General features: G+C 44.8%; 10 protein-coding genes across 10 annotated transcripts; 4 read left to right on the top strand and 6 right to left on the bottom strand.

The window, feature by feature from the left end:
• The first annotated feature begins 26,374 nt into the window (after positions 1 to 26,374).
• LOC131291337 (probable serine/threonine-protein kinase DDB_G0276461) lies at positions 26,375 to 83,230 on the top strand. Its single transcript, XM_058320538.1, has 5 exons — positions 26,375 to 26,477; positions 38,556 to 38,784; positions 38,881 to 39,242; positions 72,657 to 72,744; positions 83,032 to 83,230. The coding sequence occupies exons 1-5, from the start codon at positions 26,375 to 26,377 to the stop codon at positions 83,228 to 83,230; spliced, it is 981 nt and encodes a 326-aa protein (XP_058176521.1).
• Positions 83,231 to 86,320: 3,090 nt separating this feature from the next.
• Positions 86,321 to 89,036, bottom strand: LOC131290788 (protein GPR107). Its single transcript, XM_058319963.1, has 8 exons — positions 88,917 to 89,036; positions 88,731 to 88,841; positions 88,526 to 88,671; positions 88,162 to 88,441; positions 87,698 to 88,086; positions 87,243 to 87,633; positions 86,863 to 87,032; positions 86,321 to 86,797 (listed from the first exon to the last, which is right to left on the bottom strand). Exons 1-8 carry the CDS (start codon positions 89,016 to 89,018, stop codon positions 86,644 to 86,646), a joined length of 1,743 nt encoding a protein of 580 aa, XP_058175946.1. The 5' UTR covers positions 89,019 to 89,036; the 3' UTR covers positions 86,321 to 86,643.
• A 1,935-nt stretch (positions 89,037 to 90,971) lies between these two features.
• Positions 90,972 to 95,475, bottom strand: LOC131290475 (sorting nexin-25-like). The gene is made up of 3 exons (XM_058319623.1): positions 94,828 to 95,475; positions 94,635 to 94,746; positions 90,972 to 94,391 (listed from the first exon to the last, which is right to left on the bottom strand). The coding sequence occupies exons 1-3, from the start codon at positions 94,946 to 94,948 to the stop codon at positions 91,157 to 91,159; spliced, it is 3,468 nt and encodes a 1,155-aa protein (XP_058175606.1). The 5' UTR covers positions 94,949 to 95,475; the 3' UTR covers positions 90,972 to 91,156.
• Positions 95,476 to 95,839: 364 nt separating this feature from the next.
• On the bottom strand, positions 95,840 to 96,931 carry LOC131290511 (uncharacterized). Its single transcript, XM_058319663.1, has 2 exons — positions 96,888 to 96,931; positions 95,840 to 96,785 (listed from the first exon to the last, which is right to left on the bottom strand). The coding sequence occupies exons 1-2, from the start codon at positions 96,929 to 96,931 to the stop codon at positions 95,840 to 95,842; spliced, it is 990 nt and encodes a 329-aa protein (XP_058175646.1).
• Positions 96,932 to 97,562: 631 nt separating this feature from the next.
• On the bottom strand, positions 97,563 to 102,387 carry LOC131291435 (endoplasmic reticulum resident protein 44). Its single transcript, XM_058320644.1, has 7 exons — positions 101,936 to 102,387; positions 101,612 to 101,687; positions 100,970 to 101,061; positions 100,233 to 100,626; positions 99,353 to 99,619; positions 99,063 to 99,261; positions 97,563 to 98,869 (listed from the first exon to the last, which is right to left on the bottom strand). Exons 1-7 carry the CDS (start codon positions 101,972 to 101,974, stop codon positions 98,722 to 98,724), a joined length of 1,215 nt encoding a protein of 404 aa, XP_058176627.1. The 5' UTR covers positions 101,975 to 102,387; the 3' UTR covers positions 97,563 to 98,721.
• Positions 102,388 to 105,377: 2,990 nt separating this feature from the next.
• LOC131290510 (NPC intracellular cholesterol transporter 1 homolog 1b) lies at positions 105,378 to 109,684 on the top strand. Its single transcript, XM_058319661.1, has 6 exons — positions 105,378 to 106,398; positions 106,501 to 106,718; positions 106,788 to 108,328; positions 108,422 to 108,534; positions 108,600 to 109,165; positions 109,235 to 109,684. Exons 1-6 carry the CDS (start codon positions 105,378 to 105,380, stop codon positions 109,682 to 109,684), a joined length of 3,909 nt encoding a protein of 1,302 aa, XP_058175644.1.
• A 173-nt stretch (positions 109,685 to 109,857) lies between these two features.
• On the bottom strand, positions 109,858 to 110,403 carry LOC131291312 (uncharacterized). The gene is made up of 2 exons (XM_058320508.1): positions 110,114 to 110,403; positions 109,858 to 110,026 (listed from the first exon to the last, which is right to left on the bottom strand). Exons 1-2 carry the CDS (start codon positions 110,401 to 110,403, stop codon positions 109,858 to 109,860), a joined length of 459 nt encoding a protein of 152 aa, XP_058176491.1.
• Positions 110,404 to 113,153: 2,750 nt separating this feature from the next.
• LOC131290509 (protein scarlet) lies at positions 113,154 to 115,373 on the top strand. Its single transcript, XM_058319660.1, has 4 exons — positions 113,154 to 113,391; positions 113,598 to 114,469; positions 114,546 to 115,116; positions 115,201 to 115,373. Exons 1-4 carry the CDS (start codon positions 113,331 to 113,333, stop codon positions 115,371 to 115,373), a joined length of 1,677 nt encoding a protein of 558 aa, XP_058175643.1. The 5' UTR covers positions 113,154 to 113,330.
• Positions 115,374 to 128,170: 12,797 nt separating this feature from the next.
• Positions 128,171 to 132,455, top strand: LOC131290922 (protein scalloped-like). Its single transcript, XM_058320110.1, has 8 exons — positions 128,171 to 128,563; positions 130,292 to 130,434; positions 130,869 to 131,007; positions 131,087 to 131,217; positions 131,297 to 131,500; positions 131,634 to 131,857; positions 132,008 to 132,242; positions 132,315 to 132,455. Exons 1-8 carry the CDS (start codon positions 128,548 to 128,550, stop codon positions 132,426 to 132,428), a joined length of 1,206 nt encoding a protein of 401 aa, XP_058176093.1. The 5' UTR covers positions 128,171 to 128,547; the 3' UTR covers positions 132,429 to 132,455.
• Positions 132,456 to 138,563: 6,108 nt separating this feature from the next.
• On the bottom strand, positions 138,564 to 141,247 carry LOC131290507 (post-GPI attachment to proteins factor 2-like). Its single transcript, XM_058319658.1, has 6 exons — positions 140,831 to 141,247; positions 140,126 to 140,260; positions 139,676 to 139,837; positions 139,457 to 139,562; positions 139,162 to 139,380; positions 138,564 to 138,724 (listed from the first exon to the last, which is right to left on the bottom strand). Exons 1-6 carry the CDS (start codon positions 141,245 to 141,247, stop codon positions 138,564 to 138,566), a joined length of 1,200 nt encoding a protein of 399 aa, XP_058175641.1.
• Between the last annotated feature and the right edge of the window lie 815 nt (positions 141,248 to 142,062).

Raw genomic sequence — 142,062 nt, 5'->3', positions numbered from 1 at the left:
CTCAGCTAACCCAAACCCTACGTTACTTCTGACACTTGTTGCCTACTACCGGCGCGCCGGAGCTTGTCCACACAGTGACAAGATGCAGAAGCACCCGAGACCGCTTGTTTGCTCGGAAGATGCTGATGATTATGCCGACGATGATGATGATGATGATGATGATGTGTGCTGATGCTGATGGAAACCATCCGGACGTATAGTAAGACATCCCGCGTGCAACACTCCCTCGCTCCGTGCCCTCCTAGCCTCACAATCACTACTCCTGCACGATATATATATGACATTTCAATCCTATTCCGACGCGCGCTACGACGCACTGCTGTCATCGATCGGGCGACTTTTACAGCCACATATGGTCGGTCGAGCGGAAGAAAAATCGTTCAAAAACAACGAGAGACGAAGAAAAAAAACGCTATACCAATTAAAATGGCAAACGATGGCCGGCAGGGGCCGGCAGGCCGGATGCCAGATTACTTCGGCCGGATGAATTGGAGTCGCTTGGGGATCGCGGTCGGCCCTGCAGTGGTGGTCCCAGGGTCACTTTGTTGGGCGAACTCCAGGGCCAGTTTTACGACTCTCTCTGAACACTCGATGACAGGCTGGAGCTGGAGGCCGATGTCTGGCCTATAGTGCGCATCATGACGTTCAGCTGCAAGTCGGCGGTTGCGACATAGAACTACAGCCGGAACTATTTATGCACAGCGATACATGCACGATGATTAAGTCGCATCTAGTCAAGATGAGGCTACAGTAAGTTATAAGAGCTATATTTTGTGCCTCAACTTAAATGATATCTGTTTCGGAATGCGTTGAATTTCTGATTCCAATAACCAAAATTGTCTAACGCACTTATCGACTATTAAATCATGAAGTCCAAAAGCGACTTCTTACGTCCTCTTGCAATGTTTGGTTCCTCCGAAATAGGTTCAGAAAGAAGATAAACCATGCGCAAAGTTTTCCCTTTTTCCCTGTGCCCTCTTAGTGAGGCTGCATTTCTGCGATCCAACGCAAAGGAAGCAAACACGGTTCAACCTGAACTCCTGCCTGCACGAGACCATCGAAAAAGGCGGAAACCCAAAGGTTTCGTATTTCCCCGCCCTTCGCTAGGTCCCGGTCGTGCATGTTTGCTCACACTCCTCCAGGCAACCGAGCGGTAACATCCTTCGGCGGATACTTGTGACAAGTGCCCTATCGGTCGGCGGGTGTCTCTGAAGGAGATCCCAAAAAAAAAAGCAGCGAGTCCCAAACCCCGTTCGCACCGAATGGCCTTCTGGATTCTGTTATTCGATTTTATTTCGGGACGTGTTTCTTTTTCAACCCATTACTTTGTCGTCCGCCCGGCGTTTTTGGTAGACTTTATGGCGCAGTTGGCGTGTCCAGGATCGGATCGGCCGCACTGGCGATGGATAAATCGAAACACGGGCAATGAAGAGTTCGAGCTAAAAATATGATTTTTTCCAGCGTGCTAGCGAGAGGCTTCACCTTAGGCTTTGTCCGTTGTGTCTCCGTCCATGTGTGGCTCCGGAATCTGGGCAACCACTCTGGTAACACGATATTTCTGGCGTGTCAAAGATGCGGTGCCACGTCTGGGCCGATGTCGAGTACACACGGAGAGAGAGTTCGAGCCACCAGAATGTGTCATAGTTTTGTCGCACTTGACGTGTTGCTTCTTTTTGCGTCCTATGTATGAGTTTTCTAGCAACTAAAATCATGATGATTTGTTGCACTATAATCACATTAAGATGACAAGAGGCAAGTCTAGGTCTGGAGAGTGTTAGAATTAATGGGAAGAAAAATGTTAATGACCTATACTGTCACGCTCTGTCTGTTAGGTTTGTCAAATCAAAATGTTTAACTCCACAATGTGGAATGCCATTCAAGACAAATGGCTCGCATAAATTAGAGTAGAAATGAATTGTGGCATCTCAGAAGGAACAACAACTAACTCACCCAAAGTCATCAACTGATTGCAGAATAGGCACACACAAGCGTTTTCCTCAGTCTCAATTGGTCAACTCTATTTCTCCATCGATGTTCTAAGAACGTTCCATAGTAGGCCGCTGCAGACTTCATAATTTGGCACGCAAATTGGATTTAAATGAACACGTGCAGGGGGTTTGTTAACGAGGATCGATTGAGAGAACGTTACACACAATAATACAAATGAAAATTTCGTGCACTTTTCTTCCATGCTGTCTCTTTCTCTCAGTGAAAAATAAATAAATTCAGGTGAGGCGAACAAAGTAGCAGAAGCTGGATTTGCAAACCAATTATTTATGGCATGTTGTTTGCTGTGGTTTGGAATTGGATGGAGGTAGTTTTCGGTTTAATGTATTTACGCTGCCATTAAGAGTTCCACTGGAAAAGTTCTGCTTGCAAAACATTTGCAATGCCATTGCTTTTTTGTTTCTATTTTAAAAGTTTCAGTAGTCCATGTACAAATGGTAAACTTTCAATCAAAACAAGCGCTTTTATAAAACTCCAGAACTGTTTAAACTGTTTGCGTAGGAGTAGATATGTAACTCAGCACTCATGGTTCTGCAACTAAGTTCCTTTTGAAGTTAGGGTATCTGTAGGTCTTAAACTGACAGCTTCACAACCATGCCGAACTGACTTAACTTAATACGTTTTTACTCGGCATAAACTTTGTTATGCAAATGAACAGAACATTTTTCATTTTTACTTGAAATTGAATTTTTCTTTTTATATTCTTCTTAATGATCTTTTTAAATATTTTTCTTAAATATTATACTACTTAGAAAAGCTGAGGAGCAAGCCGATTCGTGACTGTTTTGTTGCTGCCTCCCGTGCATCGACCGTCAATGTTGGCTCCGTTCCATCCGGTTGTTCACCTGGGAAAACTTACTTTTGCGGCGTCGCTTTTCCCGGAAAAAGGGCTCCTGTGGGGGGGGGGGGGGGGGGGGGGGGGGGGGGCAGGGCAATCGATTGGCCAAGACAAGGCGGAACAGATTGTTAACACAGCACAACTTGCAGGAAAAGTTGTTCGGTCGTGTGTTTTTTCTGTGCTTTCCAACTCGATTGTTGCTATTGTTCGTCTTCTTCTTCCTACTCATGTTCGATCTCCTGTAAAATGCTCCCGAGGGTACCCTCCAGATTGCTTCCGGCATGCCTTCCCCTTCGGCGGGGGCCCAAACCACACAAGCTTTTCCTTCATTTTTTTGTTGTTTTGCTTTGGATATTGTAATAACCGGGTGCTTTTTTATGTATATTCCAGAGAAATTCATTCCTAAATTTAAGTCCTATTGGTCGAATGATCGAAAAACATACACACAAGATGACGCGTGAATCGGTGACCCTTGAACTGAGTTTCGTCGGTCACTTCGTGGGGGTGGACATTTCCGTTTTTTTTTTCTCACGAGTTGTGTGTGTGTATACGTGTGTGCGTTATATAGATGGGTAATAAAGTAAAGTAGATACGACACAACAAAAATCTGCCCAACTGAAGAGGGGCCCCCTTTTGAAGAGGTAAAGGAAAGCGGGTGGTGGGGAGTGGGGTGTTAAGGTGGGTGGTACAATAAAACGGCACAATAAAGCACACACACACACACACACATAGCGCTGAAAGAGCCAAAAATTGATGATAAATGAACACTGGGTGGGTTCGAAAAAAAAAACGACAACAACTTAGAAGCAAAATGGCCGAAACCGGAAGGGCGGCAAGATGCCCCGTTTCGAAACGGGTGGTGGGGGTCGCAAAAGGGGGTGCAATTTAATGGCGAGGAAGGCCCCGGCGTGGGGGGGAGGGAAAATGGAAATAACTCAGCGAACTTCTAAAAGCGCCAACTTTCTACCGGTTCGTTGCAAAAGCCAAACTTTCCCATCCAGGGTTTGCCATGCGAGCAGGCTGGTTTGGCGCAGCACTTCTTGCACATGATTTGATGCACGTTTCGCCACCCCCTCCCCCGTCCGCACCAACACCCTCGAGCGATGCTCATTTCGGTTTGGGCTTCGCGGACGCGCGCACCTTGTTCGGTGATGGCAACAACTCATTTGAAATTCAAAAACATCCCAACAAACCCCGACCAAACCCGTAACCGCCCGGTGTGCAACACTTGCAGCATCGCCGCACGTCCCGGGTACTATCCTATGCTGCGGCGGAGATCGACAGCGTGTTCTCCCGGCGCCCGAAGAATCATCACTCACGACTCTTCGAAAAAGGCATAACGCGCTGTACCGTTTCGCTTTCGGGAGCCCTGGCCAGGGTTCAGGTGACCAACTCCGCAAGGAAAGGTAGCTGGTGGTGGAGGTGAGAGAAGGGGGGTGGGCGGTAGGAAATATTACATCTCAATTCACAGCCTCCGCGGGAAGCTCCTCGTCGGTTTGGTAATTCTTTTCCTCATTTCGGTACCTCTTTCGGTAAAGGCGGGGAAGGGGGGTTGGGTGAGTGTTGTTGTTTTTTTTGTTTCTTCTTTTCGGCAGCCAACAATGAATATGGCCGAAACGGTGACACACATCCAATATGGTAAGTGACACAGCGGAAGCGGCGAACGCAAACAGAGTCACTTCGGTTTCGCCGCCGGACCCGCTTCCGGACTAGTTTCCCGGCGGACTGGGTGGACGCGGCGGGGCGAAGGAGGGTGGGGAGCCGGTAGGGCATGTTTAATCAAACGTCACTTCCAAGTGCCTTCGACCGCGCGTACCGATCCATCTCTCGAAGCTCGAAAGAATCGGAAAGCTTTTGTAGCAGATGATATTCTAAGTTTCCATCTAACAATTCTTTGGCGTGAAGTAGGGGTGGGAAAAGAGTGTTCTATCTAAGGACTAGGAGGAGTGGAAGGAGTGTTCTAAACATGATAGTTCGTTGCAAATACTAAAAATCAAATATACACTCATAAAGATATCCACAGTAGAATATTTCCTCCTTAATAAAAGAAGAAAATGACACTAGTCAACTACATCAGTAACTTACATCCACAAAGTAAAATGAATAAAACATAAACAGTCACCAAAACAGCTCAGTATTGCTTGAATTGAGAAAATAACTTGTCAACAAATAAACATATCAACATTGTAACTGCCTTCGAATGATGTTTGATAAACAAATATGTATGAAAAAGTATATAAATAAATAAATCAGTTAATTTTAGTTTGAATTGCACAAATAGACACGCTAACAATTGACATAACCATATTGTAACTGTCTTTGAATGATGTTTATTAAACAACTATGTACAAACAAGTAAATATTTTAATAAATAAATATTTTAGTTCGAACTGATCCAACAGACTTGTCAACAATTAACAAAACAGCATTATAAAAAAAAAAGATCCAGTTGTAGCAATCAAACAAAAATGAATTAATATGAAACCCAATTTAGTTACATTCTTTTACTAAAAGGTATTTCTAAATTAATGTTTTAAAACAGTAAGACTTTCCAGGTGATTTATTTGTTAATTTTGTGATTTGTTGTCATTTGTTCGTATCAAATTTGAAAATATCTGTTTGCTCAATAATCTAATAGATATCTAGGCGTAAAATTAAAATTCTTCAGCTCAAAACACCGTTCTTGGATAACGCTTTCCATCCATTTTCAGCACAGGGTATCAACCGATCACCAACGCAATGCCGCGGATTACGCTTTTGCAGAGTGTTGTTGCGGATTGAGCAGCAGCCTAAGGCCGCACGTCTTACTCATCCTCCGAAGCTGCGTCGGAACGGAATTTACATCTTGAAGACGCTTTCCCCCGGCGGGGCCCTTCATCTGCGTGCGCATCGGCACCCGGGGGCCCGATATTGACAGAGCCATAAAACATCTCTTTTTACGACGCGTGAGACTTCAGCGGCTTCCCCTTCCCCCCGCGCCCGTTTCGCTGGTTTTGTTTTGCTTTGGTTTGGTTCACTTTTTCCTCCATCGCTTCGTTCTTGTTTCGAATTCCGTCGCTTCGATGCTTCGCGCGGTGGTGCATGTTTATTGCCTTCTCGGGCCGTCTCTCCATTCCCCTCCGCCGCGCTCCGCTTGCTTATCAGCTTTGTTAGAAATCCGATGCTGCGCGCATGATGCTGAGTTGCTGGGAGCGGTTGTCAATTCCTTCCGCTGCACCGGCGCAAAAGAAAACCTTCAGCAGCATGTGACTTTTGCTATGCACTCTCAAACATGGCAGCCTAATGCATCGAAATACAATCAATCTGCAGCTAATTATCCTATTGTAATTAAACATTCAGCCGTTTTTTTATTTTTCTCCGAAAATTGATTCTTCATTGATATAGATAAACACAACCAAAGGATAAACCGTTCTTCTAAAGACGATATAAAGTATACAAATGTTACGATACAAAACCAATGGGTTTGTCAAAAAATTGAGTTACTCAAACTAACTAAAAACGCGTCTTCCCCCGAGAAGGTAACGTTTTTCTTCTGCAGAGCTAAAGCTACAGTTGGAAACCAAAAGCAATCATTACCTTTTGTGCTATTGCTGTGTGGTTGTTTTATTTTTCGTGATGCCGCTCGCTGATGCTTTCATGTACCGATACCGTTTTGTTATGTTTTTTTTTTTTATGTTGTGTGTTTTTCTTTTGGGGGAAGGAAGAAATTTCCACATCAATTTCGGCGCCGGAAAGGTGGGAAAGTTGACGCACCGATGTTGTGTGAGCTTTCGCGGTACCAAAACGCACCCGAAAAGAACTGCTAAGGGCGGGGAGCAAAGAAGGAAGTTGACGGTGACGTGTGTGTGTGTGTGTGGGCAGGGCCAGAATTACGGCTCGCGAGCGTGTGTTTGCCGGCCGTCAACTGGCGGTGTGTTTGTTTGAATTTGCATCTGAATTACGCAATTTGTGAGCTACTTGTTGTGCTGTTTACCACCCTCACCTTTCGCTCCCGCTCTGCATTCCACCGACTCTACCCTCTGCTTCCCGAAAAATGAAGGAAAACACCCATCATCCCCTATCCCCGGCTGCTTCGAAGAACTTTCCGAAAGGCCGAAACCCGACGGCGAATCGGCGGCCCGGCGGCTTTCGTCAAAGGATGCGATGAAGATGACGAGTGGGAGGAGCGGGAGGAGGTAGACGAGGGCACATCATACACTGATGGGAGGGCAAGCATCGGCATCGGGAATGCCGCACGTCACGCGGCGAGACGTAGGCTTTGGCGGCGGATGTTCCGTCGACTTCTTTCGCCTCCGCATAAGGGAGCATAATGTGGGGATGGGCGGGGGTGGGGGGGGGGGGGATCGGTAGCGCCCAACGGAACAAGGGTACGGACATCCGCCAACGGCTGAGCAGCCGCTTGATTTGCCGAAAGCTCCATTTTTTTTTTTTTGAATGATTGCTTCCGCGCTCGAGAAACGGAGCAAACTAAACGTGAGAAAACACGCACATAAGCAGACATGAAACCGTTTGTCTTCGACACGTTGTGGTGCGTAGTGTAAGACACAGCAAATATTTGCAACACTCATCAGGATCAGGATTCGTTTGATCAGTTGCTGATCGAAGAAGTTCTTCCCAGTTGAAGCTAAAACTAGGCTTTACTGACGGTGATTGAAACAAAAACAAGGCAATCAAAGTAGTAATATAGCGGAAATGACAACAAAGAATAAATATATATAGAACTTTCATAAAAAAAGAATGAACAAATTATATTTAAGAAGAACTAAAATGAAGTCTTGCAAGTTCAATAAATTTGAAGCATCTAATAATGAACTTCATTTAAAAATCAATCTTAACTGATTTAAACTGATCATAAGTCAAGTGGTAAAAACTGCAAATAAGGTTCAGAAGTGGGTAACATATTTGGAAACGTCCGTTTTTCAAACATCTAGCAATAGAAGTGAACAAAATAAAATAGATGCAAATAGATACGTTAAGAGGGCTGTAGTTAAACATATCATTATAGGCTCAGTGTTTCAAATGAACTCTTGATTTATCTTGTTATTGTCAACGTGTTGTTCCAAAAGTAGCAAGGCTCGAACGCAGCTAAACTCCAGGCGATACTTCCCAACTAACGGGTTTAAACAAAGTCGCTCGGAATCAAAGCGGACCGCTGGCTCTGCTTACTTAAGCGAGCCTATCGGAAAAAAAGGCCGCGAAACACGAAGGAAGGTGGTGTGGTCGCAAATAGTACGGTTCGGGAACCATTCGGAACGTTGCGGACCACCTTCCTAGCGAGGATAGCGGGGGGCGAGAGGTTCCAGGTGCGCACCTGTTAAAACTCAGTGAACCTGCGCCGCGACCCAGAAGTGCAAATTGATGTCACACCAGCGAAGGAGTCGATAAACACACGCACACACACATTACCCCCTTTTTTCCCGACGCCACCAAGAAGCAGGATAAAGCTTACGGTTGCGTCCTGTCGCTGTTTACCGATCGCATTATGGCCCTAAGGTGTCGCCGCCACTGGTGTTGCACCGAGTTGTCACTGCTGCACCGTGCGCTAATTATCGGTCTCCTGTCGGACACACGGTTTCTGCCCCCCCACCCCCTTCGGGGCTTACGTACGCGATTTTGCAAGCCTGACAAATTCGCGGATCTCAGGTCAGGGTAGCAGGACAGCTCCGTTGGGGGATTGCAGCACGCGGTTTACCGGTAGCACTTAGCACCTTAGGTGGCCCCTTAGAGCGGCGAGTCTTACAGGCGAGGCGCAGACGGGCCCAAGAAGTCGCAAACCTCTTGCGTTAGCCATCAGTTGTAACGCAATGACTATGTAACGCGGCCAAATTTAGAATTGATGCATCAACAACATACTCCAAACACAACCTACATGCCAGCTGGAACTGGACCGCGCTATATTTGGAGCAAGGAGCCAGGAGAAGGTAATTCTGACATGAACTCCTGAGAGTCAGGAAAGTTCTCGCAAAGCTAAATTCCGATTTCAATTCCAAACCTGCCAGAAATGTGCTTCACACTGCATTATTGAGGCAATGTTTTACGGCAGAATGAGACCCTACTCCTAGAATTACGCCTACTCAATGCTTAAAATGGTCCCAGCATTAGAAGAGTTTCTATCGATTACGGTTGACTCACTTGTAATAGGTCTCTTGAACACGTCAGCATTGGTTTTTGAGTTACATCCATCAGAACTCCATCACCCATGCAATGTTCTGTCGACGCCTGTCGCTCCACTCTTAGGCTGGCAGGGATAAAGCCGCAAAGTGCACGTTAATCGTTTATCGGAGATGCGTACCGAGAGCTACGTCAACGTTCAAGTGGATTCTAATGCAATCAACTCTGGCGCTTTCCACAATCACGCATAACCAACAAAACGATGTAAACATCGCGCTCGATCTGGGTTTTAATTATTGGATTAGAGAACGAGTTAGATTCATCGCCGACTGGTTGGATTTGTATTTGATAGCCAAAGAATAAACAGCTATCGAATCGATGGCATCGCCAGAGTTGGAATTGGAAAATTTTTGGGGAATTTAGAATGGAACGTTGTTTATACCGCCGCAACGCTCGATTATCTCGATCAACGAAGCACTTGACATTGGGTTGACCTAGACTTGATCCAGAAATCCAAGCATCCGAGCCGTACTCCACGCTAGAGCCGCTATTCCCCGGTGAAGCTGGATCATGTAGCCCGCGGAGTGCCTTGCGAAGGCCTACAGAAACAAGGTTCGCTTCTCGGGGCGAAGAATTCGGTAGTGAATGCTTCAAGCGACGATTGCTTGCTAAGATGTTTCGGTATTCCTTGGCCTTTGTTGATGTTTATTCGGATCGAAAATATTTTTGCGGCAAATCAGCGAGTTATCCGACGCGTTGATCACGCGCTCGTTGTTCGTTTACATTGTTTCTGCCGTGTCATCAGAAGGTGCTCTGGTTTTTTTTACAGCGCGACACATGAAGCGATTCATAGGCAAAAGTGGCGCGAACTAATTTCGGAGCTGGAAAGCGGTTCAAGTAAACACAGGAAACATTTAGCAGCGGTTTTAATTTACCAATCATGTCAAAATGTGTTTGTTCAAAGTAAGCACAATTCATCTAATCAACTCTTCGAACGTATTCTACGCTTGGCATAAGCATATGTTTATCTTTTCTCTTCTCGTTGATTCTCTTAGACATCCTCTTATTTAGTTTATATATTCTTATTGGCCTTTTACTTAAATTGGATTAGTTTTGCTTATGGTTAAAGTTGCTTTTTAAATAAAACAATTTGAAACAAAAAATACCAATCAAGAATATCTGCAGTAGAAAGCATTCTCCATGTATAGGAATGTCTAAACATACAAAATAGAAAACCGAAACGTTAGCGAAGATATGATCCGGTATTCATATGATGTTTTAAAACAAAAAACAAAGAAAACAACAGTGATAAATTGACACTCGCATACGTTTGAAAATGGAGTTGAGAAAAATATGGTTCCGACAAACGGAACGACAAGCCAAAGCGGAGCGCTACCGCAAGGGATGAATGGATGAGAAAAAGCAAGCGTTCAAACACACTGGATGAGGCAGTAAAGGCGAGGTGGTGAAAACAAAAAGTATCGAAACGAAAGCAATGCCATCGCCCCGGTCAGCTCGGTCCGCGTGACGTAGGGTAAGTGTGACTAAGCAAAGAAGAAAGGGTTAGAGTGCGGGAAAGCGAGAAGAAATAAGTCGAGTCCTCGCGTTCCGGGGAGCAAAGAAAATAGTAAAACACGGCCACGAACGCTTTCCGTTCGCGAGCTCGTTGACCGATTGTTGATGGAGGCGGGGGGGAAAATGTTGATCTAATTAAGAGCCTCTTGCTACTGCCCACCCACAACGAACCCGCCGCGGAGATGGCCCGACCGGTGCACGATCTGATGTCTCCCTCCCAGCTTCCACCCTCTCCACTCGCTCGCCCGAGCCGCGACAGCTCGTTCCGTCCGCGAGATCGATCGCCGGCGAGATAAAATGAAATCAAATGAAATCAAACGCAACTCAAGGGGCGCCGTCGGGCGGCGTCTGCCAAAGGCCAACGCATGGCCGTTCCGTCAAGACCCTCTCGCAAGGGCTTTCACGACGCAAGCCCGCAAGTGGGGTGGCGGAGGGGGTGCCGGTTGCGGGCGTTTGCTTTGAGGTTTCGGAACTCCACTTTACGCCACGAAAAGAGCCACGCGCTCCGAAATGTGCAAACTAATCGTCGTTGGCATGCTTAAGCAAATGCCCTCGCCCTTCCTCTGTGTGTGTGTGTGTATTTGCGACGTTGTGTGTGTGTGCAGCTGAGGGCTCTAAGCACGACGTCGGGACGGAAAACATTCTTTCCACTGGCGGAATTTTTCGACTCCGGTTTTGTGGTCGCGATATTTGTTTTGACCATTGGAAATTGGTTTTACCGTTCGTCTTTATCAAACGTCAAACTGCTCAACTTGGGGTTACGATTCGATGCGCTGCAATAAGAGGAATCAAGATGCTTAATAAAATGATTAAACCATAAAATATGATGTTTGTAATAGAAAACTATTTAAAAAGTTTACGATTAATAGAAAAAAACAGAATGCACAATCGAGTCGAAAACTAAACAAACAGACATATTTGACCACGCATTTGATATGAACGCAGGAAAAACAATCGTAAACAGAGAAGACTGGGATTTGAAATATAAATTATACAACCAAATCTTCAATCGAACACATGACTAAAACTAAAACAACTAAACTAAAACAATAAATAAAAATAAATAAATAAAGTCAACAACAATGGAAAGAAATGATATCGATACAGTGACGTCAAACACAATCTGCCATCAGATTGGTTACTTTTGGTAGCTTCGCTTCATTTCTTTTATTACTACATATTATTTTATATTATTACTTTTATTATTATTACTTTATATTACTACTTATTATTTTACATTATTACTTATACTCCAATTCATTAAAATTTATCTTTTAAGGAGGACATGAAGCAATCAAAAATTTGTAATTTCAAGGTACTTGTAATTCTAGCAGCTGCTTCGAGTATGCAAATTCTTCAATGCATTTTATCCGAAGGCGAATGTTAATGGCATTCTACACACACACACACACACACACACACACACATTCCGGGAAAACCGCAGACATTTAGAATATGTGGCCTTCCCTCGCCCCCCGTGCGGCGCAATCTATCAAAATGTAAATGAGCGCTCGTCCTAGGTGACTAAAGACTCGCGCGGGAAGTAATTAGCCGAGCGAAAACGACCCTTGCACTTCCCCCCTCTCGCGCGACCCTTTGCGGTCACCCTTTATTTGCAGGCCGTTCATTTACGGTTTGTTCGTGAATGTGTTTTTTTATCACGTTTTTTCCAACGGAAAGCTCTGCTTTCAAACGGGACATTCCGAGAAATAGAAGGAAAGAGTTTTTGAGTGAGCGAAAATAAAAATACACCCTACAACGTGCGGTGGAAGAGTGTGTGGTAAAAGTACGAATCTTTGGGGGGGCGGAAAAGTTTTTCACACAGCAAGAGTCTCCCCGGACCTCCTGTCACTCCTGTCACTCCGTGTCATGGTTCTGGCATATCGCGCCTTCGTGCACAAATTAAAACTCCTTCCCGAAACACCAATCCTCCTCTGCCCGATTGCTCGTATTTTAATAAAACACACGCACGCGCTCGCACTCACCCCTTTGCAAGTTACAACTTTTTACCCGAGTGTCGACTTTTACCAAAAGGATACGTCCTTTCCCGTTTTTTTTTTGTTTTGTTTTCGGTGCTGAGTGCAGCCCTTTTTTCCAACCCCTTTTTTTTCTTTCCGTTCTTCGCTGACAGCTCGTTGCGGGAAAAGAGGTGTCTGAAAGTTAGAAAGCTCATAATCCAGCCCAACATCATAATCTGCTCGCCCGCGCTTCACCCGCGTGTCGACCCTTGCCTTGTCCTCAGGCCTCAGGCCCGCTTCCGCTACATTTGGCGTCGAAAAAGTTCCAAAAAAAAAAAACCCCAGCCCATGCGAGTGTCGGTTTGATAATAAAATTTGCTAATGATTTTTCCGCGACGCGTTGTTCCTGCAAAACTTTCGAAAGACGCCATCCGGTGGCGTGCTTTATCAGCAACCACAACTGCCAGGCTGGTTGCTGCTCATTTCACCGGGGTAAAGTCCGTTCGGAGGATATATTTGTGTTAGTTTTGTTTCCGCCTGAGACGACAAGTCGATCGGTTTGCTTAATTGAATCCGAAAGTCTGGGTCCTTTTGCAATGCAAACAGGTTAGACAATAAAAAAAATCCATTGAAATACTGTTTAGTAAACGAAATTTTCGTAAATAATTCCTAAAACAAAGATCCTTTACAGAATCATTCCGATTCCGATTTTAAGTTCACCATTTGCATGTTAAAAAATACATTAATGAAGGTATCGCTACCTTTCATATTGCAGCATTGAAAAATACAGTATCACATTATCTATTTCGTAAAAAATCGATTCTGCCTTTAAATGTTATCAAATTACGCAATAGTTTCGTAGTTATTTTGCATCTTGTTTGTGTTTTGTTTGTTGATCGTTTATTTGTATGTTATTACTCACGACTTATTTGTTTCACCGTCAACATTTTAAATTGTGTGAAATGCTCTGTAAACTATTTAGTATTATTTTATTCTGATAATTTGTTGTACCGAAACCGATCAATAGCTGAAATTAAGTTAAATTCGCTACAACTTTTCCGTACAACGAAATCAAAACAAATAATGCTCGAAGTTTCTTATTATAAGGTTTGAACAACATCGAAAAGCGGTCCACATTTGTCCAATCGATATGGTAACGAAGAAATGTGTACATTTCCATTTTTGGTTTGTGTGACTTTTTGGTTTGATCTTGTCGCAGTGGAAATATTTTTCAATGCAACCAGATTTTCCCACTTTCATAACAACATATGGCAGGGTTGATATGACGGGTTGTAAGGCTCTATCCTTTTTTACGACTTTTTTGCTCGGTGAGAAATCGCTGCCCTTCGATGCAGGAGGCCGCCGTTCGTCCGTGAAATAATATTTTTATGGTGCATGCAAAGGATTTTTACGAACACGACGATCTTTACGCTTGTTATTAGCTTGTTAAAGATGTCGCCTTTTCCACCGTTTACCGTAACGAACCGCTTTTGGTCTGATTGGGAAAGCGGTTCACTTGTTTGCTTGACAAATCAACCAGTGTGCGCGCTCGAAGCGCGTCGATTAGTGCCGCTTTCTCCGCGTTTTTCCTTTCCGATGCCACTTCTTTACCTAAGACGTGTTAAAAAATGCAATAAAACAGTGTTTTAATGTCCCCCGCGTCGCCTGCAGCCAGCGAGAGAGCAGAGGCGTTAAGTTTATTGCCTTCGGGTTTGCGTCGCTGGTCATAAACATGTCTGTCTGACGGTGCGATCCTGGCCACCGAACGATCGTAGTCCTTGGACACGCTCCGGTTAAATGCAAGTAATTAGTTCTCGCGTTGACAACGCCTTGCCTTGTCACAATTAGACCCAATAGACCTCCCGCGGCGGCGACAACACCGATCGAACGAGAAAGCGAAGGATGGAAAACCAATTTCTCGCCAAAGAAGATGGAAAGAGAACCGTTAAAAACGATCACCGCAGATTCAGGAACTATACATTTATTCGGCAGGTTTTTCCAGCCTTAAAAAAAAGGAACCGTTTCTATCCATTTTCCTCACGGATGCTCAAACTCTTGCATCTAAAATTTAAAACCAAGGTAAGGCAGTTTTAGTCTGAAAGCATTCGATTGTTGTTTCCAACTGATTCCAAAGTAAATTATTTTCTATAAACTGAGTTTATAGGAAAAGCAGTTTGGAAAATATTGTAAAACGAAACGAAAAAGGATAGGATAGATAGAATGAGTTCGTTAATCGCAAAAATCGTGAACAAAGATACGATTGAAGATGGAAGGAAGTTAACAAACCTAAACTAAAAATCTCATAACCATGGGATTGAAACTTAGAAGCCAAAACTCAACATAAAAAAGAAAACTAAATCAAACGGAACAACAGAACGAACTTATAATTGGAGCAGAAAAGAAGATTGAATAATTATTTTTAAACCTACGGCACTGAATATTACATTTTGGAGTGAAAATGCATAATAAATCGAAAAGCTAAATTTGGTTCACGACCCTAGAATGTACGATTAATATCTACGCTATCGGAAATTAAATGTTTAATTGATATTTTCATGTTGATGGATGATCCTTCAGTAAGCCGATGCAAAACACCGTAGAGAGCGAAGGAGAACCTGTCAAATAATAAAGATGGATATGATGGATGTGATGTAAAATTGATCCGAAACGCGATGGATCATTCTCGCCTTAGTGGCACGCGAATCTAGCACTCCGCCGACGTTGGCTTCGCTCTCGCTGGAGAACGAGAATTTTAAATCCGCTCGTTCGTCTGCAGCCCGTTTAGCGCGAAGGTGCTAAACGCCATCAGGTAAGGGAGGCGTTGGAAATTGGAGACCATGCGGCTTGCTGGAAGGGACAGGGTTTCGTCAAACCCATTAGAGGGACACCGAAATGGAATTATCAGATTGCGTTTAATTGCAAACGTAAGGCATCGGTGAACGAATCCTGCTGGGAGCACTAAACACAGGATTTAGGATTGGAGCGAAAGCTTTTTCGCAAACACATTTCGTGAGACGGTTTCCTCCACGGTCACGAATGACAACCAAATGAACCGCTGGGAGCCCAATTTCCCGCGAAGGAAAAGCGAAACGGAGCGTACAGAACGAATCTAATCCTCTCCACTCGACGTCAGCCTACCCGAGCGTCGGGCCCCAAATTGCCAAAAGCGCCCTCCTCTGCAGCCGACGCGGTGCGGTTTTGGAAGCACTTGTCGGTGCGCCTCTTCAGGTGCGCGTCGAGAGACCCGCCGGGCGAGTACTCTCGAAGCTGTCACTAGAGCCGGTCGGCCAAGCTTTTTTGGTGGCCGCGCGTGCTTCAACCATTCCGTGACCACGAGGGGAAGACCACCCGGGCACGCGGAACAAGAGAGATCCGCCGGTGGACGGTGGAAAGCGTAATGGTTATTGCTCCTATAATGCTGGAGCTCTGGAGCGATGACGGCGGCACAAAACCCTCCCAGCAAGTACAGCTGGAGAGCAGTCGGATAAAGCTTAAAGACAGGGGGATGTTTACATACGATCCTGCCCAGTTGTTTCCTCTTGCATCTAAGACTTTGGGACATGTGATCTTCAAGGTAGTCCTACTTTTTATATGTCAAATTCGTTAGCCTTTTTATTCTAAAACTGATTACCCCACGGAAAAGACAGATTAGAAAAACTGCCAACACATATACCACCTTGGAATGGAGGATCTTATATGTCTCCAAAATCGTTTCTGAAGTAATGTAAGAGGGCTCTGTGTTGAGTTATCGATTACAACTTCAACAATCTAGTAGTCTATAGTTATATAGTAGACTGTGATGAAGATACAGCACGGATTATTCTTAGTCCGTCTGTTGGTCTCGTCTGTAGTCTGTTCAGTCTAGTTAGTGTAGTCTGTGGTCTATTCTGTTGAAATCGAAAATCGGTTTAATTACTCATTTTCGAACTGATTGATTGGTTCAATGTTAGACGATTTACCAACCATTTATTGTTGTGTGATTCCGATTCCGATTCATGAATCTGAATGACACTTTGCTTCGTCATAGAGATTCGTGAATCTTTTAATGACAGATTCATGAATTCCAAAGATGAGCCATCGGTTTCGAGATAAATACCATCTCTGAGTGAGAGATCCATCAAGCCCAAGAATTTTGATTCAATGCCGTTCACAGACTGCACTTCACCATTCACCCAGTCCGCGCTCAACCGCACCGAGAACAATCCATAACACATCGCTCGCCTCTTTGTCCCCAGTACGCCTCCTTGTTTTGGTTTTATTTTTGCAATTGTCTTTATGAGTTATGGTTGACAGCATGCGGTTCACCGGAGACACCTCGTACAGCGTTTGTCCCCAGTGCCGGTTGCTCTGATTGGAAACTGCACTGAACGAATGCAGTTAGTCCTGTTCGGTATGTGTAACAGACGGACATCTAGGCATAATAAGAATGTCTTCCTGTCTGCCTGTCTGGACGTTTGAGTCACCGAGGGGCAATACCATCGTCGCTCGTTAGCTCCCAAGGACGCACTGTGATGTGGTATCACTGTTCAGCACTGTTCAGAAGCTCTAGAAAGGGAAAGACTAGAGTGAAACAAACACAAAAGAAAATCAGGAGTTCTAGAAATGAACCAAAACCATATTTCAATTAATTAATTGGTACATTCTCTAAACCATCTTTTTGGAACTTATAATTTGGTTACTCCTTTTGTTTTGGTTCTTCATTTGTTCTTCAAAACTATACAAACAACATTCAGTAAAAACAGAAAATATCAGCAACTTCTGAGCTTGACCTCTTTCTGACTGATTCAGTATGATAAACAATACTTAGAATCACGTCGTGCCGTACAAAAGTTAAGGCAATCGCTTCCTTTCCTACGGAAACGGAGGTCTCCAGAAGCAGAGAGATGTCTCGATTCACGTAAAAGAGATGCCTTAGGCTGTGCAGCATTCCCACTGAATGACAAAAACAAAGGCAAAGCAACACGAAAACCCACCCCAACACCTAGACAAAGCTCCGGGAGAATCAATTTACAGACTGGCATCAATTGATGCATAAAATTTGAATACCTAAAATATTTTTACAACCGAAAATACACCCGCACCCGACCCAGAGTGCTGCCGGAGGGTTTTGCTGCCGTGCGGTGTGTTTTCCCACCGGATCAACCCGGCCCGAGCCGCCGAAAACGGTAAACTTTTCACGGGGACGAGGAGCTGTTTGACGGGCGGCACGCACCGGGACAGCCGTTTTAACACTTCACTGATTGCGCCACCCCCCCCTCGCGGCCTCCCCTCCCGTGTTGGGAAGCTGAAAGTCTACTGCTTGATGGTTTACCTTTTGCTTCACGTGCCTTGGAACGGGAGAATGGAACCCTTCGATGGCATCTTTACGTTGAAGGAGCAGAAAATAGTTTTCTTCTTTGTGCAACGTGTAATAGCATTAAGCAATCAGTGAACTGGATTCTATCTTGCAAATATAGTTTGACGGAACAGGTCCTGCCGGATGAACGTGAACGTGTTTCACTTACTTAAAAACAACGTCAACGACCAGTAAAGTATAAAATTTCTTCGTATTATAATTCTTTTCCTTGGTTTTGTTTTTCATTCCGCCTCCTTGGAATGTGCCTTCCAAGAGCTGGTTACGAAATCAGTTTTGTTTTGATAGAATGTTCATCTCAAACTTGTTTTCAATTTTTATATCCAAAAAGGTTTTGTTTACATAGGTTTACTTCTATGTACTGCAACGCTTTTTAGAAAGGATGAATTTATTAAATTAAAAAATGTCTACTTTTACCCCATATAAATTTTTAGTATGCTCACCGACTAGTTCGCGGTCGATCTTTTGGAAATTCATTGTTTTATACCATTGTTTATAAGAGGTTCTAAACGGTTGAACAATTTCTATAAATCGTACGCATTCTATGCTACGCTCATGCTCTATCACTCATGAGTTGAAAAGTATGTTTATCTAATTTTAACATACTCAACGAACTGTTTTCGGTTTATTTTTGCCCCTCCTATTGGGCTCACTGTGCCGCTCGTTACACACTTCTCCACCAACATACCAAACACGCTCGACCGAAGAATACTTTGCGCATATTATATGGTGTTTTCATTAGGACTTGTTCGCTCCTGATTTGTTTTTGTTTAGTGTCTGGCTTGCTTTCTTTCTGCTCGCCCCCCCCCCCCCTTTTGTCGTCATCTTCACGCTGTGGACGTGTTAATTTATTAATATAAAATTTTCTACCACCTGAACGATTCGTCTTTTTTTTCTCTCTCTCTCTTCTTTTTTTCTTCTGCTTTATCACATTTTTATTGCCCCTCCCCGGGGTTGCTTTGAGGAGCCCGCGGGAAGCCCTGGGAAGCGGGATCTCGTTTGCTTTGCGGTGGGTTCGGTCGCCTTTCCACTCCGAAGCCTTTTGACACCCCGTCTGGTGTGGCTGCATGCCTCCTCCCCTCACCGGGTTTGGGCCTTCTTTTTTATTGCGAACAAACCCCGGGGCGGCTTCCATTTGCACGTGACAATTCATAAAATATTCTAATGACCCGTGCCCGCGGAAGGTGCGTTTTCCGCGCGCGCTCGGCGCGGTCTCTTTTTATTCGCCCATCTTTTCCCGATGTGAGGTGCCGGGCGGGGAGGGCCGGGGATGAATTGGGTCGTCAATGAAAGCGCAATTGCCGAGCATCGGTCCGGAAACAATATCAAGCGCCAACAGTATCGGGAAAGCGTCCGCCTGCCGAGTAGAAATACGAGTGCAAACACACAAGAACACACTGCGCTTTTCCTTATTTTTGCACAGGTGAAAAGCTGCCAAGGAAGAACGAAAATCCCTCTACCCAAACGAGCCAAGCTTTGTTGAAGGACACCGAAGAAAATTTCTCCTTCAAATCGTCGTCCACCGAAGGCTACACCTTGTATTTTCCCAAGCACAAAACCAGCTTCATTAGGTGTGCAAATCTGGTATACAGCGAATTAACAACGTGTCGATAGGCAAACAGTTTACTTTTCACACAGAAAATATAGTTCACACAACCATATGGCTGCAAACCTATCGGAAACAAATAGCTAAAGAACGTTTTCTGACCTTCACAATCCTTGAATAAACTTAGTAAGCGCTGGATAGAGTCGAAGTATTTCATAACATCCAACAAAAGGGTTATAAAAAAGGCAAAGTTAGTAGAAAACAAACAAGAAGATACGCAAAGAGATTTAAAACAGCACAGTAACTAAGCCACTACTTTAGCGTTGCTGAAATAGGGCAACAACAAAATAGACAAAAGACATTCTGAAAAACTTGTTCAAGTAGGAGATGCGCACTGTATAAATTAGTACAAATGCCACAAACAAACCTCCTTCAAACGAAATGAACCACTTAGAAGGAATTCCTTTAGTTTGAAGCTATTCTTATGAGTATAATTTATATGGTGATCACTCCGCTCGTTTCGTTTAATCGTCAAATGGGATACTTTTATCTCTTTGTTGATGAGCTATTGATGCTTAAGAAATGGAGCTTTTGGACTATCAAGCTCTGCTTGGTTTTTAAAAGGAGAGCGTAGACCTCACTTTTACGGCATCAATATATTCGCGGGAGACATCAAACTTGCGTGGTAGGAACCTCACCGCTAGAACAACGTCATCTCATAGTTCCAGTATCCGTCCGGCAAGTCCGGCTATAAAGACGATACTCGTAACATCATAGGAAACCTTGTCTATGGATGTGCGGCAAAACCTTTGAATATGTTTCGACAATAAACTTGGGTTACTAGGCACATCTCATTGGTAGAAGATAGCACTGGAAAAGATAGTTTCCATATGACTCCAGAGTTTGGAGTGGTATCGTCTCCACTTCCAAACGAGAGTACACTCGAAGGATCTGCATCGCTGTGCTAGAGTGTCTAGCTTTTGTTCTGTCTAGGAATGTTTTGAAGGCTCATCAGGACATCTGTTAGTTTCACTTCAGAGAGAATACAGGAGTCGTACAGCTAGTCTATATAGAGTCGACCCGTTGGGTAACAAGCACTAAGTAAGTGGGCACCTACCTGGTGACGGTGGGAGGCGGTGTCCATTTGTACTCCTCGAACACCTTCTGCACCGCCTGCACCAGCCGCTCCCGTTCCTGCGTCTTCAGCTTGTTATCCTCCGGCTCGGAGTCGTCGCCCGCTTCCGCTTCCTCCGCCTTCGCTTCCATGTCCACCTCCACGTCCGGGTCGGGCATCGGTTGGGCACCGAGCTCCTCGCTGCCACACTCGCTGCTGCCCGCGCGTCCCTCGTCGCTGGCACCATCGAGAGCCGCAACACCGTCGCCTCCCTCACTACCTCCACCAGCAGGAGCAGCAGCAGGAGCTAGACAGCGGTCCTCACCAGCGGTCTCGCCGGTTTCGAGCTTCACGATCACGCCACCGTCGCCCTCCCCGCTGCCCGCCGCCTTGCTCGGATCGTAGAACTCGTAGTTGTTGTTGTTGTTGTTGATAGCGTTTGCGCTGACAATCGGTGATGGCTGCTCCGGCTGCAGCTCCCGACGATGGTCGAACACGGTGCCGGCCGGCGGTTCGCGCAACCGGAACAGCGGCACCGGCAACGGGTGGCCGGCGGGCAGCAGCGCGGGGTACGGTTCCAGCTGCGGCGCCGGCACCGTTTGCTGATGGTCGGCCATTGTAACCCCCGGCGCTGGGTTCGGGTTGAGATTGATTGTTGTTCTTGTTGTTCGTTTTTTGCAGTTGACACACAGAGAAAACACTCACTCACTTACGCACGCACATAGGCACACACACGCGCTCTCCCACGTCCGGTTTTGTGCGTCGAGAGCTTTGTTTTGCCGGTTCGCAGGACAAGGTTAGGTTAAGGCGCACGCGCGCACCTTTTTTACTTCGCACACACCTCCCGAACTATTCCGACGAACTTCAGGGAAGGTAGACGATTCTGCACTTCCACCGGAGAGTGGCACATTACGCGCCTGTTTACCGCGGAATCGGAATGAACCAAACGCACAAAAGGAACAGCGTTTGCGTTACTGCCAACGTTCCCGAAGGGTCTCCATCGATTGGAACCGAGCACAAAAACACCCCACGTTATCCTTGCGTCCCTCTGCGTGTAATTACTTGCGCCAGTTGTCCTCGGAAAAGCAAAACTTCACGCAATCACTGACGCCGGTTGAAAACCATTCGCCTCAAAGCTTCGTCTGCTACTAAACTGGCCGCGATCGGCGCAGTGTCGCCTCGCTGAAGCAGCGAAACGGTGCGCGATCCGACGACGCTAGCGTACTCGCTCACATCAGCCATCGCCGTCTCGCTCGCACCCGCGCGCGAACGCCCCGCGAAGATGCGTTAGCGGTTCGCGGGAAGCGTGGCCCGATTGGCTGCGCAGCTTGATGACCGTGCGAGCAGGACGGCACGATACAGAAGGGCCCTGGTGAGTGGTGAAGAGTGAGCAAGAGAGCGCACCAAGGGCGATCGACCCTTTGCTTTCATTCATCCCTTTTGTTCCGATCAATGAAAGGATCTTCAATCGGTTGCCTTTTTTTTCCCTCAGGACCAACCGCAAAGGTAGCACATTTCGTTTTTCAGTCTACCTGTGTTTTTTTTTCAGCTAGCAGTATTCAAATACAAAAAATATCCTACCCAACTATCTCGGGAAGAAAATAAAACGTCAAACTGGAATCAAAACCGTCAAAAGAATGCCATCAAGTGTGCTTAAAGAGTAGAACGACTTTCGAAACTCATTGACAGTGTTTTATTTGCACCAATACAGGGGAAACAAATGGTGAACCATTGGGCAAAGTAGTTGAAACGCGTTATGAAATGGAAATCGATGTGAAGAAAACATAGAAATAAAACACAAGCACCTGAAAAATGAAAAATCCGTGGAAACAGAGACGACTTCGGTGCATTTTCTCCATTTTGTGCTGGACGTCCTGGGGTGAAATAGACCAATTTCAAGGCTTCTATGCTTGGATGATCATTTCCTTCCCACACCGGGGGGAAAATACCTCCATGTGGGGTTGGAAAATCCGTACAAATTCCGTAAAAATTAAAGTATGGTAAATCTGGTTGATAAACTGTCGGTTATATTATTTGACCACTGTCGGACACAAAGCCAGCGGCCATTATTGGTGGTGACATCCGGAATGAGACATTGCCCTCACAGTGTCGCGAAGTAAACTGGCCGCACGTGGACATGAACCGATTCATGTTGAAGCTGTTTCGTTGATGAGTGGGTGGGAGAGGGTTTTTTTTTTGTTTTAATCGCGGCACACACACGAAAAAGAAGGCGTGGAATACGGACAGGTGCAGCTAGGGTTAGCTCCCTTCACCAACCCCCTCCTTTGTTTTTAATGTTCAGCTTCGCCGCAACAGGTGCCATGGAGGAGCTGCCTGCACGGCGGACATACTGGTTTAAGCCTTTACTCAACATGAAACCACGGTGGGAGAGCTCCGAAATAAAGATCCAATTACGGTAAAAGTTACCGATTGCAAAACTATCGAAAAGCCTTTCTCGAATCCACACACGTTTGCTTTTCATGATGTTTGTTTTTAAATAGTATTCTACTCTAACATATTATCTCAGGGTGAAGGAAAATCCAACAACAGGGCATTTCTAAATGTAAATGGTAATATTTTTTGGTGTAATAAACTACATTTCAATACTATCTCAAAGTAGGGCGCGAATGTCTCAGATGCGCGCAGTTATGCGTTTTGCATATCTGCAGGCGCTTCCAGTTTTGTTGTGCGTTGTAAAATATAAAGCTAGAACAGAAATTATCGATTATCGCACTAATTTATTAACGATTTGACAGAAGAAATACGACCACGACATACTGAACTAAACAATAAACAATAAAAACAATGTCTAGCAAAGCAAAACATAATCTGTCACCATAGTGCGCAAACCATACAAATGGCTGAGAGGTAACTAAAAAGAGGTTCTGAAAGACATACATTAGAATGGAAAATATGTTTCCTCAGCGGTTTTTAGGGAAAATCCCATCCCATTCCCCCTTTTCACCCAGACTCAATGCGGACTCAATCAATTGTCAATTTTTACTCGCCGTAGGCTCGCTGCCGCTGACAGGATGCTTATCGGACAGTTCATCTCGATGAACGAGGAAGAACAAAATAAAAACGAAACCGTTTGGTAAGGGATGCAATTTATCTCTCCGATAAAATGACGATAAAATGACGGTTTTTGTTTTACGCTAGATCGACAAAAACGTATACAGCGGTACGGCTCATCAACGTTCAATTATCGAGGGGGTGATTATCGGAAGCATGTAAGCTTAACCTGCTTAGAACAGGGGGTCTTCGGGGAAGTGTGTTCCGACAAAATTTTCCTCGAGAAAGAAATTGCAACCAACCGGCTCAACTTTTCATCTTTCTTCGCCGGGCACGCTGAATAAATCATCGATGTTTTCCCACCTGACCAGGACGGGCCGGATCTGCTACCTCGTGTGAAATTGTGCAGCCCTAATTCGGGCCTATTAATTATTGCTGTACTCATTTTGTATTCCCCGGCGGGAAAGGCTAACGCATTTTTGAGAAAACGTCCCAAAAGCTGCCGTTATGTTCCGGTGATGAACCTTCGGTCCTTCAGTTCTGCGTGCGTGTTCATTCAATCGCTGGAATTCACCCGAATTGTGCCTGCAAGTGGATCGTGTCGGAAAATCAATGCGTGCTACACTGCCGACAATGATTAGAAAAATACGGATGACAAACACAGCAATTGAGGATTTTTTTAAAGAATGATTAATTGCGTTAGAAATGAAATTTAGCTGCTTCTACTGTCTTTGTTTAAATGTTGTTTGTTTTATTTTGTGGTTGTGTAAGCATGATGTGCAGTTTGTTGGAATAAATTGTTAACCATATTTTTAGGACACAGTTGAATGGTCTACGTCATCTTCATTATTTTTTGGGAAGTTTTTCTATATCTATTTTGCAATGTTTTTCCAACACTTTGAATTCCCGAGTACAAGCAAATCTAAAAACAAACAATTATATGGAATCATATCCTTCATTTAGTAAAGATGAGCATTTGTTAAAATCTTCTGTCCAAGGTCTAGAAAAATGTAAAGCAGTGTGGTAAACAGCTGGATATCAACGAACGAATACGAACCATTGCCGATCCGTATCCGTGCGGTTTTCGGGTCATGGTGTTCGGGTCATGGTGTTCGGGCCAGGTGGTTGAAATCCTCAACCAAATCAGTTTCCTCGACATGCGTACAGTACAGTTGTTCGCAAAAGTGATAGCACATCGTCAATATCCACAGTTTGCTCGGATGTAGTACAATCATCACCGATGAAAAGGATATTAAAACAAGATATGCAAATGTTAAGATGGTAAGTTAATTTTCCTCTCAACCAATCAACTCGTTCGAAGGCTCGATTTTCAGTTCTTTTTAGTATTCTCTTAATAGTAGCAGTTCAGGACGAGTTAACGAAGTTTGGAGTGGTTTCGACATAGAAAAATTAAGTGAGAGAACTATTTAGTGGTGTTAAATTGTACTACGCTGTTTTAGCAAAGTTTTGTAGTGCAGTAATGTTTGTTCAAATTTGGTTATAAACTTTATTGAGCCAACGGTTTATCGAAAGCAACAACTAGGCTTACCAAAGGATACATTTTAGTCATTATTATAGCCTACTGCTAGGAAAGCTGTCATCCACAAAATGCAGCTTAGTAAACTTATACTTTGTATGATGTTTGATATAGATTTATTTTCTTTACTAAAACCATTTTCTAACTCTTTAAAAAAGAAAAATTATTTAAATTTTTGAATTTTTGAGGCTTTTAAATTCAACTATACGAAGTATAGTAACAACAAACACAGTAAGTTTCACGGATAAAGATGTAAATCGGCCACGGAATGAAGGAATCATCGGTGTACCGTCACTTTCGGGAGCAGCTGTAACCATCGGAGATGTTTCGCGCGCGCTTTGATTGTCGCTTCGGGATGAACCGTTCATCGCTGTATCGTTGCTTTCCACGCAACCCGGCAGTCGTGGCACTATAACGTTCGGCGCAGCGTGGCTCTATCAGCCAGTCGACATTCAACAGCTGAAGCCCTCGGGTCGTGCGGTGTGTTTCTGCCAAACGGAAGAGTGATCCGGCTCCCGATCGGCACACGGTTGACGGCGCGGCAACCAAAGGGAGCAACACATCAAATCTGTAAGGTACTGGTCTTCAATCAAAACCACCGCAGCTGTGAACTGAACGAGTCTTTCTTCCGTGTAGTGTTGTGCCAGTTTTTACCACGAACATATACAGAAATAACGTACTTTAAAAAATATTGCTTGCACATTAGATAAAGTTGGTTTTATAACATGTAATTAGTTTTGCTCTCACCATCCAATTAATTACTTTCGATGAAAATTTGCGAAAGCTCTGGTGCAACGACGAGTCATCTCACCCTCGTTAAGGGACAAAAACGTTCCCCCTAACAATTTCATCATGTTTAGTGGAAAGTTGTGGTCTGGCGGCAAGATAATTACATGTTGCTAGTAGCGAACCCGGGGCGGGGTAACGCAGGAGAGGCGAAGCACAAAAAACCCTAGCGGTTCAAACCACCCCAGAGCCATCGGAGGTCTGAGTACAAGGTCCCACACACTATCAACAAAGCGTTCCGGCGGCAAGCGGAACATTTTCCACCATTTCCAGCGGTTCGTTCGGTGAACTTTATGATTGTTTGTTGTTGCAGCGCCGCTTGATCGATCAACTGTTTGGCCAGTGTTGTGTCGAGTCATTGGCGCAGAAAGTCCCCAAAAAAAAAAAAAAAACGGTACCGAAAATTAGAACAACCATCCCGAAATTCGACGCATCCCGAAAAAGTCACCACGTTCGTGTCTGTGTGTGTGTTTGTGTGTGTGAACAGTTTAGGTGGTGTGTGTGCCCCGTCGACCCGTGCTGGTCCGGGCGGCAACAATGTTCTGGATCCTGCGGCGCACCGGAGCGGTCAACTTTTTCAACTCTATCAACGGCAACGGCAACGCAGCAAAAACGGGGTCCATCCAGAGCAGCAACTCGGGTAAGACTCGAATTAAATGCACACATGCACCGGGCAGGCTCATATTTCTATAGGCAAGGTTCAACACCGTCACACGGCCACATCAAAAATCGGGGAAAAGTGCCCGCAAAGTGTGGTACCACGTCACACCGCAAGCGTCAAACAGATGAATGAAAGGGCAAGAGGGGGGGGGGATTGGGGGGGGGGGCAAGGATCCTAGCATTTTTTAACGAGAATTTTCCGACCACGTAGCAAAAACGAGACCCTGCGTTTTTAGGCTTTCCCAGGCTAACTGGAGGCTGGTAAAGATAAAAATCTATCATAACTACCGAAACAAAACGCGATAACGCATTTGTAAAACCCATTAGTGCTAAAAATTCGAAGTACAAAGTCGTATTTCATGCGTTCGTTGCAAAAACACAACAGTTTGTCATCGTAAGGGTCGTCAATTTACAAAGCTATCGTACGGAATCATGATAGAGGAGAAGGAACATGCACTAAGCGAGTTAAAAGCATAGTAGGAAATTTTCGTCTAAACGAACGTCTTAACACGTTCATTGCCAACTGTTTTTAGAACATGTGTTAAACTAACTTTTTCACCTGATGTATGGAACAATGCAGCATTATCATAAAAAAAACCATCAACATCAATATTCTAAACTCCATTCCAAATCAAGGAAAGAAAACTAAACCCTGTTTGAGTAGACGATCGTGATGAACAGTGATAGTAAACTTCACAATGACAAAGAAGAAGAGAAAAGATAATGTGACACGCTTAAGTGTAATGTTAAGAAAATGAAACCACAAAGTAAGCGGTGAAAAGTAAAGAATTTATGGAAAAGAGAAGTCCTAATCTGAGCAATGGCATAATGCCTTTCCATGTATCGCAAATTTTTGTAAGGCAAAAATGGAAAGACGACATGATTAAATTAGTTGATTTGTCCTTTATACTTAACTACTAGCTAACTTTCTTTTTATACTAGCTACAGTTATGTTTAAAATTTAATTCAATTTCTTTTCTAGTACATATGTTTTGCTTTTCAATAGCATCAGCAGAGAAAATGCGATATCATTCAGGTTTTTTGCTACGATTTTGTGCATCTTATCCGTCGAATGTAATTATCACGACAAATCTTTTTCTATTTGATGCAAGAATCGGTATCTTGTGCATATTTTCCTCATCCTTTCCATCGAGCGCGAAGGTCTGGTGAGGAAAATAATTCATAACCAAACAGAGAACAAAACGTACCCAGCTTTAGAGACCCACTCCTTGGGTGAAATTATCCACTTCGTCGGGTAGAGGTCGTATACGTATGAACCATTTTTCCTAGGTCGGAAATCGGAAGCTGCAGGCTGTACGACTCAACCGCCGTTTGAGAAGTGCTCGGCTCGGCATCCGAGCAGCAGTAAGTAAAATAAAACAGCATAGACAAAATTCATAAAATACATAAAACATGTGAAGTGAAGTAAAAACCGAACCGAACGAGATAAAAGTACCAGCGGAGAAAATAAGGTGGAGCCAAGCGCTCGGATTCGATCGCATCTCGCTTTTCAGCATATCCTTCCTGCGGGCAGCAAGGACGGAAATCGCTCGTGCGAAATGCTGGCGAATGGCAAAAGCGTCGGCGTTCGCGGTACAGTTGGATAAAGTTTTTCAATTACTTCCTTCCGGTCAGCGGGAGCATCGGCATCGTTCCGGCCTTAGCTTTCGATACGGTTGCCCTGTTTCATTCCCATTCTGTTCGTTTTCTCAAAACAGATTCCGATGTTTATTTGTACCAGCGAGTTTTTACCGCGTCGCTCATGCGATTTTTCCGTTGTATTTTGCTGGAAAAATGGAAAATATGGCTCATTGCCTACTTGCGCATACATCACGACCACCAAAGTAAACGCCTTAATTATCTAACTTTATTCATGAACTCCTAGCATTCGGGGCAGAAAATTATGCCCCGTTTCGGGACGAAAGAAATTAGTCGTGCATTCAAAAACCGTTCTGTTTTCAACAAGGTACACATCTCTCAAAAGGTTGTGGAGCATTGGAAATTATTTTCGTTTGTGAAAATAGTTTTAATTTCCCTTTTTCGGGCGGACATTTTGTTGACGGCCAAATTTGTATCGGCTTTCCCTCAGTATCCCTCCCCCCCCTCCACTCTGACAAATGGGTGTCGATCACACAACAAGGCCCCATAAACAGTTTATTTTTTGTTGCTTTCGTATTGCAACCACTAACGAGCTAACAAATGAGCGCATCGAAATGAAAAGTAAAGAAGAGAAAAACACCAAACACTGTCCCAAAACGACGATGTTGGCCGTCAGCGGTCATCAGTTTAAACATCGGTTGTAGAATTTAATTATCGGACCATCCCGTACCGGGGAGGAACGAAACGCATTTGCCTGCCATCTGTTAATTTCGTTCAATCACTGATTATTAGAAACGTTTAAAACATTCATGAAACTCGTTGCAACAAAAGAGAAGAGGTTTCCGGGAAAACGAATGATTGTGGTGAAAATGTAATTATTTCATATTTGTCATTTGTTAATTATATAAAGAGCCTTCCATTGTTTTCAGTTCTGGGAGCGATTCGTTGCGTCATTCGCATTTCCTATTTTCAATACAGTTCAACAACAGTTAAAAAGAACAGTTAATGTATTTAAACAAAAACTAAGAGTCAAAAAACAGACAGAACAGACTGTTTCCAATTCCTAGAGAACACTTGGAGAATCGTGATTTAAAGATCCTAGTGGGACATATGTTTCTTTATTTATCTTTCCATGAGAGAGGTAGAAAAGTTGGCTTTTTACGTCACTGATGTTTTTTGATACAAATATTTTTTTTTTAAGTCTCATTGTTTCACTAATGTAATTTATTTAAGCTATGTTTATTGTTTGACGAGTGAAAGTTTGCGATATTATGGAAAATAAGATTAAAATAAATGACAAAAAAAAATGTAATTTCTCTCCTTTTAGCTTTAAGCCAATAGAGAAGGACGTGACGAATGTGTTTAGAAAATGGCTTTAATTTATTTTGAAATAATGTTTGATATTTTTACCTTTCGCTCCATTTGGTGCGCCTCCTGTTAAATGTTGCTCTATCCGGCTCATCTCACTTCAAACTTCCAGCATCAGCCTTTTCGATTGCTCGGGAAAGCAAATGTGCTTCTGCTTGCCGGTTTGTTTTTTTGGGGCGCTGTGAAAATATTTCTCCAAAAGCTTAAGCCTTCCGAGAGCTGTGTGGAACGGGAATGGCTGTGCAGGTAAGCAGGCGTCCCGAACCGGATAGTATCCCTTGTCCTGTCAAAGGTCTATTTTAAGGACGATGAAGGAACGGGAGAAGGGCTAGGACGGTTTGCTGGGATTGCGTGTGTATCAGGAGGGGGGGGGGGGGGGGCAGGTCATTACATGAAAAGGTGCCCAGTTTGGTGGGGTGGGGGGGTTTCGAGGGGGAGACTCGGGTGGAATGGTGGAGGAAATCAAGCCGCCGTGAATGAGTGTATCGGCTTATGTTCATTGTTGCGAAGTGGCAGCTTCCCGAGAGATGGGCACGGGGGTCAAGGTAGGGCGAGGGGCTTGCGTTGGTGGATGCGACACGCTAAAGGGTGGTTTTTCTGGCCTCCCTCACAAACAACCGAAGCGAACCGAACCGGATCCGGTTGGCGAAACATTGGCAAGATCTGAAGCGAAACGCACCGACCTTTTGAGAGGGGAAAATCCTTGGGGACGGTGGGAGGGAGAGGGTTGGGAGTCCAAAGTTCAAAGCGTGCCGCAGCAGGACGTCAGTGAAAGGCACCGTACTAAGCGTACTATTTCCGACTCGAAGTGCGTCGCGCGAAAACCCGTCGGCCACGAGCCGTTTTTGTTCTCGGAAAAGTTCCCCAAATTCGTAGCGCTCGCTGCCCGCTTTTCCGTAACTGCAATTGCCCGCGAGGGTTGAAATGGCTACGGAAAACCAAATCATACTTACCGGGATGGTGCAGCATCTTTTTCACCCCGGGAGAAATGTTGAATGTTGCAGAAAATAATCGATTACCGGAGGATAACTCCTGCAATGCGCACGCTGTAATGGATATTTGTGCGGTTGAATGCACTTTTTACACTGTTCTTCCTCCATACACAGAGCAATATGCAATATGGATGCTTCAACCGATCGCATTTCGATATTCTAAATACGTGTGACGTAAATTCTTCAACCATAAGTCACCCAAAAGCGAATTCTTTAATCAATTTTCAAAAGATTTGTTACATAAATGGCAGAATATACAAGAAAACAAAGCGAACAACACCAGAATCGATCTGATGGAGGCGCCCCATGGCTTGTGAAGAAGGGGTTGAGCCGGCGATACTCAGTGAAGAAGGGGTTGAGAAAATATTTGTGCCTTTTATTGTTTGAGAGTTATCTTTGAATTTAACTGTCAAATGTGTCAACTGTCTGAATGTGTTTTGGAGTTGCTAGCTGAATGGGAAAATTATTCAATCTTACGGGAAAATCAATTTATGGTAATATAAAATATTTTAAATTTATAAAGAAAACCAATTTTATGAAATTATAGAAAAGAGTTTTTAAAATCATGAAGCTGTCAAAATGACCATTTATTTGCCTCTGCTCACACTATAGTGATGTTTTTTTGTTTTGAAAATGCCCCGATGGAGGTGCCTGGTTGCTCGTAGATTTTCTCATAGATTCCATAACACTGTTTATTTTTTTGCCAATCGTTTGTTTGCACTCGTACGTCCTCGGAAACGCATGAAAGGACCAAGTAGAAACTATGAAACCCGATCCAACAGCAACCAAAGCCCGACAGCAACAGCAACACATCATTCTTTCGCAGCGCACGGCGCTTTGTAACAAAAACCGAACGAAAAACTAAACAAAGTAACAAAAACCTTCTCCTGCAGAATGGTATGTCATTCGACACTCGACTCCGGCACGGCGTAAGTCCGAACCACGTCCAAACGCGTTCCTACGGTATCAATTCAATTTCGGCCATTGTGTTCGGATGGATTTAGTTTCCTGCCATACGCTCACAATGCGCTTCAGCTCTAAGAGTTCTGAGACAGCATTCAAGTGCAATGCTTCATAATTTTTCCTTCTGCGGTTCCTATTTTTATACCGCTATTCCCCCCTGTAAGTCATGTATATCACTTTCGGTGGTCCCTTTTTTCCGCTTTGAAGCTTTTCTGTGATTCGAACATGTTTGCTACTGATTCGGGGGTAAATCTAACATTCATTTGTTTGATACCAATGTGAAAGTTAATATTTACTATTAATGTAACCGGTTTTGTTGTTTATGGAACAATTTTAACGTTTTTATTATGACGAAACGCACTCTTTGTTCTAGTATTATCCATTATTTCCTATTCTAAATATTACATTTTGTGTTCTTTTTTTGGAAATGTTTATATTTTATTGAGTTAAGGTTTGCCCCAAAACATTTTAACGTAAAATTAAACAACTGTAGCATGTGAAGGCTGGATGTTTGGAACTCCAAGACATCTGAAACCTATTAAGAGAAATGGGAAAAAGCTACACGTTTTCCACGTGGAAGCAGCACACTAAATGAACATTCCGGGAATGAACTTCACTGAGCGAGACCACACCGAAGCTAATGTTGTGCGAAGCTAATATCTGGCTGGGGCATTTTCTTTTTTCCCGCTTGACACCATCCCCCGCTACATAAAATGGCTACGCGCCTCGGCTAACTTAACACCACCAAATGGCTACACTAAAAGCAAAGGTCACAAACGATATGAAAACGGAGTGGTTTTATTGAAGCCAGGATGTTAATGTAGTTCTTCGTGCAGCACGATTTTATTGTGGCCATCATGGAAACTGGTGTTTATATCTTCACTTAATATGAAGATATAAAAAAGAGACTTGCAAACCGATACGAATGATTGTTTTTATTCCTATTTCAATCGTTCAACACAATTGATCTTGATTACATTAATGTTTCATTACTACGAATTGTTTGAATTTGAATTTATTTTAATTTTAAAAGGCACAATGTGTTACATTGCAAAATATTTGCAGCTTAAGAATCGCAATCGTTTCGCAGAAGCGAAATGAAAGTTTCGCAAAATGAACTGCTTATCACGTTGTTGGCCTGTGTTGACCTTGAACCGATCGAGAAGCTTTCCTAGCCATCGTGTTCCTACCACGATAAAACCGCATCCAATGCAATGCTGGCTCGTGTGGAAGCGGTGTAGGCACGGGTTGAATGTTTCCCGAGCTCCCGAGCCGTAACTTGCAACGCTCAATGCATAATTGATGTTTGACGGTCATTCCTTAGCTGCAGCTGAAAGGTGGAGATGGAGGGGGGGGGGGGGGGATGAGAAGCTGTGAAAACCCTCGTTCCCAGTGCGATGCTGGCCTGGGCTGACCACCGCCGAACCATCTGCTCTGGCTTTTCAGATGTGGCGAGCGCACCCTATCGGGTTTTGAATTGAGTTTCACTTTTCCCCGGAGAAGCGTGGTGCAAAAGGAAAGGAGCGGTGAGGGGAATTAAATCTGACACCGAGATGCAGGTACCAGGGCCCGGTCAAACATCGGAAGCAGGCGGGTGGATGTATCATGTTCGTAAGACTAATTTAGTATCCTGACCATTACATCGCTCACGTGGCCCTTTTGCTTCCATTTTTGCCCTTTGGTGCATAATTTTGAAATGATTTCGCTTCACCACGAACCTGCACCGTTATGGTGCAGAGTGTTGATGTGGTAAGTGAAGTTCACCTACTCTTGCCAAGCGAAACAAATACGATAGAAGCCTTAATACGGAAGGGAAATTTTAAATGCATAACCTATCGGTCGAAAGAAGTTCTGTGCTTTACTTCGTGAGTTCTCATAATTAACCTCGTAATACAAATTTTCCGAATGAGAAAATTATAGAATTATTGAGAAACGAACTTGACACTCACAAAAAAAAAAACAACTCAACCATGCAGATCATAAATCTCCCTTTATTCCACGCAAAGTAAGCGAAATTGCATAGAATTGAAAAATAATTATTAATAGAGCCAGCATAAACCAGAACTGAGTGAAAAGTACTACCTGCGAATAAGCTTACCACAAATTAAAATTCAGTGTAAATAGCAAATGGAACAACGTGTCCTTGTGTTATACTATAATGTGTAAAATGTGTAAATTGTTGCATGATGATTTAGTATCCAAAATAAAAGAAGAAAACAACGTTAAGTGAAATGAGAACAAGAAGATAATTCAACATAAACATAACACAGGCGCACAAAGTTGATTTTTATTTGGAAGAAAGAAGATGCTCGTCGACCGAAATCGAAGGGTTCAAGTATTGAACCCTCTGGGTTATGCATTTATTATTACTTGCAGTACTGATTTTATTTGAAGCAATGAGCACTTACATTATAACAGATAAAATAATGCATAGACAAACATCATTAAACGTAGGATTGGGCGTAGGTTTTATAAAGAGAGAAAGAGTGTTTATCAGCGATTGGGTCGTCACGAGTTGTTGTCTCGGAGCTAGAATAGAACCAAGTATCCCGCTATCGTTAACTTCGCCCGGGCCCTTCTGGCGCAGTACAAACACATCAAAGTACATAGGAGAGCGGTAAAAAAAGGTGACTGGAATAGTTTTTCCAACCGGCGTGTGCCTGGGTACCGTTCCCCGGAGATTACTTTCGTCCCGTGTAGGCGAGTACGTGCCAAAAAACCGTCCAGCTTTGGAATCCTCCGGCGAGGGACAGAAGGACCCTCAACGGTTCGCCTGCCGCTCCTACGCAGACGAATGCTGGCTTGACAGGCGGCGTATGACTTTCGACGCCTGTCTTCCCTTCAACGAGCTCGAGTGGATGGATTCTGGCCGGAATGCGGTACGGCATCCACGAGGAAGAAGTTTGTCCAGCGCTGGAGAGACCGGGAAGTAAAGGTTGAGGGGTGTCCAGCGTTTGTGCGAGACCGGCGCTGCTTGTAATTACATTTTGATTGACAGAACTGAGCAGCAGCTTTGCGAGAAAGGGGGGGGGGGCAACTTTCAGGGCTTGGGGAGCTTGGAGTGACCGATCCGAGAGTCCTAAAGATAGCCGTGGACGTGAATGATGGCGTTTCCAATCCGCCTAGGACCCATCTGGCATCTGTTCGGAACTTTCCCTACGCCGCTACATACGCATAATTATCTTTTCTGTTTCTGGAAAAAAAGTGTTCAGCTAAGTACAGTCATTTACAAAATTAAATATAAAAAAGAATGTAAGTGTGCTTCCGACACCAGCATTCTTTTTGTTTGTTTGCGTCTTTACCAAACACTTACATATCAAAGTAAACCTCACATAAAATGCTAACGATTGTCATATCATGATTGACATTTGATTTCGAATTGTTTGTGACAGCTCAATAAACGAAAACTTTTTCTGCAAAATGTTACATGACTGCACAAGAAATTTTCGTATTTCATTTCTTTTCAAATGAAAATTATTTTCTTCTGTTTTTTTTTTTTCATACCAATTTAAAAGATGCCCTTCTTAAGTATTTTTTCATTAATATTTGGGATTTTTTTATCTGTCATTCAACTTCATCTCTCTGTCATTCAGATTCATGAATCTCAACCTAATCTACCCATCTCTCATGAACATCTTTTTTGTTCAATTTATTTATTTAACCATACATTTACACGCAGATGCATTTGGCTCCACCAGGTGCATAATGCCCCCCTTCCCCCTACGTAAACTTGACGCACGACGAAGAATGCGGCATCGTGCAAGCGATGAGAAAATTTGTAGCTTCCCACCCCGGTGGGAAATTCCAAAGACGGCTCCCGGAAGCACGCCTTTCGCTTGACGGCAGGCATGTTGCCGTCACTAAAGCGAGAATTCATCGATCACAGCTTCCCCCGGCGTGGCTTCCCTTAGCCCAAAAAAAAAAAAAAAGGAAAACATTGCCCACGAGGCGTTCACTCTTCGCTTTCGTGCATTGTCAGAGCATTTTTTTTATTTGCCTCTTCTATCGGTCAACTTTATTCTGTCCCCCTGCCGGCAATCCTCCCGACAAAACCGCAATATTACGCCAGTGACGGCAGTGACACGTCACTCAACGGGCCGCCATTACAATGCAGCGAGTTTTTCGTCATTTCCGTACCGCCAGCTGGCACGGAAACGCTCCATTATCGGTCCGTTCGACGGCTCGTTACGGATGCTGATGGGGTAACGCTGCGCCTCTGGGTGCAAGAATAAACCAGCAGGTAACCGATCCGCTGGTTCATTCCCGGCAAAATATTCATCATTTTTATGACACCCGCTGAAGGGTTCTTTGTCCTGATGTGCCTGAGCATCGGATGAACAAATTTAATCCTGGGGCTGACCAACGATTCAAAACAATTTTCATGTTTTTATTTAAAAATCAAAATTAAAGTAACGGCATGAAGGCTATTCATATACTAGAAACCATTTTCGAGCTCTTTAGAATGATCTCCTGTGAATTGTCGGATCAGTACAACATTCATTAGTCACAAAAGTCTAAATATATTGAGCATGAACAACTGGTTGACAAACGTCAAACGTTGACTGTCAATGAAGTGTGTGACAGGCAATTCGGCACTTGTCACGAAACTGATGAAGTATTGCATAGTCTATAAGAGCATAGTCTATAAGAAGTCTTAGTATCGTAAAAAACAAGTATAAGTATTTGTTTTATAACCAAATGTTATCGAAAATGGTTGAACTTAAAAAAATGTTCTAAATAGGAAGCCTAGTTTTTTTCATGGTGTACAAAATTTAAATAACATTTTAACTAAAATTGTTGTACTAAGAAACTGTACTAAACGAGACTGATAGTTTTACGCTATATTTAATGTTTGATTTACATTTTGGTATGTGGTTTTGAATGGGATTTTGCGAGAAAACCGTCGAGTTCTCATCATCACTGCAAATATTTGTTTGTTTTACATCAGATGTGCAAATAGCATCGCGATGCATTCGTTCATATTTGTAAAACAAACGACTACTCCTTATTTGCAATGTAATTTCATTTAGGTAATATTACAACATATGTGGTTCCATTTGTATGTTTCCACTTTATCTCAAGTGTTAACCTTTCCGGTTAAACACATACCAAATTGTTTACCCATGTTTTCATGACTTTTGTCATGCGGGTTGTTACTCCGCTTCGCGCTGCAGCGAACGTACGTTGATGATTGCGGGCCAGTCTCGGTCCGTGTCGCTACTTCAAACAGTAGGTCTCGAGAGGCTTTCCAGTCGCGGGAAGGGGGGGAGGAAAACTCAAACATAACGCCAGGTAGAGGGCGCCCCATCGTGATGACATACCACAGGACCGCACCCTGCCGTGGGTCCCTGCGACCTTGCGGTGCAGACAGTCCGCATCAAGGATTGCGGCGGCTCGGTTTGGGAATCACACGCGCTTAACGGCGGCGATGTCAGCGAACGTTTTGAAGGGCGCGACATGCCAAGTGGACCTGGGGCCAGTGCGATAGTGTCCAGATGGGGAAGCATAAAGCGACCCAGCAGTGACGCCCGCCAAACTGCCAAATCGATCGAACATCGGACGGCTGTGCCGGTTTTTATGGCCCTTTCCGGTAAACCTGGTGTTGGTCGGAGCTGGAAATGGAAAATCAACTAGAGCAGGGTGGTGGTCTTTGGGGGGTTTATTGGTCCTGCACTGGAGGGCGTTCTGTTGCGGGACTGTCGTTAAATCGATAGGACGCAGGAAAGGACCACCAACGAGCGAGCTAAATTAGCGTCGCATAAGTAACCGAACAACAGCCGCGCGCCCCGTCAGAGCAACAGAGCAATTATTGGCGCACACGAGGGAATATGGCCGGCGACAACAGCATGACAAGCCCACGCCTCGGAGGAGACGACGCGGCGTGGAACAATGTCTATGATGGATTTTAGGACTTTATTGAACGTATGATTGGTATCCAAAGTCCTCCAGAGAGCCTGGAATTACTTGCCCGGCTTCGTAACGCCTCGCTAAGGTGCCTTTGTGTGACATTAGCGACTGTCATCCGCTACGCCGGGCGGGTAGCGAATCGGCTCTTCCGTACCTGTCAAGTCTGTACCGAAATCAAACGCCACGTTTGCGGCAGACGTGCCGGTAGACTTGGGAATACCAGGTGCGACAGGCATTTGACGTATATTCAAAGCAACCCCTTGGAGTACGACTAAAATAACGGAAAAAGGAAGAACCTCAACAAAGGCGGCAAGCACTCCGGCTCCCACAGTGGTTCTTCGTGTCGCCGCCCGCAAATCCCACCTTCCAACTCCCACGACACTCTAGGCACAATCAATCACGTACGCTATCGAACGCAACAACATTCCCGCAGGCTTCCGACATCCCCAGTCGGACGGGGTGCGAAGTAAGAAATCGTAGGTAGACATGAAATGCTGCCCCACCAGAACACGTATACAACCACCAACTTGCGGATACGTTATCAGAATGTAATTACATCGTTTCCTGCAGGTAAGCGAGCAGGGTCGAGCGAGGCGTTCCGCAACCGACTTGGAACCGTGAGCGTTAGGGACTATAGTTGTCAGAAGAACGGCGGAATGGGGTGCATCCCAAGGTTGTAGAGTTTCCTCTGGAACTGAGCCACAGCAAACGTGCTCCTACAAACTAGTTCAGCTGGAAAATTACCATAATAACGCATACATAACGATGAAGTAACGAAGCACCAGCAACTAAGTGTGAAGATTTATAAAGATCTGAGATTTGAAAACCTGTCTTACTTTAACAGTATTTCGGCGCACAGTGATCTTCCAAGTCATCGCTTCGTTTAAAGTTATGTTACTTCTCTCTTTTCTGTGAGTTCGTTACTGTGGACTGTTTGAGGGATTTACAATATCAGATTATACGAACAACTATGTGGACTACTTGCCATTAGGAGCCCATGGGTTTACTACACTCTGTAGATGTAAGCTGGTTCTTGCATTACATTTCCACCTTGAAAAAGTGAGTGATCACTTCAGTATTTACTACATCTCAGGTTTTCAATCAAGAGGTTCTGACATGGTATAGTAACGCAAAGTACACAAATATCTGAAGACTCCTATATCTGTAGCTCTGTATCTCCCAGAGGCGCAATTTGATTGAACGATCGTTTGGTATCTACTTCTCCACAGAAAGGAGCAACCCTCGTCCACCTCGCAAGGCATATGGGCGACTGAGTGGCGATTCGGACGACGTCCAGGCGCTGCAGCAGCTTCGCTACGATGCGTCGACGTCACAAATGGCGCCGCCGCCACCGGACGGCGGTAAGTTGATAGATCTGACGGAAGGCAGTGCCACTGCACCGGATGCCACAGGCAACGGTTGCTGCAGCTCCAACACCGGTTTCGGCTGTCATAATCAGGGCCCAATGAAAACCAGCCACAGCGCTGGCAGCGCCAAGAGCATGGTCAACAACAACAACTATAGCACCAGTTGCAGCAACAACAATATCAACAGCGTGAACAACAACAACAATTACTACTACTGCAACAACTACGGCAGCAACTACAGCAACGGGGCAGCCTCCAACGCCGTCAACAACAATCACACTGTCAACGGTGTCAACAGCTACAACCAACATGGCGTCCGGCATCAACCGGGCGTAGCGGAAGGCCCGTACCAGCCGACCGCATCGGCCTCAACCAAGGCGAATGTTGGCAAGGGAGCCGATTGCACCGAGGACGTCAACCAGAACCACTCCAACTACAACGAAACCGACTCCGAGTTTGAGCTGGACAGCAAAATCACCGAACAGCGGCTAGAGGAGCAAGCGCTCTCGCGGCTGCACGCGATGGCCCTTGCGGAGGAGGACGATTATGGTGAGTTCGCATGATTCAGCTTCCAGCTGGACATCGTGTTTTGGTTACCGAGAGTTTCTGCTCTTTATTTTAGTACAATTTAGTACAAATAATGCCAAGATTTGATGCCTTTGTGTTTTGCAAACATTGTAATGCAATTTCAAACAAGGTACAATGTACAAAGTTGTCGGAAAAAGGGTTTCCTATCTCTGACTGCCGCTGTTTGCGTTTTAATTGGAATTTTCCACTTCCAACACGGTACGCGCCATTCCCGGAACCATTATTTTGGGGAGCCCATGGTAGCGCCGTTCGCCCACCTCACTCTCCTCAGTGTAGATGTAATTTTGCTATTCGCGCCGAAAATACCCAAACGAACGATGCAGATTTTGGCACGGAGTAACGCGCCAATAGACGCGTCGCCATCGTGTCATCATGTGTGGGATGTGTTAGGGGGTTTTTTAAATGAATTTACCTGTCTGCCTCAATCCTCCACCAACAAAGTAGGTTTCATGTCCCGGACCCGAAACGGTTCTACGAGCTATTCCGTCGACCTACGTCACGAGTGACGTATACGGCCTCGTAGTAAACTGTCACTGCCAATATCAGACCAGTCGTTTTACTTTTCTATCCCTTGTCTCTCGCTTGTGTGAGTGTGTGGCCTGGTGGTTCTAATTATTGCTAATTGATTGGCCTGTTAGTCAATGAAATTAGTACAAATTGAGTTTTCTCTGCCTGGTGTGTTTTCTCAACACTTGCTCCCATCCTTAAATAACATTGTTGCTGTGCGCAGACCGGCATCCTTCGATGCATCGTTTTAGTTCTTCATTTCAGTTCTTTACTAAATGATGTTTAAATGTTTACTACCATTCTATTTACTATTCGATGTTTTACCTTCTGTATGTTTGTTTATTAATATCATTGCGAAATTCATTGACGTTTGATTACATTTTTATCAACATTGATTGTTTTTTGCTGTTATCATTTATCATTTTACACTTCTGTTTTTGTTAGTACTGCATTTTGAGTGATAAAAACAAAGCCCCAATTGGGACAAGACAATTATGTACCTGCCAGCTGAACCGGACATAATGTAAAAGAATAGTTGACGATGCCGTAGCTTGGAGATGCTGCTAATAATTGAAAAATAATGAACTAAGGCAACGGCGAGCATTCCACCGTGCGACACTCTTCACTGCGTACCAAAGTGACAGATGGCACAGTGGCGGTGGATCTTCTGACAGACAGGGAATCACTCAAGTGTGCTTGTGCTCCATTCATTGCTTACCGACCGAGCAACAACAAAATAAAATTTAAAAAAAAAACCCCTCCAAAGCTACGCGAGCTCGTCAGGTTGTATTCCGCCACGCGGAAGGTTCAGTTTTTAATTCGAAAAAAAAGGCAAAACAGTATGTGTACAAACGCGAATCACTACGCGGGGTAATGAATGAACAAAATTAACGACCATGGAAGTGAAGCGGCGCGCAGACATCAATGGCTACCAGGGCGACCGGGTCGGAAAAGCACGACGAGTTGACGATTCTTGCGAAATCAACAGTTTTGGGGGCAAAACAGTAAAACAAACCGTCGCTGAACCGGACGAGGAAAACACGAGTGGGCACAAAGAAGAAACTAGCTTTCGTTTCATTTGCGGAAAGTAATTAAACGAGGCAAGAAAAGGAAGGACACCAACAGAGGGGAGGGGAAAAAACTGGCTCACACACGCTTGTTTGTGTCAAACTTAATTAGTTTTAGGTGACACTAGGAGGATGCTGCGTTCGTACGGTTCTACTTACTTGAAATTGCTTTTCGTTAAAGGAAGAGCGTCAAATGGACACGCATGAACAGTAAGTGTTCATCGAGACATATTTTGTGTTCGCTATTTGAAGCTCCAGATCCACACTTCTTCAAATGTCTCTAATTAAAAAACGAACACACTTGATGAACCTTTTTTACTCGGATCGCATTGGAAAGTCTTGAGCAGTTGAGTGTTGACTTTCTTCCCATTTTTTTCCTTCCATTGCGGGCGCGTTTCAAAAGCGAAACCTGAGCTACGGCTTGTGCACCTTCGGGAACGACTTTTGACTTTGTTCCTTCCCGAAACCCACCATCCATCTCTTTTCCGGTTCGCTCCTGTTCGGGTTGGCTTGCCCTGACATTTTTTTTTTCTCCAGAATCTACCGACCGAGCAGCAAAAGGAAAACAAAAAGTGTTCGTCATTTTCGTGAATCCACTTTGGCGATCACACTTTCCGCACACCCGTTGGGAAAATGAAACGCTGGGGGGAGGGTGGGAAAAATCCTCCGGAAGATTTTTACATTTTCCAACCACCCAAAAAAAGGCCCCCCGGCACCGGGCCCCTTTTTCTCGGTAGGTTTGTTTTTGTGTTCGGGTAGATTTTACGCTACGCTCCGGTTGACCGGTGCTCGTTTTGACCGAATTGTCACAAAATGCCCCCCCTCCTCCCTTACTACTCGTTTTTCCACCATTTTCGTGTGCTTTCTTTACTTTTTTAAGGATCTGCTTGTGCTGAAACGCAGTGTTCGCAATTTAATTATCGAATTGCAGCTCGCTCGGGCGGGCAACGGTCGGTTAGCAACGGCTTGAACGGCCTCTGCATCCCCAACCCGATGTAAAGTGTGACCGACATCAAAATGCCCGGTTTTCCCACCCGATACCCATCGAGGCGTACTGAACTATTTTAGCATTCATTCAGGCGGGGGTGTGAAGTCGATTTGCATCGCACTGTTCGCATTCCGCAAAACGTCACAGCTGCGTACGGTACGGCATTTTCCATGCGGCGGGAAAGGCGGGAAAACCCCCACCGTTCGCTAATCGGGAAAAAGCGCGCCGATATCGACGACGAAGCGATCCGCTTCAACGCGCGCCGATATTCGAATCCGGGGAAATATATTAGCAGAGCGCACCCGGTGTTTTTCCCGCCCACCCCCCCGGTGGCATGGGGAATGTTTTATTGAGAAATATTCAAAATGTCTGCAAAAGGGGGCAATGGCCGTGTGTGCGGGGAAGGATTACGCCAACGACAATATTCATGAGCACGCGCTCCGGCAAAACGAGACGGTTTGTCACCCGGCAAAACGGTGGATTCTGAAAAAAAATCCCCAGACGCACGAAACAAGCGCCCCCGGGGGAGGGGAAAGGGCTCAAGTATGCTGAGGGTGAGGGGAAAAAAGTTTTTACCCCGAACGCAATAGAAACGCCCGCGTTCGATACGAAGGATGAATGGGTGGAATACTGATGGCGCACAATAATTCCAACATGCCCTTGTGGCCCCGTTTCGCATTCACCAGCTCAAGGATGCTGTGTGTGTGTGTGTATGTCTAGTGAATGAATTTAAAATATCCATTTTCTCACCCCGCTCACTTTGTCGATGATCACCACCAATCAATTGGAAGGTTTTCCGAAACGCGTTTTCAAAAGTAACAAACATTCATTCCGGAATGATGAACAGCAAGAGAAAAATAAACTACGGTTCAAAATATTGAATTACGATTTGCAAAACCGGAATGAATCAATAGTAAAAACTCATTCCACAATGTTGTTCCACAAAAAATTAATTGCCATTTACAAAACCCAGAAAAATCAGTCACCTTTATTTGATACCGGTTGAAATTGTTTCCTCCCACATCAAACGACACCATTATGTTTTAATAAGCAGCCTATTTATACATCATACACCACCTATTTGATAACCAACAAACCATTTTTCAATATCACATTAACAGCAGCATTTCTTTTGATCGGTAAAACCATAAAACATTTTCATTTTCAGCGCTGAATATTTTATAATTGAAACGCGCGCTTGCCTTGTTCATTCGAAAAACCAACTCGCCGGACAAGCAAAGTCCCAATGAGTAACTAAAACTAGTGTAAGCGTGCACGAAAAAACTGAAAAAACTTATAAAACGGATAGAACTTGCAAAACCTTACATAAAAACTTGCAAAACTACATAAATAAACTTATTCGAGCTTTTAAAATGTGAAGGTTTTAGAGAACTGAAAATTCAAATAAGCAGCTTCGCTACTAAACCACTTTGAGCAATTGCGATAAGCCGAACATCTAACCACGTTAGGAAAAAGTCCGGAGAAAGCAAGCGAAGAATATATTTGTATTGCCCCTAACCGATTGTTCATAAAAAGCGAATCAAAGCAAGTGGATGGCAAAAATGGAAACATTGCAGAAAATTGAGAACCCATCGTCGATGCCCTAGGCCCTAGGTCGATTAGAATTTCATGATTTTGTGCACAGATAGCACGACAAAAAAAAAAAAAACGAAAAACAATGCAATCGTATTTGACGAAGGAAAATAAAATCGGAGAACCATTTCCTTCGACGTGCCAACCGGACATGGTTACTTTCCTTTTCCCGGCAAAGGAATCGATCCCGCGCGCGCAGACGGATAAACGAAGGTTTACCTACGTTATAACCTCCCCAACAGTGATCATAATTCCATTGTTCGATGGACGACGAGTTTTTCATGCCATTTTTTTTTTATTATTTTGTTTATTTTAAAAAGCGATCGATTTGGTTTGGTATTGAAAAAAATATTCCGGTTGTTGGGTGAAATGAAAAAAATTACTTTTGAAGTTCATATCCTTCCAATATTCCTTCTCTCTGCTTCTCTCTCGATAACAAAGCCATCAGGCCGGTGGCAGTAAATTTCCCAATCAGCCAATCCCCGGGTTTTCCCGTCCGTGCCCTGGCAATGGAAACCGCAAATACCGCAAGGAATCCAACAAACATATTACTGCTTCGCTCGCCAGTATGGTTCGGTTTAAACGGTTCCGGAAACACGGGGGACGAAAGAACTTCCCGAGGCTTACCGTAATTACTTCCCTTTTATTTTATTGCACCTTTCCCCCCCACGTTCCGTTACGTGTCCGGCACTCTTCGGGTGCTTAAAATGTCACACTTTAGCTTTCGAAAGGTCTCGTCTCTCCTTGATTGGGAGCCAATTTCGGCCAATTTGCCAAGTGTGGAAGGCTAGGTTTGGGTGATAACTGCTTTTTAATGGACTTACGTAAGCACTCCATGGAAGAACTCCGAGGCATTGTTGGCACTTGCGAGCACAGCAACACCACGTTTATGACGTGGTTTACTGCACGCAGATGAAGCTGGACGAAAATGGGAATGGCACTTCGCCACGACGAGAAACACGAGCGAATACGACCGGCGCAGCGTGCCAAAGTACAGCGACAATGCCATGGTGAGAGGTCGTCTGCCAGGTGAGTGTTTTGACCGGACGGTAATTAATGGCCCTACGGTAACGGGATTCGGTTGTCAAGTGATTTGTCACTGCGTATAGCTCCGTCCTTGAAGGGCGAACGAACTCTCATACGCTGTGTCTATACAGACTCTCAATTAATATGTCTATACAGGCTGAATACTGCGTGGTGCAAAAAGAAGAAGAAATTGGTAACTGAGCGCCATTTTTCCTAAACTCGTACAAAAGTTTGACATTTTGCAAAACAAATAAGTTTCTTAAAAATTCTCTCAAAACAAGATGTCTTTATGAAGTTATTTAAAAACACTGCTCTTAAATCATAGACGGTATGTATTCCCTCAATCGACCATGAGAAAATGGTTGTTATGAACTATATTCAACTCGAGTAAAGCTTAATTTCCTTCTTCTCCACTAGAACGCCATGCAGGCTGCGGTTACCTTGCGTCTATGAACAACACCGCTGTCAGTGTCATTCAAGCTTCCAGCAACGCCGTGAACAGGACAACCAAACCGATCATTGCGTTCCGCGACGCTGCACAGAACAGCTGCTGACAACGGGGTGCGGGTTTGAAAATGAAAAGTCGTTCTACACAAAAGTGGACATCGCCGGCTACCGACACGGAGTTGCATACACAGGGCAAAGAAAAAAGCATTACCGACAGCGTTTTGTGGGTTGAAGTGCGCGGTGGAAGCGCTGCGTTGTTTAAAAAAGTTAGCATACACTGCATAATTTCCATTCTTGAGAAGCGAACTCAACGCTAATACCTTCCTGTCGCAGTGAGTTTCGAATGAATTGGAAATCTACTTTGTCCCGACATCCTTTACATTCCCTACCGTCGTTCCGTGATTCTCGTTTATATCAGTTGGTTTGTAGTATTTGAGCTTGCTGAATTTTCTTGATAAAAAACAGCAACCTTCTACATCAATTAAACACAACCAGTGACTCCGCTTACATCAAACCATCGCTGCTACGTCATGAACTAATTTATGTAAGTGTAACGGTAGTGCCCGTCTTGCAAACATTTCTTTTCTCTAAGGATAACTAGCTTAGAGCAGTAGAATCAAATAGACTGCTGCTGTTCTGGAGTTTGTCTATTTATGAACTTCAATTCATTGTATCTGTATGTAGCAAGTCGCTACACTCTTACTTATTTAATAACCTATTTAAGCGAATGTTAGCCTACTGCCACATCTGGTTTGATGATCGGCTTTACAAAGATACGGACTGCGTGGTACTTTATTGGAGTCTTAAAAATCCTTTTTCGAAACCCCCACCTGTCGTATCTCTGGCTGGATGAACTTCGATTCTAAGACCTGATCTAACTGTCACTACATTTGAGGTTCCAAAATCCTTTTAGAAACTGTGAAGTTTAGAATCTCTGGTTTGACAATCTGTGTTGCTAAAATATGCACTGGCTGTCACTACATTTGAGGTTCCAGAATCCTTTTAGACTCCCTCAACTGTAGAATCTTTGGTTGGACGTCCCTCTCTGCTAAGATCTGTTCTGATTAGTACTACATTTGAGGTTCCAAAATCTGTTTAGGAACCCTGAATGGGGATATCTTTGGTTGGACGGTTTCATTTGAGGATCAAGAATTATTTTAGAAACTCTCACTCTGTAGAATCGCTAAGTTGCTAATACCTGTCGCTACATTTGAGGTTCCAGAAGAAATCTTTGGTTGGACGGTTCCATTTGAGGTTCCAGAATTCGTTTGGAAACCCTGAACTGTGGCATCTCTTGAGGTTGGACAAACCTCGTTGTGGGCGTTGAATTTACCTAAGCAAAGACTGGTGGACAAACTCACGCCTTGAGCCCGTGATTTTTCTAGTTTCCGCAAAGCAGGGTTTAGCAAAACCCTCAACCCTCGGGAGCCGTGTGTTGCGCGGTAGTCAGTAGGTATTAGTGTCCCCGGGACGTAAATCCGCTTATTGTGCGAATCTCCGACGAGCGCCGGGGCCTATCGAGAGCAAACACGGACACATCGGCTTAGCGACCGAGGGGCTCGATTGAATAATTAGATTGCCGGGCCCATTTTCGAGTTCGATTGAATGGCGCCCAACGAAGCGTGGCAGTGGTACGCGTCGCCAGTGCGTGGGAGTACCCAGCTTGGCCTGGGCCAAAACGCCGAATGTTTTCCGCCTACACCAACCAACCCCTCGTCTGGGGGGGGGGGGGGGGGGGGGGGGGGGGTGCTGGCGTTTGCACGGTGGTTAGGTTTTCCGGGAAGCTCCATCTTGAGACCCGAGTGTTCCGGGAGTGAGCGCTACGCACCTCTCGAGTGTAGCCTGCGCGACGGAGTACACGACCTCGGCTGGAGCTTTGGGTGGAATTGAGAGGCGGATTTGTCGGAGACACCATCTGTATGCCGGCGTACGTATGTGTGCATGCGTGGCTCGGGCACAAATCAAATCAAGTCAATCAATTTCGTGAAGATTTCCGGTCGACGCATCCTCAATCCCCGCAAAACGGAGCGCCGTGGATCGCTTGCCGTGAAATTGGTTGCAAAAGGAAAGGAAAATGTTGTTTCATCCCTCCCCCCCCCCCCCTCCATTCCCCTCTCCGGAAGGGGTTTTCTGCTTGTGGCAAGCCGGAATCGGTGGCAAGGTGTGATAACCAATGTCTATGCCCGGGAAGCACGTGAGTATCTGCGTGTTTGCTGAAACTTGTTTATCTAAGCCGCTCGGAGAGCCTTAGCAAAATTTGAATTTTCATCCATTTTCCCTTCCACGGTTCAGGTATTCTTCCGATTTCCCGAGAATGCAATCAATGTCAACCAATAAGCACCAGCACCTGTTCGCATCTAGGGTGTTTTCCATTTTTTTATACTAATTATTTCAGTCCAGGCGAACACATGCACGTTGTTTACGCAGCAGGATCGATGAAATTGTATCGGAAATGAAATCATCTGTTAAGCTCTCCCGAAATTGACTTTGAAAGCTGCTGTAATTCGATCCACCATTGACGACTCACAATATCTCCCACTGATTTTAATGAAGGCACCCACTTTTGGCGATTTGAGTGGCACCCAGTCTCAATGATTCAAGTAATTCTTACTCTCTCAAAGTGATACGATTCTTCAACAAGTTTTTATAAACTCGCGAACGAGTTAAAACATTCTGGATGTTTGGAGCCATCTCCCTCTGAGTGAATTAACTTCCTCTTTGCGAAGAGTTGACTCACTCACTCACTCACTCACTCTGACCCAGGTTTTTACATGACTAGTCTAGATTTTGACGTTGTAGGATTTCAACTCTTTCGGTTTAAAAGACATCAATAAACTTTGCAAGGAAATATTCTTAGATCTCCTTTTCAGTAGATTCCGCTAGACCTCCGAATAGCTTTGCAGGATTGTAGAATTCGGACTACGTGCTATCAATCTTCAGGAGCCGTCTAGCGAATAGTTGGTTGCTAATAGATGGATGTCGATTCCGTTTTCAGAGAATTTAGAATTTAGAATTCTGAAAAACTTCCTTAACTTTAACCTTTTACCTTAAGTTGTATATCACTCACGAAAAAATATGAAATGTTAGAAAGTCCTAGCAAAACGAAGATTAGCAAACGAAGGAACATAAATCTTGGATTGATCCTTTCATTAACGGGTGATGGTATCGAAACGAGACTTCAACCGGTTTTGTTGCTGCCACAGAATTTTCGGCCTAAAGGTAAACCTCAGGTTACGGCGCTTCATCAAAGGCTGGGTGCCACCGTTAATCCCCGTGGCATGATATGGCACGTACGGCAGGTCGGTTTGATGAGTCGATTTGTGCCTACGGCCACTAATTCAGTGAGTCCTCCTCGGAGAGTCCTGCATTAACATCCAACGGTGCTGCCCTCGCAAAGACGTCGTTGTCTGTCCACTCCTATTACGAAAGACTCTCCTTTCACACTCCCGGTCTTTCTCTCTCCCGCACACCCGCATTTTCACGCTCCCTACGAAAATTGGTTATGATCAGCTCACTGACAGCTGACGCCATCCCTGGCAGCTTAATCAATCCGAGAGCTGCCGCCGGGACGCCGACTTGTCATACGCAGCACACGCCCGTGCGGCAACTTCGATGACAAACCGTATATTTAAGTTCTGGTCTACCCTCCCCCCCCCCCCAGCCTCCTTCGACCCGGCCCCGGGGCTCAGAATTTCTGCTCCTCGTTCGGGTCGCCTCGCAAATCCTGCTTTATTCCATTAAACTTTCAGTTTAGCGGATAATTAAGATTGATTAAACACAGCCATGCGATACGAGCGGTAGATTCGGCCTGCATCCGAAAGGGGTAGAAGACGGTAACGGGGGACACCGACAGCGGGGGAGAACTTCTTCGGAATGAGTTCGTTAATCAGATTTGCCCGGCATGAGACGATACACACCGGCAATGACTCGGAAGGTTTTGCCGCCATATGACGGGGAGCAGCAGGACCCTAAGCCTCCCCCAGCAGAAATACTTCTCCTTTCACGTGAAGATAACTCAGCCTTTCACAGCTTCCCCGAAAACTTCCCAGCCGCACCGTGATGACGATGTTTTGACAATGACGTGCGAAAGTTAGGTACATCTTACCATTTTGCTGAGGGGCAAATGTGATATCATAAACCTGAGACAGCGATACGTACGTCAACTACAAGCAAAGTCACACACCGAGCTCACAAGTAATACGGTTATATTGGTAGCGTGTAGCCATTTTTCCTTTCGTGAACCCGAGTGTTTTTTTCCAACACTCTTCCGCGTCTTCTGTTTTGCTTCCTTTGCGGATCATCATAATTCGTAGCATCATCTAGTGTCCCTCCGTTTGTGCGTGTGCGTGTGTGTGTGTCGGCATACTGGAATCTGATCGGGAACCATCAATTTTACTGCTTCGTTGCGTGCCGAAGCATTCGGTTTTCCCCATTTCCCTCGTATTTTTATAAGCGTTTTTCCTCCTCCCGGCTTCTTTTTGTTTTCTCGATAGTCATGCACCAAATTTGATCTCGAAGCTAATAAACAACCGAATATCAGAAACACAACCAACAACAAACGCACACGCACTTGCCGGAAAAAGTTACCGTCATGATATGGGTCGATTCCGTCGCTGTTCGGTGTAGATAAAGTCACACTAGGAAACACATGACACATTGCGCCGCGCCAAGGGGGGGAGGGATTGGGCACCTGATGGTTTTGTGGCATTCGGCAAAAAACTGGAATGTTCTTTTAAAAGCTCAACCTGTCGTATATGATGCGGTTTTGGTAGCTGTGGTTGAATATTTCCAGCGATTTACTTAGTATCGATTTCGAAAGTACATTTACAGCATTCACAACCATCACCATGGATTAATCCCAACAGCCTTCAGAGCTGTACTAAGTACATTTTTAGTACAATCATATTTGACAGCATGGGGTTATAACATTTATTATGTCAACGTTTTGAGGAAACCAAGCAAAAACTAAGCTACCTAATAGTGATGGGTTCTCCCGAGCATCTTTAAACCGGCTCCGATTCCGGTTTAGTAAAACCCACGATTCCATCCGGAACCGTCCGGAGTCATCCGGAATCATCCGGAATCGTCCGGAGTCGCTAGTCGTCAGCCGGAGCTGTCGGAGCCGTCGGAGCTGTCCGGAGCTGTCTGGAGTCATTCGGAGTCATCCGGAGTCATCCGGAGTCATCCGGCTGCCGACTAGCGGCTCCGGACGACTCCGGCCGTCTCCGGACGGCTCCGGATGGCTCTGACGGCTCCGGACGGCTCCGACAGCTCCGGCTGCCGACTAGCGGCTCCGACGGCTCCGACGGCTCCGAGCTGGGAGTATTATACCTACCTTACGGAGCGGCTTCCGATATTGGTGGAGTCATTCGGAAGCGGTTCCGGTTTTTTGTCGAATTTACCCATCACTACTACCTAAGGGATATATGGGTGTAATTACCGTAGCTTGCCTCTATATTAGTGTACTACTATATTACTACAAAGGGCTGATAAGAATTGTCGCTAACTCATCTGACTTTGTTTCTAACTCACCAGTTTTTGGCTCTTACCGAAAGAATGAAAATAACCTGGGAAGGCAACGGCTGTAACTGAAAGTATTGTAAGGGGCACCTAACAATTGAGTATAGCTCAGGGCCTCCACAGTCACTTTGCGCTACATTACTTCACCAATCAATCGAATCAGAATATGCATTTGATTACTTTGTTTTCGGTTCAAGTACACAGCGTTCAGCATCAACTTGATTACTTGGGCGAAGTACGGAAAACAATTCATCCCAGAATCATCATGCGTGTGTTGTGTTTTATCGCAAAACAAGTCGCCAATCAGCAGCTATCTTCTGAAAATTCCGCAACTCACGTATAGCAAGCTTGGTTGCCGTCTGTTGCTAGCTTGTACTGTATCCAAACACGGCCACAACATCTTACTTTCAACGCAATCGAAAGCAGACGACGTTTGCCGCAAACTTATTCTATCTGCTGAACAATGCAATGCGTTCAGCACTCAGCAACTTCGCTTGATTGTTTGCGCCCGATAACCCGTGCGTTCGCGTTTCGTCCCGGACTCAATCAATACTCTCCCCGCTGCAAGGAAGAAACACTTCAAAGGGAGGAAAACCCCCACAATTGCCTAGGGAACGCTCGGAACGGTTCCATCCATCTTGCCGAACCGAACCGGCTTCCGTGGGCCTGCGGTTTGCTGGTCCGTTTGGATTTATTACTTAATATCTCCACGACGGACGTGGCGAAGCGGAAGGAGCCCCGGGGCCGAGAGCCGCAAGAAGCAGACGCAAGAAACAGAATAACACATTCACCATTGCCCCCGCCCCGCCGCGGAAGAGCGCCCCCGGGGGAAATATATATATAAGTCGGTGCCGGCATTAAGGCAGCACAATCGTGCCAAAATCGTGACAGACCGCAGCTGCGTGAAGCGTGACCGGAGGGTTTATTAATTTTGGCGGTGGCTGGGCAGGTGGCAGCCGCTCCCCGCGGGCCAAATCAGGTGCAAAATTTCCTCGATCGGCATAGCTTTTCCCGGGGACCGGGCGTGGAAAACTGGACGGGAGAGTTCGCAATTCGAATGCAGACTATCTCAATCCATCGTTTCGCTCCGTTTGCTTTTGTTGGCAAGGCTCAACTAATGATTTGCACCTTCTAATGTTTTTTTCCTTCATTCCGGTTAAGTCTTCATCCCAAAAAAGGGGTTTGATTGGGAAAATCGTGCGTGAATGTTTTCGTTGCTGTGAAAATGTCAAGCCGAGGTAAACCATCGTTTTGCTTAATTTGGATGAAACATGTAGCAAAATCAACTGAAATGAAACCTTAATTTAAAGAGTTGATAGAATAAGAAAAAATTTACGTAAACCGCAGAAAAACTAGTCAAGAATCGTAAAAAAAAACAGTGATCGAAAAGTTTTTACATCAAAGGAAAACACGTTTCACTCAGCTTTGTAGCCATTAATATAAAAAGCTGAAGACTTTTTTCCTTTATTGTAATCAAATGGAAATAAAAATAAAATAACTAAAATAGGAAATACATTTTGAACGAAACAAAAACCAACACGAACCAACAAAAAACTAAATCTAACGCTGTGGATATTGAAAAGCGTTATCTCTTAGCAGATTCAAACAAGATGCAACAAAATGATCACCTAATAAACATTTTAAATACCAAATAGACTTCAACAAGTTTAAACAAGTAGTTTTATCAATGTTTTAACATAGCTGTACTAAGTCAGATTGGTTTAATGGAGGTATTTCAGGAGGATGCAAAATAGTGTTATTAATTTTAACGTTCTGTAGAGTGAGTCCTCTTACACACAAAACGAAGTTATAAAGGTTTTATCACAGCTTTTATAATTCTTTTCTCTTAAGATGAGACTTAATGATAAGCACTAACAACATCGTTAGAACCATGTTAAAACGTAAAATGTTACTTGGGCAATATAGTTTAAATATGAGATCGAGAAGTCTAAAACCTGTTGCGTGTAGTTTAAGCTATCCATAGCCATCAGAAAACTGTTGTTAAGTATGATCAACCCAGTGTAGTACTAATCAACCCAGCAAACAATGGCAAGAAACATGTCATTTGGACTTTTATTGCGGCAAATAGCTCTTAAACGCCCATTGTGCAAAAGCGATGTTTTCCAGCTCCACGCGTTTGTTCGTTTGATGTAATTCCTTGTTTGTTAAAATCAATGTCATTACGGAATCCTTGTGCGCGTATATAAAAACGGATTGTGTTAGTATACGTGTGTGTGTGTGTGTGTGTGCATCCCTTTTGGACGTCCATTAGCGGCAATCGATGGCTTGAAACTGCTAGTTATATTCAATAAAGAGTTTGTTTGAGTTCGCGGAATCGTTAAGTACCGTAGTGTGGAAATGTACGAACGGCACTGCAAGCAGTTGGAATCGATGAAGTGCATGCTGCCCGCGCGTGTGTGTGTGTATTTCAAATAAAATAAGTTGAGCTCGTGCGGCATCTCTTTCATCTGTTCTTAGAGAAGATCTTCTCCGTTCGGTGTTGCCTGATGGGGAATTTATTTTTCCCTCATTTCTTCACTCAGCAACAGCCGGTGGTACGTTTTGCAGAAGCTTCCCCGAGGCAACTTCCACTTACTTCCGAAGAGTTTCAGTCAATTTCCGTAATTATAGCCCTCACAGCCTGCGTTCCACCGCTCGCCGCGCGCAAGTTCTCTGAAACTCCATCATTTGAGGGAAGTAAATACCCTCCTTTCGTGCGCTCCGGCCCTGACAAAGAGACACCGCTTCCCACGTGCCACGGTCCAAGCGCGTGCTGCACCATCCTGAGCATCGGCACCTCGGCACCGGGCGTGCTTTATATGAGAGCATTTTCTTATTTTCGTACAAATTATTTTCCTATCGACCAGATGCCGAAGCACAAGCACCCTCAAAGTAGGTGTGTGTGTGTGTGTATATGTGTGTGGTAGAGATAGGGTGATGTATTGCCTGGCAGTCCTGGACATCCGGCCCCGGGAAGGTCCTTCCGTCTAAAAACCCCCCCACTCGAAGCCACTTGCCACGCGCAATCGAGATGATAGGAAATGGCGTGCGGGCACGTAGAAGATGCTTGCCTGGGGTACTTAACGCTGTTAAGAATTTTCCAACCTCCTTGCAGCAACATCCCCCCACCCCCCGCTCAGCTCCTCAGCTGCCACTTCCTCATAGCTGCTACAAGTGTACCGATCGGTTTATGCTTGAACCACTGATGGCAATTTGATAGCGTTCGAAAGAAAAGGGCAGCAACACGTGCTCGTTCCGTTTCTCGAGCCCACCTTTCCGATGCTGCAGATGCTGCGCCCCGGTACAAGTGTTTAATGTTCCGAGCACCCTTTCCGGGAAAACGGTACCAAACGCGAAACGAGCCGCCTTGTGAATAGTTTTATATTTATTTTACTTTCGACTTTGAGCCTTTGAGCTGCACGTTGCACCACTCAATAATGTCCTAGTGGAAAATCAGTCATGCACCAGAACTGCCAATAAATCTACTTAGGTTGGGTCAAATTTTCCGCTTACAACCTTGCTTTTTTTTTCTACCTGCCAAAAAGTAAATGAATATTTTATTAAAACGTTTCTTAACCTTACTTGTAGAGGGTGGGGTTGAATTTAGCACATCAATTTTGTGTCGAACACACCAAACTTAACTTAATTTTGTTTATTATTATATAAACATTGTTTAACTTTAGCAGCAGATAATAAAAAATTATAATAAATGATTAATGATCAAGAACTATTGCATGACTTTTAGTAGTAAACATTCTTAATCCATGAGCCTACAGTAGCTTTTATATGTTGAAAAGATGTTTGAAGCATGAAATCCATCCACAAAACAGGAGGGTAAATTTATATTAGCTCTTTTCGTTTTGACATCGGGAAAGTTATTCTTTTTTGTAACGAAAGACAAGATGCTCACGCGAAATTAATCGATTATCGCACGTTGCAACATCATCAAGCGTTAGACGCTGCAGCGTTTTCCATCAGAAGCGATGGCCGGCCGGAAGCAGTTTTCCCAAGCGCTTCGTGAAAGACCGGGCGCCTCCATTTCGTGAAAGACTGGGCGCCTCCATTACGAGCGCCGGAAACTGAGCGGAAATGCTTTCGGACGTAAAGAAGCGAGGGTTAGGGGGAGGGGGGGGGGGGGGGGATTTGGAAATCTTGTTTCAGAAGGTTGCGAACGATTGAAATCGGTCGTTAGTTTTCGCTCTAGAACGAGCGAAGAGAATTAACTCTTAAGAGGGATGGAGGATGAGATGGGGCGGTGGCACAATTAACCCCCCCTTCTCCAGTGTTCGGTGGTGTTGAACGGATGGAAACCGAATCAATCTACTGATGCGCATTCCGTTTTCCCCTTTTCACACATTCGATTTGTGTTCGTCTCCTGAAGCTGATGACACTTTGGAGAAAGTAATTCCCACTTTATAATTGACGACGTAACTTCATAAGTCTGATGTTTTCATCATGGCCGATGATTATCGTTTAGTTGGGTTGGCAGTGTCCGGGGAGTGGACGCAAAAGACTCATGCACCACAGACGAGAGCAGCTCAATCACTCTTTCCCTTCTTTTTGTTATCTCCTCATCGTAGAGCTCTTCACTGCTTAAGCTTGGAAAAAGCGGCGCAGGGATGGAAAAGTGCCCACCACATCCCCATGGTTCGTTTGCATACCGGTCCGCATGTGGTCGAAATGCACGCCGGAGGAAATGGTCCGGGCTAATGTCCTGCGGTAGACGACGAACGCCGGAATCCACCGATCCATTAACCTAATTGCACCAACGTGGTGGATGGTGCACATTTCTTTTGCACCACGCGCTCGACGCACCCCTTCTCTCTCTCTCTCTCACCCTCCCCCCGGGGGGGTGGATGAACGGTGATTTATTTTCAATCCCAGTCAGTTTTTGCAAGACGAAAAAAAAAAATGGCGTAATGCACACCGGCGTGGCAAAAGGATTCGAACGAATGATTGATCGATTTTTGAGCTGCCCTTTGCCGTAGTCGGGCTCCGGTGTCATTGTACGCTGGCGATGGCCAGCCTGGGTGCTTTGGTAGTGCAGCACATCCCGTGCTCTTATGTAGTATATTTGATTTAAGTTAGATCCATTATTCGCTTTCCATCTTTTCCAGTAGAAGAAAATTGCTCCTGCTCGGGAGTTTGGGAAAAAAAACCACAACCCAATCCCTTAAGAAACGCAAAGGGGTGGGGGATTTGATGCGACAAAACGCTTACGCGCCTAAATGTATGTAACAGCCAACGCGTTTGAAAAGCGTTCAGATGAACTCTACTAAAAAGGTTACTTAACCTTGCGAGTCAGCAAAACCCTTGCTTGTAGCATACATTTCGAGGATGAAAACTACCCACAACGTGTTCCACCTCCACATACATTCGACGCACGGTGTGCTAGATTTGCTTTTCCGACTTACAACAAAAACAAAAAAGATTACAAAGTCAAGCGGAACAAAAGCGACATTTTAAAAACAATCAAAAGCTGATGAAAGTATTCGCTCGTGGGCGGCGTTAGGGAGGGGGGGGAGGTTGATGGGTTTCGAAAAAAGAAAAGAAACGTTTCCTTCTTCAACAAGCACCCATTTGCGGTGGGGACTGTGCCGGAGAGCGGAAGACATAACGTGACGTGGAAAGAGAAGGAGATAAAAAGAACCACCACATCTCGCACAAAATGCATTATTCATGATGCACCCGTGTTCGCCATCGATATACAACGTTGCTTGGTCGTACTCGTTCTTTTTCTGCACACACACACACACACACACACATACACACATGCTGTCGTCAGCAGAACGAGAGCTATCTTTTCTTTCCTTTTGAGTTGACTCTAAATTTCCCCTTCCCTTCGGCTCGTCACTTACGACGGGGAGGGTCACGAGATAGATTTCGTTTAACCTAATAATAAAACCACTAAAGGTTGTCCCCCTCTCCCCTCCTCGCCGTCCTCGCCCAGCTATCAGTTTAGATAAAAATTGTGCAGCACTTTTCTCGAGGCGATTCGCCCTCCGGAGCAGCGCTTGAAGAGTTTTTCAGCGCAAAAAGCAGCCCCGAGGCTCGATGAAAAGATTGATGATGGTTGCATTCACCACACACACACACACACACACACACACACATTCGCTCCACTCTCCGAGTCCTCAAGCGTTTTTCCTTGGTTCACGAAACTTGTAGCAAACACTTCCCCCTTTTCGCCAATGCAATGTGTTTTCTCTCTCGGTCTCTCCTTTGTCCAGCGCCATTTTGTTCTGCTTCATTTCAACGCTGAAGGTTTCATCACCTGCATGCATCCCTGCCATTTCTTTGCCACGAGATACACCCGTAAACTGCAACTTGTGGGGCATTAATTGAATGCAATCGAGACGCAAGCTGTGATGCATTTTTAAAGTGCACTCGTGCAAGTGGAAAACTCCCCCCGGAGCAATATGATATGAGCGTGGTAGTAAAAAACAAAGTAAAGTTTAGTTTCTGAAATTGAATTCGATCAATCACGTCGGTGAACTTTTATTGCAAAATTCTTTTGCGACTAAAGATACTTTTTGACGTGAGCGGTTCTTCGCTGAGCTAACTTTGATGAAATGAAAGTGAGGCAAGGAAAACTCAATATTAATTTAATTTACAGTCTCGATGAAACGTACTGGTTTGTATAACGATTACACAGCATCTGTGCCGGAAAACCCCGATCAATATAAGAAACCGATAAATGTTCGGAAAAGGAATCTGCTTCGCTTTCGAGTGGAAAGAAAACAACATTACATGTAACCAATCATAATCATCATCGATACGGTATGGAGGAAAGTCATGGAGTAAAATAAACGGTATCAAAAGGGGAAAAGATGATGGATGGGGTGAAAATGCTCCTAAAACTGCAGACGCAAGAAGTAAACCATCGAAACCACAACACGAATCCCGAAGCGTACGGTAATGGATGTTACACGGGAAAGCCCCGGGAACGTTCCGGGAACTGAAGAACCACGACACACATACACAGAGAGAAACTTGGGCATGTAAGTGATCCTCCGGAGGGCAATGGGACGATGGAAATAGTGTTGGGCTGGTAAGGGAAACCATTTGTCATTTTTATGGCTCCCGCAGGGCACTATGGGGAACTTGTATGGAACAAGCGGACATTACTAGATTTAACGAGAATCGGTGGACATTTCGCGGTGTTTTGTTATTGTAGGCACGTGTCTTATTCAAAGCCATCATTGTAACCATTCTACAAGCTTTTAGCTTGTGTAAATAATTAATTATTCGATTTTTATCATATTTGAGCGCCCGAAGGTATGCAATGTACAGTACACATAGTTTTGATACAAAGAAATCTGTGATTTTTTAAATGTATAATCACCTGCAATTTTCAAAACTCTTTATAAAAACAAATTACAAATGTGTATTACAAAACATAAAAATCACATTTATTAATTCAATTCAATTTCCTTGGTCATTTAAGCTTATTTTAATATGATCTACTTTATTTATTACATGGTCAATTAACATATCTTCATTTTCTTTGTCCACTATGGTAAAAAAAGGTCTGTGACGATGGCTGGAAAGCAAAGCTTTTTCGTATTATGTTGTCTATAGCCTAAAGAAATCCAAATTAGAATTGGATCACTACTGTGTATAGCCCGCATAAAGGTATCTTCTAAATTATTCTCCCTAGACGATATTCTTGCATGTGCTGCCCTATCTGACCAGAAACATTTATGACGCACTTCTAATGCTTCTTCTCCTAAACACCCAAGTGGAATAAGGGTCTGCAATATAATATCCCGGGCGTGTGCCAACACTTTATGTACTGTGGCCGGTATTTTAAACCAACTATATAGTGACAAAAATTTACGATAAGTATCTTTGCAATACGAGTCAAATTTGTCAGTATTTATAACTTTCTGGCTGCTTATGGTTATCAATATATTCCTAAACCTTTCTATCACATCTTTATCGACATTAAGAATAGTACTAGCAAGTGCAGGGTCGAAAAATATTCGACGACAAACATTCCCTGAGGTGCTTGTTCCTGACGATCCTGCTCGAGGTTGGTCAAGTCTCACACCGAATGCATCGTAGAGGTTTTGTCGAATTATTTTTTTCTGCGCTTCATATTCTGCGATGTACTCATGAGTAATCCTCCATTTCTTAAATGGTACTCTTTAGGAAATATTTAATAAACACTGAAGAAACCGCAACCAGCAATGTAGTGGGGATATGCCATGCAATAATTCGGAAGGTAGTGGGGTAAATCCTGTTTCAAGCAAAGTCAGATCACTTATCTGAACAGGAGTTGCACCACAAATAGGACAACGCATGCCTTGTTGTTCCGTGATCATTGATAAAAAAAAATGATTACACATAGCTTGACAGCTATGATAACCGACTGATAAGCGTGTTTACATAGTAGAATAAAGAACTTGACTGTTTAGATCATTTTGTTTTCAAATCGTTTTCATTGTTTTTTCATAGAGACCAGGAACGATTAGCAGAGTGTTTTTTTTTCGAAATTACGGTTGGGGTTGATCCGGGTCCATGCCGGCGGTGAAACTTTGCTAAATACTTTAAAAATAGTAAAACTATGTTTCTAAACGCTAATTAGACCAGAACACATCGAAACATTTTTTTGGTGCATTATCAAAGTTGAAAAAGCGTATTTTTTCCATAATGCCACACAGTTTTACTTAGCAAAAGTGAGTAAGACATGGTAAATGTACATATTAAATATTTTTTTATGAAAGCTTAACATATTACCTTTCCAACGATGTATAAAACATCATGGTCATAGTTTAAATACTTGTAAAACGATTGCCATCAAGCAAGCAATAAAAGTTCGCTAGCGCGGACCATTTTTTATCACTTTTATGACTTTGACAGATTATTTCTCGAAATCTACTAGTCCTAAAAGGCTAATAATTTGGATTGGTCTTAGTTAACTTGTCTACTGCAAGGAAATGTAACTGAATTTATCATACTCTCCATCGCTTAATGTCCGCCTTTTCCCCATAGTGCAGGGTGCTGAACGGAGGAGAAGAAATAAATTTAAACAAAAAGACAACAACCACAAACACACACACACACACATGTACAGGACGCACCCCAAATCAGCGGCAACTGACGAAACGTTAGTACCTGTCGGCAAAGTCCTGCCCTAATCCACTGGTGTTGTAATGTTACTATCGCTTCTGTCAAGGGAAAAAAGACAGATAGAGAAAAGGAAAGGGAAACAGTTCGTTGGTAGAGTTGAAAAGGATATCCACATTTGTTTTTTTTTTTATTATTGAAACAGAGGGACCAAAAGCGGATAACACGTCGACCGCAAAACACCTGCGCCCAGTCAAAAGCAGGTGAAGAAAGCTGCAAGGCTGGTCGTAAAATGATCGTAAAATGCAAAGCGAAAACTGCATTGGCAAAGGATGGCTGCCGGGTGTACAGGGCTTCCAACCAGAATCCCGGCTGCGACGCCATTACAAGCACGTGCCGCGAGTTGTCGGCTCGTCGTTTTCCAATTGTTTCCCGGCTCAGATGAAAATACCATTTTACAGCCAGGCATGCCATTTTGATGTTTCGTACGCGACATGGGAAACAATAAAACAAATGTTGGTAAAACGTGGAACGCCGACTCGCAGCTCTGATTATTTTGGAAGCAATGCATGCTTTGCGTCGTGAAAAGGGTATAAAGAGCCTACGCTGAGGCTGAAAAGCCGAACAACGAGTTCTAATTTCAAACTTCTACAACGCCCTCAAACGAAACAGGTTTTAAATAATTCGTCGATAGCGTATCGAAGATTATAAGAGGGAGGTGTTTTGTAAAAAATCAAATATAGTAGAGCAACCTTTTTTTCATTTCACATTTTATAGCAAAAACCCTTCCTCAAAAGAGAAACATTTCTACATAGATGAGAAAATTCCAAAAACTTGACCAGATTGATTAATACAAAATTGAAACTAAACATATTTATAACAACGATAAACTCCACATTAAAAGCTCACTGAAATGAAATTGGAAACAATTCAAAACAAATCGACTCAGGTGGCGAGTAGAGCTGGTAACATCGTTGATCAAATCTTGACCTAACAGAAACAACAGCTACATTGTGCGATGTATTTCAGATCCGAATAGTCTGCGAAATAAATGTTCATCCGTTTTCCACTTAGGCAAGCAATAGCTGTTTCAACTTATAACTTATTCTTATTAAGTGTTAGTTAGGTTTAGTACTGATAATGTAAGTACTGGTTAGTAACAGAGATTTGTAGGATCAAAACAAATAGTTTAATAAATTATCCATCTTTGATTTAATTCGCATAAAGGTCACGGCAATATTAACAACTGTAAATCAAACAACACATTCAGAAGCAATAAATACAGGGAACAACGTAACCATATCAATATGTGAACTGAAAATACAGTATATAGCAGTATGTAGTAGACTCAAGAGTTTGATGACAGCATATCCCTGGAGTTGAAAGCCATACCGTTGCGTGGTCGAGCAAGTTTTAGAATAATTAGTTTAGCTCCTCCAGACAACTGGTCGGCATCCTCTCCCATTTTATATTCTTCTTCTCATCTTTTCACACACACGCTCTAGGCAATGTTCGATGCATAAAGTTATTTGGAAAACTTGTTTCGTGTTGCAAATCTAATAACAACTAGAACCCAACCATCATACGCTGAATTTGAGCTGGACAACGACACCACACACGAGCGGAGCGGATTGTCAAGGAATGGAAAACGAAACAAACGCACCGGGTTTTCCTGGTTTCTCCCTGCCCCCCCCCCCCCCCCCTCCCCCTCATCCCTCACGATGCCAATCAAGCGCCCGTCGCTGGGGGAATTAAAATGTAGAGAGCAAATGAAATGTATGCGGCTATCGTTCGCCAACACTCGAGATCGCTTTGAGCGCTTTGTGTCGGAAGATTTCGTCCTTTTTTTGTTGCCCTCGAAACACTAGCACCTAAACATTCACGAAACTGCGTGCGTTTGCCTTTTTTTCTCAGTACCCCATTCTTTCCCCTTCCCGCTCGACCCCAAAAGCGGCGAATATTTATCCGCTAAGCTGCCCGGATTAGGGTTGCAAAATAAAACAACTTCTTGGAACACCCAGGCAAGGTTAGAGTGTGTGTGTGTGTGTGTGAGAGACAGCGAGAGAAGGGAGAACGGTGGGGGGACGATTTCTTTTCTTCGTCGCCCCACGAAGTTTGGCTACCGCGCAGTAATGAAACAAACGGAAGCCGAAGTCGAAAAGTAAAATAACGCACGAGCGAGGAAAAAAGCCAACAAAAAAACACACACACACAGAAAAGGCGATCCTGGGGAAAAACTTTCCCAATAATCTCTTAAGCCTTTTCAAGGTTCATTTTCTTGATTTCGCGGTATTTCCTCCAGGGTTCTCCTACCGGTAATGGCTAGGAAAGTTGGCAAGCAGTTGCCAAAATATTCGGTTTTGGCGGCAAATTTGCTAAAGAGACAGAGAGAGAGAAAGAGAAAGAGAGAGAGAGAGACGTGTGTCTGGTGTTTTAAATTTCGCCACACCAGGAAACAAATGTGCGAACAACCAATCGACGGGTGGAGGAGCGGCTCATTGCGATCCTAATCAGGATCGTTTAAATTTTGTTTGCCTTTTGATTTGTTCTCTTTAGTGGCCGGTTACACCGCTTCGGTGTTTTCTTAGACACTTTACACGGATTTAAGAATCACTCCGCTTAACACCGGACGTAAAATAAATTCGCACTTTTCCACTTTGCTTTTTATATTGGTTTCAGCGAAAGAACTTGCTCGCTCGCTTTAGTAAACCCTGCTTATTTCCTTCCACATTGAACTTTGTCAGTGTTGTCAAATTTAGCTGGCAATGTTGGCACCAGAAGATGAGAACTTATTTATTTAAATTTACCACAACGATTTGTCATGCAGCATGTACATATTAAAGAGTGCTGTAAAATATAATACAAGCAAACATTACTTCCTTCTACCGAAGATCATGTGTTCGTTCAGCTTACTCCTTCCACTCGCATGCATTTGGCCAATTTATTTCAAACTCTTATGTTCACTATGATGAGTCTTATTTAACCTTTGCTCATCATTGCGCCCCGGGATCGGGCACTTCGGATTTGCAATTACGGTTTGCGATTGCACTCCAGCGCAACGTGGTTTTCCCGTTTTCATTCCCCACAGTCCAAACCCCGTGCTTCCCTTTTACAAGTTTCACAACCCAAATGACATTTTCTCTCGCTGCACATGGAGCCGAGGCACTCGTAAAAAATAATGAGTACCATATAAATTCAGCGTTCATTCTTAACCATCCTTTCCTTCGCAAAAGGCTAGGAAAATTGAGAACAAAAATGGTTCACTCAAGCTTGAGAAGGGAGTACGGTTTCGGGGTAGTGACATGTTGCTCCGTGGGATGTAGTTTTGGAGCACGAAAACATCCTTTCCTTCCTCCTTTCCCTGGCAACACATGATCCGATGTGTCAAAAAAACCCTTAACCAATGAAATATCTCAAAAGAATCCTTCACGAACATAGGAATGGTTTACTACGAGCAAGAGAGAAAGAGAGGGTGGGGATCGGACAGATTGTTTCGGCATAAACCATTGGATTTTAAAAACGAAGCTTGTGTGATAAGCTCCTTCGTGTGGGATTTGGGGAACGATTAGGAAAAGGGTAGCTTACGTTGCAAAGCACTACGTCTTCTGAATTAGCCCTCATTAGGGCGTGCTATTTTGTACGTGTGTGTTGAGGTGTCGGTTGGTGCGTGTTTGTGTGCATATTTTTCGAACCCCTCTTGCGGGCGTCCCTGAAGAGCCCGAAATGTGAATTATCAATCAATTTTACAGTATCTTCCATCCCAATTAGCACCGCGCACTGACAGCTTAAAGATGAGTGCTTTCAACCATTCTATTTGCAACTTCGTTTTCCGTTTCTTTGTTTTCATCGCACCGAGGCGTGTTGAAAAGACTACGCCAATAACTTCCCAGCAGTCTCTTTAACAGTTTTTTGTTAAAATTTGGTTGCAAAATAAATACTAGCGCTTGTATATCTATATATACAAAATTCAGTATCGTAAACAAATAAAAAACAGACTAAACGACACATAGGATATTCATCGGAAACATTCGTTCATTCTTCATTTCAGTGGACTGAAAGTTTGAGAACTCATCACTCGTTTACACACTTCACAACAAATTAACGTTTACTGTCAAAAGGCAATGATGGGACGGTAAACAATATATGCAGAATTGTAAATGAACTGCATAATTGCATCTCTGAAATTAATAATCATACTCATTTAGCATAATTTATTTCGTGTAACGTTCATTTTAAATGGTTTTAAACTGTTAACTTCTACTTAAGCTGCCAGTTGAGCAAGTTGTCAAACAAATGACAATGCTGCGAAATAAATTTCTAGCCTGGTTACGATAAGTGAAATTCTAGTTGCCCAACTACTTGCTTGTTTATTTCGTGTTTAGACAAGTGAAGTTGGGTTTCACATGAGTGAAATGAGTGTTTGACAGTTGCTGTTAAGTGAAAATTGCAATCGTGTAAATCCCCCTTCTAGTCTTATAAGTTTTAATGATAGAAGAATCACGCAAATATATACTGAGTGTGCTTTATAATTTAAAAGAATATTTCCCAAGGTTGAGAAAGGGCGTAGCGATGACGAATTGGGCCCAAAACGACTGTAATGGTTGTATGAATAATTTAGATTTTATTTTTCATAACACATCTCTCGGAGGGGTTTTCCTAGCCCCCCTGTTGCAAAGCCGAACTATTATATTCTGCCCAGCAGTGGATGAAGATTTTGCTCTGCCTAAACGGCCCTGGGCAGGAAAGGTTTCAGACGCCCTTTTTTTGTGTGTGTGTGTGTGTGTGTATTTTTTTTTGCCTTCTGCCCAGCATACCGGAAGAAGCGGTCCATTAGGCCCAAGAGGCTAAGCAGACGATCTGTCCCTGGCAGATTTCTGACAGGAGGCATCAGTAGGGGCTCGCATTTTTTGTTTTGTCCTCTCCCCCGTTTTTCCATCCCATCTTGCCGAATGTTTGCCCGTACCGTTCTCAAATCGGATCCCTCCCGACCCTCCCGAGCAATCCTTTCGGAAATGGATGGAGAAAAATAGCCCACGGAAAAGGCACGTCCGGTGTTCGGGGCCATCGGGGTGCGAACGGGGGCAACCTCGGGCAGGGCAGGGGTCGGAAACGGAAAATCTTCCGATCCCTTTGGCGAAGTAATCTGCTTATCCCTGCCCGAGCTGGAACCCGGCGTTCGGCCATCCTTTCGGACAGCGTCCGGTTCAGAGTGGGGTTCACCTGGGCGAGAACAATAAAATCTAATGAACAGCCAGGTGGGTGGCAAAATAAACGAGCAGTGCCGCCCAATCGACGGAGAATGGGGTTCCGTCCGAATCCGTTCGGTCAAAGGGTGGATTACACGAATCACTTCCCGTAGCTCGACGCCTCGATTACCATATTTCTTACCCGAAAGGCCGAAGCAGGCCCTCCCAGGTTGGGAGTTTCTCTGGACGAAGCGTGGTGGGGGGTGATGACGAACCTTCCGATACGACCGACCTCTGGTCGCATGCATTCAGAGCAGATGATTGTGAAAATCTCAAGGTGGCGCAGCGTTTGCCTGCAAGTCCGGGCTAATGGATACCGACTCAACATCCTGGCCGGACAGCTCATGAATAACCGTCAGGAGTACTATTTCTCATCCTCAAAACGGCACTATTGCGGTCCAATACGGTCCACACTGTCGCAGTGGTGATTGCGCGTTTTTCCTCGAGGTAAACTGCTACAGCTGTTTATAACCTACCTACACTTATAATACATTTACATACATTTAGAACAAAAACAACCAATACAACAAGGAAAAATGTTTACTCTTCTAATTAGGTATACCTCCAACTTAAAAACAGAACAAGAGAACAAGTAAACGGATAAACTCCAACTTAAGAACAGTACAAGAGAACAATTAAACGGATAAAGATCTTACAAACATTGCGTTATACTTATTATTGTAAAATTTCAAGCATTTGATAATAGTAGAAAGCTTTGTTGATTCTATATTGTTTTTAATTACCTTGTTTTTGACGCTAGATTCATTAGAAATCAACATAGGAAAAACGAAGTAACAACTTCTCTTCGTGTATTTATCAGGATAGTTACCGTACATTAGGAAAAAAGTGCTAAAAGTTCGTTAAACAAATTGTTATTCTCTTCAGAATGAGTTTCGTGATTAAACGAGTCCTGTGTTTTGGAACTTAATACTAGAATACATTGCTTTGGAAACTTGCTTCACTAGTTTTGAAGATTTGTCAAATCCGTTAAATGTTACTTTTTGGTATATTTGTTGACTATCTTTTGGCGTTTCTAATTTTTTGTTGTATCACTTCATCATTCCGCCTAGCTTGGTGAAAAGCAAAAAAGATTGATGGGAATCAAAGTTTAATCCTTTCCCATTTTTATTTTTTCAAAATGTATCATACAAAGTCAGAAAAAAAAACTTACCGATTATTGTGTCAAAAGTAATGAACAAAATTGATTCGGAAAATATGTAAAAACAATGTCAATGTTGCTTTGTTGGTTTTCTCGTGCGAGCCGCCATCAATTACGGTGTTTAAAACTGACTAAAGCAGAAGATGATAGGAGAACTTGCAGTTAAGGCTTATTTTTAATCTTCCAAATACCAAACCAAATGTGGGGACAACACCGAACAGTCAACCATTCCCGACTAGTAGATGTACCCAGATTTGACGGGTTCAAAATTTTCCCACCTCGAAATGGCTCGGAATCAACTCTCTCGACGCGGGGGAAAAACCCGGGAAACCGAAGAACGAAACGGCGTTCCACGGAGCGGCCTTTCTCAAAAGAATTCTTTTGCTCGAGCGCGTAAAAGATATCGACACTGCACAAGGCCATTGGCCATTGGCAAATGGGAAATATTGAAATTTTCCAACCAAACCAACAGAAAGAAGCGAACCGGCGGGAGAAGGAGGGCAGAAGTGGCTAAAATTAGTTCCCCAGCAGAATGCTTTGTGCTGAAATGGTGTACTATTATTCGAACGCACTTCGCGAAAAATGGCCCCCCGGTTCTGCGTTTTGGGTAATTTGTTTTCTTTTTGTGTTAATTTGCTTCCATCGCCTTTTTGGATCGTGGCGCTTTTTCTTCATTATCGTGTCCATCGGTCCCATCTCACCTGTGCTGAGTAGGTTTGCCATTTTATCATCATTACTTCCAGCGGCAGCACGCCATCGCCTCCCTTCCCTTCGGCCGGACACAGCACGCACACGCGCACGCACGTTGTCCGTCCGGTAATAATATTCATTAAAATTTCATCCTCCACTGCAGGGACGGCAGGCGCTGCTACCGGACCGGTCCATTTCGGTCCACCAAAATGTTCGCCTTCTCCGCTGCGCCCGGGGTGTCTTATTTCTCCCACCTCCAGCTTGCTTTCCACCCGATAGTCAATTATTAATTTCACATGAAACCCGAGGCACAGTTTCTTTTCCATTCTATTTGCATACAAGAGCCACAGCCAGAGCAAAGGTCACTGGCGAGGTTGCTGGTTTTTTATTTTTTTGTTTTCTTTTGGGACGAGGGGGGGAGGAGGGGTCAGCGCCAGAATGTGCACAGATGAGCAGAGGAGGACTAAATAAATTCCCCGTTGAACTGTTTGAATGCGAAAATAAAACGTAGCCCCTAACGTTGGCAGGTCCTTGGCAACCTTGGGAGACGCTGGTCCACTTACTTTTCGTTTGCGTGTCGGCAGGGCAACATATTTGCTATCGATTTCGTGGAAAACTCCCCCCCCCCCCCCCCCCCCCTCTCCACCGTTTACTGTGCGGGGATTGTGGAAAACCAATATTGTTTAGCATGGATGAATGCTCGCTTCAAACTAGGTAACTACCTGAAGATGAAGGTACAGTTCTGTCAGTTTCTACCTGGAACCTAAATATCTTGGTCGATGCTCTTTGTTAGAAACAATTTTAAATGTATAGTGTGAACATCCTAACACGTTGACAGTCACACTATTTCAGTATCAATTCTAGCACAAATATGTTTGTCAAAAATTTCGTCACAAAATTGATTAATCAACTGATTTAAAAACAAATTCTGACACAACTACGCTACCAAATGGATACACTTTAGTAACTGTATAAGTGTTTCGTGGCATTCGACGTGTTAAAAAAAAAACAAACCCAACACCCTAAATCAAACTAAACATTTGAGCCATTCAGTAATAAAACTCGGATATTAAATTCTAAATACCATAAATAACTTTATCTGAGTATAAAGTATTCGTTAAGAATAGAGAAAAGAAGTTTAACCGTTTTAGAATTTTACCCAACGTCATGTACTCGTTTCTAAAACTAGGGTTTAAGGTAATATTGGTACGGAGATATTATTGTCTGGCTATAATTAATTTCTTGTTTGGTTTTGAGCAGCATATACTAAAGACAAGCAAGACAAGCCCAATTCGCTTGGGCCGTTGTTGTTTGGAAAATGTTGGAAAGGAAATGTATCGGAAACCAAAACCAAGGACCAAATTACCTCCAGATATGATGCTGGACCGTAGACATGTGGCAGGAAATATTCTGTAACCACATGCTGTAGGCATTTTCTTGCTAAAACGCATCCAGAGTGAGGCTTTCAGGCCACAGCTTTCGACCACAGAAGCTTTTGAGACTGTGCAGGAAATGGGAATAATGCATTTATCGCAGCAGAATACTTCCAGATTCTTCCCCTCGAAACTGAAACTTCCACCTGCAGTTGAAATTGGATACTTAAAGCATCTGTGATATCCGTTTTGTTGATTCTTTTGACGGCAAAATATTTACCAAAACTGTTGGATATCGAACCAAAACATTGTCTGGCGAGCGGCTTTTCCGTTTCCCATCGAGGCGGCGCCCGTTTTTTCATTGCCTTTTCCGCGAACAAGCCATCAAAAATTGGCGGTGGGTGTGTGCGTGCCGGATCAAAGATTGAATCGACCAAGAACCCCGGTTACGAAATGCAATCGTGTCCCAAAATTCAACATTCCCGAAAGATCATCGCGTGTAAAGCGCCCCCAGCGCTTCGGTTCCTTTATTTGGTTTCTTCGACATTCCGTTTCCGAAAGCTCCCGAGCCCTTCCCGGTAGGTAAATCGACCACTCGAGCACGCACCAAACCCGGGAAAGCAAACAACAATAACCAAAAACCCGTCCACGTGCACACACATCAAAGACTAGCCGGCATTGTCGTCACTCTTTGATTCCGAATGTTGCTTGATGAGTTGGTTTCATAATGATTTATTTTTCTTTTCCTTTAATCGATTGTTATTTTCCATTATGTACCTTAAAGCTAACACGAATATCAACACATTGTAAGAGAAAACAAATGGCATACTTTAAAAGCCTACAAAGTTAACCACAACAAATCGAAGTTTACTTTCTAGGAAAGTTTTGAAGATTTTATTCAATCACTTTTCCTATGACTCATAGTCTAATACAGGATTCCAGGTTTTCCTTAAAGGGCCAGATGATTAAAGAGAAACCGAAAGCGCGGATCGGATACTTTAAACGAAGATTTAATGTTTTCAAAGTAAAACTAAACCACTTTTGTGTAGAGAACTTTTTAAAACACTTTCAGATTTATGTTCGTTGAATTTTGATCAACATATTAATTTTGGTTTATTGTACTGTTGATTGCTTTCTTTTCAAATCGTACTTGAAATTATTCCTGTATACAAATTATTTTAAAATAATTTTGTTTTACTAATAGAGAGTATGCGCTCTGAGTAACTAAATTAACACAGCTTCGATGAGTTTTCAATATTGCGAGCCTTATTTTTACTTCGTAATAAGACCTGGTATTGAACAACTCGTTTAACAATTTTAATAAAAAAAAAAAACAAAAAAACATGAAACAAAAAATAAAAACGGCTAACAGTGGATAAATAAAGATAAGGTCTCCCTGGTACAAAAAAGGTGTAATTTAGCAAACTTAAAAAATAAAATAAATAGATAAACTCTGGCTTTCTATTTCTTCTACAAGTGCCAAATAGGGTGAAGTTTAAAAAGAGAATTCTCAAACTTAGCAACCTTCGAACGTGTGCAGATTTTCCTGCAAAACCTTCAGATATTTTAAGCTGATACGTGGTGCGTGATTACTGTCGGGGGATTAACATGTATTCACAAGAAAGCATCCCGTGTTGGATGCTCGAGATGCGATTTCAGTTCGTTAGCTCGAACTCTCCCCGGATCGTGCGTCGGTGTTCGGTGACGAAGTGTCCTATTACTGCACCGAGCACATGCTAGTTAATATAGTTTGCTGCAACATCCCATTGCAGAAAGGGGATGTTCGGCTCAGGATGGACGTGCGGTTCGATAAGCGAATCACATTTTGCGAAAGGAAATAGTCGACGCCGGTGCGGTGCGATTATCCTTTGCGCGGGCCGAAAGATTTCCTTCCGGCGCGGTGTGTGTCGGTGTGCCGGGCTTAGCTTTAAATGAAATCGGAAATTGAATCTACTATTCATCGCCCACCGCGTCCGCTCCACCCACACCCCCCTCCAACCGAGCCGGCGTCGAGTTTGCTATCGGAAAATGAGAATTTATTCGATTTGTGGCGTTCCGGCCGGCGACGCGGTTGGCGGGGGGTTACTGTCGCGCCTCATTTCGGTGCCTCGCATGGGGGAGAGGGGGGAAAGCAGCAACATTTCCCAAGCGGCTGCCCGCCCCCCTTACCACCGCCGCCCGTGGAAACCTTGAGCTCTAACCTCTAACGTGCCTTCATTATTTTCCTACAAACAACACACGGCAGCTCCGAACCGAAAGGGATTCCTGTCGTCGTCGTCGGTCGTGTAGCATCGTTTGCCTCCCACCTCCCCTCCATGCCCACCCCCAACCCCCCGGCATTATTATCAAAGCACTAGCACCTCGAGAAAACGCTATCAGATGGAGGGAAAACGCGACCCGATCGATACACGGAACACGGAACGATATGGAATTTAATTCCGACGTACGCGCGATGCGAGGTTCGGGATGGCTGGCTACAAATTTATATCGACCCCATATCGACCTCCACCAACCACCAACACACACACACACACACACACACCGCCCTTTCAGGTATGCCCACGATTAGGAGCATCGCGTTTGAGATTGCTAACGTGTCAGTTTCGGCCATGTTTCCGGGCGATAAACGAAATGGCCCGATAAGAAGGGCTGGTAGAGGGAGGGATCCTCCTCCCTTTCCGGGTTCGACGAGATGAGCAAACATGCGGGCCGATTCGCTGATGACATGTTTATCGGTTTCATCGAGCCGTGACCGCATCGCATCGTGGTGTGGTCGGTTTGATTTTTTCGCTCGATCGACATTCCGGGCAGTCGGAAAAATCCCCCCAAAATACTCCCTTGCGACGCTCCTCGCGGATGCGGGAGATTTTTGGCTCGGGGGGCATTTTGGCCCGCTCGCTCTCTCTCTCTCTCTCTGCCCACCTGCCGGAAAACTCTATACTCAACGGAATGTGTCTCCACGCAGCCAGCTGAGCCCTCCAAAGGGCCTCTGCAGTCTTCGCCTCGAGGGGAAAACATTGCGATCCAGCGTGAAAGGTGAAGGAAGGGGTGAGGGGGGTGTTTAAGGATGGGAAACGAGCGGAAACCGAAAGACGAAGGTAAAACAAAAAAGATTATCCCTCCGAGCACGGACATTTTTTTTCGTACCGTCGATCTGTGGGTAGGGGAGGCTGGGGTACCACAACAAATAGGTAGTTTTTCACTTGAAACCGTGAAACTTTCAATGTTCAATATTAAAAAGAAAATTTTATCTTTGAACACATAAAAGTTATCATTCAATTGGATCCTTAAAAGTCGTGCAACAATATTTCGTAGAATTGTTTTACCTTAAGAAATAAATGGAATTGAAAAAGAACTGAACGAAAGCGAATGCCAAAGTTAAAAGGGCGTGTAGGAAAATAAAAAAATGACCGCTGTTACCTTTTATCACTTCAGCAAATTGATACATTTATAATGAATATAAAAATGTATCGGTGTAAACAACTAGTCAACAAACATCGATGTACTGAATTATGGAGTACCGAACTTGGTAGTTCTAAACTTTAAACTGAAAGGAATACAAAAATTGATAAACAAAACTAATGTCTAGTTTAGTTAGTAGTTTTGTCTAGTTTTCTTGTCCATCCATTTGGTTCAGTTTATTTTGACTTATTTAACCCATTTATTTATCAATGTGTTGGAGTTCTAAGATTATCTTAGTATGAATTTTTTAATTATGAAATCGTAAGAAATCAGCTCCCCGTTTCAGCTACTAGCACGCCCTATGCTTCCCTATAATGCGCTTGCAGTGATCTTGGCACGTACTTCCCAGTTCAATACGCCCTTATTTGAACCTCCTCTCCCCTACCCTACGACCGTTTGTCGTTATTTGCTGTATTTTATATCATTTCTATATGTTTTCTTCAGTGCGCATTATTTTCGGTGGCTTTCTGGTTTCCCGCTCGCTTCTCAGCCCTCAGCCCTTCGCCCCCTCCACCTCCCCCCCTCGCGGACGCTCATAAACGGTTTCGGCCGGAGTTCGAAGAGCCTGCAGTGCGGTGGAACCTTTGCAGTGTCCGTTATTTATACAGCAATCGTAACCGCAATGAATGAAATAGGCACATTTCAATTGTCGGTTGATTTTATGGTCAGCCTGGCTAACGAGAGCCATAAAGCAGCCCGAGTCTATCAATAATTTCGCCCCCTTGCCGCCCTCTCCGCGATGGAGGCGCCCGGTGGTTTATCCCGAGCAAATCGCGTTCGTTTTTATTTACGTTTGTCCTACTTCCTTCTCGCTCTTCTTCCTTTTCCACTTATGATTGGGCTGAAATGAGTGTCGTTTGAGCGGTGCCGTAATGTTTTATTATTTTATACTTAGCGGGAAAAACTTCCATCGATTTTAAGAAAATAACATAACATTGTTCCCCAAATGAATGCGGTTGTTAGTAAATTTATGAACTGTTACTGTTTAAAATGATTTTTTTTACAAGAACATGATTTTAAGTAATGTTTAATGAAACAAATATAAAAATAAGAAGCGTTATGACACAAATGTACGATGTTACGATTGATATTGACATGGGAGGACATGAAACAATAATACATAACTAAAATAAACCGATACGTATTACAGATGAATCCTCTTTTGTGGTTCAACAGTACAAGAAATAAGCCGATTAACGAAATATTTTCTCCCCTTTCTCGCCAGATGAGTCCCTCACCTGTAACGTGTGTGACCGTGCGTTCCGCTGCCGCCGTCAGCTAGCGTCGCACCAGCAGAAGAAACGTCACTTCGGGTAAGTTTGTCAAGTGTCAAGTGAATTGTTTAAAAGAATATGTATTTCATGCACGAAGGCCACCCTTTCATCTCACGAAGTTGCAGAGGGTTATGTTAATATATTTCCCTCTCCCCGGGGAAAAGAGGGAAAAGGATGCAAAAGGAAAAGTGAAAGTGATGTCAAGTGGTCTCGTCTGGTTCGTTCGCTCCGCTGATGGGTTAGACTCGTTCAACGTGAAGTGCCATCGTGCATGGCCACGTGTCGAGAGGACGTCGGTTTAAATTATTGACAGCCGGAAAGCGGACGGACTAAACGTAGAACGTTTTCACACACACACAAATCCAGGGTAATTAAACACAATGACATCCTTTTCAAAAGGAAAGAGAAAAATAAGCAACTAAACACACACACACACACACACACACACGGCTAATTCCATCAAGAGGGATGTACGGTTTCGAGAAATTAAAAAGAAAGAGTGAAAAAGACGCAACAACATTCATTTCCCTGCAAATAAATGCCGAAACGTGGGAAAATGTCGACGATTTTCTGCCGCTCCAGAAAAGGCTTTTTCTTCTTATTAATTTAATTTCCATTGTATCATTCTTGGAAACCGTTCTTCCGTGCAGCCGTAAGTGTCGTCTTTAGAAAATGGATAATTCATGCAAAAATGCGGCACGCTTCAAACGACGGACTTTTCGCAGCGCATTTTCTTTTCACAGGAGAGATATAAACGGTGCAGAATTCATAATGCTGCGGGTACGGTACACTCTCTCCTCTCGGTGGCTTTTACTACTGCGAATAACCATTTTCATATATTAATCAATAGCTTGCGTTTATTTTACCTTTCATGTCTATCTTTATCTCTTTCACAAACGCAAAATACACATCCAGTTTTATTTGGAAAATCAAAAAAGACCAAACGCTTGATTCACCTTTTACCTAATCACACATTAAAAGGCTGTTCCCTTTAAGCGTTGTGGTTGGGTGACGTTTTAACATGTTTAATTCTGCGCTTTTCAAATGTTTCTCTGTCGACATTAACCCTTCATGTTCCTCTGCTACTCTCTCCTTATGTTTTCTTTTCACTTGTCAAATAGTAGAAATAGAAATCTATCCAAGCCATCATATCCTTTTTTATACCACCTGAACAGTTTATATATAGCAAAGTAAGCTTCAGCTCTAACGGATTAATTTTGTTTCAAGTCGGCGATGACAGTGACACGTCGACTTCATGTTATCTGAACAAAACATTTTTCATTTGTAAAATACCCTTGCTAAGCATCGCTCTTCTCAACGATTCCAACGCGTGTTGGCCTTGTTATTTTGGGAAGGAATTTCTTAGCTTCCAAAATACATTCCGTAGCGTACGGACATTCACGTCGGGACGGACCAGAAAGGAGCCGTAGAAAAAAACATTAAACTAAATTTAAAAAAACAAAAGATACGGCCAACAACGGAGTCCAGTTTCCGGACGAACACCGTTCCGGGCTGATCCGATTCCGGGCCGTCCCATCCGATGTCATGTCCCGGGTGATGAACCTCATCAACCATCCCGGGCCTGGTGAAGGCCAGCAGCATCACCGAAACCACCTCCGGGAGCCTTCCTTCAGCTGCGGGAAAAACGGGAAGTTTATTCGTGGCTCGCCATTTTCCCATGCCCCCGTCTTTAATCAGATTCAACTTCAAAGGAATGTGTCGAGTGTCCGAAGCTGCCTGTGCAGGGGCACACCGGCTATACACACCTTTTATCTGGCGGGCCCGCAGCGCCTCGAGATCCCATAAAACCAGCACCGGATTAAGAAAAGGTGGAGAAAAATGAGGTTTTCCCTACGCGTCGCACCTTGCATTCTTCGCGTGCGACGCTCCGCAGAGAAAGCCGGGAAGCATTTGGTATGTAATTTGGTTTTCGCTCCATTCTTTTGTACCTTTTTTTCACCCTCCCCCTTCCTGCCCATTCTTATCGTTGAAAGTTTCAACGATTTACGCCGGTGGAGGGAAGGAAATGAGCAGCGGCAACTTCCAACAACGGCTAAGACGGATGTGACGGGAAGGGGGGCGATGATGATGATGGTGATGAAATTCCTGTGTCAGATATTACATTCACTTTCATTCGCTACCTGCTTGGGTCGCCTTGGGAGCGTTAGGGGAAGCAACTCTGCACACTTCATCAAACGCGCTACAATGGGTTTTTGGGGCTGTAAAAGAAGCTCATAATCAAACCGGACGTGGGGTCTACACAGACCCATCGCACGTCGGATGGCAAACGTCGCGTAATGGGAAAAACTTGTTGACTTTCTCACCGTTCTGCGTCCTCGAAACGGGACTTCAAAAAAAAAAAAAAGACAGCTGAAACTTCGTGATTGCTTGCTGATCAGATTTTACTAATTCATGGAGCAAATCAACAGATCAGCAAATCAACAGATTAGTGTTAAGACAAGAGGGAGCAAGTAAAGTGTCTAAATCAAAGCACATATAGTCTATTCCTTACGTAAACACACTAACCCAATAAATGCAGAGAAATTTTCATGCTGATGTCGTTAAATTACAGTACCAGACATTCAAAGTCGGACGCTTGAAAATCGAACAATTTTTCCACATTGAGTTAAGAATACAAAGATGTTAAGCGGCGCAGACCGTAAAAGGCGAGAGAGAGAGAGAGATCATCCGCCTTAAGATAGCAATGCTCGATTAGATTAGATTTCCAGCTGTGGCAGCTCGACGCTGAAGAGGATGAAAAAGATATAGAGGTAGTGCAATTGGACTTACCCGAAAGCGTTGGCTACGGCACGGGAGCCCCTCACTGGGAAGAGGCACACACCAGCAGACCGGTGACACAAGTTACACAATGGCACACACGATGGCATCGCACGGACACACGGCACATACACCAACACACTACGGAACCACGGCACCGACGGAACAAGCAATAATCACTGGACTCACGGAACATTTGGAAAACCCGGAACACGCTTCACATACAGAATATACGACGGACTCTGAACCCACGGCACCAACAACTAAAGCAATAATCACCAAACTGCACACTTGGCACTAAATGTATGGCACTGCTCACTGCGCTACCGGATTTTGGCTTCACTACCAAAATGAATCCAGTTTCGGCGCACTCTGCTGACACTGACACAAGCACCGCGCAGCTTACAATAAGCATCCCGGAAATGATCGTTGAACCTCAGCTGTCCTGCGTTCCCAGGGAGTACGATACGATACCGGACTGCTACAATTTATGCCCGATTCCTGCGGTGCGGCTCTGTCGGCAACCTTTCGCAAAGGGCGATGCATTGAGTTGAGCACCCACAACAAAGGCCCTGCCCCGGAGAGCATCGAACGTCTGCAGCGCGAAAGCGATGCTCTGCGTTTGCAGTCCTGGTTGCACAGGGGAAACCATCGTAAACGATTGTTGACTTTGTTGATGTCCGAGGTTTCCTGCCGAACGCTGGACATCAGTTTTGAGGTCTCCACGGTGCACCACGAGCACGAGGACGGTTGGAACACTACACGACGGGACACATTTGACGGAACACGGTGCACCACGAGCACAGGATGGGCTACACGACGGGACACATTCCCGTTTCACCACCGTCACCGGCACCCGGTTCGGCCGCGGCTCACCATCTGCATCACCTTTACCACCATCGGCAAAGGTGCGATCGCGATCATCAGCACCAAGCAGCAGAAGCAGCATTAAGGATTGCTCTCCTCGATGCCGTACGACGGGAGTAGCGAGGGCAGCCACAGCAACAGCCCGGTAACGCCTCCGCCCGATGCAATGCAGCAGCACCATTCGTCCGGCTCGAACGAGATCACGTCGTCCACGTCTCCGCTGCCACCGTGGGCATGAACGGGATGCGACTGGGAAGCAACACCGCATCCATCTGCCATTCGCCACACGATCACGACCTGCTGCAACAACAGCAAGCTCAGCGGCAGCAGAAGCATCGTGAGCAGCAGCAGCAGCAGCAGGAGCTTGTTGTCGGTGGCCATCAACAACTGTCGCCACCGCCATCGTCGCATTATCATCATTACCAAGTCAGCGAACTTCACCATCAGCCGCTGGTGGTGAAGGAGGAGGCAGCAGCATCGTTGCCGGCACGATCATCCATCGGAACGCTGGGTTTATCCCGCTTCGCCGTTTGCTGCTGGGGTGCTCGGACGACAGTCGTTTCGGCGTTCGGAGGCGAAAAAGTTTTTCACTAGTAGAAACTACTTAACTCTACTTACGAAGTGCGAATCGAAAGCACGCGCAGACGATTTGTTTACAATTAGTAGTAAGTACTAGTAGTAGCCACGAGGAGCCGAATTGACAGCTGGAGATAGAGTGAGACAACTATGTGTCTCACTGGTGAAGAGAATTAGGCTCACAAATGATAAACCGACCAGATGATGACAAACACCGAAAAAGGGAACTTCGGCGATCAGCTGACTGATCAGCTGACTGATCGCCGATCGATGACCCTTGAGGTCGGCCATCGCCTCCGGGTCGAGTTTATAAATAAGGCAAGTCGGGGCAAAAATGGCCAGTCGCGAATAAATTCTACGAGAAATAAAGGCTACAATTTTGGTCTGCTCCCGTAAGCCCACCCATAAATCCTTTAAGCTTCATTTTTATTCGCGCTCGTTAGGACGAGTCCTAACAAGTTAAGTTATCTTCTTCTTCGTATGTTTCTCTTTTATTAGTTTATTACGTATTTTTTCTCTATTATTATTTTATTTTGAATTCTACAGTGAGCTTTATATCTCTTCATAATATCATGCACTGCTGACCGACTTATATCAGTTAATTTCTCGGATATTTCTGCCCTGAGTCATGTGAAATGTTTGTGGTTTTAAATTCTCCTCAAGCTGCATAACGTCTTTGTTATTATCGTGAACCTTTATTGTTTGTATTGCGGAATTGAGTTGTATCGTGTTTTATAATATTTTTTCAGCTAAATTCGACTTATTGTGAGTATTTTCAACAGTGTCTGAGATGAATTGATATGATATTAAGGAAGTATAATCTATCCTTCGTTGGGAAAGTTGCGTGCCGTGTTAAGAAACTGTTAATCCGTGGGCCAAAAATTTAATCTACTGCTGACAACAAACAAGTAGCCCAAGAAAACCCGCTAGGCGAGCGTCGAAACACATATTTATGCGAACCTACGAAACCGTCGTGGGACAACATGGTTCCCAATTAACCGAATTGGAGCAAAAGTCGACCGCCGAAAACCCTTTCGCGTCCATCGATCGCAAGCGAGCGCGCAAAAGGGTATTTATTAGCTGGCGCCATCCGGTGACGAACAGCTACACGACCCCTCCCAATCTCCGGCGGGATTCCTCCGAACGTGCTACATGGTCTATGGGACGATTGGGTTTTGTATTTGCCCGCTTTTACGACTCCCCCTCCCCGCCTCGGGCTACATGGGTGATGATTTAGGGAAAACGGGGCCAAAACGCTCGTGAAACCCAATGAGCTGAGTACTCGATCAGCCCGGCGAGCTCATTGTGAAAGCTTCGTTTGGTTGGATGATAAAACAGCATCTAAATGGCACAGTTGCACGAAAGGTCGAGCAAGTCCTTGCCAAGGAAGGAAGGCTACATGACACGCTCGATTGTTTCCTGTATCGCGTTCGCTTCTTGGCGTGTATCAAAAATTTCTATGGTCCGAAGAATTGACAAATTGAACTCCATCGGAAGACCGATTGCTCGCTGGAGCGTGGCAGAGAGGATAAAGCTACGAGCTTTATATAGTTGATTTGATATATCGCTGCAAATGAAATAGTTGTTGAGTTGATTTTATTTTACTCAACATTACAAAAAGTTTCATCTTTCTTTTTTCTTGAAACATTTTACCACCACTTTTTTACTTGTTTATAATAGTTTTGTAAATCATTGTTCGGTCGCTTCGTTACAAACAAAAATATAGAAAAACTAACGGTTTTTCTTAGCTTGGTTGATTTAAATAAACTATGTTTACAAATATTGTACTCATACTCATTTGTAAAACATTCATATTTCTCACTTTATCTTATTATTAAATCAAGAAGGCTATATTTCAAAATTATATTTGTATTGCACTTTCTTATTTAAGTTGTTTAACAGAATTGAGCTTTTGATTTCTTGTACTAGAAATTGTTGATTGTACTAGTTCATAGTTTCACAACATAAACATGGGCCTCGGCTTCAATAAATTGGAAAACAATCTAGTTATTGCGTCATGTTTTATGCATGTTTTCCACTTTGTAACTGTTACGTTTCTATATAAACAGTACAAATAAATTAAACAAATGAAACAATTCGTTGCTCGGGTTTGACACCAATCTTATGGTTACGTATGGCAAAACGGGAAGAAACTTTCAGCGTAATGTAAAACTCATTGACTTGATTGTCTCCACGCTTGCGTTCCGCTCGGCGGGCTTTTTGCCGGTTCGGCACTATCTCACGGAATCGGCGACCGTAACTAGACCTGCATGGATCGCTGCACTCGCAGGGCGAAACTTTCTGTGCGACAAATGTTAAAACCCATCAAAACTCCCAACCCGGTGCAAAATGGACAAGGCTGAATAAAATACCAGCGAAGAGTTGGAGACGGAAGAAAGCACAAAAGGTTACGATTGAACTCGAACGAAGTGGAGAAGTGAAGCATATTTTATGTTGTAGATAAGCGGAAAGGTGTCACAACACAACGGAAGGTACGATGTTGATGCATTAACAAACAAGCAGCACGATCGAGCGAGTGGAGCGGAGTGCGTTGTTGATTTGGAAGTGCTTGGAGATCGAAACACGCGGTAGCAACCTCGGATGAGTTGCTTTTACCCAGTCCAAGCCGGTGTGGAGAGGGGAAAAAATGGGTGTCCAACCGGTGGAACGGTTCCTTCGTTCCAGCTCGACGGAACGGCGGAGCGATCGAAGAATCATTTCACGCTCCGGCGCATACCGGAAGCCCCGGGATCGTAAGGATCCCGCGGAAACTTTACCCACCGGGGGGACACGCGTGTGCCGCTCCTTGACCTCACCTCGTGCCGAAGCCCGGCATCGGCGTTCCGTTCGAGCGTATTCAATTTAGCGAAGCGGAACTTTCGTGTAACCTTTCTCCACCGCAGCATACTCGTGACTTTCAGTGTGTGCGAGGTCGGCGAGGAGGGAAACCCGAACCGCCTCTTGAAAAACGCGGTCGCAAAGTTCGGCCTCGCTACAAACCGACAAATCCGCACGTTACCATAGCGTTTCGGTTTTTCCACACAACACTTTTCCAATACTCGACCAACTCGCGCCGTCTTTTCTTTCATGTGTGCGAGGCGCTGCTTTCCTTCCGCTGGAAAACGAGCTGAGAAACGAAGCGAAAGCCAGCAGGATGCAAATGCACTTATCGGGAGTAATAAATGTTTTCACGCTCGCTACACAACAGGTCGCATAATAACGAAGCATGTGTAGCTGGCATTGTTGTGGTAACGCAAACCTGCTTTTCGAATTCCGGAAAATCGGTGTGATGTGATTCACTCTCTTTCGCTATTTTTCCCTACTCCTACTACAAGTGCCATGCATATCTAACACTGTACATATTTCCTCGCTTGTGTGTCGCTTGAAAATTCACAAGGAAATGTTAGCATTATGTTTGTTTTGTTTTTTTTATACACCGGGTTACATTTTCTAAGCCGGAACACATTTAATGAGATTAAAATGTGTGCAATACAATAAAGAACTGTTTGTATTACCAAGGAAAACATACTTGGTTAGAAAGCTATTTAGCTGATAATTATTTGCTAGACGCATGTTATGTTATTTACCTTTTAGAATGAATTATAACTAAGTTCAACCACATTTGGCAGCATAACTATTTATTCACTTACTTGCTTACTAACTTACTAACTTACTTTCTTATTACTTTTTAACTATTACTTACATATTAATTTTTTCTCTGCAACATGATCTTGGGTCAAATTCGCACAAACATTTGCCATCTTTTCCATGTTCGGCACGTGAAAACTACATGTTCGTTCATGCCGTAACCTAAAACGCGAGAAAATGCAGCAAATACATTTGAATTGTTGCTTTCCCGCTGCGGGGCCGTTCAACGTAAAAACTAATAAAAACTGTAGATTGTAAAAATTAATTACTCCCCCCGCCGGAGGCTGTTGGGAGCTCGCCCTTGCCGCAGTAACCCCACTGCCGTACATCGTTGTACTGTACGCGGAATTCAGCTGGGATCACGCGCCCTGCGGATTTTACCTTGAAGAAAGTTTAATTATTACTGCCGGTGTACGTTTTGTCGAGAACGTCCGAACGTCAAAAGTCGAGGCGAACGAAACGAATAGAAAAGAACATACTCGGGTGGGGGGGGGGGGGGGGTCATGGGCATGGAGATTGGTTTTACAGTGGTTTTGACTTGTCAGTCCTCCCTTAGAGGGTTTCCAGGGTGAACCATTTGCCTTCCACGACTTAAACGGTTTTCCAAAAAACGCTCCAGGTTCCAATTACAAGGTGGGGAAATTACTGTCGAATGGGCAAAACGAGACTAGAGACAATGTTCGCTTAAGCTAGCCACCAAATAATTAATCTTGAGGTGGAAAAGAATATCTATAACGTTTTCATCGGCCAGGGAGAGGGAGAGATGATTGCAAACGTAATTCTATCGCCCTTAGTTGGATTTTCTCATTACGTTTGCTATAAATTTTCATCAAAGCATTTTCGAAAACCGAACATTTTTTTTTCTTTTATAAATTCTGTGTAAGACTAGCCGTAAAGCCTGTTCGTCTAATTTTCTTCCACTCCGCCTCTCTTATCGACCAACCTTTGCGTAGATTAATCCAGCGCTCAAAGAATCCGGTGAGTTCTAATTGGCCGGGCGCTCTAAAAAGGGGACAGAAATGCAAAATGCTTGCAAATTAGCAACAAAGCAGCACTCCACTAATGACAACTCGCAAGTGGAGGCGCCTAATCTTTCATTCCCCCTATCTGATGGGGACGCCCGGTGCCGCACTCCGTCGAGCTATCGTTTAACCGGCCGGGTTGCTTTGCTATTTCCGTTATCTAGGCGTTGCGACTGGTTGGACATGACCCTTTTTAGAGCACCGGACACTGTGTGAAATGCTCTGGCACTGGAAACGATCGAGTGTTGTGCTTTCACGGCAATAAAACTTTTACATCAAGTCAGCTCATTTGGTAAAGCCTTGCTGCGTGCAAGACAATTCAAACACAATCCGGTTATCTATAAAACATAATCATCTTGTTTACGAGCCAAGAGTTTGTAGGTAATAATGAACGAAACGAAACACATGAATAGGCCGAAGAAACACATGATTTAGACACATGATTTGACACCACTTCTAAACAAAGCATATACACAAAACGCAAACACCCATGAAACACTGTTGAAAAACAAACACCAACTAATATAAAACTAGTTCAGTCTAATTTTTCACCATAGATACAAGATTTTATATCTTAGTCGTTAGTTCTTAGGCTTTTATTTATTCATTTTTCAAAACAAGTTATTTGTCATCCTTTTTTGGATTGCATAGACGTTGAATAATATAGCCACTAGAGAAAATATTGAACAAATAAATGTATTTCTCATCCTTCCTGGGGTGTTTTTTTGTTGTTGTCAAACTTAAACAGTAGTTCGTTTGGAGTTAATGTTTTTTGTATCCGATACTCGTCTAATTTGGCAGCTTACGACTTGGCTGAAGAAAACTCCACCGAATATAGTACAAAACACTAAAAAAGAAAAAGGGGTGGGGGAAATAAATAAAAAAAAACATCACATCCTCAAAATACAACACGATTTGCTGCAGATTGGCACCTTTTTAGCGGCCGGGAACGGCAATGTACATCTCCTGGACCGGGTGGACCAAGACGAAGCGGGAAAGATAACTGAATCATGTAATTGCCCTAAGCGGGCAGCAGTCTCGGCTCGGAGGGTTGAAGCTGGCACCAAACAGACGATGAACGAAAGCACTTCGCTCGCTGTAGTTTGGTTACTTGAAAAGAAGAAAGAGCCACTCTTGGCCAACGTAACCGGCAAGTCCGGCTCAATAGTGCTCTATTTCCGGCACAAGAGTTATACTATACTGCTTTATTTATGGAACTGGCATGAACGGATGGATTATCTTGAGGCATCGAGGAAGTTTACACGCAATTGGAACACGCCTTGCAAAGGATACGTTCTTTGATTTGCCTATATAAAGAATATAATATATAATAACGTCCGTTCGAAATAGTGCGTCGGAAGGATTGATCCTTCGTGCTCCATCGTTCTCGTTGGTAATTCTTTTTTTGTTTGTTTTCATTTTTTCTCGATTGCAGCTGCAGCGGCTGCGACAGTCTTTTTCCGTCGCTGATGCTGCTGGAGCATCACAAGGAGGAGTTCGAGCACTGGAGCGACTACGAGGAGGACGGTCGGCTGCCGTGCTGCCGGCGGAATCGGCGCGACGATGACGACTACACCGACACCGACACCGGGACGAGCGACGCCGAGAGTGAGGACCTCGAGCGGTTGCTGTAAGGACGGGGCCAGCTTCCAGCAGTGACACTCCGCCTGTCATTTTCCGCGAACCAAATGTCGCTTCGAAGCGCCCACCCTGAGAAATCAGACGTCGCGCGAATTAGTAAATGGTAGCTTTTGTAAGCAGTAAGACTTTTTGACGCACTCCACCCAGTGTCTAGTAATGAATCGTCCCAAGGAATACAACCTAGCAGCAAACAATGCAATCATGACAAGCACAAGAGACAGAACTTGACGTCCAGGGGAAACCCGGTACACCGCGGTCCAGGTCACAGCCACCTCTCCGCGCTGACAGTACTCGAATCTGACATCCCAAATAGAGCACCCTTACCCTAGAATAACCGGACATCCGTACGGAGTGCATATCTATAAGTAGAAAAGCTTGTTTTGAAAATGCAAACGTCTCCTACACGTCCTACCTGAGCATGGGAATATCTCAAGCCGAAGTCTGCAGATGGGCAGCAAAACATGGCTGCCGAGTGGTGTATGGTCTCTCAAGCTAAAGTTAGAAGCATCAGATAAAACTAACTCTTAAGAAGGAAGAACTCACACACGAATGGTAACGGAGACAGTAGGAAAAATGGAACACTTACACAAAGTAATCAAAATTGCAAGCTGGAACGAAGGAATATCACCACATACACACACACATGCCTCCCAAAACGCCCCATAGCGATACCAATCCACGGTCGGTAAAAAAAAAATTAGATTGCGTCCCATCGTGCCCTTATGTAGCCAACACTCTTATAAAGTAGAAAAAAACATTGCGAAAAACAATAAAGAACATTTTGAGAAGATAAATATAACCCACACCCGAATAAAGGGTGAGCAAAAGAGGTAGTTTCTGTCGGAACGAGTACCAGGTACGGACACTTTCTAACGAAGTTGCAAAAGAGGAAACATTAAACAAGACACGCTAAATTAAGCATAATCAAAAACCCGTATCGATGTTAGGAAGCAATCACAAACTATAAGGCAAATAAGGCAGTGTAGCTTATATTTGTTCCATTAGATGAAATGATATGTGTAAAGGTTTTTGTCGAGGCGAAAGGTAGAGCATACATCTAACAACTCACCCTCAGACCCCCCGAGTGCGAACCAAACATAGAGAAAGATAACTATATATTGAAATGATCAAAAATATCAATGTTTACTATGCTGCTAAAAAAAACAAATATTAAGGAATTGTGGAACAATTTCCGGTCGTTGGACGCGTTGATGAGGCATACCGTTTATCATGAAAGAAAAAGAAAAAAAAACAAAAGACAACCACTATGTAAATTTGTTTTCTTCCAAACGTAGAGTTTCTACGACGCCGATTGATATTTCACAATAAGACTTCGCAAATTGCTAGAAGCAAACAAGGCGAACTGAATGAAGCATGCAGGGCTTGCAGAACCAGATTGTATATCAGAGTTTTTTATAATTATTCTATAACTAATCTCGGTCGGATCAGGAAACAAAACAATAGAATTTAAAAAGAAAAATCGTAAACAATGATAATTATTTGAGAGTAGGGTTTGAAGAATAATCCAAATCGCAACCAAGAGTGAGGTGAATTTCGGTGAAATATGGTGAGAAACGTTTCGACTGCGGAAAGGGAAAACCCCTTTGATGAAAGGAAAAAGCTATCGAGATGGTTATTGTAAGTGTGGCGTATTAAAAGCCGATTGTAAAGGTGAAACAAGCCCACACAACTAATCGCTTAATAAACCAAATCAATAAATACGCATTTTCACAAGCAAAACAAACTCTGTCTCACAAGAAAGTCTCCCAGTACGTATATTAAAAGTACGATCGGAACTGTAACCATATCGCAAAATGAGCAAAAAATGCACTTTTGTTCCAATGCTGTAACCGACTAGCGCTAGCCAAAGAGTATGTGTATGTAACTTGTGATCGATGTTGACCCAGTGTGACAATTAAAACGCTCATGCCCTCACTGTTTCCCGATTCCCCCCCCCCCCCCCCTGCTCTCTTAAATCCCGGCCTCCAAACCGGGCAGTAATTGTCAAGCCCCACACAAAAAGCCAACCAATGCATGGTACATGTTTGTTCGATGTAACTTTGTACGAGATTTGTTTGTGACGGACGGGGGAAGCAGGGTGTAGACGATGGTTATCTCCAGTACGCGCACCACGGGACCGTGCAGGAGGGGTGCTCAAGTAGATGGAATGGAAAGGAGTGGAACACAATCAGGCTGGGTAAACTTACCAACTAAAGGGATCGTTGGTAGCTACTAACGAGCGGAAAGCGAACCTGTTATCTTGGAACAAAGCTCGTAATATACAATCGTATTGTACGAAGTTGTACATATGGAGAAATATATACATATATATATATATATATATATTATATACACAAGTGTATTTAAAAACAAAACTGTACATACACCAAACTACCGGTTTCGGTTGTAATTATAACGTGAAAGAAACTCTAGAGGGCAAAATGATAAATGGAAACTAAACCAACAAATGAGACCATCGTTTACGTAGTGAAATACTATTAATCAGTGGTGGTGGTGTATTTTTGCTTTCGCTAGTTGTTTGCTTTTACAGGCTAAACATATAATTCTACTTATCCTTATAGTTACTTCGTAGTTCACTTGACAGGCTCTTGGCAGAGCTCGGTGCAACACCGTGGGGCCCGTGTTCTTTGCTATATCCACGGCCTGCGTCCTCTAGATCTTATATTTAGTTTTAGTTCCTTTTTGCTGTGGTCCTTTCTAAGAGTAAGTTATTTTTTTACGCTTTTTGTTGTTTTGTTTTTGCATGTTGGATACTTTGCTCTGCCTGAAGGCGACGGTGACGGCGGCGGCAGCGTGCGGTGGCGGCGACAGATCACAGCTAAGGTTCGTTGTTGGAAATGGAAATGATCTATCACTCGGAGAGGTTAAGAATCGGAAAAGCGAAAACGAAAGGGCGTAAAGGGGAACGTACGGGAACTAAAGTAGAGCGATCTAACAAAACAAAAGCGAAAACATGCTCTCCGATTAGTATTTTCTTCGCCCGCAAATCGCCAGTGTACGTGTGTGTGTTTTTTTTTTAAATTGCAGCCTAAAGTAATTATTCTTTTCCATTTATGGATTACAGAATGTTGCCTTTTGCGATTCGTATTCGTTAGTCAAGAAGAAGCGTCCCTTGGCTTTAGCTCGTGGAGTATAAATTTATTCTACAGGTTTGTTTGAAAGTTGTCTCTGATCCTGCATGCATTATTTTCAGCAGTGTAGTAGTAAAAAGTATTATTGGAAAATGGAAACAAGAAAACAAAAACAATGTTGCTACTTGAGGCAGCTTGGGAAATGGAGAGGGCGAACGTTGACGCTGTCCATCGTTCGATCCGCGGCGTTCCGTGCAAAACCCTCCAGCATAATAAAAAATGTGTTTGTATATATAGAAATCACCCGTCCGCCTTTAGTCGTACTCGTGTGACGACTCTCTTTTGCTGATCAAAATTTCCCGCTCCTCGTCGTGCGACTCGACCAGCGTCGCGGAACCGGCGGCCAGCGATGGCTGGGAACGGTTGGTCACCTTACCGATGCCCTCGGTCAGACCGGACTGGGTGAGGCTGCAAAAGAAGGGGTTGGTTTGCTAATTAAACTGGAAGCACTGGGGAGCGAGCGTTTAGCTTACATTTCCACCTCGCCATCGTCGCCGTCATCGTCCGGATCGTCGCCGTGCACGGAGAAGTAGGGATGCTGCGATACGGGCCGGAACTTGTAGCCGGTCAGCACGAAGAACACGTACGTGGCCATCTCTTTGAACATTTCATCTAGCCAGGCATACTGGAACGCGACGGTAATCTGCGGAACATCACACACATAACATAAGAAACATTCGTTATTAAAACACTTCACCGTAATTTCGTTTTAAAATGGTAATCAAAATCCAAGCTATTCGAACGAGTGGCCTGACATTATTTTAAAAAATTGAATCATTAAATAACCCTCATCTTATCGAAATGGGGAAACAATCTTTGTGTGATTACACTCAGTTGAAGCTTATTTACTCACCTTAAGAAGAATGACAATAATACGAGTGAAGTAAATGTAGCACACGATCATGATGTAGAACTGGCGGAACAGTTTGAGCTTGCGCAGGTTGATCGCTGCCTTGCCGTCGGTCCCGGCCGCCTCCTGCAGGTGCCGTATCGACCAGACGACCGGGAACAGGATGGCGCCGCAGCACAGCAGATCGACCAGCATGAAGATGTCCCGCCAGGTGCTGTACTCCTTGTCGCCCTCGTCGCTCTCGGCGATAATGATCTCCGCCACGTTCGCCAGCACCTGCAGCGGTATGACGATCATGAACAGCTTCTTGTCTTTGTCCGCCAGGATGTGCTTGATGAACGTCCAGCCGGTGCCGATGAGCACGATGGTAATAATCAGCACCGCCCCCTTGAGCCTGGAGATTGAGAGTATGGTTCTAGTTTAAAAAAAGATCTATAAGTACAATACCGTTTACCTACAGGTGGGTGATGTAGTATAGGATGGCCCACGCCTCGACGTGCTCGCCCTGCACCTCGATGAAATGGTAGTTGATCGAGTGGAACATCAACGACAGTGACTTGAGAAACACCAGCACGCCCATCAGGTAGTGTATCTTGAACAGCGGGTGTCGGCTCTTGCGCAGAATAAACAACCAGAACAGGCCGGACAGGAAGAACAGCAGCGACATCATGAAGTAGAGCGCCGGCAGCGGCATCTCGCCGGCGGACAGATAGTTGCCACTGTTCTTCTCCTCAATGTCCACGTTGAAGTTCAGCTCGTACAAGTTGCTCGGCGCGTAGTTCGGGCAGCTGTGGAAGTAGAGATTGTACAACCCTTCCTCCTGCTTGGTGGCGACGTAGATGGCAAACTAAAGGAGAGAGAGCAAAAAAGCACCGGTTAGAAGTGCAACTTCGAGTAACCTTTGCCGGCAAACCAAACGTACGTGAAAGCTGTAGTAATAGAAGTCGTCCTCGGTTTTGCGCTCCAGCGGAAGTGTCAACTTGGTGCACACGGTCGACGCACTCACGTCGAGCCCTTCGTCGGTGTCCTCCTGATTGCTGGGGAACACGTTCGAAGCGGCCCGGCGTCGGCGCTGCATGTACACCGATTTCGAGTCGCTGACCTTCGCAAACGATTGCCGCTTGGACCTTAGGGCCGGTACGCCGCTGCGATCCTTGTAGAGGTGTATGTTTTGCCACTCCTTCGAGCAGCTCACGTTCACACTGATATCAATATAGATAACGGTTAGAAAAGAGCACACGAAATAAAGCGGAGAGAACGAAATCAGGTTCTATTGGTCAACTTACACGTTGTTCTTGAGATCCATCTTGAAGAAAACGATTGGCCCATTGCTCTGGGCACTGACCGGTTCGGTAAGGATACATTTATCCTGATGCGAATCCAAGTACGGGTTCATCGAGTCGGACATGGTTTTGTCCAGCGAGAGACCAAACTAGCGACAAAAGAAACATGGATGAAACAAAGCGGGTGGCCAAAACTCCGAAACCTTACCACATTGGATTCGGTGCCCCGATCGACGCGAAAATGGGACACCTGCACATCGAGCACTCCGCCCGCGTAGAACCCGAACGTGCTCAAGAGAATGTACCGCCGGAAGTCATCCTTTTGGGGGGAGGAGCACAGGGAAGTTGTTAGCGGATCCTGGCGCGATGCACAAAAGCACCCAAACGCACTTACCCGAACTTCCAAGTGATGACGTCGAGCAAAGACGACGGTGGCGCACAGTGCCAGGACCAGGGCAAGCGCCGCCGCACACTTACCGACCGTTCCGCAGCTCATCCTGCCCTTCCGGGTGCAAGTGCCTGAAGTGCGAGGAGCTGCCGCGCTCTGGACGAACACCTGGAAAATCGAATCCGTGGAAGTCGAGCTTTAAAACTAGCAAAATGTTCGTAAAACATCGAGTCACTGCATCGAATCGGAGCGGGTTGACCACCGCATCGGGGAATCACAATCGGCGAAGCCAAATTATGCATCCGTTTCCTCACCTAACGAACGTTATCTTTCTTCTTTTACTATCCTAAGAAATTTTGTAACACAACGAACATATATAGTAACAGTATATGATTTAACACTGCTCCAGCAAGTAGCTTTTTGTCAAAACAATCTAAGCCTGGGTAGAAGGGATCAAACTGTGAATATCTCCCAACATGACTGACAGCTCCGATCCGTACTAGCGATGGGCAATCCGTTCCGCACCCAGCTCCCGTTCCGGGCCGATAAGGATGCACCCAGTTAGACGGACGGAGATTTAAATTTCGACTCTCTCAATCCTGTACCAACATTGACATTTATTTATATGTATTAATAACACTGCTATATGAGCAAGGATTAACTTAAAATAATAGGAATGAACAGGATATGGGAGACGAAGGGATACAAAGATTGGAAAAGGGAGGAGGTCAGAGAGATTCCGAACCTCCTGCAGAAAACAAAGATAATCAAAGGATACTTCTAATTAGATCCTTAGTGTAGTGCTAATTAGATTATCACATAGTGTTTAGTCCTATTTGCTAACTTTATAGTTTAATTTGAAATTTATGTTCATTCTCAGATGCCGGAGGATGAGCTTGGTCTAGAGTTTTTATCGATTGACGACGCCATCAAGTAGGCATAACAGCGTGATGCTAAAGGAGCATTCACAAGAAGGATATTCGCCAACAGCTGGAATGAACTGCAGATGAAAAACAGGATGTAGTATGTTTACAAACAAAAGAAACATAAGTACGGTTCAGGTTAAGGTAAGTAAGGGGTAGGCAACAGAAATAGTCCAAATGCGAGCTTTTCTCCTAAAACACAAGATGTGTAACATCGCACGTGGTGATTTTTTTAAATAGATTTCTGTATATCCTTTATTTGGTATTATTCCTTGATATTCTTTGCACATTAATTCACCCATTCAACCATTAAATTCCAGATAAATACAGTAGTTTCGTAGGCAGTCCAGCGTGAAATAGAAAATTAATCATAGAAGATAGAACTCACGCACAAATACGGGCGCTACGGTGCGAACACGCCATTCGCCGATCACAAAAAGTCGGTTATTAACACCTTTAAATCTTAAAACAAGAAAGATTAATAATAAGATTAAAATACGAAATTAAAAGTAGCGAATGAAATTCAATAGTTTTGTTTTTAAGAGAGCCGAAAAGAACTAGATTAACTTATACCGGTAATTGCTGTGCTCCACAATACTATTTTTTGTGCACGGTAGGAATGTCGCCAGCCGACAGGGTCTAAAACTACTATAGCCACAGTTACCGAAGCGCACAGCACCACGCACTTTTAAACAGACACCTAATAACCACTTGCTAATCTGCTCGTGTGTTGCTTTTTCTGTACAATACTGCAAATTTATTGAGACAGTCCATGCTGCTAGAATGTTACGGCTAGTGAATTCTAGGCCCACTATACGCCGTTCAGTTAATGGTTGGTGGCATAAAGGACTATGCCTTGATTGCTAGCTAAGAATTCAAAATGCGAATTTACGTTACGAAACGTGATTTGTTTCGCATTAAAATGTATCAACTAAATCGAATAATAAAAACGAATGCAACTAACAAAATAAACTAAAATAAAATACCTCACATCTCACATCACATCTTGTGTTGAACGTTACTTTTGTAGCCTCGTGTATCTAAATCCGTATCAAATTCATTATTCTCCGGTGGAAATTCAATCGTCTTCGTTTTTGGCAAGCCCATCACCATCACCAAAGGTAGATAATTAGCTGTAATAATCGTAATAAAAGTTATCGAAAAGTAAATAGCAAAGATAGCAATATTCTGCTAACGATTAAAAGTAATACCACCACATAAAAAGCATCTGGTTGCGACCATTATGGAGTAACATAGGACTAGCGTTGTAAGTAAGAAGCCATTTCGGCGGGATGATTGGAGGTACCCTCGCGCGGTTCCCGATTATGATATGCCTCTCGTCGGTGTTCCCGTGGCAAACGCTGGAGATCCACCAAAGCCAGTAGCCGGCGTCGAGGGGGTCGGTGGTGAGGAAGGCGAAAACGAGTGCGGTGTCGGTTGATGGTGGTACTCGCGCGGCTGGGTTGCGGTGGCCGGGGGTTTCAGCTGCCGTATCTCGGGAAACAGCTCGAGCATGAGCGACTCGAGCAGGTCGTAGAACAGCTGCTTGTTGTAGAGGGGATTCTGGAACGCCTCGAACAGCTTCATGGCACCCTGGCGTGCGTTCTGCGCCCCGATCAGGCTGCACAGCAGATCCGGTATGTTGTCCTGCAGCAGCGTACGGGCCGCGTCCATCGTCATCTCGCGCTCGTCGTCGGTGCGCTCGGTGGCCGACGGCAACCGGACGGTGGCGCCACTGACCTGCAGCGTACCGCCACCGGGCCAGAAGGTGCGCAGTACGGAGCTGGCGTACGTGTGCAGCATCGGCTCCTCGAACAGGGCCGCGATCGACTCGCGCAGCTGCCGGTTGATCGTCTGCCCGTAGGTGATCTGCACGAACGAGATGAGACTCTTGCGCAGCCAGCGGAACACTCCGCCGAGGTCGAAGATTTCGCCCAGCAGCGTGTAGAGTGGTTCGGCGATCGAGTCCCGGGGCTCCACGGCGGTGATGTCCACGGTGCCGCCCCCGGGTGTCGTAGAAGGCAAAAAGGAGCTGCTGCTGGAGGTGCCGGCGAACTGACTTCCGCCACCACCGAGGTACAGCGACACCTGGTCGGCATCGTCCGGCGTGAATTCGCCGTGCATCGGCGACCGCATTGGCGACCCGCCCGACCAGAACTGCTCCAGCTTGTCGCTGTTGCCGCGGAAGATGGTGGCGAGCGAAAACTTGGAGCTCTTCTTCGATGGTGACGGATTACCACCGCCGGTGCCACCGGCTAGCGTTCCACCACCACCACCCTGCTTCATGCGGTCCGAGCTGGGACTGAGGAACTCGTACACCGGTTCGCTCTGGTTGAGATGATCGTCCTCGAGGATGAAGCTGAGGTAGCGCTGCACCTGCGCTTTGGCCTTCTCGAGCAGCGCCCGGTCATTCTTGAGCAGGAACAGCTTGAACGCGTTGTTTGAGGGTAGATCGAGCTGGCGCAGCTCGGCGCACAATGGCCGCAGGCTTCGATGAAGCGTGTGGAACTGGGAGAGCGATCGCACCACGACCCACCCGGTCGAGATGCTATCGGTCTCCTCGAGCGCCGTCGCCACGCCGAGCGTATCGTCGAGCCCCGATACCGCATCCCCGCCGCCGCCACTGCCGCTGCCGACGCCGCTGCCCCCACCACCGTAGTCGTTCATTTCGTCCACCTGCACGACGATCATGAACTGGGGCGGTTCGCGGTCGTCCGAAAAGTCGACACTCTCGACGATCGCGCGCCATCGGCCCAAGTACTCGCTCCACACCTCCGTGCGCAACAGGTGCGACTCCAGCTGGCGGCGTTCGCCCCGCAGCCACTCGATCTCTCGCTCGAGCATCAGCAGCAGCTTGGAGTCGGGTTTGAGCGATTGCTTCAGTGCCTCGAGCGCTTGCTGCTTGTTCGCGAGCTTCTCATCCAGCTGATCGAGCTTGTTGCGTGCGTACTGCGAGTGATTGCTGAGGTCGGCCAGGGCGGGATCGGTGGCGCTGTAGCTGTACTCGCCGCTTCCGTTCGGTGACGGAGCCGGAACCGTAGCGGAGGGTGGTGGGACAGTCGACGAGCTGCTCGAGGCGCTCTCCTGGCTGTCCTGGCTGTCCTGACTGCCAGTCGCCGCACCACCCTCACCACCGAACGTGATGATCATTTCTTTGAACTCCGCCTGCGTCAGCGAACTCTTTAGACGGGCGTACTCGTCGCTCAGCAGGAACGGCTGGTAGTACTTATCCTCCAGCAGTGCCAAACAATCGCGCTGCACCTCGTAAAACACGTCCAGCCCCCCGGCATCGCCCACCATGAACGCTTCCATGCGCTTACGGGTCGCCTTGTCCAGCGGAATCTCCGAGTTCGGAGCCCGAATGTAGGTGTAGAAAATTTCGGCCCCCAGCTGGTGCCAAGCGGAGCGCGGTGCACGCTTCAGCTCCTCGACGGTCGTGTAGTAACCGACCAGCGCACCGGCATTCATCGGCTCGAGGAACGCCGTCAGCTGGCGGCGGCCCGCCACGGTCGACAGGATGTCCAGGATCGACAGGTCGACGTCGTTGCTGACGCTACCCTCCCAGCCGAGCTTCGTCAGACACTTCTCGCACTGGCTCTTGGCAAACGACAGCTGCTGGATGTACTTTTTCAGCTTCAGTGCGGCCGTAAGCTCACCGCCGGCTGCATGGTGCTGCGGATGATGCTGCTGGTCACTCGCATCGTCACCACCATCGCCGAGGGCACCACGCATCCGCTGCATGTTTTGCATCGTCGTCGCCTGCAGGATATCGCTCACAATGCTCGCCCGTATCGAGTGCAGCTCGTCGGCCGTCTGCGTCATGTCGATGATGCGCAGGAAGTCCTCGAAGTTGGCCGCGTACTCGTGGCTGCGCTTCTGTATCGCGACGGCCACCAGCTTCGTCTCAATGCACTCGACGATCTGCTGGTTGATGAAGTCCGGCGACGTCAGGTAGCGAATCGCCGGATGCAGCACCCGGTACGACACCACCTCGCTCAGCAGATCCTTCACCGGCGACAGGGAGTAGCCGCGCGGCAGCAGGAAAATGATCAGTATCTCGCAGATCTTCTTCAGGAACTCGAGCTCCTTCTCGGTCGTGGCCAGGTAGGAGGCGGTCAGGACGCCACCGTCTCCGTCCCGCCCGTGCTCCTCCTCTTTGCCGCCACCGTACTGGCGAATTTTCTGCAAGTGCTGTGTCGCCTTTAGCACAAAGTCGCACGCGATCAGCTTCGGTGCATCGATGCGGCCGGCCCGCTCGTGGAGCTTCTCAATCCCGAGCCAGATATCCTCGCGCAGCAGCTCAATAATGCGTCGTGGGTTGGCCACGACCGTCTCCAGTGCCGGCCCAACAACATCGCGCATCGTGTTGTCGATGATCTGCTGCAGTAGCCCGTCAACCGTGCGTCCAAACACTATTGGTAGCTGTCCTCCTCCCCCATTGTTACCGTTTGTGCCACCGCTACCGGCGCCACCACTGGGACTGCCTGCGTGACGGCCTCCAGCCCCACCCGCCGTTCCCTTAGGAGATCCCGAAGGACTATCGGTGAAAAGTTGTGACCTAGAACAAGATAGACAAATTTTAAATTAAACACTAAAAACATTAATGGTCGCTACCGAAGAAAATGGTACAACCTCTACATCGATAAATTTTACCATTTGCTTATCCCTAAAGTCCAAGTTTATTTTATTTTACCTTCTGATGAACAGGGGATTGGTGGACATTTGTGTATCAGATTAAATTCGTGTGTTTCATTTTGAGTGTTGAGATATCTATGCCTTCGCCTGGTGGAATTATCATTACCTGGTTGCGTTGTAGAGCACCTCCGACTGCAAGCTTTGGCCATGATGATCCGGGTAGGGCACCGACTCACGGTTAGTCAGTTTATAGTGCACATAAATGGTACCGAACACCGCTAAAACGGGGGCGAAAAGGATGTCACCGAAGTGATGTTAAACTATGGACAACAAAGGGAACTGTCTTATCGCTAACCTACCGACTGCTATCAGAACCAGCGAGTACAGGACGAACAGCACCAGGTAGAGGAAGAGCGGGGAATACACAGACACGGCACACAGGACAGCCGCTATCACGCCGATCCAGTACTGTATCCGCATGCCGGCCAAAGGTAAGGAACCGCCTGAGCGACTACGGTTGTTGCTGCTGTTTTGCAAAATATGTTACGCACCCTTCCGCGCCGTGGTATGCAAAAAATGGGATTTTCTTTTCCTCTCCTGGGGAAAGATGTTGGACTGGTCGTTTCGAGTCGTTCCCCGCTGCACGCCCTGCACCGTAAAACGACGATTCACGACGTCTCATGGTTCCATTGCACTCGTTTGATTATTTGCTACCGTCCGCCATACCGTATGCTGCACACGTTTCTTCCATCTGTCGCTGGTGCATATTAAATCACGACGAGGGTACCGATGCTTGTTGCAATACACTCGTAGAACACTTTAGCGTCGTTGGCGATGCATTTGCGTGAAGGTTACGAAAACTTCTAGTGGAAAAACAAATTCCCTTCCCTTGTCGTATCGGGTTTTTACAGATTGACTCACAAACGGCCAACAAGCTGTTCTTATCGGTGAAAAATGGTCTGTGCTTCAGAAACAACAGACATATCGGCCCCCCCGACCAAGGGCGTTGATTGTTTTGATTACCTTTGTGTGAAATACGCGCAACTGTCAAACACTGTCGCGAACTGCGGCTGCCTGTTGCCGTTTTGGCAACAAGGACATCAATGAGAAAGGACACCATTTCCATCTTGTTTAATGTTTTAATATTCCCCTTCATATATATGATTGCTCCATATATACCAAATAGAACCAAATGCTTATGTACAAGCAAAGGTTTTGCGCAAGCAATTTTTGGATCAGTTCTTTTATTTCTTTAATTCATATTGTATGAAATCTAAAAAGTAAGAAAAATAAAGGCGATTCTTATATCCTACCAGTGTCAAATTCTATCACATGGTACCAATTTGGAGTAGAAATAATTTCTAGAACAATTTAACTCAAGATCGCCTCGTCGTCGTTATCATCGACATCATCGCAGAGCAGATCTCGCTTGACGACCACCTTCTCCGGCACGGGCAAATTGTTGAACGATTGGTCGCGTTCGGAATCCAGAAAGCTAACCAAATCACCCTCGGTTCGGTTCAGGTTGTTCATCGCACCCGACCCGGACGCTGCCGTATCGTTGTCCTCGAGCGAGGAATTCTCGGTTTCATCATCGACGTCGGCCGCTGCACGGTGCTGATTGCTCGACGGCAAAACTGGTTCGGATCGATGCGGCGCTGTCACCGGACGAGGTCCATCGTCGACGGTGAGCGTTAACCGTCTAGAGTCGGCTCGCAAACGCACCAAATGCATCGCCAAGTAGAACGCCACCGGCATGGCGCAGGCAACCGAGGCGATCGAGAAGAACGCCACCGTCGAATGCTTCTTGTCCTTGCAGCATTTATACTGCACCGACCAGGCCCGGCGCGATTGGTTCATACGATCCTCGATGTCGAAGCAGAGTCGATCCGGTTCGCGCATCCGGCCGTAGTATTGCTGGACGCGCTGGTAATCATCGTCGCAGCTGGCACATGGGTCGGCAAGGTTGACGTTGAGACAGGTTGTAAGATTGTTCGACAAGTCCATAAACTCGGCCGTCACGTTCGGTGCATTGATGCATGCATCGCAGTTCGCCTTGCTCCAAAGGTCAGTCATTTGGCTGTAGACTGTCCCGAAAACGTTCATACGGTTGTGATCGAGATACTTTTGGCATTGCGGTTCTTTCGATACATTTTGGTACATCGATTTAGCATCCATAAAGTGCCGCTCTACCGTTTTGTTGGTGCAAAGACTAAACACGGGATACGACAGCTCCGGAAGTTGTGTCAGTATTTTAATATAATCCCTTAAGAAGACATGAATGTCCGGACAAGCGGGTTCTGCCAACACGCCATGACTACGAAGGGTGGAAGATTAATTGCGTTAGATACGAAACTTATCTCTGCTTTCTTCGCTTTCGCAGCCAAACAACATCATGTCTTCTTAATCAGAGACTTACCAAATGATTGTAGATAAAAATAAGATCACTAGAAGCGATCTCATCTTGCCTAGGTTATACGGAATGTCCTAACTTGAATGTACTAATCGCAAATGAGTAATCTTCACTGGATTTATCAGTGTTTATATTTACACGTCTTCTGTCAATCCCAATGAAAATCATCAGCCACGGTCATAGTAGCTTAATTTATTTTCACAGGATAATATTTTTGAAAAATCGTAACGCCTATTACGATTAGTGAAAAATTTTAATTTTTATTTTAGTTGATAACATGATGGGTTATTCAAAAACACTTTTCCTTGTAAATGTTCTTCATTGTTCTCTGGTGGGTTTTTTTGTACTTTAATGTGTTCCTTCATCTTTCAGCATCATAGCAGGCACATGAGTGTACGTAAAACAATATGTTCAAAACAAACTCAACAACGATCAGAGGAAAAAGCTCAAACCGTAGCAGGTAACGGCCAAATTTAAAAAAGGAAGTCGACTTGATCTTGATCAAGCTGCTCAGTCAGAGCATAGGAAGTTTTATAACCGTTAAAGATATCATACAGTAGTTTCTGGTAAGATATTTCCGATGAATGTTGTATATCATATCCTTTTTTAATTTTTAAGCTGCTATTTCTTTCAATGATACATACGGAGAAAATTGATTGCACATGATTATGCCGCTTGGATAGTGGATCTTGCAATAGAATGTATGTAAACTGGTTTTTTTTTGTAGAATTACACTTTCATCGGAAGCGCTAGCAGCCTATTTTAAAGGATTTATAATTGTAGACCTCACAAAACTGAAGCGGCAAACCTGGGAAAAAAAATTAACGGCGAGAAGGGCAGTACCTCAAGCAGAAATTCAGTTCCTTGAGCCACGTGTGCCGATTACTTCCTATTTTCCGCTTCGCACGCCTGATAAACCTTTCCGCTTTCGTGGCGTAAAGCGGCTAAACAGTTAAGTGTGACTAACGAAACGAAATAGCACGTAGCAAGCTCGTGTTGCTGTGTATAGCTTATATCGTAATAGAGACAAGAAGAATTGAGATGTGAAACCGGTACAGTCGGCGCAGATGGTAATATTTTGTCTAGCATTAAATTTAGCTTATTGGAAATGGATAAGAACAATTAACAAAATATAAAACAGGCCTGTGCATAGATTCACCCAGACGAAAGGTGAGGGAACTATGATTAATAAAAAAATAATTATAATAATTTATACTCCATCAAACAACCTTTCGTACTTTTACATCGAACCGGAAAGGCTTTCCCTGCTCATTTCATGGACAGAATCTTGCCACAATGTCCAACCTTCACACAAAATAGTAAAACAAACTGTATTAAAATTATCCACCTACAACGTACGCGTGGAGCATGTACGTTCTCGATTGACTATGTTGACATTCTACAGCCTAAATTAAGCAACAACCTCCGGAATTCGGGCCGATTTGTTGCCTGTCTACAGCACGGCGAAACTCAAAAAAACGAGGAAAGTGAAACAAACACGAAGCAAACATTAAACAAAATCGAAAATCGATCGTCACATATCACTCTCTATTTCACCCTCGTTCTGAAGAATGTACCCGCACACAGTGGTCAAGTGGGTGTGTTCTGCACCTCCGTTTTGGCTTCCTTTGTAACCTTTACACTGTTTTATTCCTTAATTCAACGGGATCATTATATTTCCTGCCTTCATTCGTATGCTTCCTTAACGCCTCAATATCGTTTTTCATCTTTCCCTAGCTCGCCCGCAGTCAGACGTGAGTGAAGCTCCGTTACGCACTGCCGTCGCTGGGTCGTACGGACGCGTAGACCAACTCAATATCTGCCCTCCTCAACAAACCGTCTACAGCTCGTCCTTCAGCAACGTGTAGCGGTTCTTTGACGGGCCCAGCTTCTTAAACGTCGATTCCGGAGGCGTGGTCGGTTTTTTGCTGTCATCGTTGGTTATGGCCTCGACGGTGGTTTCCTTCTCCGGACCGTAGTGGAACTCGCTGTAGAAGGAAGGAGATTGAAATCAGTATCGTTATAATAATTTACCCAACAAAAGTGTCAGAGACGGAAGTAATGTTAGGAGAATTTCGAAAGATGTCAACTTGTTTCTATGAAATTGTCCCTAACAGTGAAAAACGGGAAAATTCAAACAACAGGGTAGTAAAAGGTCAGTTTGAAAAACAAGTCACCAACCGATGCAGCTTGCCACTGTAGAGGTCGTTCAGGAATTGTTTCAGCTTGCCCGGCACGAAGATGTCCTTGTAGTTGGGGAATAAGTACATGTGGCGGAACGAATCGATCGCGATCAGCGGCAGGTCGGATTGAGTTTTTCCGAGATGATGGAGCGGGTGTGCGAACCGTTTACCATCGGCCGTTAGGAAGTTGACGTTTTCTGTGGGGCGGGAGGAAGAGAGGTCAAATCAGCTAAAGTGCAGTTAACCGTCTGTGCACAAACGATGGTGCTTGGACATTTGCTTTCTTACGTTTCTCCGAGATCAGATCCATTTGCACGATTGCCTTAAAGTCTTTGATCGAGTCGAGATCGTCCGGCGAGTAGAAGAGGATGAGGAACGGCAGGCCTTCCTCGGTCAGCTCTTCTGCGTTCTCGAACGTGATTTCGCGCACGAGCGGGACGCACTTTTCCTGCACCCAAATGTTCAGCTCGTCAAAGTTGCGCAGATCGCCCAGGTACGTTTCATCGTTTTCATTCGACACCGCCACGTCCGGTCGGAATACGATGATCGGATGACCTAAAAGAACGGCGTCCAAAGAAGCAAATGATTCAGTGATGATGTAAACATGTTTGTTTCCATTAACTATTAGTTCGTGACTCAATGAGTTTGAGCGTGATATAGTTAAGTTATCAGACGCACAAACTTATCAATACTAGAATGCAAATATGTTGCAAAACATGCTTTCAAATACCATGTAAACTGCTGAATAGCTATCATTGTATGATTCATATCTCCAATTGTTACGATAGGTTCACAAATAGTATGATAAAAAGGCAAAGGCAAAAAATGTTTATTATTGCGCGAACACAATTTTAAACCATTAAATATATTTTAAAACTCTTTCAATGCTCCTTGTCTAGTAAATCAATATTTAAAAAAGGGCGGACATGTTTCTAAACTGCTCAGACTCCAAGGTATATGAAATAGGGGTGTTTTTTTTAATAGGTTCAATCAGATAAGTGGAGTTCCGTTGATTATTGTTCGAAAAGGTTCATAATACTTTTCAGGCGAAAAATAGTAAAAGGTATCCATACTTGCGGTGTATCCTTTTGATCCGTGCGCATGTGATTGAAAATATTAAGTGTTACAACGACCTACGTGCATAGTTCTTGGCAGTTAGGCAACGTACCTGGCGGGTGGAGGGCCTGCACGACGTCACCGAATCCCACGTGGAACTGGCAGTCCTCCTTCAGGTTTGTCGCGACCCGCCGGAAGGTGTTGTACTCGGGCATGTCGCGCCGATCGAAATATCCGACCACGATCCGCTTCTTTGAGTCCAGCTGCTCCAGGTCCTTCATGTTTTGGAACTCCTTGATCGGGTCCTCCAGCTGCTTCCGGATGAACTCGGTAAACGCCTCGACCGTGCGCGCACCTCGATACTCGCGCTTGGTCGGCTGTCCGTTACGCAGGACCTTCAGCGTCGGATACTTGGTGATGTGAAAACGGGCCGCCACGGCCGACTCTCGGTCGCAATCGACCTTACCCATCACCACCTTGCCCGCCTCCGGAAACGCTGTTTGGACCTGGTGGAAAAGGTGACGGAAGTCGTTGACGTTAGAGCTGTCGGAAATTCCTTATGACGCTCCAGATTGTTAATCAAGAAAATAAAAATAAATAAAACCGTGCTGTTTTGATAGTAGGCGTTGGGCTACACTTGATTGCAGAATTACGGTTGAAGTACTGATTGCAGACCGACCGCTGTGCATGTGGTTGTAGCCAGAACCTTCAATAGCATTTTATCAGCATATTTCCTTGTTGCTGGTAATTTATGCTAGCGGTGCTCCATTGAAACCGGTTTACGCCTCTGCCTCAGGGAAAAGAAAAACCCACACTCTACTGCCACCATTGGCACCACAAGGGGCTTACCTTTTCGGCCGCCTCATCGAAGATGGGTTGCAGAATGTTGCTAAACCGGCACCAGTCGGCGTAGAAGTTTATCAGCACTAGTTCGTTGGAGGCTAAAAGGCAAAAAACACAACAAAAAGAGAAACTCAATAAATCACTCGCAACTCGCAACTTTGAGCGTGTCGCCAGTTTGATAATGACACTACGTTTTGCAGCGGTTGTAATTCGTTATCATTTCAGCTTTCACCTCTTTCCACAGCCTCACTGCGTATCTATTTCGATTGCCCGCTTCCCTTGCCTGCAAACGCATGTGTCTCTTTGCACATCTTCAAACCGAAACACCTGTCACAATAAAACGAATTGAGTATTTCATGTGACACGTTTATCAAAATATGCGATACGGGAATTGAATAGGAAAAAATAGGACCATCATTTGACTCGCCTTGTCGGAGACAGATGGTGCCGATATCAGAGGCATCCGACTACCGAGCAGTTCCATCTGATGCCCGCAATCATTACATGTTTTAGCTATTTGCCACACTTTAAATATTATTTTCCTTCTGGGGGCATGGGCAAGCTTTATTTTGAAATAGTACGCAGGAGGAGTGAAACAGTGCAGAGCTCAACATCTAGTATGTTCTAGAAACATGGTGGAAATCTCACCGAGGGTCATGTCGATGTTTTCGCTGGTCAATTTGACCGCTCCGCTATTCGTGGGGTTATAGAACATGTACACAACCTGGGGTAAAGAAAAGAGAGGAAGGTAAACGATTACTTTACTGCCCATTGTTGACGCTAGCAGGATCAATTATCATAGAGCTTTGTTAAATAATTTGACAATATTCGAGTCGTTTGCCTGAGAATGATTTTGACATAAATAGCTGTGGGGAATGCAGTGATTGCAGCGCACTAATGAGGATATCAGGACCGTACAGGCACTTATGTTTTGTTTGCGCAATACGTTTAGCAACCTTTGCTTGTACTTACCATTACATACTGGAATATAACTATCTTTACACTGGCCATTATTGTATCTTGTTGTGTATCTAGTAGCGCTTTGGAAAAGTGGTATCGCAGATCACGGCAGGCAGGGGAAAAGGAATGATGCGCGCTGGCGATGTCTGATCAGACTCAACAAACCGGAGACTCCAAACCAAAAAACCGGCTGCTACTGGCGCTGCTGCTGGCGTACGGACACTTTACTACGAGGAGCTGTATTTAAGACGGCGGCAGACGGCGCCAACGAGCTGCGTGAAACAGCTGTGAAAGGTAGCTCGGATTTGAGCACACACCTGCTATCGCCTAATTTTACCACACTTCCTCTTCCGGACCGCCAATGCGGGCAGGGCATGAGGGTTATATGTACACGAATAAAAAAAATATAAAGAATCGTGACAACACGGCGATGCGATGCACTGCTGCTGGTTTGGACACTGCCGCTGTTTGTAGGCAAACGAAAAGAAATCAACCAAAAACTAGCTGATATCGGCACGCATACAAATCACGCGAACGGAAGAAAACTGCGATGCTGCGATGAGATGCTTCCCGTTTTTCCTTATCCTAGCAGAATCGCACTTCTAACGCGGGCAGTACCGCAATTTTCACTTGACGTGTTGAGCCGTTCTGTTCTGCTTCCGACTGCCTGGTCGGCAAATCTGTCTTGCACGCACACAGCCGACCGACGAGAGACACGTACGTCCTCTAGGACCGCTTGGTGACAGACAAGATGATTAAACACTGAATGAGGTGATTTTTAAAGAGGTACTTTTGAAGAATATGGCGACCGTGGCTTTTGACAGTATTAATATAAACAACATAGAAATTAAACAACTATGTAAGTAGACAAATAGGGGACTCAAACCAGCGTCCATCTATAGAAGGTACGTGAGGTGAAGCTTCGATACATTTGGCCGAAAAATCGGTGACGCACTACGGCCAAAGGGTTATTAAACATTTTCCATGGGAACAAAATGGAGGCAATTGAAGAATCGGTTTGTTTGGCTCTCGAGCGTTGTTGTTTGTTTACCATCCAAGCAAGATTCCCGAAAAATTTGAGTATCAGCAAATTATCAAAAGCTATTTTACGATTTTTTGCAATATCGACCAAGATTACTGTAGCTACAGGCTGCAATCGCCACAGCTTTTCATGTCTCTTTACATTAAAGGCACTGCACCAATTTTGAGGTTAGAATTTCCAGGTGCTGTAGACACACAGAGAAGTTTTCCTTAAAATTCCAATCAAATCAATTTTATGATTCAGGAATTATATGGTTGGTAGCAGTTGATTAGTATAAATCTGTTTTACATCCTGTTTTTGTTTTGTTATTAAATTGAATTCAAACGTTCATTACGAATGTTTGTTTCAGTTATCATAAATTCCAAGATGGCGCTATGTTTACCTGTTAAATCGTTCTATACGACTCAACCTTATGAGTAACCTTGGTCTCGGCGTCAAAATGCCGTCTATTCCGCTACGTTATATAGTGTGTATATAACTTGGTACGGCCATGGCCGTGATTGCAATCATCGTAACCACGGGTGCTGAAGAGTGAAGGATTGCTTGCTTGGCCTACGAACTCCTTCGTAAACGCGTAAACCGCTGGTCACAGATTTACGCAAGGTCGTGCGTTTGTGTTTTTCCCATTGGGGAAAAGCGTGAATGAGGCCCGTCCTAGATTCTCCTCTTCCAGCTGGTTCTCATTTGCGCCTGAAGCTATGCAAAGCGCGACACATGTATTCTTTTTAAATATTTAAACTCTAACTGTTCGCTTAAAAGAACATAACAGTTTATCTAATCACACTGTGGAGGTTGATTGCAGGTTAATATACGTTTACATGTTAAGTTACCTTGTAAATTAGACTACACAGGATGGACTGAACCAATGAGTTTAGCCGAAAACAATAATTTGGGTTAGCCTCTCACAGTTTGATACAAGTTCATTCTTCTAACTGGGCTGTGGCTTTGATTTACTGAATTTACCACAACATCACTAGATGTTAGTACAAATTCTTTATCAACATGAGCGTGTAACCGGGCCATTTAACCTAGTAATCTATAAAACTTGCTTTCAATATTGCAACACATATGTGTCTGAATATGAGGTTTTAGTTGTTTTTTATTGCTTAAAGCAGGGATGGTTAATATCTGCATTGGCAAGTGTGCGGCAATAAACGTGAACTTTTGCATCCTCCGTAATGCGTTCCGGTATGTAAGCGAATTTTTTGTTCCACCAGAGGTTTAAAATGGCCCTCAATTGTGTTATTGAAATAACTCCTCCTTTTATTACGGGTTTGAAATCAAATGGATGTTCGTGCAATTTAACCGACGAAGCTTGGGTAATAAAACCAATGTGGATCGATAAGGAGTTGCACGACGTGTTGAGATTGTTGATGATTGATTTCGAATGATTATTGATTACGATTATTTAAAAAATGTCTGTTCTAAAATCTCTTTGCCGCATCCGGTAAGCCGAACACCGGGCGAAATGAATGGACTTGGCGATTAGATACCCCCAATCGCCTACACGGCAGGTGCTTGAATAATACCCGCCCCATTGGTTAATCTCAACACCGATGACGCTGATGATTACAATGTTATTTCGTTACAATGGCTTGAGCTACCGAGAAAGTTGCCGTTCCACGAGGTTTGTGCTAATCAGGAATTTCCAAACTACACACCGTATGACACCAATATAGCCGCGAACGATGGCAGGGTGACCGAACAGTACTGTATTAATAGAGTAGATATCAAATCATTAATATGGTAGAGCTGTAGTATATATCGATGCCATAGCGATGACCCTAAACGGTGACAAGGCAGGTTTATTTCTCGCTTCTCTCTTGTTATTTTCTGTTCAACTAACAAACAATGTATAAAGTAAGCTGCTTTTGAATCGTCTGAAGAGTCATCAACACTCATCGATAGATAGGAATGAAGGAAATTCAAAGTGATGCGAAGCGAGTTACACGTCAAGTGCATAAAACTGAGCCGATTGTCGAACACCTGGTCAGCTGAAGCAGTCTAACGACCGGTAATCACCGTTGAAGTAGATTGAGTCTATCTTATCAGAAAACACTTCTTTATCAACAGCTTCCCATGACCAAAACGCTAATTAGTCAATCGGCCAAATCTACCAGATAGTCTCTGATGACCTGAATATAACGTATCGACACATCCATGGTAATGCTCGGTTCTGGGTGCAGTCACTTGTTATCCGCCGTTTCGTCCGAACGAGCCATTGCGTTGGCGGTCATCAATCAACTTTGAAAGCGGCAGTTTAGTGGATTCAAATGCGATTTCTATAATGCATTTATAGTGCTTCCAGTATACCTTAACCATAAGTTGATAAATTGAGCAGTGAATGTGAAAACGGTCAATTTTGAGTTCGCATTTAGAGGGTTTGGAGCTCCACGGAGAGCTATACTTAAAATGTCCCGTGACAGAAGTGCAAAGTGTATGGAAAAAAGGAAATGTTCCACATGGACGTCTACCGGAAATGGATTCAAACTGGTTCCGTTGTCCCTACTGTTGCTGATTTTGATATCTCTGACCCCATGTCGAGGTGAGGATGAATATCACTGCGTAATGTACGACATTTGCAGAGAGCAAGGCATACACAAACAAAATTGTCCAACGGATAAGGCCCCAGAGCCACTACAAGATGCAGCTGCTATAGCGACCATGCGAAAAAGGTGTAAGTGGATGTTTCCGACAGATGATACACCTGTCTGTTGTGCACCCTCGCAAGTGATCGAGATGGATAAGAACTTCCAACAGGCGGAAGGTCTGTTCAGTCGCTGCTCGACCTGCCTACAGAACATGCTGTACAGTATATGCAGCCTCGCATGCCACCCAGAGCAGAGTCGGTTCATGACGGCCTTTAACGACTCTTCAGATACTTATGTCGAAAGGGTCGAGTACCGCATCGACGAACAGCACGTGGAGGATGTGTATGATTCATGTAAGGGCATTGTGCTGCCTTCGAGCGGAAAATACGCGATGGATGTGGGATGTGGCTTTTGGGAAGCAACCGGATGTACACCACAGCGTTGGTTCAATTATATGGGAGCCGCTGATAATGACTTTGTGCCGTTTGAAATAAACTATGTGTACCTGAATGAACCAGAGCCACGGTTCTCTCAAGAAGTGAAACACTGCAACGAGGCATACGAAGACTCGTACCCCTGCTCGTGTGTCGATTGCGACGAAAGTTGCCCTAGCAGTGACCCCCCGCAAGCTGAAGATCCTGGCTTCACCGTTGGGGACTTGAATGGTGTTACTTTCACCGTGGCGGTAGTGATAGGGGGTGTGGGCTTGATCTGCATTACATATTCACTGCTCAATCCAAGACGAGGGCGAAGACAACCTATGCCGGATTTTCCGAAAACATTAGGTGGCTTTCCAGGAGTCAATCAGTTTCTGGTTATGTTCTTCAAGCGCTGGGGAACATGTAAGTGTTGGACGTCTATCAACCGTCAGCAACAACCTGATACCGAGCACTGAGCAATTCTATCAATCTTTTTTTACTCGTCACATATCGGATGATTCACAGTTTGTGCGCGGAATCCGGTGCTCGTACTTGCCATCTGTTCGTGGATAATCGGTGGCTTAGCATTCGGCATACAGTATCTCATCATCACTACCGACCCGGTGGAGTTGTGGGCCGCTCCCGACAGCCGATCGCGTCAGGAGAAAGATTACTTCGATCAGCGCTTTTCGCCGTTCTATCGCACAGAGCAGATTTTTATAAAGCCAAAGAAACAGGACTTCGTAAGTAATTCCGAGGTGGACTGAATTGTGGTTCAACTCGCACCTTAAACATAACATTGATTTCCACAGTTCATTCATCCGACGGCTCAAGGAAACCTTACGTTTGGACCAGCCTACGACCGCGAGTTCCTTTTAGAAGTTTTTCAACTGCAGCAGACGATTGAGCAGCTCGGCCAATCGGAAGGTCGCGGGCTGGAGCGCATCTGCTACGCCCCGATGACGGCAGTCGGAGCGCAGACGATTTTGTCAGAGTGCACGGTGCAAAGCGTGTTTGGTTACTTCAAAAATAACCTGGCCAGCTTCAACAGCAGCGGTACCGATCCGCAAGGATACGTGGTGAACTATCTGGACAAAATCAACGGTTGTACCCGCAACGCTTATTTACCATCGTGTTTCGGCACATACGGAGGCCCGATCGAGCCTGGTGTTGCTGTTGGTGGCTTTCCACATCCCCCGCCGGGTGAAAACCCTGACTTCAGGCTCGCCTCCGCTGTGATCCTAACTTTTCTGGTAGAAAACAAGGCTAACAAAGATGATCTGGGGCCAGCACTAGAGTGGGAGAAACGATTTGTAGACTTTCTTAGAGAGTTCGAGCACCCGATGATGGATATCGCTTACAGTGCAGAACGTTCGATCGAGGACGGCATCGACGAGATGTCGGAAGCGGAGATGTACACTGTTATCATAAGTTACGTGGTGATGTTCATCTACATCGCAATATCCTTGGGAAAAATACGAGGATTCCGTAATTTCTTCAAAGGTTCTCGCATTATACTCGCCATCGGTGGCATTGCCGTTGTGCTAGCTTCCGTCGCATGCAGTCTCGGTTTCTTCGGTTACCTCGAGTTGGCAACAACTATGCTCACCATTGAGGTTATTCCTTTCTTGGTGCTAGCAGTCGGTGTTGACAATATTTTCATGCTAGTACATGCATTCAATCGGCTGGATCGCAACCAAACGCCCGACACGGCTGAGGCTATCGGCGAAGCTCTTGGACAAATCGGTCCTTCAATCCTGCTCACGTCGGCAAGCGAATGTTGCTGCTTTGCGATCGGGGCCCTTTCACCGATGCCAGCTGTTAATACGTTTGCCTGGTACGCGACTGTCGCCTTGTTCGCAGATTTTGTGCTACAGATCACGGCATTCGTTGCCCTGATGGCGCTGGACGAAAAACGTGTCGAAAGTGGTCGTCTGGATCTGCTGTGCTGCATACGCTCGACCAAGAACCTGGAAGGGAGCGATCTCCCTGAAGACCACAGTTGGTTGGAGCGTTTCGTCAAGCGATTTTACGTCCCTCTAATCATGCGCTACCGCGTGCGTTTGTGTGTGCTTGCACTGTTTCTCGTATGGGGTTCGCTGTCCCTAATGGTCGTGCCGAACATTGAGCCTGGGCTCGATCAAGAGCTCTCCATGGCAGAGGACTCCCACGTCGTCAAGTACTTCCGCTTCATGGCGGAACTATTCTGGATGGGACCACCAGTTTACTTTGTCCTGAAACCCGGTCTCAACTATACGGCTGTGTCGCATCAGAACTTCGTATGCGGTGGCATTCTGTGCAATGACGATTCAATACAAACTAAGCTCTACCAAGCCTCACTCTACCCGGAAACGTAAGTAGTCTGGTACGATGTGGGAGGTCATTTACAAAGCTGAAATTCATAACCAGAATCATTTGTTCGCACATTCACTTGTGTACATTGCAGCACTCACATCGCTCGGCCTGCATCGTCCTGGCTAGACGACTATATCGATTGGTTATCGATAGATTCGTGCTGCAAATACAACCCTACCGACAACTCTTTTTGTCCTAGTAATTGTAAGTATGCAATGCAAAGGCGCATGTAACTGAACTTGAACTACCGTGCATGTATTACTTTTCAGTCTTTGGCTGTCCGTCGTGTCCGCGGGAGTACGATGAGACAGGCATCAGACCTACGGTGGGCCAGTTTGAACGCTTCATGGAGTTCTTTTTGTCCGACCTACCCGACGAAAACTGCGCCAAGGCAGGTCGTGCCGCATACTCCCGTGCGCTTAATTTTGTGCGCGACAACGATGGCAACCTTAACGTGCAGGATTCGTACTTTATGAGCTATCACACAACGGCCGTTACGTCGCGACAGTTTTACACTGCGCTGGAGCAAGCTCGTCTTATTGCAGACGATATACAACAGATGCTGGATGAGCGCCAGGCAAACGTGGAAATTTTCCCTTACAGCGTTTTCTACGTTTTCTACGAGCAATATCTTACCATCTGGCCGGACGCAATTCAGTCGCTGGGGTTGTCACTAGCAGCCGTCTTTGTCGTTACATTCCTCATAACAGGCCTTGATGTCCTCTCGGCACTTGTTGTCATTAGCATGGTGTTCCTGATCGTACTGAACATGATGGGCCTCATGTGGCTCTGGAATATCACGCTCAACGCCATCTCACTCGTAAATCTCGTTATGGTATGCTGAACCCCGCTTCTCTTCTTCGACTATTACTCGATTGTTTTCCTTTCTCATGTTTAACCACAGAGCGTCGGAATTGGCGTGGAGTTCATCTCGCACATCGTGCGCACGTACCGCCACACGCATGGAACCCGCATCGAACGCGCATCGGAGGCTATGGTACGCACCGGTAGCTCAGTATTTTCCGGCATCACGCTAACCAAGTTCGCCGGCATCATCGTGCTGGCGTTTGCAAAGTCGCAAATCTTCCAAATTTTCTACTTCCGCATGTACCTGTGCATCGTGCTGGTCGGCGCAGCCCACGGACTAATTCTGCTTCCGGTTTTGCTAACCTTCATCGGACCACCACCACCCCACGATGCCCTGGTGAATGCTCAGGATGATGTCCGAAAAGAAAAGCTAGCTACAGCAGGTACCGAAAACGGCAACTACGAGCCATCGGGAGAAAAGTCGGATCAACAGATGCCTAGTAGCTACAAGACAGATACTGCACTAACAAATGGGTTCGGTGATTAACACAAATGCAAGCCACGCTGGTCGGAAGTATAGCTGACCCTTTATTTGCTATATGCTGTATTTACTATGAACTAACAACAAAGGCATGATTACACATGGACAATAAATTAAAAAACGACGCAAAACTACGTGGAGCTGTGGCTCAAAATTGTAGTGAATCTCTCCAGTCGCAACTAAGATGTCAGTTTGAACGGGACACCGGTGAAGCGTGGACGCTGCGTGATACGGTCCGCATTGATCTTTTCACCCACTATCGTGATTTGTGAGCGTTTCTTCGGATGGTACAGCAGGTGAATGTCGCGCCCTTCGTAGCGATAAAACGGCTGGAAGTACCAGCCGTAGCTGTTTATGGAAACGGATGGTTTCAAGCCCGGTTAAACATGGCGGTTCCTTCTTCGCTCAAATGTAGCACCGTACGGAATTACTCACCATTGGCTTTCAGTAATAGGCTCAGGGTAACGCTCTTGAGGCCCTTCGGCGATCGTTTTCTCAATGAGCGCACAGTAGCGGTCGAAGTTAGCCAACCCGCTGCGCCCAGCCGTGGTCGAGTCGTACTTCGACCAGAACTTGATCGCTATCGGCACGCGCTTTAAGTTGGGCAGAAAGCTATCGTACAGCCGAATGTATCGATTCTGGCGATTTATAAGCTCCTTCTCGAACGCGTAAGAAACAGTTGCGGGTGGACGCGGCGGGCTGTACTCGCCTTTCAGCATAGCCATCTTAGCGCAAAACCTGTGTTCTAGCGTGAGAGCGGGAATACTGTGGGACAGCTTACACAGATTCCAAAACGAGCAAAGTAATTTCGAGCAGCACACTGGTTAAACTAAATCCCTATCCGAACCACCTCAAGAAAGCAGAACCAAACGACTAAACCGATCGGACCTATCTGTTAGGTCCCAAAACCCTCGCCAGCTAGAGGTACCTCCCAGCGCTCGTACATTCCTGCACTCTTGCGGCACTTCATTACCTTCGTCCTTACCGGCGGAGATTTAGACCTGCTTCGTGGTATGGTTTATATACTATGAGCTTTTCGTAAAAAAAAGAAGGGTTATGGGTTCCCTACACACCACCACCGCTTCAGCACACTCATTCATAATCAACACGCCTGCGGGAGCGGGAAGATGGCGAACAGGTACCATTGAAATGATGATATCCAAAAACGCGGAACCTTGTGGTGGAAACCTAATAATAGTTTCGCGACTACGAATGCCACAACTAATGACAGTGACTGGGTGCTGGTATTAGTAGTAATAATAAAAAGAAAAAGCGAAATAATAATAACCATGATGATGATGATGATAATAATCGTTACCAAACATCGTGACCTAGGCGCAAGGAAGAAATCAAGGAGCATGACAACGGTAGCAGGGTTAAAGCAAAAAAAAAAAAGAAATGATACTCAGCAAATCTAAGGTAAGGTTAGCGCGACCCATATACTAACCTTTTTCCTCATCCCACCATCTTGCACTAGAGTGCCAATAAAATGTTTGGAAAGTATTCCGGTTCTGTTTGCTTATGCCTTCCATGCACTGACCCGTCTCAACGGCATTCTCGTTCGGTTGACTATCATTCTTTACCAAAGACGTTTTATTCTAAAACATGCCAGCGCTGAGTAAAGTTCCTGAATTTTGTTCCCCACTGTCAGGAGCGGAAGTGATGGGAGGGGTACGTTTCAACCAACCCCCACCAAACCCCACCGAACGCCACCCTCTTTCCTCCACCGTTGTTCAGAATTTATATTTTCCTGCTTTCTTTTTTCTGTTATGTTTTTCCATTGAACGAAGTTGCGGTATTCTGCCTTCCAGGCCTGTCTTCGTTTTGTGTCGCGAACGGGAAAATCTTCGGCTAGCCTATTAACTGTTAGCATCATGGCCATATAAAGCCGTTCGGGCAACCTTGGCTGTGGGTCTAAAACTCTACAGCACAAGAAAACTTGCGGGCGTTTAAACTTAGGGTCCGGAGAGGACCTTCGTGCGCCGATGGTATTTGTTCAATGTTTGACTTTCGTAATCAACCACCAAGTGTCAAGGCTGCTGAACGTCGGCAATTCGTCGGCCGACGGTTTGGTTGGCAAATTAACCGTCAATAATATACATCGGCCGGCGAAGTTTACGACTTGAGTTCCAAATTCCATCTGCTCGGTTGTATTTCACCCACCTGTCACAATCAATTCCGTACCGTGTTGAACATCCTCGTCTAGCCATCCGGTCGAAGCGAAGTAGTTCATGTGCACCCCCCCCCCCCCCCCCCCCCCCCCGCGCTTATATCAACTATCCATCAACAAAACAGTCGTTACTTCTAGCAGCAATTATCTAAGGGTCCATCAACATATCAAAAAATCAACATGTTCTTCGGTAAGCGAAGCCCTTAACCACCCTTCCCCGGGCTTTGTAGAGTAATAAATACCCATGCTGCAAGTCTCAAAGTTATCTTTGCGGGATATAGAGAAATTATTAGTTCTGGACATTTACAGAACTAAATCCCCAATTATGACAAACATAACAGAATGCATCTCTTAGGTAGTTCTCGAAACATGAGCGGGAAAAATGTAAAACTGATCCGGCTATCGGTAGAATATGTGCCTCTCACGCATTGTCGCCCTACATTGAAGGTTAATAAACCCAACGCCGGTTGGTAGGGAAAAAATGAATTAGGTTCAAAACGTTCGCCTCGCCAACTTCGCTCAAAGCAAAACCATCATCAAAGGGCTGCTACACATGGCGACTACAGGTGAAACTTTGCGCCTGGGAGTTCAGGCCAGCGCCACGCGCTGCCTTATCGTCACTAGCTATGCGCTCTGGCTATATAGAATTACGTGGAGCACAGATGTAGTTCCCTGCGCCTTCCACACCGACTCATGGCCGGAATCCTTACGCTGGGCGTTGAGAAACCATTGAAAAAGAAACCGCAGCGCGGCGACAGTCGGGATGTTAACGTTGAGGTGCATTTTTTGGTATTGATTTCCCGCGTACAGTATACGGTTGGTTTGAATTTTTTTTCTCCCCACTTTCAGCTCCGCTTCTCACCGCACTATTCCCCTTCATTCCACGCCGAGGCCCTTTAATGTGTTTCAGGTAGCGTCGATGCCGGCAGTTTGCGCTAGCGGAAGCCCTATCAGTTTGAATTGGATCGTGCAGTAGAACGCATCGGGTGTAGAGAGCGCTGATACCGTCGGTACGATGCGTTTCGGTTTGTCCGCTTTGGTGAACTATTAGTGACAAAGATACAACCGTTCGGTAGGAATGTTGTTGGTTGTCCAAGTAAGCAAGTGAGCTCTTGGCTATGGTACACCGCAGTTTGGGAGTGACGCGAGAGCAAACAACCTTCGCCAACGGCAGCTCTACAATCACCGGCAAACAACAACAATTGCAATCAACAGCACGCTTCGAGTGATCGGTCCATCAACTCATCGGTCCGCTGCATGTCATCGCCACTAGCTGGCAGCAATCGCTGCTACCAATTCTCGTTGCGCAGCTACAGCCAATGGTCGCCCACCGAGCAGGGGGCCACGCTGGTTTGGCGCAACCTGTGCGTTTACGGCACCTCCACATCCGGTTCCGGAGCCGGGCGGCGCGGCAATCCTGCAATCAAATGCATCATCAACAACGTGAGCGGTGCGGTCACGCCCGGGACGCTGATAGCGCTGATGGGCGCAAGCGGAGCCGGCAAAAGTACGCTAATGGCCGCCCTCGCCTACCGCACGCAACGTAAGTGTTTAGCCACAGTGTACGCACTTTTAAAACTTCACGCGGAATCGAGTTTCCGTCAGCGGAAACCTTACCAGTGACCAGCGCCGAGCGCTCTTATGAAACCATTTAGCAAGATTTAGGTGTTGATTGCCTGTACGTTTGCCCTTTCTTTTCGTTTCGCCTCTATCCGGTTTCTTAATGACGTCCATATCTTGACGTCACAGGTACCGCCATCCAAGGAGACATCCTAGTCAATGGCCATCCGATTGGACCGTACATGTACCGGCTTAGCGGTTTCGTCCACCAGGACGACCTGTTCGTTGGCTCGCTGACGGTGCACGAGCACCTGTACTTCATGGCCAAGCTGAAGCTCAATCCGCACGTCACCCACCAGGCCATCAAGCAGATGATACAGGACATACTCGAACGGATCGGACTGGCCAGGTGCAGCCAGACGCGGATAGGCGAGGATGGGGACGGTAAAATGCTCTCCGGTGGAGAGAAGAAGCGGCTCGCCTTCGCCACGGAACTGCTAACCAAACCTACCATACTGTTCTGCGACGAGCCAACGACGGGACTGGACTCTTTCAGTGCGCAGGCGCTAGTTTCAACCCTGCAGCAGCTGGCCAAGCGTGGCACCGCCGTTATTTGCACCATTCACCAGCCCTCCAGCCAGCTCTTCTCGATGTTCGACCAGGTGATGCTGCTTACCGAGGGTCGCGTAGCGTACGCTGGTAAGCCGAACGATGCGCTACAGTTTTTCTCCCAACACGGCTACACCTGCCCGGCCAACTACAACCCGGCAGAGTTTTTGATCAGCGTACTGGCGACGGCCCCAGGCTTCGAGAAGTCGTCCCAGCGCGCTGCTCATCGACTGTGCGATCTGTTTGCGGTCAGCGAAGCCGCCAGCCAGCGCGACGTGCTCATCAACCTGGAGGTGCATATGGCCGAGAGCGGCAAGTTTTGCATCACCAACGAGCAAAACCGATACGGACGCTCGCACTGGTTCCACACAACCCTGTGGCTTACATACCGCTCGTTTCTGACCGTCGTGCGCGACCCAACTGTACAATATTTGCGGCTATTGCAGAAGATTGTAAGTCCCCAACTCTTGGAGTGAATCTTTTACGAGCACATATTGATTCAAACTATGGTTTCCTCCCTTGCAACAGGCTATAGCGTTCATGGCGGGACTTTGCTTTTCCGGTGCAATAGACACAACGCAGCTCGGCGTGCAAGCCGTGCAGGGCATGCTCTTCATCCTCATATCGGAAAACACCTTTACACCAATGTACTCAGTGCTGTCCGTGTTTCCCTCGACCTTTCCGCTGTTCATGCGCGAAACCAAGAATGGGCTCTACCGCACGTCGCAGTACTATGTCGCAAACGCAGTCGCCATGCTACCGGGGCTCATACTGGAGCCATTGGTGTTTGTCCTCATCGCGTACTGGTTGGCCGAGCTGCGCCCAACGCTGTATGCCTTCCTGGTGACTGCGCTGTCTATCGTGCTGGTGATGAACATTTCCACTGCCTGCGGATGTTTCTTCTCCGCCGCCTTCAACTCGTTGCCACGAGCGATGGCCTATCTCGTACCGTTCGATTACATACTCATGATCACATCGGGTGTCTTCATCCATCTGAGCGCGATGCCACTTGCCATCCGTTGGTTACCATACATCTCCTGGATGATGTACGCCAACGAGGCGATGTCCATTGTACAATGGGATGGGGTGGCGAATCTGAGTGAGTGCTACTGAATAAGAACGAATGTTGCTTGTATTCCAAAATGCATCTAATCATATTGTTTTGCTTTCTACATACTTTCAGCCTGTTCCGCCGAGAACCTAGAACTGCCTTGTCTGAAATCAGGCACTGAGGTCCTAGAGCACTACAGCTTCGATGCTGCACACTTATGGGCAGATTTTTGTGCAATGATTTTACTCTACTTTTGCTTCCACGTGCTGGGATACGTATTTCTTCGGCGCAAAACTAAATGTTAGGCAATGGACGGATAGGTGTGCAATCTTAAACCCCTTTTTGGTTATTATTGGAGAAAAAACAAACATCAGTGTACTCATTTTGCCTGTTCTAGCGATGGGCGAAATATCTATTGCAACTAAGTAAAGAAACTCAATCAATTCGTGAGACTTTGTTACTATTAAGGACTCCAACAGTGAAATCCGAACACAACCAGGACACACATTTACGGCGAAACATTACGTACGCACGATTTCACGAATACGTTTAAAAATGATGGATAATAAAATAAAAAATACAAAATGCATCCGAAATGTATATTTTGGAGCTAGGTGCCCCGTCCTACAACGAAGGGAACGAAAATATTTGTCGTTTATGAGCATATTTCCTATGCCATATTTTTGTTAATTAAAATTCACGATTTAGTTTTTAGTCGGTGGTTGTTCGGTGTAGAACAATATTTTTAAAAAACAAATGTAGTAAATGTAACTAGAAGGAAATGACCAGGCAAGTATGGATACTCCCTAAAATGTTTAAAACCCGAAAACTATACGCATTCGTTTTTCTGCCAAAAACGGACGCACTAACGCGTGGAACGCAGAGTTACTTGCTCGAAGCCAGGCGTGTCGTCTAGCGCGTGCCGAAAGTGATCTAATAGATGTCAGTTTGATTGATTGTAGATAACATTCGGAACGCGGACGCCTACGGCGCTTAATGATATCACGAACGGCACGGTTGGGCCCGGTTCCGATTTTCTGACAGCAAGATTTCTACGATTATTTTCCTAAATCGGGTGACAGTAATATTGTTCGTCTAATAAGGTTATTAAAGACTAAAGTCACGCTGACACAACCATCCAATCAAAAGTTATTTGAAGACAAAACTACAAAAACTACCCGGGTAGGCTGTTGAACGGATGACAGTTGTAAGGGTCAATTGGAATGGTGCAACCTGTGGAAATCCGTTTCAACCTTAGTTTAATATCACGCAGAAGTGCAGTGCGCAATTACAAATATACTCGTACATAACTAACATATGCATTACCAAATTTTAATTGATTTCAAGTAAATACTCTCATATCCAAACAATTTCTTATTGTACCTGGTCCGTGGTTTTATTTAGCAACCTGACCCCTTTCGAGAAGTGTGTGCCGACCCCTGCTTTAGGCCACCAGCTTTTACCGACGCTTCAGCAAAACAATGCCCATCTGTTTTTTTTCAGTTCATCAGTTTTCCAGGCCATAGAGCGAAACGTTTAAACTACTTCGATGGTATAAAGTATAAAGTATCTGTTTGAAAAGAGTACGCGGTCTGTAAACATTATTTCTTTATATTCTTGACATTATTAATAGTGCATTAAAACTTTTAAATAGGATCTTCCTGAGCGATAATGTAATTTAATTTCCTTTCCTGGATTTGAAATAGCACGAAAATTACTGCTATACGTAACAACGAGAATAGTTATGCAGTAAAATAAAATAATTATATTTAACCTAACAGGGATGAAGAAGAAGCACACTATACTTCCAAGAAGTTTAAAATCGTCCGATTGAATATTTTCCAGAACATACCAGAATACTAGGTCGTTTGTATCCATTTTAAAAAGTGCATTTTTCATTAAAAATTTTGTTGTTTAATGAATTAATCAAGCCTTTTTTAAACTCACGGAATGAATTGGCAGCAATCAATTCAGACACAAGTGTCGCCATGACCCAATTATAGTCTTGTCACAAGTGTCGCCGAAATCGAAAGAAACCGCATATTAAAAGTATTGTTTCAAAACTTCTACAGCTTTACAAACCAGATCTCAATGTATGTGTATCGTGTATTTTCATGTTATAGAATATTACACCATGGAGATGGCCACGCATTCAACCAACTTAAGAGCATATCACTCCTAGTGTTGCTCAACTCCCTGTTTCCAGATTCATCATTAATTGCCTTTTTGAAAACCCCAATCCTTTCTTTTACTCACTGGTTGTTCACCGGTTTTGTGAAACATGTTGGCAATACACTTTAGGCTTGGACAGTGCAAGTAAAAAAGATGTTTTATTCAAGGTGACATGTAATTACAAAACTTTAAGCTGGTTTTGCAAATCGATGCACAATGTACGATATTGTCATTGTACTCACAAAAAATGATATGATTGGAGGTTTCTTGAAAGTAAAAAACACAGAGTAAAGACAATTTAAGGGTGAAGAAAATGACTTTCTGTGTGTGCGTTCATGGCCCACTGTGCGCTGGTGACACCGAGCAGCGAAGTTTTAGATTGTAAGAAAATATTTAAAGTATTTTAACAAAGAAACATCAAAAGCAATAGCAAAAGTAACCTTCTTCAAACTCGTTCCTTTGCTCAGATGAGCGTGAACGACTGCGGGCAAGCATAAGCATAGAGGGAAGCGAACGGAATTCCGCGGTTTGGCATGGGGTGAAAAGCTATGAGGCGAGAGAGAAAAGAATGTTTTGGAGAGTTTGTTGGTATCGGGCCCCGGCAAAGCGAACATCAATTTAAAATGTACGTGGCATTCTCATATCATTCATTTAATTTTATCTCAACGTTTCGTATCCGCCACCGTACATTCCTTCATGTGCAATGCTTCCTTTTATCCACTTCCACTCGTTAACCATTTTAGAACCTTCCCTTCATTTTGCTGTTTTTGAAAGGAATGTCATGGTTTGTTTCTTCCAAGCCGTTTTTCCGTTTATTTTCTTATTTTTGCTCTTCCTTCTCCTTCCCTCCCTCATTCCTTCTCATTCTCTCTGTCTCTGACAAAGCTTTTTCCCTTCCCACGGTGTGACGTTATTGGCGGAGAAATCTTCACAATCTGCATTCTTCTTTGCTTCTAGATGTTTTTCTTCCTCCCCAGTACATTCCACCCCGCGATCCCGCATACCCCACTGGTCGCCTGGCGGCCTTTTTATCGTTATATTCATTTTGTATTTCGTATCTATCCCGTGCATGTAACATCCAAGGCAAAGCCTCAGCATAGATCCAGCATAATCGATTGTAGTGCGGAAGATCAAAGAAACGGAGCGACAAACCGGGCAAACGATCAGGCAAGTTAAACTAAACGTAACCCCTTACCGATCGGAGGCTCTCGACAGTGTCGTTACAGAAAAGTGTATCATCGCGCATGCGAAGCTCATTTAAGCTCATTTGACTTCGGAATATCCGGAAGAACTATATTGGAGACGCACAAACCACCTATATGAGTGGTTTTCAATCTATACTGTCCATTTTAGAAGCAAGAGGCGTCTACTACAGAACGAATTTGGAGGATGGATAAGTGTGCCTCTCATTTCTTCCGAAGCTGGTGGTAGTTTTGCTTTATGTAAGATAGAGATTTACAACGCTTTCAGGTATCTAGAGTTTTTTGTACCAGGAGGACAAAAGTTTACTGGCCCTCATCAAAACATTGACCATCGCCTATCATAACAGGTTTCACCAAATATTGCACTCGGCACTTTAATTGATTTGCTTTTCCAATTAATGATATCGGCCACATGTTCCTTATCAACAAACAGGTGCATGTTGTTTAGTAACATCGATAAGACAGTGTACCAAGGGCGAAGGTTTGAAAACGGATGAGTACGTTGGAGATGCACGTCATCAATCGCCATGGAATCGGAACCGAAGCTTGCTAAAACAGACCATGTCCATGCGGCAAGATATAGCCCGACGAGGATAGGACCATTTCGACCGGAATGCGTCTGCGAAAAGAGTACCTCCGCAGTGGGGTGGGATCATTATTTGGTGGTGGGAAGCAGGGGCCCGGAAAATGGTAGAAAAATTCGATCCCCGGCTGCTTCCAGCGAGACCGACGCTGTTTTTGGAATGTGTGAGCAATGTGGAAGACACGGGGATATTCCGTCCCGTCGTAAGAACCAGGCTAGTTTGGAACCGAACGGTGCAAGATAAATATACGCTGCTCATACTAACTCTGATGGTGAACGGTTAGGGGGGAGGATACGGGGAGGGGAGGGGCATCCCGAAAGATGGCTTCGTTACTGCCTCGACTCCATCTTTAACTCAAGTTCGGTCTCCTTGTGGCGTTGGGACATTGGGACCAAGAAGACACCATGAAATGATGGAATGAGTCAAAAGTGAAGAGGATGATAGGTACGCACTGCAGCTGGCCTCACGAAATTCCTCACATACATACTCTTGGCTCCACCACTAGGGGATGTACATAGCCAAGAAAAGCAACACTGCTCACTGTATCAACTCCAGAGGGAATAAGCACGACGCTAGCACGACGCATGCTGCTGCAGCACTTGTAGTATCTGAGATCCTTTGTGAAAAGCCCAGGTTTTGGTGCGTCCAGGTAATATGGCGACGATCGGTAACTGTATTTTGAAGTATGTAATTCTCAAATTAGTCTAAATTTAACTCTTCGTGTGAGGCGATTCGTAACCAGACAACAGAAATAACCAACTGTTTCAACTGACAACAGAAAATTTAAATGTGATGTACTGTTTTACCCCGCACTTACTTTAACCAAAATACTTGTTAAGCAGCAGAAGGAGTTATCAGAGTTGCTGTAGCTGGTATGTTTATATTTTTGTCAAAAGAAAACATGACTCGAGCATAATTTGTTTTTGTTATAACAGCAAATCTTCGTTGCTCTTCCGATATGAATTATCAAATGACGTTAATGAAAAAAAAAAATCATTGCACAACCCATTCATAGATAGAGTGAAGTGGCTTCCTCAAGCGTTCGTGAGTCCACAGTAAACATCAACAATCAAGAGATGAAGTGAAATTTCCCACGACGCATCGGGAGTGCGCATGTTCATTCTAGTAATGCTTCTCCCCGGATAAACAATAGCCCTAACTTATAAGTATCTTGTTCAACTAGACCTTTCTCTAGCATTCATGATCCAACCGAAAACGGCATGAACACCCCAACCATGCTAATCATAGCTTTCGGGCCGCGAGGTGCTATCAGCACACACAACAGTTGTTTCCTCCGGGTGAAGATGCAGTAGACAACTTCACATCCTTGTCAATAAACTTATGAAACTGTTTCAGTTAGCAAGAGAGGTTAGAGTATTGGTACCGGAAGTAAGAAGTTCACGGTAAAGGCCCTTGATTTAGCCGTATGAAAACATGAAAGTTATAGTGAACAAGTTAACAATACGTTTGGTATATCCAAATAATTTCAATTTACAATCCAAGCCACTATAAACAAAATTGCTATAAACAATATTGTCCAAGATAGTGTGAATATGAAAGATCCTGCGCGGTGAGGGTGAAGTGCAAATGCAAACCATGGAGTGCGGATGCACCGGAAACATAAAGTGATGAGTTTATTTTGGTACAGATTTGATGTTTTTTATTCAAACAGTTTTTGGTTTTGTGAGCATGTTAATAACCTAGTTTTGGCAAAACGAACAATATTTGTTGTTTTAAAATAGTATCCAGGGCCGCCAAAGCGAACGAACGCAAACCAGCACATACGTGTGTGCGTTCGGACGTACGTTTGTGCCTTTTTCCTTCGATACGTGTGCTATCGTATTTTCAAAGGAAAACTGTGCATCCCTTCGCGCGCTGCGCGTCTACTTATAAACGACGCAACGGTAAAAAGGGGGAAAATAAAACATCAGTTTATTTTAATTCTGCTCAGTCACGGGGAAAACCAACTGGTAGGTTGAGAGCAGTGTTGTTGTCGGAATCGTTGAAAATGACGAAGGCACAACTCTGCACTCCGGCGGTGTTGTTGCACACATCGACGAATGGCACTCAGTTGACATCGTCTATTTTTTAAGAGTCGCGAGAAGCCGCATAAGAGCAATGCCAACCGCTAGGAACTGAACACAATTACAGGGTTGTTCGGTGCATAGAATGCTACATTAGATATATTATTAGTTTCACATATTTAAAAAATACTAAGTAATAAAATATTAATGTGAAGACAAATCATGAGCGTACTGCTTCAGTGGGGTCCAGGATTAATGAACAAAACCCCGATTAGTCGACATTCAAAATTTTCGTTCAATTATAACATCAGTGTAAAGTTACATTGAAAGTTGCAACCTTATCATTTCGTAATTGGAAATATTTAAAAATAACCCACCGACTACGAAAAATCCTGTACCATTTCAGCTAGCTCGTACACGAGATGAGCGATTCACGGAACTGCGTATTGCTTCTGGATCGTTCGGTTCACAGAAAACCTGGAGACCGTCCAATGAGTTCCTCTAACGTCTAACGGTACAGTGACGCTAGACGCGAGAACCTCAGAGCATTTTCCTTTTTACCTGGTGGGCACCTTTCACTACAGTTGTGTTGGTTTCTATTTGAACAGGCGCTCGTACGCTACACAAGGTGTGTGTCGGTGTGGAGGTAACAGCAGCAGTAAACTACAGCCAGCCCAGAGATCACTCTTGGCAATTACGTTTAGTGACGCTTTGCGCTTGTAACGTGTTGGTGCGTTTTGGTACGAAGTTCGTGTGATCTAGTGTTTTTTTTCTGTAGAACGCAAACGCCCTTTATCTCCCGTCCGATTTAACGGTTTGACAGCATTGATTACTACTCTGTTCACCCTAAAATCCTCGTTGCAAAACGGCTGGCAGAGTGGACCATCGAAATCCCTCATGATTATTTGTTGTTGAGCACATCGTAGTCGAAAACAAAACAGACGAAACGAAGCAAATGAATTTGGAAATGATGGTAGCAATCCAATATTAAACGGACCAGTTTAGTGTTAGCTGGCGAGCAATTGTGTTTGAAAAAATGTATGATGAATTGCACTGAACTGGTTGCCAGTAGTTGTTCAGTGAAGAGAAAGATGTGTGTGATATCTGGCCCCATCGTTGGGTTTGCAGGAGTGGTGGTTGGGTTGAAGAGGAGAAGGGGGGGGGGGGGGGGGCTTTCTATGCCTGCCCACAGATATCACATACACGAACCTATTGTGACTAGATTGTAACACACCAGAATAGCCGTTTGGGATGTACGCTTGGACTTTTCCAGTGATTAGAATCTTGCCTACAGCAAGGAATGTCGGTGGAATTTTGGGCACCGAACCTTCATCGTTGCCAACGAACGCTATCTTGTTTACTAACACAACTCGTACTGTTACTCACACATACACAACTCTGTACATACAAGCGCTCTCCAAACACGCATAAATTATACCAAACAAAAAACTAAACCAGGCCCGTTTTGAACATTTCGAAGAAAAACCTAATGAAGGTGCTCATGAAGGTGCTGTAAAAAAAATGGGTGTTTGGGTATTTTTTGCCTTTTCATTCATTCATTTGCCCAGCGATACAAACGTTTTGTGGAAAACGGCAACAGCATGCTCGGGATGAACTTGAACCCCCACTGTTTTTCTTTGACAGCCATTCGACCTTAGGGGTGCATGGTGATTCATTGGAAATGGTTCTACGGTATGAATGGCGTGTTAATTCTGCTTGATCGCATGAACTGACACACAATGGCCGACGCGTAGCGTAGCATTATTAAAATTAAATATTCAATTAAACATGTGTGTGTGTTCGTGTGTGTGTGTGTATCAATACAGGACATTTTATGCTCATTTATACACATATATATCATGTTATTTTTACATGTGTCTGTGTGCTAATGTGTCTCGTTAAGATGGAGAAAGCAGTCGGTCTCAACTTCGTTCATCTAAGGTGTTCATCTGCAACTGAAGTGTAATTTGTAGGACTTCTAGATTGGACAGTTCATTAGAAATGGACACAATGAACACAATAGGACTACGCAAACTGTCGCGGTCGTTCAAACTAAAATTCTCGTACAGTCTAAAAATGAACAGCTGGATTTGACCTCTTCCATCTGTCATATTGGGTCGTAAAAAAATGATTAAACATTGAACATAGCTTATTCTATTATTTCCGTATTGGCATTGAGGTGGCCATTCCGTTAAGACGTTGGGGGCTGGACTTAGAGCAACAACAGAAAAATTGTTCATTTTGTGATACAAAATGTATAGAACAAGATGAACGCTCGTTGATGTTCAGCTCCTTTTTTCCGCTACCATTCTCAGCGGTCCTCGATGATGCAGTCTCATTTGTGATAGATCTCGAATATTGCCTGCGTGCGAGTTTTATCAAGCAGTCACACATACTAGAGAGCCGATGTGGAGGATTGATGCGAATCTAGCATGAAGAAAAATTGGTTTTGTAGAAGGCAATTCGAAATTAAACACCTCTTGGTGACGTATGCTGAGATGACTGGTCATTCGACCACACAGGCCCGAGAGCAAGGCACAGCGCATGTATTTCAATCCAACCGTATAATCATAGAGCGAGATGTTAATGAAGTGTTTGTGTAAACGTTGAGTTTAAAAGCCCCTTCCATTTTCATCTCGGCGCTGCAAAGAAAGCTAAACGCTTGTAGTTGTTAAAAATGCGCTTGTCTGCGTTACCAGGTTGCTTGCAATATATTAAGCCAGCTTCTAGAGAGCACGTACGTACTTCTATATATTGCGTGTTGGCTCCCTATAGCAGGAGCTGTGTTTTATCAATTGTCTTTGAATCGCATTCGCTAATCGACGTTCTGTCATGGCGATAATCGCCACATTAACTAAACAACCGGCCGAGGAAGAGAGGAATAAAAACAACCTACAGAAGCTTGAGCTTATGAATTGTAATTTACAAGCCTTTTCAGAGTTCACTGAATCAATGCGGGCTTGATTCTAGGAACGTTCCATTCTAGCCGCACAGCTATATGTTTGGGCTATAGTAAGGTAAACCATGGATAGTGTAGACTTGGCTATAAATGCTATAAATAACAGCATGTACCTGGTCAATACGTTTATTTGTTGCTGGAACATTGGTAAAACAGGCAGAGATGATGTCCTTTATTTACCTCTTATCCTAGCAAGACTTTTCTTTTTCCCCAGCCCCACGACCGTCTTCGGTCAGTTATTCTATATGATATACAGTAATTTTACTTTTCAACATACTTCTCAAGGCTGGTGAGAAATTTGAATCAAATTTTGAGCCATTTAGTTCTTGGAAGGGAGCTTGCTTGGGTGTCTTCTCTAAGCACATACCCGTTCAGAAAATAATCAAATGCGTTACGGGAAGGAGAAAACAAATGTTTTCGAAAGTAATGCGTCAAGTGTGTCATGCACAAGTGGACACTGTATTCGATCACAAAGAATTGATTAATTAAGCTCACGTGAGAATCGATGTACACGAGCGATTGAAGTCTGTTCTGTCGAAAACAGCAGGTTACATTGGATATCAATTCTCGCTAGACACTGTCTACATCATTAGGAGTCTAGACGCCTTCTGGGTATCTCTCGTATGGTGAAGTCCCAAGAAGAGAAGGTGAAGAAAAAAAAAGCAAGACACTCATTCGCCCGAGTATGACTCATGGCGATGGAGGCACACAACGGCGACTCGGTAAACTGGTTAGTGAAAGGATTTCTGTCCACTCGGTGGAACTAGATTTCAAGGAGGAGGTACGGTCGATAGAAGGCCTCCCCCGTTCGGAGCGTCGAATTAAAGTCGTTGTCGTTGAAAGTAATTTACAGCTTATGCGTAGAAGCGTACCTATTAATAGCTTATATCCTTTCGCTACGTGCGTGTGCAGACGGTTCTCATCGAAAGCGGAGTTGGTTGGAAATCATTAATCAATTCGAAAAGGTTCCCATCGTAGCAATTATGCTTGCCAGTGTCATTGTATGCTTTTATGCTCATGCAAGCTTGTGCATGAGTATGTGTGTGTGCTTGTGAATAAAACGGTTCTATCAATAAACGAATCGAAAATTGAACGAAAGGGCGACAGTAGAAAACACACGCAGGTTTGGCAGAACGGGTTGCAGTGCTTGAGGGGTGGGCGCAAACAGGAGGCTAGCACAACTGTTGGGATCGAAAGATTTTCACATCCACACGCTCGCGCCACGCTGTGGTAGTGTGTGGCATGCACCAACACATCCACAGAGCACGCCGTTGTGTGCCGTCATACATACACATGCTGCGCGGACCGGTTAGGGTGTGTTCTGTGTAGCAGCCCTTCGTCATGTCGCTCTCTCACATCGAATGCGGTCGCGACCGAGTTGGGCCGAAAGGAACGAAACAACTCATACTGTTACTTTAAAGGTGCACAACAGCAGCCGCAGGAGTAGCAGCAGCAGCAGCAGCAGCAGCAGCAGCAGCAGCAGTAGCAGCAGCAACAGCAGCAGTAGTGCTGTTACGAAATAATGTGAATTGTTCCAATCGTGTGCGCGCGTGTGTGTACGTCCCCCTGTTTCATTTCTTGTAAAATACCTGCGACCGAACCTTGAAGATGCCTTCTTTTCGTCCCGAGCAAGCAAAACGCGGATAACTAAGCATAACAGGCAAAAGACAACACACACTGAATCGATCGTGTTAGATCGCGTGCGCCGTCGTGTATATTCCATTTCGTGAATCATCTATCAACTCTCACCAATCGCCGCATGCCGCGGCCACCACTCAATCGTAAACGCTTCTCCATCAACCCGCGACCTCCATCATGGCCGACAGGCGCGAATAGTGCGACTAGTGCGTCCGCAACGTGTTTGTGAAAAATAGAGAAAAAAAAACTCAAGATGACAATATCAATTACGTTGGTGCTTCTGTTCTAATTACGCGTGACTTAGACGTGGAAGGCGGTATACGTGTGTACACAGCGAGATGAAAAGTCACCTCGGGAACTGCACCTACGGTGTGTGACACATCAGTGCCTAGGAGATAGCGAACTGACGTGTGATTCGCTGTAGTTCCGCTGCTTGCTTTGTTCTCAGTTGCGAGGAGAGAATGTGCTCGACAGTATCTAGCAACGATAGCGTTTTTCATCTTACCATCAACCGATTCAAAACTGAACCGAAGTAATTGATGTCCTCAAAATCATTCACTCACTCTAAACGCTACTTATATACAGAAGCGGATCAATCCGTCCGGGGGGCCCAAGCGGTTGGATAAACGGGACCCTCCAGACGTTTCCATTGCTCTAAAGGTTTCTATACCTATGCCCAAAATTGGACTTATTTTTTACAACAGCTTGCAATCCTTTATAGATATTTTCAGCATATAGTCTCCATGAAACGTGCCTCAGCTCCTTTTTCTAGCTAAAAGCATAATTTAATTAATTAATTAATTAATTAAAATCAGTACTGATTCCACGTTAAGAGTCGAACTGAGTGCATCCCCCGATCATGGAATGGATCAGCGGAAAAGCCTTTTATTTAAACTCCTTCTCATGTATGTCTACGAGAAGTATTGAAGAGAAATTCGACGTCCTGAAGAAACGATACACAGAATACAAAGATATCCTTTTTTATGGAAATTGTACAATATCAATACAATTGTACAATATCATCAAAAATATATACAAGTCAATTTCCTCTGTTGCATAAAGAAGTGTAAAGTATCATAATGGTGAATTCGACGATTAATAATGCGGGATGTCACCTAGTTAAAGTTACTTTAACAGCGTTAGCAAGCATAGCGCGCCCTACGTCATTTGACCAGGAGGAGATGCTGTGAAAACGTATGACTGAATCCACTATTTTCATGTTTTCATACTCGCATTCGTTTTCTACTTGCATATATACGAATGTCGTGATGGTAACCGATTTGTTGTTTGATTTTTTAAAATTTTATTTCTACATCACTCATAAGAAGTGTTATTTTGCGTGTCCCCTGGCCCACTACCAACGTGTTGTGGATGTTCAATTTTCTACCATGAGCACTTCTACCAACCATTTCAAGCTCAAGGCACGGGTTTCTAAGATTAAACTCCATCTGGTGGACAAATTTCGTCAAACTGTGGAACGAGCAGTATTTTAGTAGCATGGTTACACCAAACAAAGGCAATGCCTCAGAGTACAAGGGATGAAAATGTGCGAGCAGCTCTTGCCTTGAAAGTTTGGATTCGATCCAACTGTTCCATGTAAATACGATTTTATTGACGACTCTCGGTCGTGCGGCGCAATTACGCCTTTTTTGTGCAACTAATTGTTTGTTATATTTCCCCGCCAACTCTCTTCTCCGAGCCGTAGCAAAATAGAAACAATAAAACTAAACTGTTTGGCGAAAAACCGAGTGACTCGATGATGTTCGGAGAAACTATTTGATTACCAAGCACACTGGCACGGTGCAGTCAAGTATGAAAAGCACTGTTGTTGGCAACATCTAGCACGCCACGCGATGCAACGGTCATCTCATATCCTTTCTTTTGCTGTATATTCGTTAAAACAAAACATGGATTTTCATTACTGCCAAACTGGAGTAGCAGGTAGAATTCCTTTACCCTATGGTGTGAGGTTTTTATATTAAAATTGGTTTCAATTGACACTTCAACTGTAATAAGATTACACAGCTGCTGTGGATTGTTTGGAGAGGGTTTTGCCAACAACTGAGTGACGTTCAAATGATTATCATTGATCAATTTCCTGACGGATTTTCTACAACCTGAAGAGCGTAGTAATCTGTCGGGGTACTTGAAAACTTTCTCTCTACAATGTAACAAATTTACGGGACCATTTTTTTGTACGTCATTGATCTTATTTATCGTTTAAAAACAGAAAAGGCATGATTAAAAGCACCTTTATAAGCAATGAATTGCAAGCAAACGCAACATTTCATGACTTAAGACAATTATAACAATGGTTACAATGTTGCTGCTAAAGTTGTTATAATGCACAATTACATCTAAACTCATTTGGTAACTGAACCAGTTCAATTTAAAACCCAATGGAAAAATAGAAAATAAATAACCTCTAGTGAATATTGGTTATAAAATTTGCGATTAATGCGCAATATTTTACACAGCTCTTCTCTCTATTCTATCATACAGAACTGCAGGTGCAGGGAAAGCCGAAACACGTGCATGTGAATAAGTGTTCCGTATTATAGCCCGCCGGGAAAACGCGTAGAGACAGGACGGGAGGTTTCCTATGTAGTGTTGTGTTTAAAGCAGTGTAGTGACAACGCATCGATCAACAGCTCGCCCGATTTGCGCCGCAAGAACGTTTAGACATATTCGCTCATCGCAGCTCGCTGCCTGGAAAAACTGCACCGAACAGGCGAATCGCGCAGAGAGGCCGGCATTCCGAGATAACCATCATAACCATCGCATATAGGAAAGTACTATCAACAATTTGTTGCTCTTGGACAGACAGAGAGGAAAACGGACTGCTAGTCATCCAATACCACCCATCAAAGGCACACTGTCGAACCGTTTTTCGCTGATAAATGTTAATTTTTGGAGGTAAATGACTGATTCTAAATTACAACACGCACATGTTACAACAGAAGAGAGCGCATGACTGTGTGTTTGTGTTAAGGCTTGGTTTAACTGTTGCTTGTTTCATTCAGTTATGTTCTGTAGTTGTTATGCTTTTGTTTTTCGAGTGATCTTGTTTCCGTTTTTCTTGTGTGAATTAGAGCGTTGTTGGCCTTGTACCTCTGTTTGTCCGTAGTTTTGAACATAACCAGTACATAATATGTTTCGAAAATATAGAAGACCCTTTGACCGCTTCGTTCAACTGATTAGCTCTGTGCACATCAGCCCCTCCGATTGTTTATTTGCTGCCCCTTCCTGCCATGTTGCCTTACACGCCAGCTTCTCTAACGACACTCCTCGCTAACGACCATGAAAATAAGCAAGACGCACCGTGACTACAAGTACTCAACCCTTACTTTACGCAGCTGGTATACACAGTTCTAAACGCGCAACATCTCAAACCTTTTTGCGAAACTCTTACTAAATATAGAAACGATCAACTGCTGCACCACATCTTCTACCCAGCGCACGCTAGGAACACCCCGCACTTTTTGCATGGACGTTTCATTATTTTCTATATGCCGATCTATTTTCTTCTTCAAATACTAATAGATTCTGTGCTCACCAGCATAGTTTTTGCTCGACAAAACAGATGAAAGTTATTCAAAAAAACATATCTACACGAATGTATGAGGGACGATTACAATTCCAAGTTCTAGCACGGAGTGTACTGAAGAAAAACTTGGTTAGCTAAGAAAAATGAGAAATGATATCGTAATCTATGACGAAAAAATAGATTTCTCATGCATACTTCGTCACAAGATCCAGATCTATCTGGCATCAGTTGACTATACTGTTCATGACTGTTGTTGGCTATACAGGTATCAGAAGTAAAGAAACAGTTTGTACATTTTCTTCACATTCTAAAGCATGCCCGTTATTTTCATCAAATTCGTCATACACCTTATATTACCGTGCAGCAGAACATGGTTAATGTTTACAAATTGAGTCGCATGGAAATTAAACAAAAACTGTGGCAAGCAATTACGCTCCATAAGCGTAATTTTCAGTATGCTAAATGGAAGTGCGTTTTGCAGGGATCTAAAAAAGTATTCGTGCAGTTATGCTTCGACGTAAAGCCATCTTTTTTTCATCATAATAACGAACAATATTAGATTTAGGTGTTCCCGCAAAATGCTAACCGAGCAAAACGCAAGCATGAAAAGCAATGACATGCCATCAGATGTTACTCTTACAAACTTATTTCTTCGTTTGTCGGCGCCAAACGAAAGCGCCGTTTTCCAGCTACGTCGGAAGCTACGTTGCTACGTGCCCCGTTCTTGGAATTGACACTGGTTTCATAACCTTACTTTTTACGACTTAGTTCGCGACGCCACTCGTGTCAACCGGGCCGGATGTGAACTCGCGCAGTTTTGCAAACCCGGCCCGCAACATAATAACGAGAACATCGACTATTCCCCTATGAAAGACCAGAAAACAGGTGTGACATTTTTTAAATTTCGTCCCGCGAGAAGATTTCCCATGCAACGCGAGCGAAAACTTGTTCACTACCCCCAGCTAGATTTGTAGCGATCATCTTTGTCTATGATAACTTTTGCGTTGGAAAACTGTATATCTATGTATAGTTTGGATTATATTTTAGTGCCGAATCGAATAATAATCTATGCTTCTCACTTGCCGTTCTCTCCGCAGATAGTGGACTGGCAGCCAGCACCATTACGGCACGGTGGACGCAAATGGGTCCAGGGCCAACGGCCGGATCGTTGGTCCCGGATGACACGAATGGATCCGGCGTCGATGGCAGCAAACATTTGGATGTCGGCGATATGAGCGATGTAAGCAAACATTCCACTCAAATTATATCTTACAGGTTCTGGCGCGGATGCGCTGTGCTGCGGTTATCCTTCTAGAGGTTCTTAACTTCTTATCTGTCTAATCGAAACTATCAATAGTCAGCTTCCCTTAATGTTTAGAAATGATTGCAAATGAGTAATCTTTTCTTTTTCCTTTTTCCTTCTTTTTCCAGGATGTGAGTATTACGTTAAAAGGTCAACTAGGAAAATACAGAAGGGAGGTCCAGGAAGAATCTGTTTTATTGTTTTTGCACTTTCTGTCTTATATTTTCATTCACTGTACCGCCTACTGCGTACGTTATCCTTTCTCCAACCCACAACAAACAAACACCCGCCCCGGAATGAACGGAACGATCGTGCAAATTATTCCCGTACCTCCCCCACCTCTCCCAACTCCTCATGAGCTCTTGTGTTAGGACGAAAAGGATCTCTCGTCAGCAGATGCCGAAGGTGTCTGGAGTCCGGATATCGAGCAGAGTTTCCAGGAGGCGCTTGCCATATACCCACCATGCGGCCGCAGAAAAATCATCCTCTCGGAAGAGGGGAAGATGTACGGTAAGCTTTGCGTTCCATGAGCCGGGACACTTGCTATGAATTCCCTGTGTGCAACGCTATATGTTAACGTATTTTGCAGGCCGCAATGAGCTTATCGCTCGATACATAAAGCTGCGCACGGGAAAAACGAGAACTCGTAAACAAGTCAGCTCGCACATACAAGTATTAGCTAGACGAAAGCTACGTGAATTTCAGGCCAAAATGAAAGTGGTACGTATGGGCACGTATTCCTTTACATAGACAATGTAGTACTCAATTTGGATTTGTTGTTGCACTACTGTCCTTGCAGCAATTTTGGCAGCCGGGCCTACAGCCGAGTACTTCACAGGATGTTAAGCCGTTCGCACAGCCTGGCTATCCGATGAAAACAGCCACCACGGTATCGGACGGTGCATTACAGCCGGCACATCAATGGGAGGGCAGAGCGATTGCGACCCACAAATTTCGTCTGGTTGAGTATAGCGCATACCTGGAGCTGCGTGCTGAAGAAACTGTAAGTGACGTTGTTCCTCGATATCGTGTGCTACCCGTCTTAGCAGCTAGAAGAGACACGATAGCCTCCGGATAGCATTGAACGTACGCTGGAATACTACCTAACATCCGCTTCTATTTCCTCCCTACCACAGTACCACAAACACTTGTTTGTGCACATAGCCGAAACCGCGGCAAACCCTTCGCTCGAGTCGGTGGAGGTGAAAGAAATCTACGATAAGTTCCCGCAGAAATCCGGTGGTCTCAAGGAGCTGTATGAGAAAGGTCCCAGCAACGCGTTCTTCCTCGTGAAATTCTGGGCCGACCTCAACACAAACATCGCTAACGATGCTGGGGCGTTCTATGGTGTCAGTAGTCAGTAAGTAATTGCGCTAGCATCATTCGCTACAACAGCTGCTGTGTTTGCGATGAGATCAGTTTTAATTTAAATTGATCAACTACCACAGTTGGCCTCCATAGATGCTCCAAACGTTTGTATTTTAACCGCTGTACTGTTTACGTTTTTCAGCTACGAGAGCAATGACAATATGGTGATTACGTGCTCGACAAAGGTGTGCTCGTTCGGCAAACAGGTTGTCGAGAAGGTGGAAACTGAATACTCCCGAATAGAGAACGGCCGTTACGTGTACCGGATTAGTCGATCACCCATGTGTGACTACATGATCAATTTCATCAACAAGCTCAAACACCTTCCCGAGAAGTATATGATGAACAGTGTGCTGGAAAATTTCACCATCCTGCAGGTAAGGCGAAAGGAAAATGCATATGACCATACGTTGTTTGACATGTTTCTTTTCTCGATTCGCATGCGTTAGGTTATATCCAACAAAGAAACCGACGAAACATTGCTGTGTGTAGCCTTCGTATTCGAGGTGTCCACGTCCGAACACGGGGCTCAGCATCATATCTACCGTCTGGTGAAAGAATAGCTAGAAATCAACTATCACAACGTGGATCGTCGTATAGGCAATAACAGCTACAGCGTAATTTTAAGTAATCATAATACTATTACTGGTAACTGCAGCGACGAAAGTAAGAAAGGAAGCATCGATAATAGTAGGGCGAGTGCTAGTCGTAAAAATTATAACAACAACAACCACCACCACCACCACCATAACGATGCGATCGAATCCAACATCGCCATGGGAGATTTCTGCGCGCTTTCGTTCGAAAAGCAACCCTCCAAAATCACGGTCAAGCATCTGACGGACTTGGCCGGCTGCTCCTGTTGTCCGGCGGAGGAGGAGGAGCTGGTAACGACGACTACCGTCCAGCACTCCTCCTCGCCCCCGGCACTTGAAGCGCACGACGAACTGCTGCTTCACCCGGCAGCACCAATCGCCCCGCCATCGTCGCTGGCACTGGAAACCGATGCCAGCTACGCTGACGAAAGCGCCCTTCTGGCATCTAGCACTCGTCAGCCCGAACACCACCATGTGTCTGAGACTTTTTCCGTAGAGGATGATGAGCAATTTCTTGTACAAACCTCTGTCAAACAGGAGAAAAACGTATGAATATTCTTAATCTTATATATCAACACACACACACACGCGGACGCTGACGATTCTCTAACAACGTAACGCCGTTGGCGAACATAAAGCAAACAAAAAGGGTGTACACTACAGCCGCAGCGCAAAGGACATGTTCATGTCCTTCCCTCCCCCTGTACAACCGCTACTGCGTGATTGAAAGGCAGCTCCTGGTATTTATTAAGTATTTTTCTGGCCAAGAATACTACAACAAAAAAGCAAACGATAAATAAAACCATTTGCCTATCCGGCCCATACCAGACTTTCTCGATAATAGGTAGCGCAATCAAACGGTCAAAGCAATGGCAAACAGGATATTAAGACGAAAGCACAAAGCTAAATAAAATTAAGAGTTTCCTTTTAATCACAGTGCCTATTAAAATAATAAAACAAAAAAACAATCTGGATAATTGTGTTACCGAAACAGTGACATGACCGATAAAAAAGAAAAACAAGGGTCTAGCAGAAAGGGAATGTTGAGCTAAGCAGCACAGATGTGGACGCTGTTGTACGAGTGCTCCAAATGTTTGTGCAAACAGGGTGTGGGGATGTGTTGCATAAGGATAAAGTGAGCAAGAATCACGAGCTTATCATAACGATAAGAATCAAAATACGATATACTCGACGATTGATCGATGCTCAATGGGTTGCATTTTGTGCAGAACAGTTCTTTTATTTTATTGGCAGTAATTAGTGTAAAATGCATATTTGGCCATACATCTAGCTGCATCGTTCTCCTGCGCGTACGTGTTTGATTCTCTCTTTCTCTCTCATCAGAATGATAGCATTTTCTAAATGTTTTCCATTAATGATGGGCACCAGCCGATGCTTCTTGGAGCTTGATGGTACGAGATGTAATGTTCAAACTGTAGAACACAAAATGTATTATATTTATTCATTACGATGCCAACGTTATTTTTTGTTTCATTTATTACACGATCTCCACCTATTATGTTGTGCAGTTGCTACCCATCATGCCACTCTTTCGTTTTTAATGTCACGGAAGGATCGTCAAGGAAAACCGAAAAGTACGATTTGCGCAACACGTTTGATGGGTGAGCTGCTGTCTTTACCTTCGCATCGTTCTAGCGATGGAGCGAAGGAAAGCGAGTAAATCCTTTTATCTCGGACGTTAGATTCACACAAAATTCTCGCAGCGTGTACGGTATACGTTAATGTTTACTATGTTAGGCAACGTGTTTTATGCTTGAGTTCAACCTTTCACAAACCATGTACATACAAATAAAGCATGGACAAGATAGAATCCGGAAGTAATTCTCCTATCTGGAAGCTTGAAGCTTTTTCTAAGCTATTGAAAATATCACAAGCATGTTCCGATTAGGAAGGAGATATTGTTTAATTGATTTTACCCCAGATGTTACGGCCCTAATCATCTGAGGCATTACTTTGCCCGTCTCTGAAACAGACCGATCGAAATGTAGGCATTGTAGATCCACAACCCCTGCATTGTACTACTAGACAAATACACACTGGGGACAGAACAATAACTGGAAGATTTCTTGGCCTGGACTAGGAATCTCTCAAGCTGTAAGCAGTAGGTTTGCCATATTTTGTCAACATTTTACAGGATCTATACGTGACTTAATAAACTATATATATATTACGTTTGTTCCGACAATCAAGCTACTTGCGATCGGGTTTTTTTCTTAGGTAAACACCATTGCTCGAACACACGGGCGCAATCCGAATGCAGCGCAACGCTCTTATGTTTCGTAGCACATTTTACAACTAACCTTTGATTTAGATTATGTTTTTTTCCATTATATAAGCGTCCAACTATTGTAATAAGCATCGAGCGCTATTTGTTTTGCCCTTCTAGAAGATAATAAAGTACGTCCGGATTCTATCTGGAGGCATATTCTATTTGTTAAATATACATACAGAATAACTAGTACCCAAACTGAACTACCCGCAAACAGTCTAATTCTCCATAAGAAAGACTTCCAGTGAATGGAGGCTGGTTTCATAAGCTCTTAGGCAAATGAGGTTTATTCCATTTGATTTATGTGTTCCAACTGAATGTAACAATAATAAATGATAAGTATCGTACCTTTTAAAACTGATCTTTCGCCAAACGTTTTTTTTGCAAAGCATGACAGCAGTTTTGAAAGATTTTTTCCACTAACGACATTTTAATTCGTTACAAATACGAACAACTCTTCAGGCAATAATTACCCCCAAATGTATGCAACGGACCAAGCAGCGAATATTGAAGGTTACGTCAAAGTTTTCGGAAATATGTACGGTTAACAAAACTTACTTACTTACCAGTACTTATGTGGCGCTTCAACCGCTGAACGGTCTTGGCCTGACGAATCTCCATCCGAAACCACTCACGGTCGCTCGTCACGCTGGTTCAATTCCGTATCCCGGCTTTATTGGCGGTTTCGTCTACGCCATCCTTCCACCTCAATTTAGTCCTACCACGCCTCCTCTGTCCTTGGGGAAAGCCTAAAAGAACTTTACGGTCTGGGTCGTCCGGTGCCATTCTAATGACATGACCAGCCCACTGGAGCCTGGCGAGTCTAATTCGCTGTACGACAGTGAGGTCACCGTACAACTTCGGTTAACGAAACTATTTCCGCAAATATTAACGATCGTGACTTTTTCAGAATTATAAAGCTCAAAATTATAGGAAGACTTGAAGTAATTCAAAATATAACGCTAGAGCAGACCTTGCAAAAATTTTAACGGCTTGTCTCTCCTCGCTTACGGTCGAACTTCTTCTTCTTCTTCTTCTTCTTCTTCTTCTTCAATGGCCCGTTCACAGTTGAGCACGTCGTACTGACATGACTTGGTCACCAATCGTTCTCCAGGTAGCTCGGTTCATGGCTCATGACATGCCCCAACCAACGAATCCTGCCGGCCTTCGCCACCGTCAGGATGTCCGGCTCACCATACAGCTCAGCTAACTCGTGGTTCATTGTTCTCCTCCACACACCTCCTTGAATAGTTCTGCCACCAGCCCATCGCTGCCAGCTGCTTTGTTCTGTTTCAGGTGCCCGTTGAAGTAGCATTTCAACCTTTCGATCACCTCTCGCTCGTCCGTAAGAATGTTGCCCTCCTTGGATGTTGCTTCTCCAACATCCTGTAGAACTGGCGAGCCGACTCCTCCGACTTCTTGCTCTCGAAGAGCCGGTAGCGCTTCCCCAAGCATAGCCCTCGGCAACAGCAGGTGATCGCAGCCGATCCGTGTTTAGGCGTGGGGTAGGCCGGTGTCGCAGTGTGTTGACAACGCAGAGCTTCCGCCGTAGCTTCACCATAACCAGGCAGTGGTCCGAGTCGACGATTTGCGCCCCTGTACGTACGTGCGTCGATGATGTCCGAGAAGTGCCTTCCGTCTATGAGAACGTGGTCTATTTGGGAATATAATAGATAGAATATGAACGAGGTTTGTGCTGAAAGAAGGTGCTATGGATGTTCATGTGCCTCAAGGATGCGAAGTTTATGAGCCGGAGGCCGTTGTCGTTGGTTACCTGGTGGACACTAAAGCTTCCAATCGTAGGTTTATAGGCCACCTCTCGCCCGACCAGAGCATTTAGGTCTCCGATGACGATCTTCACATCGTGTTGTGGGCAGCGGTCGTACTCCCTCTCGAAAAAAAACGTCGTACTCCCTCGCTGCGTATAAAAGGCGTCTTTGTCGTCATCGCTGCTTCCAATGTGCAGGCTGTGCATGCTCAGGTTAAAGAAGCGTCCACGTATCCTCAACCTGCACATCCTGTCGTTGATCGGCCACCATACAATCACACGCTTTCTCATAGCACCCGTAACAAGGAACGCCGTACCGAGCTCGTGGTTGTCTCCACTGGTAGGGGCGCTCCGAGATTCCCTTCCAGCGAACCTCTTGAAGTGCTACTATCTCGAAGCTGCGGGCTCTCACTTCCTCTGCGAGTACTCTGGTGCTCCCGGGTGAAGTAAGAGACCTGCAGCTCCATGTACCGAGTTTCCAATCGTAGTCCTTTTTCCGTGCGTTCCAGCCCCCTCTCAATTCAGCCTTGCCGCCCATCCTCTCAAGGGGGTGGGTTTCCCCGTGTGCCCAAGATTGGATATTTAGGCGACAAGTTACCGTTCTGTACGTCGCGGACGTATTGAGTAGGAGTTGGGGAGGAGAGCCTATAGTAGCCTTCAGGAGGCGTCGGATCCAACCCTTTACAGAACATTAATTTTTTATTACATTGGCCTTTATTTTGACAACTGGCTAATCAGTACGATTTGGCCGCCGGGGAATAGAAAGGAAAGGCCTTTCGTAGATCTCTCCGCGAACCCTTCGTATAGGTCTTCTTATCAGAAGCCCTAATAGTACACCTTTCAAATGTTCTAAGCGGTGCACTTTTATCTATTTAGCGCCACCGGGCGTTTATTTAGGTAAGTGACGGTATTTAAAACTTTCGGAAACTATTTCAAAACACCAAACGCTACATTAAATGATGGAGCCAGACGTTGAGCTTGTTCTAACAAAAGCTATTTTAAAGCTTAAAGTTTATTGAAAAAAAAATATTATTACTTTTTACTGGAGCAAGGTTCAAATCCTGACTAACTTACTGACGCATTTCTATCACGCTCGACGCTAACACGCTACACGCGATACACAGAGGCAATTATAATGTTCATCATCCTTCCGTACGCACAAGAAAATTAAAAGCCGTAAAGCTTGTTGGTTCATTTGAGTGTGTATGTGTCTTTGTATGTGTGTGTGTGTGTGTGTGTGTGTTGCGGATGTTTACAGCCTATTACAGAATTGTGGTACCAGATAATTTGTATGCACAACTAAGACCAACCAGAATGGATAATGGCGCTATAGTATGGTTCCCTTTAAGCTGCTGACTCTGTTCGCTGGTAGACGGTAGGTATGGTAAGAGGAAACGTTACCGACGAATGTAAACTATGGCCGTCCGTTGTTCCGGTTTGCTATTTCTACTTTGCAAGTGTGCATATCCTTCTGTCGCACGATTCCCGTTCGGAGTACGAACAAACACCATCGCACCAGGCCCCACTGCTCGTTTAGGGGCTTGGAGGGTGGGCTGAGGTGGAAGGGGGGCCGCGAGGATTCCATTATTACACTATCTACCGAAAACATTTGCAACATTTACTCGGGAAACCGTTTAAAGCAAACGAAACAAATTAGATCCAAAAATATGCTTGTCAACTTAACTAAGAAGATGATTATTAATTAAAGATGGCTTTCCCGACTCAAAAGCTCATAAACAAAGTTAACAAAAAACAACAACGAAATAAATAAAGTTAAGAGTCTACGCAGCCTCACCCCGCCCCCCTATCCCCACTTTATTCGCGTCTTCTCCCACATGACGATGCAATGAAAACTGACCATGGGCCAAAGCGGACCACAGATGGCCAACCGAGCGGAGGATGGTCGCGACGCGCACCGCACACTGTACTTCGGAATGTGCTGAAGAGTCCGCTTCGCTTTCGTTCGCATCTATCGCAAAACCAGGGTCCCCCAACGGGGCAGGCTTCTTTTGAACAATGCGGCTCAAATGTCGCTCCAGCGCACCTAGTCCAGCTTCCAGCCGAGCGAGCTGTGCGGCTTCTTGTACTGTTTGGCATTTCTAGCGATGATAAAATCCTCGGTCGGAAAGTCCAGCATGGTGGTGCAGTGAAAGCCCATGTTGGCGGAAGCCACGATATATTCGCACAGTGCGAACCAGCTGAACGCTGCAAACGGAATTCGAGTAGCGGAATGGATGAGCCTTCGTTTTGATCATTCTACAACGGGTTCGCGTAGCACTGGGTACGAAACAGATACTTGGTCGTGTTCTACTATCTACTTGTTTGTCTGAATTAACCAACTGAACTGGAACATTTTCATCTTAGGAATTTCTGACAAAAATATTCTTAAGGACCTTAGATATTGATTATTTGTACATGGATATTAAGTAGCATGGGGTGTAACAAAACAGTTCCCACAGTAGATCTAATCTGATCGACCTACTGAAGTACATATTTGTTGGAAGATTTATGATGGTTGTTGTCGTCTTTTGACTCTTCTTTTTTCTTTCCCTACAGTTGAAGCTAACTCTTGAAACTAGAAATCATAGAAACGACCTCTTGTGTTGCTGTTTCGTGCACAGTGCCCCTCGACAGTGGTTTACCTAGATCTTGGCAGAGGAAGCGGTGCTTTAAGAAAAACAGTATCAGCCCGATCGTGCTGGCAATCGAGAGGGCAAAGAACGCCTGCTTGTAGCGCAGCGAGGACTCCTCCTTCGGCGTTTGCGGCCCGTCCGGTTGTAGGATTTTCAGCAGCTTTAGCGTCGCTAGCATGTACGACAGCGAGGTCGTCATGAAGATGATAAAAACCTTCTCGTGCAGAGCTGGGGGATCCAAAAAACCAGGATCAGTGATACGTTGGTTACTGGGGTGGTGGAATTGTGCGAAGTGAGAACTTACGGTAATTTTCCTTGTTGGAGATGTACGTTACCCCGCAGAGAGCACTGATCTCGACCAGGTTCAGCCAGTAGACGACGTTGATCATCCGGCACGCCTTCCTAGCTCTCTGTTTTGGCGACGAAAGAACAACAACAACGGAATCGGACGGAAACGGGAGGTTAGTTGGAAATGCTAACTTTTCGAGGGGGTGTTTCCCGGGTTTTCCCAGGGTTCGCTTGCCTCGGGATCGCTTATGCTGTCCACCATGGCACGGTACCAGTTCCGGTAGACGAAGGCAATGACGAAGCGTGGACCAATGTGCAGTGCGATCGACACACGCCACAGGTACCGTTGCGGGCTAACGCCTGTGATGGCGCTAATTGAAGGAATGATGTTGTAAACCTTCGGAGGAGGAGGAAGAGAGAGAAAGAGAGAGAGAAAGAAAGAGAGAGAGAGAAAGAGAGAGAGAGCAAACACGAAGCTTTGTTTCAGGGCGTATCCTTCTTACACGCGGGGGGGATATCTCGTCTTCGACTCTTCGACTTGCACGGTTACAAGAGGGGGAGAAGCGTGGGAGTAGCAATGCAGTCGTAATGCGTTCAGGGTTCAACGGTTGGAGGCAAAAGCGGTTCAAGTGGTTCAGGTTTGGGAAAAAGGGGTTAAAAGTAAACAAGAAAAAAACATCCATACCCGACAGTGCGTTTCGTGAATTTCCTCTGGCTGGAAGACGTAAGCGGAGATGAAACAAACGAGCAAGGTACCAAGCGGCAGAACAAGTGTAAATACACAGATATCACGGAAACCAATGATCAGATGCACCACTAGCTGCCAAAGACACCACGAGACCACAGCGAGAGAGAAAGAGAGAGATAGAGAAATAAACAGAGAAACAAAGATACGGAGAAAGAAGGAAAGGATGGAAGAGAAGAAGAGATATATAGATAAGAGCATATGTATTCGGTTAAGATGCAACCGTTTTTCTTCAACAGAAACGCACGAAAACAAACAAAACAAACAAAACAAACCAGACGCCAACAGCTGAGAAAGCAGCGGTAATGGAAACCTCTACAATTGTTTCGAATAGTATCGATGAAAAACAAAGAAAGATTGTGAACCTACTAAACACTTAGGACTCTTGAGTAGGAGAGTCCGCTGGCTTGTGGCGCGCAAAATTGATTTCAACGAAATAGAAAACGATTCTACTGAAGGGCAAACTCCCAAATGAGGCTGCGGACAACCGGCTACGACTAAAGGTGTGCAAAACAAGAAGTAACACGGGAGAGATTCCTAGTATGTCGATAGTACCGAGCCTGATTCGAGACTTTGCCAAAACGAGGTGGCCAAATAATAGCGAAGGAAAAACGGTCAGAACGATTTGCCGCTGGTTGAGGTTACCATCTCGGAAGGGCTTTTGCGTGGCCCTCCACGGTCACCAGTTCCTCCGCCTCCTCCTTCGTCCTCGTTATCGCTTGCGGCCGCTTTCGTGTGGACGTGCGCGTCCGCTGCCACCGCCCGGGAGCTGTTGCCGTCCTCGTTGGCGCGCGGTTTTCTCTTCAACAGCTCCCGCGCCGGCTCCGGCTGCAGACGGGGCTGCTGCTGTTGCTGCGTGGGAATCGGTTGGCGCAGGTGCGGCTGCCCCGGGATCAGCTGTAGCAGATGTGCGACGTCGTGATCGTACTGCAACTGTTGCTGTTTCGTGCTGTGCAGTGGCGGCATCACCGGCCCAATGTCATCTGTCTTTTCCAGCGGGATCTGTCCTTCTTTGTAGCTCACGTCAACGGTCGGGTCTAGAGCCGTCCGATCTTCCGCCATTGCGTCCGTAACTGGGCCAGCAGCCGTGCTGCTGCTGCTGCTTCCTGGGCTGTTTGGTTGGAGCCGTCGGCTTCACCGAGGCACTTGCTTCTGAAACGAGGGCACGTACATGAAGCTGAATGTTACTCAAGGATACGATGGTAGCATCAAGATTTCCATCCGCTTACTAAGCATGCTTAGGTTTGATCTTCACACGCCTAGCTTGTTCAAAAATAAAAGCCTCGCACTCTTGTTCTGATGGGTGTTAACTTTTCTAAAACTGGAATTAAGTAGTGTTGTAAGGTAACGGTACCAATAGTGGCGAAAGGAAGGCATAGCATACCTGAAGTTCTTAAGAAATCCAGCATGTTTGTACAACCTTAGTTTGGAAAATATTATCCTTGGAGCCTTAATTTATGACGGAATGGGAAGGTTTACACTCCGGAACACTCCGCAGCAGATCAAAGAACATAATACTTCATACTAGAACAAATATCTCTATTGTATTTAAGTCGTCGTACAGCTCCGAAATTATGCCACTACAACCACTATTGGAACTAGCACCACTAAAGGGAGCACCAACCCTACCTTATGAATCTTTCACCTAAGATTCATTCAGATTGATTCATGAATCTTTTGGCGTTCGAATCCTAAGACCTTTGATGAATCGTTAGAAACCTTAATGAATTTTCATCTTGTGCGTGCGTGCGTGCGTGTGGGTGTGTGTGTGCGTGGAAGCGGCTTTACTTACCACTGCCGTGTTAACACCGACGCACACCGTCCCCAAACAACCACCTACACACCACAATAATGCTGACACTCGCAGGATTCAGCCT

Source organism: Anopheles ziemanni, chromosome X (genome assembly GCF_943734765.1).
Source record: "Anopheles ziemanni chromosome X, idAnoZiCoDA_A2_x.2, whole genome shotgun sequence".
NCBI lineage: Eukaryota > Metazoa > Arthropoda > Insecta > Diptera > Culicidae > Anopheles > Anopheles ziemanni.
This window is presented reverse-complemented; position numbering and strand designations above follow the sequence as displayed.

Bases quoted from the DNA above. Each gene is read 5' to 3' on its own strand.
- LOC131290475 (XM_058319623.1), bottom strand. From the start codon at position 94,948: ATGCGGATACAGTACTGGATCGGCGTGATAGCGGCTGTCCTGTGTGCC. The intron at 94,747-94,827 runs GTAGGTTAGCGA...CCCCCGTTTTAG, and splicing joins GCTGGTTCTGATAGCAGTCG to CGGTGTTCGGTACCATTTAT. The intron at 94,392-94,634 runs GTAATGATAATT...ATCTTGTTCTAG, and splicing joins GTGCTCTACAACGCAACCAG to GTCACAACTTTTCACCGATA.
- LOC131290922 (XM_058320110.1), top strand. The intron at 130,435-130,868 runs GTAAGCAAACAT...CTCTTGTGTTAG, and splicing joins ATGTCGGCGATATGAGCGAT to GACGAAAAGGATCTCTCGTC. The intron at 131,858-132,007 runs GTAAGTAATTGC...TACGTTTTTCAG, and splicing joins TTCTATGGTGTCAGTAGTCA to CTACGAGAGCAATGACAATA.
- LOC131290788 (XM_058319963.1), bottom strand. From the start codon at position 89,018: ATGAGCTGCGGAACGGTCGGTAAGTGTGCGGCGGCGCTTGCCCTGGTC. The intron at 88,842-88,916 runs GTAAGTGCGTTT...TCCCCCCAAAAG, and splicing joins GTCATCACTTGGAAGTTCGG to GATGACTTCCGGCGGTACAT. The intron at 88,442-88,525 runs GTAAGTTGACCA...TATTGATATCAG, and splicing joins ATGGATCTCAAGAACAACGT to TGTGAACGTGAGCTGCTCGA.
- LOC131290509 (XM_058319660.1), top strand. From the start codon at position 113,331: ATGGGCGCAAGCGGAGCCGGCAAAAGTACGCTAATGGCCGCCCTCGCC. The intron at 113,392-113,597 runs GTAAGTGTTTAG...TTGACGTCACAG, and splicing joins CCTCGCCTACCGCACGCAAC to GTACCGCCATCCAAGGAGAC. The intron at 114,470-114,545 runs GTAAGTCCCCAA...CCCTTGCAACAG, and splicing joins TGCGGCTATTGCAGAAGATT to GCTATAGCGTTCATGGCGGG.
- LOC131290510 (XM_058319661.1), top strand. From the start codon at position 105,378: ATGTCCCGTGACAGAAGTGCAAAGTGTATGGAAAAAAGGAAATGTTCC. The intron at 106,719-106,787 runs GTAAGTAATTCC...TGATTTCCACAG, and splicing joins AGCCAAAGAAACAGGACTTC to TTCATTCATCCGACGGCTCA. The intron at 109,166-109,234 runs GTATGCTGAACC...GTTTAACCACAG, and splicing joins CACTCGTAAATCTCGTTATG to AGCGTCGGAATTGGCGTGGA.
- LOC131291312 (XM_058320508.1), bottom strand. From the start codon at position 110,403: ATGGCTATGCTGAAAGGCGAGTACAGCCCGCCGCGTCCACCCGCAACT. The intron at 110,027-110,113 runs GTGAGTAATTCC...TTCCATAAACAG, and splicing joins CCTATTACTGAAAGCCAATG to CTACGGCTGGTACTTCCAGC.
- LOC131291435 (XM_058320644.1), bottom strand. From the start codon at position 101,974: ATGGCCAGTGTAAAGATAGTTATATTCCAGTATGTAATG. The intron at 100,627-100,969 runs GTAAGCCCCTTG...CTTTTCCACCAG, and splicing joins TCGATGAGGCGGCCGAAAAG to GTCCAAACAGCGTTTCCGGA. The intron at 98,870-99,062 runs GTTGGTGACTTG...TTCCTTCTACAG, and splicing joins TACAGTGGCAAGCTGCATCG to CGAGTTCCACTACGGTCCGG.
- LOC131291337 (XM_058320538.1), top strand. From the start codon at position 26,375: ATGTTCTGGATCCTGCGGCGCACCGGAGCGGTCAACTTTTTCAACTCT. The intron at 39,243-72,656 runs GTGAGTTCGCAT...CTTTCTCGCCAG, and splicing joins TGCGGAGGAGGACGATTATG to ATGAGTCCCTCACCTGTAAC. The intron at 72,745-83,031 runs GTAAGTTTGTCA...TCTCGATTGCAG, and splicing joins CAGAAGAAACGTCACTTCGG to CTGCAGCGGCTGCGACAGTC.
- LOC131290511 (XM_058319663.1), bottom strand. From the start codon at position 96,931: ATGAGATCGCTTCTAGTGATCTTATTTTTATCTACAATCATTTG. The intron at 96,786-96,887 runs GTAAGTCTCTGA...CACCCTTCGTAG, and splicing joins TTTTTATCTACAATCATTTG to TCATGGCGTGTTGGCAGAAC.
- LOC131290507 (XM_058319658.1), bottom strand. From the start codon at position 141,247: ATGGCGGAAGATCGGACGGCTCTAGACCCGACCGTTGACGTGAGCTAC. The intron at 139,838-140,125 runs GTATGGATGTTT...CCTCCTCCGAAG, and splicing joins TTCACGAAACGCACTGTCGG to GTTTACAACATCATTCCTTC. The intron at 139,381-139,456 runs GTAAGTTCTCAC...TGGATCCCCCAG, and splicing joins CTCCAACAAGGAAAATTACC to CTCTGCACGAGAAGGTTTTT.